The 129,108-nt window shown below is 37.9% G+C and overlaps 1 protein-coding gene across 12 annotated transcripts; it reads right to left on the bottom strand.

The window, feature by feature from the left end:
* Nucleotides 1–24,191: 24,191 nt before the first annotated feature.
* PICALM (phosphatidylinositol binding clathrin assembly protein) lies at nt 24,192–125,118 on the bottom strand. 12 transcript variants are annotated; one of them, XM_070365043.1, is made up of 23 exons: nt 124,901–125,118; nt 92,216–92,358; nt 89,046–89,121; nt 85,145–85,247; nt 77,683–77,776; nt 70,674–70,785; nt 69,347–69,453; nt 67,193–67,234; nt 63,742–63,827; nt 61,911–62,034; nt 61,500–61,636; nt 58,958–59,061; nt 53,795–53,944; nt 50,970–51,050; nt 48,206–48,313; nt 46,447–46,563; nt 46,321–46,351; nt 46,042–46,141; nt 42,846–42,869; nt 41,434–41,493; nt 39,821–39,925; nt 26,927–27,029; nt 24,192–25,676 (listed from the first exon to the last, which is right to left on the bottom strand). In XM_070365043.1, the coding sequence occupies exons 1-22, from the start codon at nt 125,028–125,030 to the stop codon at nt 26,937–26,939; spliced, it is 2,127 nt and encodes a 708-aa protein (XP_070221144.1). In that variant the 5' UTR covers nt 125,031–125,118; the 3' UTR covers nt 24,192–25,676; nt 26,927–26,936. The 12 variants fall into 12 exon arrangements, with proteins under 12 accessions (XP_070221144.1, XP_070221143.1, XP_070221145.1 ...); XM_070365042.1 differs by having other exon boundaries at nt 46,447–46,578; nt 124,901–125,117; XM_070365044.1 differs by lacking the exon at nt 42,846–42,869 and having other exon boundaries at nt 46,447–46,578.
* Nucleotides 125,119–129,108: the final 3,990 nt, after the last annotated feature.

The following is a 129,108-nucleotide window of genomic DNA, read 5'->3' as shown; positions in this document are numbered from 1 at the left end:
CCCAGCCAAGAAAAGCCAGCAACCAAGACCAATGCAGCCAAAAATAAACAGAAAGAGAAAAAAGGATTTAAAAAAATAGAGAGGTCCATCTCCCATCAGCGATATCAAATCTAAACTTCTGAGTCCCCTTCCAAGGCCATCATTACTTCCCTGTTACTGGTACCACAAGGCAAGGACACTCTGACTGTACCTGAATTTGACACTGGCATTTCATTTTAAAGCTAGTTCTACTTGTAAAGCTTTTTACAAGAAACACATTTTAAATATAAGGCCACAGATAGATTGACCAAACATTAACCAAAAGGAAGGCCGTATGACTAAACTATTAAAGTAGACTTTAAGGTAAGAAGTGTTAAGAAAAAGAGAAAATGAAGCAAAATATGTCATGATAATAAGCAGATTAATTTATCAGGATGACATAACAATTCTAAATAATAACATAATCTCAAAATATATAAAGCCAAATTTACCAAACTAAAAAGCAATATGGTAAACCTTATGCTATGTATATTTTACCAAAATAAAAAAAAAAAACAAAAAAGGCAGAAACAAATCCCAAGTCAGACTTGAAGATCTTACCACACCTGTCTCAGTAACTAATAGACAAAAACAAAACAAAATAAAAAAACACCTAAATCATGAAGGATTTAAAAAGTTGAACAACTGTAGAATGCACATATTTTTCAAATGTACATAAAATATTTACAAAAATAGACTGTATCCTGGGAAATAAAGTAAGTGGCAACAAATATTCAAAAAGTTGAAATGCGTGAACAGTTCTCTGACCACGGTAGAAAATAACACAACAACAATAACAAAACACTATAATTTTCAAGTAAGCAAGATACTTCTGAAAAAGCTATAGGTTAAAGAAGAAATCACAAGGAAAAATACTTTTCATTATAATGAAAAATATGACATCAAAACTTGTAACACCAGGTAAGTGTTGTTTAAAGGGAAATTTATAACCTTAGGTCAGTTCAGTCGCTCGGTCATGTCCGACTCTTTGCAACCCCATGGACTGCAGCTCGCCAGGCTTCCCTGTCTATCACCAACTCCTGGAGCTTAAGTTTATATATTAAAAATAAGAAAGGTTGAAAGTTCAATCTTTGAATCCTCTATTTCAAAAATCTTAAAAAAAAAAAGCAGCAACAATAAACTTAAAGAAAGTAGAAGAAAGGAAATAAAGGGCAGAAATTAATTATATAGAAATTGGATGTATAAAAGAGAAAATTAACAAAGCCAAAAGGGTTAATTAAAATTGATAACCACCAGTAAGACTAACCAAAAAATAGAGAAAATAAATGGAAAAAAAGAGACATCACTACAGGATTACAGACATTATGGAAAAAAAAACTTTCCCAATAAATTTGACAATTTACATTAAATGAAAACATTTGTTGAAAAACAGGACAAAATAAAAATTCTGAGTAGGCCTTGATCTGTTTTAACAAATCAAATCTATATTTTAAATTTTTTCAAAGCCAGCTGGCTTGCTTTACTGGTGAATTTTTCCAAACATTTCAGAAAGACATAATATCAAACATACATAAAATCTTTGAGAGAATGGAGAAAAAAACAACTTCCAAAGTACTCTGTGGGGTCACTATAATCCTAATATCAAAAGCTGGCAACATCATTTCAGGAAAAGAAAATTAAAGACCAGTATCTCTCATGAATATAGACGCAAAATCATTCACAAAATATTAGTTTATTGAATCTAGCAATATATAATAATAAATAATATTTCATGAATAAAGAAAGCAAGGTTGATTTAATATTCAAAAATCAGAGCGGAAACATGAACAAGACCAATGTCAGTCCCTTGGTTGTGACATCGTACTGAATTTTGAAAAAAATGCTTATTTTGAGGGAAAATGGAGAAAAAGCCTGCGTGATCTGCTTGTATTATTTTCTACAATTGCATGTGAATCTACAGTTGTCTCAAAACAAAAAAATTAAGGGTATAATGAACAGAACATAGGTGGCAGCTCATATGATCATCTTAGTAGGTACAGCATTTGCTAAAATTCAAGACTGTGATAAAAATTTAAAGCAATATGATAAAGCTCTTAGCAAACAAGGAGTATCTTTTTAAATAAACACCTATAGCTAATACTGTATTGTGAAATATTAAACATTTTCCTACTGAGGTCAGGAACAAGACATATATGTTCATCATCATGCTTGTATTCAACAGTGTTGACTTGAACACTAAAGTGTTCTAACCCATCCAATAAAAGGCAAGAAAAAGAAATTAAAAACATAGAGATTAGAAATAAAGAAGCAAATTATCTTACTTATAGATATCAAGTTTTGTATGTAGATAGTGCAAAGTATTTTACAAACTATTAGAATTTACAAGTGAGTTTAGCAAGGTCACAGAGTACAAGGTCAGTAGAGATCTAATGTATTTATACTAGCAACAAACAATTGGCAACAATAAAATATAATAGCATGAAAACATCAAATATCAAGGAATTCTTATAATGAAAAATAAGCCAAATTTCTATACTGAAGACAAACGTTGAGATAAAAGACTTAAATGGAATAAATATATACACGATTATCATGAAGTAGAAGATTTAAAATAGTTAAGAAGCCTGTTCTTTCCAATTTGATCTGTAGACTCAGTGAATCCAGATCAAAATTAAAGCATTTTTTATAGAAATTAACAAGTTGTTTCTGACATTATTATGGAAATTTATAACATGGCAAAAGACCTACATTAGCCAAGACAATCTTGAAGAAAAGCAACAATCTGCAGCACTTAACAGTACCAAATTGCAAGGCCTCATATAACATTTCATTAGTTAAGACAGCACCCCATGGGTCCAAGGATGAAGAATAAGTCCAGGGGAACGGAATAAAGAGTCTAGAAACAAATCCACACATTTACAGTCACTTGATTTCTGCAAAGATACCACTATAATTCAGTTAGGGGTGTGGTCTTTTTAATATTAATAATAAATGATGCTTAGGCAACTGTATGGCAAAAAATAAACCTTAACTCTTACCTCCTGCTGTAAGTAAAAATCAGCTCAAAGTGGACCAGAGACCTAAATATGGAAGGTAAAACAACGAAGCTTTTAGTAGAAAATAAAACAATATCTTCATATCCCCCATGCATATCCAATAGATCCACAAAACCTATGCTTGAAATTTTAAACAACATTGGTACATGGGTAAATGTGGATTTAGCAATGTTCCACAAGGTCCCACCAAGCCTACTGCTCCCTAAATTAACCACCTTCCTGGGGAAAATAGAAGTCATAATAGAAAATAACTCTTCATAAAAGGATTGATAAATTGCATTTTATTATGCAATTTTTACCTATGGCTGATTCATGCGATGTTTGACAGGAAACAACAAAATTCTGTAAAGCAATTATCCTTCAATTAAAAATAAATTTTAAAAAATATCTTTTTTGGTTAAATGGCACTGTTAAAAGTCAAAAGGCAAGCCACATACTGGGAGAATATATTTCCTATATATGTATCTAACAAAAAATCATATCCTAAATATATAAAGAACTTGAACAAATCAACAGAAAAAAAGACTTGAACAGACACTTCACAGAAGAGTATATCTAAATAACTAAAAAGGAGATTAACACTATTAGTAATGAGGGAAAAGCAAATTAAAACCACGATATATTACACACCCACTAGAATGGCTAAAATTGTCAAGTTGAAATTAGTAAATATTGATAAGGATACACATCTGAACTCCTCATGGTTGTTGAAGCTTCCCAGGTAGCTCAGTGGTAAAGAATCCACCTGCCAATGCAGGAGATGCAGAAGATGCGGGTTTGATCCCTGGGTTGGGAAGATGCCCTGGAGAAGGAAATGGCAACCCACTCCAGTATTCTGGGCTGCAGAATCCCATGGACAGAGGAGCTGGGTGGGCCACAGTCCATGGGGTGGCAAAGAGTCAGACACGACTGAGCACTACCACCACACAGTCTGTGATAGGAGCATAAACTGGCACAAACACTTTGGAATGTTTGGCAATAATTATTGAAGCTGAACATATATGTGTGTGTGTGTGTGTATCCATACACACACACACACACATACACATACACACACATTACAATCCAGCAATTTCACTCTTATCGTAATATGGAACAGAAACAAGTGCTTGTGCTTACCAAAAGACACGAATAAGAACGTTCCTAACAGATTTACTGATAATTGCCAAAAACTTGATACAACCCAAATGACTATCAGCAGTAGGAGATGTAAGTAAATTCTGTGATACTCACTCAGTTGAGTAAATAGCACTGCAAGAATAAACAACTTCCATATGTAGCTATTAATATAGAGATCAATCTTATAGACATAACATCAAAGTGAAAGAAGGCAGAGAGAAAAGAGCATATCCAGTATGACTTCATTTACACAACATTCAAAAACAGGACAAGCATGCTAACCCTGATGACAGAAGAGTGGTTACTTCTGTGGCGAGGAATGATGAGAAGGGTATATGAAGGAGTTTTCTGCTCATTTTAATGAATGGCAGTTAACATGAATGTGTTCACTTTGCAAACATTCATCACTTAAGATTTGTGTGCTAGACTGATATGTTGTGTAATTCAAAAAGATTTTTTAAAAAAAGGTATCCCGCTAAATAACCATATTCCAATCTATTTCATGAACTTGACAGAGTGAATGGCAGCAAGAGCTTCCTGACAGGAAGACAGAATACTTTGTTAGGACAATCTTTCAAAGGTCAAGAGAAACAGAAATGTCCTTGAAAAAGTTAATAACAATATGGAGTGAACTGGCCAATTTTCTTTTTGCGAAAGAAAGGTAAACTTTTTATAGATAAGATTTATCTTTACATTTCTCGAGTAGGGAAAAAAAAAAAAAAACTGACTGACTTTCCCCTGGGACAAACCAAAGAACTTCCAGTAACTAACAAATATAGCCTGTGTGACAGCTCACTGGTTTCAGTAGGTCAGCAGAAACTGACATTGTTTTTCTCTCACACTTGGAAAGTTCAGAACATGAGATTATTAAAACAAGCCAGGCATAACATGGTAGGATTCCAGCATTAATTTGTTAGTTGTGGCAGTTTTTCCTTCACAATGTGAATTTGAATCAGAAGAAAATATCAAATGACTAAAACTCCTGTTTGCTGCCAAGATGCCAGAGTGGAAAAGGCATTCTTTGGAAAAAGGGAAGAATGTTCTTTTATTCTGTTAATATCATTTGTGTGTGTGTTTAGACTTTGCAGATAGTGGTATCTCTAAAACACATTTGGATCTTCCTGACAACCCAGATTCTTAACAGCTTGCTGCTGCTGCTGCTGCTAAGTCACTTCAGTTGTATCCGACTCTGCGCGACCCCACGGACTGCAGCCCACCAGGCTTCTCCGTCCCTGGGATTCTCCAGGCAAGAACGCTGGAGTGGGTTGCCATTTCCTTCTCCAATGCATGAAAGTGGAAAGTGAAAGTGAAGTCACTCAATCATGTCTGACTCTTAGCGACCCCATGGACTGCAGTCTACCAGGCTCCTCCATCCATGGGATTTTCCAGGCAAGAGTACTGGAGTGGGGTGCCATAGCCTTCTCCCTCTTAACAGCTTAGTGTAGTAGCTTTCTGAGATGACTACATTACAAAGCAAATCTCAATAAAGTTGTACCCCCTGTGAATTCCTATCACTCTTAACTATTCAACAAGACATTTATGAAATGAGCCCTTGCATCCAGGCACTGTGTGTATAGGACATTAGTAAAAGAAAGTGAAATGTTAGTCGCTCAGTCGTGTCTGACTCTTTGCAACCCCATGGACTGTAGCCCGCCAGGCTCCTCTGTCCTTGGAATTCTCCAGGCAGGAATACTGGAGTGGGTTGCCATTCCCTTCTCCAAGGGATCTTCCCGACTCAGGGATCAAACCTGTGTCTCCCTCATTGCAGGCAGATACTTTACCACTGAGCCACCAAGAAAGTTCCTGCATAGGACATTAGGGAGGCAAAATAAAATTGCCCCTTTCCTCAAGTTATTCATCCAGGAAAAGTGCCTGACGGGCAAAGGAGCCTCTCTGGGTTGGTACAACCTGCTCTCACTCTTGAACTCTAACAGCAGAGAAGGAAGAAAGGAAAGTGGAAGATGGCAGAACAGGATATTGTAGGTGGTTGGGTGCTTGTGTTTAACTCAAAATATTCAATTTTTAACACCTACAGCAGTAGGTTTGGAAAAGAAACAAGATGAGTTTTGGAGAATTTTTTGTAGGTTTCAGAGTAAACAAGCATGTGAGTTTTCTACGTTGCCTTTCAAGATTGGGGAAGTAGCGACTGGGTGGTGGCAGCTTTAGCAACAGGCTGAAAAGCTACTTCTTGTGGCCCAGGAATGAGATAAGTTTGAAGAAATTAAGAAGGTGTGAAGAGACGGGGGAGTATGGGGAAACACTCTGGAACCAGGCTGGCTGCCTTGAACCTTGGGTCGTCACCTTCACTTCTTTCAAGCCTGGTTTCCTCATCGTATTACATGGAACCTAATCCCTGTATTGGAGGATTGTTTCAAGGACTACGGAGAGTGCCTGTAACCTGCACACAGTAAAAATGCAATGCATGGCAGGTGAAATGATAACTGACATTTAATAGTAGTCTCTGGGAGGAAGGCCCAAGACGCCTGCCAGTTGCAGTATATCCATCCAAGGCGCATAGGGAGTGCCTGTGTCTGATCACATGCTGTAACGCACCAACAGAGCTCTGACGACAGCTGGGCCCTGAACACTTGTAGCAAGGGGCCCACTCTGTCCTGAGGTTGTTACTAAACCAAATTTGGGTCCACTCACCTGGGTGCAGTAAAGCCAATCTGCTAGCACTAGGCTGCGACGAAGTGAAGTACAGTGTTAGCTGCAGGGCCAAACAAGGAAGATGGGCAGCTAATGCTCAAGAGACTCAAATTCCCTGATAGCTTTCAGGAAAGGTTTTAAAAGAGAGGGTGAGGGACAGGGTTGCAGGGTTTGTGACCAGCTTGTGGACATTCTTCTGATGGGTTGTTGGGATGGTGATTGGGAATCAACGTTATCAACCTTCTGGTTCCAGCCTGTCTGGGTTCTACATGCTTGTGGTCAACATGCAGTTAACTTCTTCCATCTGGGAGGACTTTAAGTACCTGCCAAACAGCTCAAAGATGTGGCTCAGAATATTATCTATAGCCCTTGAAGAGGAGCTAAAGTTCCTTGACTTTGTTTAATGCCTGACCAGTTATTCTTTTGTCTTGCTTGACTGTCTCCTTTATTTCTGCATTTTCTCACTTCTTCGTACTCTTTGGGACTCTGGGAGAGCCTAGGAGTCTAGTTTTTCTACAAACAAGATGTAGATGGGAGACATAGGAAGGGTCTGTCGTGGGAAGGCCTCATAGGATCCTGCTCAGTTACAGGCTCCCTTTTCCTTTGAAGCTCCTCTGTCTTGAGGGAGAGCAAATGTGGAATGAGAAAGGGAATATACAATAGTTTTGGACAGAGCGGGTAACTAGAAATTCAGCAGAGGAACTCAGTTTTAGCAGGGGACTGGTTTCAGGGTGTCTGGAGAGAGAGACTCCCTGATGTGAGGGTTCCAAGAAGTCATCCCCTGGATCTGCTGATTTAATCAGGCTTGTAGGGACAAATAGTAAACCCAGTTCCAAAATTCTTCTGAGTACGGGGGAGGGAGGGCATTCCGCATTGTGGGTCAGTGGTAACATTTTTGTTTCTGAGTCCTAGAGTTGGACACTGGAGCAATTCAGGGTCAGGGAGATCAGGGGATTTTTGTGGCAGTAAAGGGCTGTTTGTTAAAGGCCTGCTTGATCCATGCTTGCTTTACTAGATCTCAACACAACAGCTCTCTGTATTTTTCTTGGAATAAAACTGGCTTTTGCACTAGACGCAAGGAACCGTGCCCTTGAGCAGCGGAGGCTTTCTAAACATTAGTGACTTTAACTCAATTAAGTATTTCCATTTCCTACTCCTGTGACTTTGCGAGGCTCAAGTTCCCAGAAAAGCTGCTTTTTGGACCGTGACTCTTTAGGTTGGTTACGTTTTAGTTCACTCTGTTCTTACAATCTGCGAAAGGGCAAAAACCCGTCAAGATACTCAAAAATTCTTCATATGGAAATGTTCTCAGATTTCCAGCCAGCAAACGAGTTTCAAAGGACTGCAGATTCAGATATCCTCAAAGATTCTTAGTAAAAGCTTTTGTCAGCATTTCCTTCCTCAAATCCTGTGCTCAGCTCACTGACCTCTTGCCTTCTTGGGTTGGGGCCATATTTTTGTATAGTCTCAGCTATAAAAATATGCTAGGCCTTGCAACATTCCCTTCCTAAGAGGAATGGAAATGAACTCTGTTGGAGTCCCCTCAGCATGACTAAGAGGCCAGCAAGGCACTTTTACCTTCAAGCCCTCAGATACCAAATCAGAGGCATGGCAGTCTCTCCTCACTTGAGCTTCTGGTTTCAAGTGTGCAATTAACTTCAGATCTCTGATATTCTTTGCCTGTTCCATGTCGTTTTGCACCGGTCATTTTCTCCTAGCCACTTGAAAAGTGTCCTCTGCGGCTTTTGTGCTATTTATGGAACAATGTCAACGTGGGATACAGCTGGGCCTAAAATCTGGTGAGAAGGTACACATTTCAACATGCCTTGTAACATTGGGTACACATTTCAACACGCCTTGTAACATTGGCTGAGCACAAGCAGTTTCCATCAGCTTAGTTTTCCTTTTATAAGCTTTTAACTTTTTTTTTTTTTTGCATTTAACTCCTTTGAAATATTTAAATTCTAAAGCTAGAAGCTGTAATTCTCTTGAAGATATCTCAGATCTCAAGTTACAACATGTGACATGGTAGGGTTTTAAAGTCATTGAGCAGAAAAGGTTCAAGAAATTGGCAGTTCTTTTAATAGTTAATGTGTGACTATGATAGTTGCTGCTGGTTTTCCTTCAAATCTATTATCCCCATGCTCCTATAATGATACATTTAGCTGTTTGAGTTGAGAATATGGTCACTCCAATTAAAGTCTTATTTGAATCACTGTCAGTGTGAACTTTTTATTACATACAGCCAAACCTAATCCAAAAACAGAGACTGACATGAATATTCACCTCGCTGAAGTCAATGTTTTCGATAGTACCATGTAGTTTCCAGGACACTAAATAAGGCTTCAAGGTATCTATTCTTATAAATTTTATAAATTTATTGTTACAAATTGTATAAATGTCACAAATTTTAAAAAGGGCTCAAACTACTTTAAGGCTTCCCTGGTGACTCAGTAGTAAAAAAATCCACTTGCCAGTGCAGGAGATGCAGGCTTGATCTCTGGGTTAGGAATATTCCCTGGATGTCAGGAAGAGGCAGATCAGAAAGATTCCTGGCATGGCAACCCACTCAATGTTCTTGCCTGGAGAATCCCAAGGACAGAGGAGCCTGGCAGGCCACAGTCCATGGGATCACAAAGAGTCAGACATGACTGAAGCAATTGAACACACATGCATACAAATTACTGTAGAAAGTATTCTGCTTTATCTGAGGGCACCTGAAACTGCCAACCTAAGTAAACCTAGGGTTAGATTTGTGGGGCTTGCAGTTTTCAAAACAGTGTTGCCACCTCAAAGTATAGTATTGTTGAAGCTGCCTCAGAAAACATTCAGAAAACTAAGATCATGGCACCTGATTCCATAAGTTCAGTTCAGTTCAGTCGCTTAGTCGTGTCCGACTCTTTGCGACCCCATGAAACACAGCACGCCAGGCCTCCCTGTCCATCACCAACTCCTGGAGTTCACTCAGACTCACGTCCATTGAGTCAGTGATGCCATCCAGCCATCTCATCCTCTGTTGTCCCCTTCTCCTCCTGCCCCCAATCCCTCCCAGCATCAGAGTCTTTTCCAGTGAGTCAACTCTTCGCATGAGGTGGCCAAAGTACTGGAGTTTCAGCTTTAGCATAAGTCCTTCCAATGAACACCCAGGACTGGTCTGCTTTAGGATGGACTGGTTGGATCTCCTTTCAGTCCAAGGGACGCTCAAGAGTCTTCTCCAACACCACAGTTCAAAGGCGTCAATTCTTCAGTGCTCAGCTTTCTTCACAGTCCAACTCTCACATCCATACATGACCACTGGAAAAACCATAGCCTTGACTAGATGGACCTTTGTTGGCAAAGTAATAGCTCTGCTTTTTAATATCACTTCATGGCAAATAGATGGGGAAACAATGGAAACAGTGACACTTTATTTTGGGGGGCTCCAAAACCACTGCAGATGGTGACTGCAGCCACGAAATTAAAAGACTCCTTGGAGGAAAAGCTATGACCAACCTAGACAGCATATTAAAAAGCAGAGACATTATTTTGCCATCAAAGGTCCATCTAGTCACAGCTATGGTTTTTCCATGTATGGATGTGAGAGTTGAACTATAGAGAAAGCTGAGTGCTGAAGAATTGATGCTTTTGAACTGTGGTGTTGGAGAAGACTCTTGAGAGTCCCTTGGACTGCAAGGAGATTCAACCAGTCCATCCTAAAGGAAATCAGTCCTGAATATTCATTGGAAGTGCTGAAGCTGAAACTCCAATACCTTGGCCACCTGATGTGAAGAACTGACTCCTTGGAAAAGACCCTAATGCTGGGAAAGATTGAAGGCAGGAGGAGAAGGGGACAACAGAGGGTGAGATGGTTGGATGGCATCACTGACTCAATGGGCATAAGTTTGAGTAAACTCTGGGAGTTGGTGATGGACAGGGAGGCCTGGCGTGCTGCAGTCGATGGGGTTGCAAAGAGTCGGACACGACTGTGTGACTGAACTGAACTGAAGCTGCCTCAGCACCAAAGGCTCCTTGCTTGAGGTCATGAGGAGTAAGGGGGTCGGGGTTCCACTCCAGAAGCAGCTCATGAGACCTCCACCAGCACTGGGCTGATATCAACTACTCAAACAAAGCAGGGTAGATAGATACAAACACTGATAGTTTCAAAGTTCTTTGGTAACACTAATAAAAGCAAACTCTTAAATGCATTTAAACGCACTTTGCTTATATTAACCTAGTTGATCCTTCACATAATCCTATGAGGAAGGATCTTTAATCATTTTCACTTCACACATAAGCAAAGAGGCAGAGAGAAGTTTAGTAACTTTCCCGAATTTCCCCAACGAGTAGAGGTCAGAGTCGGGATTTGACAGGGGTTTTGTCTCCAGAATCTAGCCTCTTAATCAGTCACAAGCTATTCTGCATCCCAGTAAGAATAGTACTTATGAACTAAACCTTTATCATGTGCCAGGCTATTTTTAAATGCTTCCATTTATTAATTCATTAAATACAACAGTCCTATGAGGTAGGCACCATTATACCACCTGGTGGCTCAGTGGTAAGGAATCCATCCCAATCCATTCGATTGGGTTCGATCCCTGGGTTGGGAAGATCCCCTGCAGAAGGAAATGGCAATCCACTCCAGTATTCTTACCTGGGAAATCCCATGGACCGAGGAGCCTGGCAGGCTACAGTTCATAGTGTCAAAGAGTCGGACACGACCTAGGAACTAACCACCACCACCACAGATGAAGCAACTCAGGCACAGGGAGAGTATATAACTTGTCCAAAGTTGAAAAAGGTTGAAAGTGTTAGTCGCTCACTCAAGTCCAACTCTGTGACCCCATGGACTGTAGCCCACCAGGCTCCTCTGTCGATGGAATCCTCTACTTGTGTAAAGTCGGGGTTAAACCCACAGCAAGGCTGCAGAGTTCACAGCTACTGCTATGCTCCATTTTCTCATCAAGCGGCCAGTGCTTCCCTCAACGATGGAGGTGCTTTCAGAAAGGAAAGATGCTTTTTGAAAAAGACATTTTCTGCAAAGTGCCCTCTGTATGTGCCTGTATTCCAGGCTCTCCATTTGCCTTTCTTCCACCTCCACTCCTGACCACTCAGTTCTTCCCTTCCTCCTGTTGATTTTGCAGCTTATTTCCTCTTTTTTTAAACTTCCTTAACTCCTACTCTAAGTAATTAATGCTATTAGCATTCTTTTAACTTTATTGACATATAATTGACAAAAAAATTATAAGATAATTACAGTGTACAGTATGGGGATTTGATATATTACACATTGTGAAATTATTCCTACCATAAAGTTAACATATCCATCACCTCACATTCTTACCTTTTGGGAGGGGAAGGGTAAGAACATTTGGTTCTACTTTCTTAGTAAATTTCAATTATACAATACAATGTCATCAACTCTAGTTACCAGGTTACTCATTAGATCTGCAGACCTTATTCTTCTTATAACTAAAACTTTGTACCCTTTTATTAACCTCTCCCGATTTCCCCCACCCTTCAGCCCCTACAAATCAATTTTCTACTTCTGTGTTCCTATTATTTTTTTTTTTGATTCCACATATAAGGGATAGTATACAGTAATTTTCTTTTTCTAGCTTATTTCACTTAGCAGAATGACCTAACAGTCTCATCTATATTGTCACAAATGACAGGATTTCCTTCTTTTTAAAGATAGAGTAATATTTTATTGTGTGTATACATTTATCACAGTTCGTTTCTTGGCCAGTTCATCTGTTGACAGACACTGAGGTGGTTTCTACACCTTGGCTATGGAGAAGAATACTGCAGTGAACATGAGAAGTTAGCTGTCTCTTGAAGATAACGGTTCTGTTTCCTTTGGAGACACACCCAGAAGAAGAATTGTTGCACCATGTTCTATTTTTAATCTCCTGAGGAGCTTCCACACTGCTTCCCACAGTGGCTGTACTAGTTTACATTCCAGCCAACAGTGCACAAGGGTTTCCTTCTCTACAGTTTCTCAGCACTATTTGTCATCTTTCATCTTGTTGATAATAGCCATCCTAAGAGGTGTGAGGTGATGTCATTGTGATTTTGGGTTTTGTTTCCCTGATTAGTGATGCTGAGCACATTTTCATGTACCTGTCAGCCATTTGTATTTCTTCTTTGAAAATAGAACTATTCAGGTCTTCTGCCCATTTTTAAATTGCTTTTTTTTTTGATGTTTAGTGCATGCATTCTTTATATATTTTGGATATTAACCATTATCTAGTATCCGGAGAAGGCAATGGCACCCCACTCCAGTACTCTTGCCTGGAAAATCCCATGGATGGAGGAGCCTGGAAGGCTGCAGTCCATGGGGTCGCTGAGGGTCGGACACGACTGAGCGACTTCACTTTCACTTTTCACTTTCATGCATTGGAGAAGGAAATGGCAACCCACTCCAGTGTTCTTGTCTGGAGAATCCCAGGGACAGGGGAGCCTGGTGGGCTGCCGTCTATGGGGTCGCACAGAGTTGGACACAACTGAAGTGACTTAGCAGTTTTAGTATCAGGATAATGATAGCCTCAAAAAAAAAATGAGTTTGGAAGTATTTTCTACTCTTTTATTTTTGGGAAGTTTGAAAAGTGTTGGTATTCATTCTTTAAATGTTTGGCAGAACTCACCAGTAAAGCCATCTCTTGCACAGGAATCTTATAAGTTGAGGTGCTAAATGTGGGATGCAAACCCTTTGCTCCTCAGAGAAAATTTCGATTGTATGGTACTGTGCTGGCCAGGGTGGAGTTTATGGCGAAACTGCCTTACCTGTTCGATGTGAGTATTTCCTCATTTACCTGATGTGTAAAGTTGTTCAGAGGGCTTCTATGGTATCTCAGTGGTAAAGAATCCGCTAATGCAGGGGACGCAGGAGATGCAGGTTCGACCCCTGGGTCAGGGAGATCCCCTGAAGGAGGAAATGGTAACCCACTCTAGTATTCTTGCTTAGAAAATTCCATGGACAGAGGAGCCTGCTGGGCTATATAGTCCATGGGATCGCAGAGTCAGACACGACTCGGCACACAAGCGCTGCTCAGCTGTATCTGGATTTCCTGTAGAGGTGCTTGCCCCGTGTGTTGCTGTACATTCACGGTGCCCGCAGAAGGAGGGGTGTTCAGAAGTCTCCTGTCACCGTGGTCAACTTCCAGGACATTCTCCTTCTGCTGTTTGTGTCCTATCTTTGGCCAGCTTTTCCAGCCATACTACACACTGCCTAAGTTTTGCTCATGCTTTAGAGACTATTACGATTGTCTCCTAATGATTTGCCATTTCCTTCTTTTCTCTCTCAATACACAACCACAGTGCTCTTTTTGCCAACAAAAGGTCTTAAAGAATCCTCTGCTCAACATTTGCAGCAGCAGCATCCCATCTTGGAATGAAGTCTAAACCTCAGGGTGACCTAGAAAGCCATGGCCTGCTGCCATCTCCCTGACCTCAGCTTCCACCACGTTCCCTCTCACCCACTCTGCTCAAGCCTTCCTGGTATCGTTGATGCTGCTCCGAGAAGCCCAGCACCGTCTCCTTTAGGATCTTCAGTCTTTTCCTTTGCCTGTGTATGTGGAGAAGGCAGCCAGTCTCCACATCGTACCATCTTGCTTCCTCACGTCATGTGTCTTGGTTCAAATGTCATCTCATCCAAGGTTTTCCTTGATAGCTTATAGAAAACTATTACCATACTCTGCGCTACCTGTGGGAGAAGGCAATGGCACCCCACTCCAGTACTGTTGCCTGGAAAATCCCATGGATGGAGGAGTCTGGTAGGCTGCAGTCCATGGGGTTGCTAAGAGTTGGACACGACTGAGCGACTTCACTTTCACTTGCCACTTTCATGCATTGGAGAAGGAAATGGCAACCCACTCCAGTGTTGTTGCCTGGAGAATCCCATGGACGGAGAAGCCTGGTAGGCTGCAGTCCATGGGGGTCGTACAGAGTCGGACACGACTGAAGCGACTTAGCAGCAGCAGCAGTGCTACCTGTGGTGCTGGAGAAGACTCCTGAGAGTCCCTTGCACAGCAAGGAGATTAAACCAGTCAATCCTATTGAAAATCGACCCTGAGTAATCATTGGAAGGACTGATACAAAAACTGAAGCTCCAATCCTTTGGCCACCTGATGCGAAGAGCCAACTCACCAGAAAAGGCTCTGAGGCTGGGAAAGATTGAGGGCAGAAGGAAAAGGGGGTGACAGAGGATGAGATGGTTGGATGGCATCACCGACTCAATGGACATGAGTCTGAACAAGTTCCGGGAGATAGTGAAGGACGGAGGAGACTGGCGTGCTGCAGTCCATGGGGTTGCAAAGAGTTGGACACAACTTAGTGACTGAATGCCAACCATACTATGATCACATCACTTATCTCGTCACCTTTTTTCCTATAGTACTCTTCACGTCATAAAATTTGTCTATTCACTACTCTCACAGGAAAATACATTCCATAAAAGCAAAACTCTTTTTTCCCCTGCTGCAGGCACACTGTTTATTTGAATGACAGGCAGGAAGTGGTGGCAAGTGGGGGCTGGGCAGGTCAGCACTGCTCCCCACGATCCTGCTTTGATGGCCACCCAAGCTGTTGGCATCTAGGTCAGAAATCCTTTCCCTCCTCTCCCAAATTAAATAAAGAGCATTCTTCTCCCCACGAGACCTGGGGAGACTTGTGTGCTGAGCTGAGTGCCCCATCACAGCCCACAAATCCCACTTTGATAGTTTCTCACACTTCGAACTACATGCTCATAGAAGGCACTCAAAGTGCCAAGTGCATGAACAAAGTAAATTTACCTTCATCTTAAAAGAAAACTCTTCCTGTGCCTGTATGCCCTGTTTATTGTCCTCGACCTCTTTAAGTTCGTAACCGAGCTGCTTAATGCCTCTGCATTTTTCCCATCTCCTCAGGTCCATGCACTCTGGCTTCTGTCCCTGCCAAAGCCTGGGTGTAGCTAGGGTAACATTTATATTCCTACCTGCTCAGTCCAATAGGCAGGGTTGAGCTTTGTTTCACTTGAGTGGATCATTCTTGACTTCTTCATCTATATGCTTGACGTCTCTTCCCTGGTTACTCTCTAGTTGACTGGTTTTTCCTGGTCTCCATGAACTCTTTCAGTTCAGCTCAGTTCAGTCACTCAGTCGTGTCAGACTCTTTGTGACCCCAGGAAATTGCAGTACGCCAGGCCTCCCTGTCCATCACCAGCTCCCGGAGTTCACTCAAACTCACGTCCATCGAGTCGGTGATGCCATCCAGCCATCTCATCCTCTGTTGTCCCCTTCTCTTGCCCCCAATCCCTCCCAGCATCAGAATCTTTTCCAATGAGTCAACTCTTTGCAGGAGGTGGCCAAAGTACTGGAGTTTCAGCTTTAGCATCATTCCTTCCAAAGAACACCCAGAGCTGATCTCCTTCAGAATGGACTGGTTGGATCTCCTTGCAGTCCAAGGGACTCTCAAGAGTCTTCTCCAACACCACAGTTCAAAAGCATCCATTCTTCAGTGCTCAGCTTTCTTCACAGTCCAACTCTCACATCCATACTTGACTACTGGAAAAACCATAGCCTTAATTAGACGGACCTTTGTTGGCAAAGTAATGTCTCTGCTTTTGAACATGCTATCTAGGTTGGTCATGACTTTCCTTCCAAGGAGTAAGCATCTTTTAATTTCATGGCTGCAATCACCATCTGCAGTGATTCTGCAGCCCCCAAAAATAAAGTCTGACACTCACTGTTTCCACTGTCTCCCCATCTATTTCCCATTAAGTGATGGGACCAGATGCCATGATCTTCGTTTTCTGAATGTTGAGCTTTAAGACAACTTTTTCACTATCCTCTTTCAATCAAGAGGCTTTTTAGTTCCTCTTCACTTTCTGCCATAGGGGCAGTATCATCTGCATATCTGAGGTTATTGATATTTCTCCCAGCAATCTTGATTCCAGCTTTTGCTTCTTCCAGCCCAGCGTTTCTCATGATGTACTCTGCATAGAAGTTGAATAAGCAGGGGGACAATATACAGCCTTGACGAACTCCTTTTCTTATTTGGAACCAGTCTGTTGTTCCATGTCCAGTTCTAACTGTTGCTTCCTGACCTGCATATAGGTTTCTCAAGAGGCAGGTCAGGTGGTCTGGCATTCCCATCTCTTGAAGAATTTTCCATAGCTTATTGTGATCCACAGAGTCAAAGGCTTTGGCATAGTCAATAAAGCAGAAATAGATGTTTTTCTGGAACTCTCTTGCTTTTTCCATGATCCAGTGGATATTGGCAATTTGATCTCTGGTTCCTCTGCCTTTTCTAAAACCAGCTTGAACATCTGGAAGTTCACAGTTCATGTATTGCTGAAGCCTGGCTTGGAGAATTTTGAGCATTACTTTACTAGCGTGTGAGATGAGTGCAATTGTGCAGTAGTTTGAGCATTCTTTGGCATTGCCTTTCTTTGGGATTGGAATGAAAACTGACCTTTTCCAGTCCTGTGGCCACTGCTGAGTTTTCCCAATTTGCTGGCATATTGAGTGCAGCACTTTCACAGCATCATCTTTCAGGATTTGGAATAGCTCAACTGGAATTCCATCACCTCCACTAGCTTTGTTCGTAGTGATGCTTTCTAAGGCCCACTTGACTTCACATTCCAGGATGTCTGACTCTAGGTCAGTGATCACATCATCGTGATTATCTGGGTCGTGAAGACCTTTTTTGTACAGTCCTTCTGTGTATTCTTGCCACCTCTTCTTAATATCTTCTGCTTCTGTTAGATCCATACCATTTCTGTCCTTTATTGAGCCCATCTTTTCATGAAATGTCCCCTTGGTATCTCTAATTTTCTTGAAGAGATCTCTAGTCTTTCCCATTCTGTTGTTTTTCTCTATTTCTTTGCATTGATCGCTGAGGAGTTTATCTGTCTTTGCTATTCTTTGGAACTCTGCATTCAGATGCTTATATCTTTCCTTTTCTCCTTTGCTTTTTGCTTCTCTTCTTTTCACAGCTATTTGTAAGGCCTCCTCAGACAGCCATTTTGCTTTATTGCATTTCTTTTCCATGGGGATGGTCTTGATCCCTGTCTCCTGTACAATGTCATGAACCTCCATCCACAGTTCATCAGGCACTCTATCAGATCTAGTCCCTTAAATCTATTTCTCACTTCCAGTGTATAATCATAAGGGATTTGATTTAGGTCATACCTGAACTGTCTAGTGGTTTTCCCTGCTACTGCTACTGCTAAGTCACTTCAGTCGTGTCCGACTGTATGCGACCCCATAGATGGCAGCCCACCAGGCTCCCCCGTCCCTGGGATTCTCCAGGCAAGAACACTGGAGTGGCTTGCCATTTCCTTCTCCAGTGATTTTCCCTACTTTCTTCAATTTAAGTCTGAATTTGGCAATAAGGAGTTCATGATCTGAACCACAGTCAGCTCCCGGTCTTGTTTTTGCTGACTGTATAGAGCTCCTCCATCTTTGGCTGCAAAGAATATAATCCATCTGATTTCAGTGTTGACCATCTGGTGATGAATTCTTTACTAACCTCTAATGGAAATATTCTTCAGGACTTGTCACTGACTTTATTCTTACTTGACTCAGTTGTTCCTTTGGTAATCTCGATCACTGTAATGTATTCATTTGCATAAAGTATTTTCCACACTCTGGGTTAATTTCTTTAGATTTCCAGAAGAGGGATAACAGGGCAAACAACACAAATGCTTTCATGGCTTTCTGAAAGGGCTGCCTAATTTATAGAGCCCCTAAAAATGACCAGAGTTGCTAGTTTTTCCTCCCAGGAGTGACAGAATTTGAACAGTCAAAATCGGTTAACCATATAAACGCAAAGGGGCAGAAAGCTCAAGTTCTATTCAGTGGAAAATCCTGAGCAGAAACATCCAGAATGGAAGCGTGAGAAAGGTGGGAAGTGACGTAGACTTTAAGGCTTGGTGAGCAGTGAGCCACAGAGGCAGACTGAAGGGTTCCAGCAGTTAACATGCAGGACTGACGGGGAGAGGCTGGCCAACCGACAGATGGATCCAGCAAGTACTGGGTAAACTCCACCCATCTCTGGAAGCTACACATTGAGGAGAAAATTATCAAGTGTGGAAACTTTATGAAACATGTACACTAAGGCTTGCAATTGAGAGACTATGCCTGAGAAGCTACTTGTTAAGTGTGAAACTAAAAATGCCTTGTGGGCCCTCTAGTTGCCCCTAACATAGGACAAGTTTCCTGGGGGGTTCCACTTACCTTCTCAATTTCTCATGAAAGTAGAACCCATGCTGATGAACGGAAGCCCCTCTTCTCTACTGAGTGATGGGTAAGGAATCTTGTTCTCCTAAGCACATCAGACCAGTATCCCTCCTGTCTTCAGTGGAGACACCTTCCCTCTGCCTTGTTATCAGCAGTCCAAACCTCCCCTGAGGGTTGAAACCATCTGTTACCTTTGGCTGGTGGGCCTGGGAATTGGCAGAGCTTAGTGGTATACACTGGCTTCTAATCTGGAACGATAACAGTTAAGGTCTGAGTCACCAATTGTCCACTGTCTGCTGATGTCAACCATGAGACTCAGGTTGCTGTGTGTTGCAGGGACGGTCTGGGGTGGTGGGGTGGCTTCCGGGAGAACACAATTCATTAATCTGACCTCTTAGTCTGTGATATGGACAATTCCTATTTTTAAACTTACTACACAACAGTTGAGCACTTCCCAGATGGTGCTAGTGGTAAAGAACCCACCTGCCAATGCAGAAGACTTAAGAGACAAGGGTTCAATCCCTGGATCAGGAAGATCCCCTGGAGAAGGGAATGGCAACCCACTCCAGTATTCTTGCCTGGAGAATGCCATGGAGAGTCTGGTGGGCTACAGTTCATGGGGTCACAGAGTTGGACACGACTGAAGCGACTTAGCACACCCCCACAATTGAAGTCACCCAGCTAAAATCCCACCCCCAAATGATTTACCCAGACATATTTTCTGAAAGTATAATTACTAGGTGCAGGATAAGATCTCAAGTGCTCTGACAACATCTCACCAATTTAAAAAAAAAAGGCTGTACTGGTTTATATATACTCACTTCAGCTTTAGATTAGCCATCACACTCTGTACTCTTGCCCATGGTGTCACACAGAAGCAGTCTGATAGGCAGGCATCCGCTATGAATGGGTCCACTATGACAGTATACGGCACAGTGGTTACAGCAGTTCTGGAGCCAGACTCTACAGGCCAAGGACTGTGCCCAACCCGAGGTGTTAATGATCATTTTTTCATTGGTCATTAGATCTTTGGTGAACTGTTTATCATATCCTTCCCTTTTTCTACTTGACTGAGGTAAGTCACCTTACCTCCTTACATTTTTACTTTTTAACTCATTTGGAATTTATGCTGGTACTAGGTTGGAGGCAATTCCACCCTCCTTACCCAAATAGATACGTGCTAGTAGAACGGACATATATTTTGAAATGCTCTCTCTCAATCACATAAACACCTTGGTTATTAGGCATATTATTTGTATAAGAAAAACTCTTGAGTGTCTACTCTCACACAATATGACACCAGATGTACAGGTTTTCCACACCAGTTAAGACACTGGTCAGGGCTCCTACGATTCTCATACTAACTACAGTTAGCACAGACACCATGGATTACAGGCTCAGTCCCGCAAGACTGCCTCTCCCTACCCTCGCTCACAGGCCAATTATAAGTCCAGGTAGTCACCTGTAGTTCCGCTGAACTATAAATCAGGGCTTCTGTGACCCCCTATGTGGTCCTGACAATTTGTTAGAACAGCTCACAAAATGCAAGGAAACACTTAAATTTTACCAATTTATTATATTAAAAGGATATGATAAAGGATATAGAAAAGACAGATGAGGACTCACAGAGGGTAAAGTCTTCTGAACGAGTCCCAAGTGCCAGAGCTTGTGTCTCCATGCAGTTGGGGTGCACCAGCTTCCTGGCACATGGATGTATGTGTTCACCACCTGGAAGCTCTAAACTCCTTCAGATTAGCATTTCTATGGAAGCTTCATGACACGGACAAGATTGATCCTTCAGTCTCTAGCCCCCTCCCCTCCCCTTTCCTGGAGGATGAGGTTGGTGCTGAAATTTCCAAACTTCTAAACATGGCTTTGTCTTTCTGATGACTAGCTCCATCTTGAAGCTAGCTGGGAATCTACCAAGAGTTGCCCCATTAGAACAGAAGGCACTCCCATCACCCAGGAAATGCCAAGGGATTTATAAACTTTGAGTGAGGAACTAGGCCAAAGACCAACTATTAGAACAAAAGACGCTCTTAGTGCTCTCCTATGACCTGGGAAATAACAGAGGTTTTAGAAGCTCTGTGCCAGGAACCAGGGGCACAGACTATTATTGCTACATGTATTTTCTATCGTTTCACATTATCCTATTCTGTTTGGCTTGCTTTTAAGTCAATATGACACTAATCTATGTTACTGCTTTCAGATGCAGCTGTCATGCCTTGCTTTGCACCTTGGACCTACAGTGCTGTCAATTCTGTCCATTGTGAATTCCAAGTTCTACCTATCAGTACAGCTGTCAGAAGACTGGCTCCTCCCAAGAGCTGCTATGAGCGCCAGTGGTGCGGCCATTCCGCACCTGCCTCTGACAACCCTGTGGTTGGGCCCCTGGGGAATCTCTCACTGAGTCTTATCCCTCCTACTGCGGTGCTTCTGCCTCTTTTGGGTACTTCAACTCTGCCACCGATGAGTAATTACATGGGAGTAAAGAGCTTTTCAGTTCCTACCCTACGTCAAGACAAAACACATGTTACACCTATGGCTGATTCATGTCAATGTATGGCAAAAACTACTACAATATTGTGAAGTAATTAGCCTCCAATTAAATAATTTAAAATTTAAAACACGATGATGAGAAAAGCAGATTTCACCGCGCCTTTTAAGACAGCCACTAGGCTGGGTGACAGTGCCAGTGCAGCGAGCCTGACTCTTCCATTTAAAGTGCTCTTGAAACGTCAGGTACACTAACTGCAAGCTCTGCACACCAGTGCAGACCCTGGAGTCCCGGTGTGTGAAGGAGAGAGGGGGCTGCTTCCTTCCCTTTGGGCATCTCTTTGCCTACAGTCCCAGGCACGGCACAACAGCCTGCTGCTCACTCATGGGGAGTGTACAAGACGGCTGCCAAGTGCCCGTGACCACAGCAGGCAGACAGAAGGAGCTCAGACAGGGTGACGTTTAGCTCCCCAGGTGACTCTCATGCAGAGATTTCTATTTCAAAACCAACTTTGAAATCAGCTTTTATAGTAAAGGAAAAGTTCTTCTGAATGAGAACTTATTAGGAAGCGAAGCTTCCATCAAACATTCTTTTTGCTTCTTCTAGCTGAATGCCTACAACCAGCCTACCCTACTCTGCCACAAAACCATCACATCTGCCCCAAAAATAACCACAGAAAGACCTTAACTTTTGACAATGTGGCGAGTTCCATATAGCATAAAAACGACACCTGCCTGCTACATCAGTAACAAATGGGGCATTTCCTAAGTGCTTTTAGCAAAACTAGACCAAAACACTAGCTAGAGACTTAGAATACCTGATTGGTGACACACTGAACAGAATGCCACTGCTTAGTAAAAGCAAGGAGTAAGCTTGAGCTCTTCTGAGACAGACTGCATGTTAGGTAACACAGCAGCCTTTCCACTCAGAGTCTATTCAGACTGCAGAATTCTAGGTCTAGTCAGATCCATGCAAGGTAGCAAATGCGACAGAACAAAAGATCGAAGATAGGTGCAAAGGACTCATGCAAGTTGTGAAGTCATCTTTTCTCAAGGAAAAAGATTATTCACCTGGATGACTGCTGGGGGCCTCTCCACAGACTGTGAGCCAACCACTGCTGCACACACAGGAGCCACCCTCACCTTGACAAGACATTCTGGTTTTCTCCATGCAGTGCTGGAGAACAGGCATGACATCAGTAATCTGAATTCTTAAGAATTTGGAAACATGCTTATTAGTGACGGTAAGCAAGAGAACGTGGGGGAAAAAAGTGAAAGTCATTCAGTCGTGTCTGACTCTTTGCAACCCCATGAACTGTAGCCTGCCAGGCTCCTCTGTCCATGGAATTCTCCAAGCCAGAATACTGCAGTGGGTAGCCAATCCCTTCTCCAGGGGATCTTCCCAACCCATGGATCGAACCCAGGTCTCCAGCAATGCAGGCTGATTCTTTATCATCTAAACAACAGAAGGGCCTTGCAATTATTTTAGTTCAAGGAGAAACTTATCCCATAAAGTCCTATATTCTAGGACTAATGTTTTGTCGGCTTGTGGAGAAGTAAACAATTCCTGCTCTAACATAATGCCTCTTCCTAAATACGGATTCTCATAGTCACTTATTAAGAAAAATGTATCTTAAGAAAATGTAATGAATAGTAATAATGAGATGTTAAAGCCTAAAATTTTGAAAATTATTTGGGATGGGCTAGCTTCCCTCTGCTAACAATCTCTGTAGCCACTTCCAACTTGCTACCTAGACTGTAAGATGGTGTGGGCATATACAGGTTTACAACCTGATTCAGTTTTGTGTTTTTTTTTGTATTCAACAGCTGATTTACCTCACTTGTTACATTCTGATTAGAAAGCTAACATGGGTGTGTGGTTTGTGCTTTTCCTTGTCAATCACGTCTAGACATCAGAGCAGGAAGTGGGAAATGTGCTCCATCTGAGAATAAACAGCGGTCATCAGGCTAGACCACAGAAGGAAACAATTCCCCTCTCAGTTCATGTAAGGCCTGACTCCAAGGTCTATTAGCTAATCGACCTGCGCAAGGCTCTAATTCCAATCTGTGAACTGGGTATAATGGAGATAATACCAACCCAACAAGCCCCAAAGTTTGAACCATAAGATGGAAATGTTTCTGAAGCATTTCACAAGCTTGAATATAGTGGGGGGGGAAAAAAAACACACAGTATAAAAGGAACAAGCCATAGACCTCAACTATAACATCCACTCGAACACCAGGAGAGACAAATCAAAATCCGTCATAATGGTAAGGAAGTTAACTTACAAAAGTACATTTTCCAGTTTGTATGAAAATGGTTTAATAACAGTGAAACTTAAAAAAGTGGTAATATTCACAAAGTGTATCGGTTAAAGACTATTTTTTCCAACCATGGCAAATAGTATGCAGACACATTTATCAATGCAAAGCTTTTGGTCCCTCTACCATGTATTCTGAATCCTACTTACTATTCACTACGAAACACGATACAGTCAGAGACTTTTATGGCAGACAGATCACATGCATCAATACGTCAAATTCACAGCATTTTCTCCCTTAAACTTACCTGACTGAAGGCATCTGATCAAAATGCAAAAATGAACAATTTTAATAAATAGTTCAGCGTATCAATGTCTAGAAGGTAACAAAAGTACAAAGATAAAGCTTTTTGGAAATTAAGTTAAAACAGAAATAAATTTTACATTTTATTAAATCATCAAATATAATCACTGGGATATACTTTTATTAGCAAAAAATAATAATACCAATGATAAAGAAAAACAGAAAAAAGAAAATGCACCTCAGACCAGAATACCGTAACAAAAGTTTTGTGGAAGCTGCATTTTATTTGAAAATCCACCCATTTTTGCTAACATACATTTTAATATTGTAAACAAAAATAGAATCTGCAGAGACAATGCAACAAGTATGCTTAAACTCATGTACAGAATTGCTTTCCTACAACAAACTGTCCTTCTTAAGGCCCCTCTCAACCCAAATGTTAAGATGTATTTACACAAAGCACCGATCAACAGTGCAGTTTAATTCTTCATTAACTAAACTCTTGGCTAGACATTAATTTTAAAGATACTATTTCCCCTTATTTAAAAGGTACATGATCATAACATGGCATGAGCCAAATAAAAGGTTCAAGGATTTTGTCCCCTCCCCTCCCCCTATAATACCTCCTAGAGTTTTACTGAAAAGAAGGAAAGTCTTGAAGTGAAAGCAATTCCTCACATTCATTTTGGAAAGGCCCTAATGTCAAATGGAAAATAATGACATGCCAAGCACAAAGCAGTAAAGTTCCTTCCCAATGCACTAATGCTGAATTTAAAATGTAGTGCTTTTCCTAGTTCAGTGAACTGTTCCCTTGCAAAATCCTAGGCACAGAATTGACTATAAGGATTAATGCATTTATAATGCTTCCCTAAATCCCATAGAGACTGAGATTCAGACCTATGGACTTGCCTTAAAATATTTAGTGCTCTGTATGTCAGCTGAGAAGCATTCTGAATCAGGTTCATTCTTATGGATAACAATCACACATACTGTGTACATCCATACTCATTTTCATAAGGAGGTCTGATACAATATTAATGTTACGTAAATTGATAATCATAAATAAATACAAATACTTAAGGAATGTCTACTGCAAACTGAATATATAATTTTTTTTTAAAAAAGAAAAGTTAATTTTAGTTACTGTTTCTGTATCTGTGAGGACTGGAGAAAAGAAAGATACTGCATAATGAAGAATTATGATTTGATCCCCCCAAAGGAGTCCTGGTGCATTAGCGTAAAGGACACAGCTCTTCTCTCCAGGCAGCTTTTCCAAATACAAATTTCACACTTTCCAAATAAGGGCTTTTCTTGGTAGGTTACTGATTATGGGTATTAATAGGAGTTGAAAGAACTGAAGGGTTAGTCACCAAAAAGACAGCTCTTAGTCTGAAATCATGGCATCTCTTGGCTTTATAAACTGTACTGATACGTTCTCCTATAGACTAGTCCAGTTTCCTTCATGGGCCTTTACTGGGTTACTGTAGCGTTCTAATGGAAGAAGAGAGTTTAAGAGACAGCAGTTTGGATTTTGCTGGAAGTAAGTATTTGCCGCTTGAGCACTTGTCTTTTTGGAATAATTCCATTCTCTTCCACCTAGTTACATAAACTGTATCTGGAAAAAAATAAAAAAAAACAGAGTGTGAGTTAACTCACTGCATTAAGAGATACCTTCTCATAAGTGAAAATGCTTTGTGTCTTTTACCATTCAACTTGCCTGGAAGTGTTCATAGCATGCTTATCACAAACCCTGATTACAAAACAAAGTCAGTATAATCAGCTTATCATGAGCCAGAACTCAGTATTTGAAGCAAAATTACAGGGCCTTCCAAGTTTCTTTCTAACTACTAAAAACCAAGGGGTATGGAAAGAAGGAAGATGAATGAACAATTTTTCCATGACAAGTTCAGAAAATCTCTCCATGAACACAAATATGCCACATAAAAATCTCATTTAGGCAACAAGCAAAATTTGAAATTTTACTTCTAAAGATTATAGCAAAATTAGAGATAATTAAGGGAACAGTATGATATTTGCTAAAAATTTCTTTACTAATATAAATCAAAATCTGAAAGATCTACTTTCTCTTCACTCAGATTCTTCACTCATAATATCCTTTAAACTGCTCATCCAAAGAAATTACTGGAATAGATATGCTAGTGAACTGTTGTGAAATCAGAAGAGTACAAACTCTCAAAGATCCACAAGGTGTATCTACACTGGGGCTCCAGCATCGAGAAGAAAAATGACACTGCTTTCCAGGAAAAGAGGGGGTGTGGATTAAAAGCAGAATCTTTCTATCAAAAAGGGCATTGCATATTCACTTGCCCTTACCTTAGAAAAATAATAATAAGCTGGTTTTGGGGGAGGGGGAAAATATTACCATTTTAAAGTGAAAAGGCATACATAAAAAAAAATAACCCTTTAAAGAAACTGTTAAAAATGAATTCTTCACAATGAATCCTGGCCATTACATTAAAACTAAAGATGCTCCTTATTAAGCTTGAATCCAATGTATAAAATTGCTGTTGTTCTCTATAAATCCTTTAAGACTGAATACAAACACCCAGTTTTTAATGGGTGGTGTTTGATCTCATCCATCTGCTGTGAGCAGTGGATGCTTATATGTACACATGAGACAGTCCTTTGGTTTCACACCTTCTAACAATGTTACAGACATTTTCCAAAAGCAGTTTGTCCTCATGCCCTATTTGGATCTATTACTCTTCACTGCAAGAACAGAAGAGGAGGAAGAGGGGGAACCTAGACTCCTTGAGAAACAAAAGAGAAGAGCCATTTGTGCTTAATGTTTGGTAATTTTTAAAAGTTATTTCAGTCCCCGTCTCCCCCAACAAGCAGCAATACCTAAAGTGATTTATAAGAAATCCTCCAAAGAGAGCTCTGCAAAAGGGTCCTTTCCTGAAGCTCTGTGAGGACTGTGACTGGAGGGGCTGGAGGCTGCCGACAGCTGGGGGAAAGAGACAGAGAGAGGGAAAGAAAAAAGATCTCAGAACGACAGAACATGAAGGCAGAAAATGTAATGAAAGAGGAGGTGGTTTTTGTTTGTCATCTTTAATAAATATATAATGGCAGCCTTTGCAGAAAGCAGAATCATTAAAACAAAAGTTTCAGTCACATGTCAAGTTAAAGGGTATCCAATGGCATGTGCTTTTCAGAAAACAAATTCTTGTTTCTGAATTCCAAAGGAATAAAGTCTTTTACCCAAAAAGGTCAAAATGAGCTGACCCATGGTTAAGACTTCTATTATATGTGTGAGTGGGAGTGGGGAAGAAGGGAGCCAGAGTACAATTGTGAGCTGCAGATGGTGGCTTCCGGGGTGGAGGCTGTTTGTCAAATGGTGTGCAAAATCTGACCTCTGTCCAGACCCAACACATCTAGTTGCAATACTCTTTCCTTCCTTCCTCATCAGAGGTGGAAAGTCCTGTCCTACTCAGTGTTCACACTTTGGACAAGGAGTTGTCTCCTGCCTGTTTATATGGAGAAGCTGCAGCTGATGCTTTTATACTCCGGAGGGAGAAATGAGCTCAGAGGTTATCTACCATAGTCGAACTACCTACATACTGCCCTGAATACAGGGAATACTTAAGATCCTTGATTCAGCTTCCTGTTAGAATACATTTACTTGATTCTTGGAATTTGCTCCTATTGTTTAAATATACAGTAAGGTAAATAGACTGCTGAAATCAATAAAATATTTTTAGTATTTCCTCAAGTAAAGACAACTCCTGAAGTACCATCCATATCTCCTTCATCAAGTCTACTTGAACAGTACTTTAAACCAAATATGAAGCTATTTTTTTCTCTTTTTAATTGCTAAGTCGTGTCCGACTCTTGCGACCCCATGGACTGTAGTCTGCAGGCTCCTCTGTCCATGGGATTCTCCAGGCAAGAATATTTTGGAACAAACTTTTAATTTTTTTCCTCCACCTGCATTAGATTGCAGAGGCACACAAGCACAGGAATATTCAACTGAGCATTAAATCAAAGCTAAGTAGAAATAGTTTCAATTCATACCTCAACATTTGAATTCATGTAAAGGATTTCATGGGTCAAAATCTGTCTTTGCTGGCTCAAAGTGATCCCATTTCTGCCTTTTATTTTTTTTTAGCACTACAGAGCATGAATAGCCAGTGAGTTTTCAACAAATATTAATATTACACCTCAAGCATATGCCATTTGTTGTTTTGGGTGCCAAGATTAATTTACAGGTTTAGAAATCATTCTCAGTTATATTAGTGAAAGAAAGTGAAGTCGCTCAGTCATGTCTGACTCTTTGCGATCCCATGGACTGCAATCTACCAGGCTTCTCTGTCCATAGGATTTTCCAGGCAAGAGTACTGGAGTGGGTTGCCATTTCCTTCTCCAGGGGATCTTCCTGACCCAGGGATGGAACCCAGGTCTCCTGCATTGCAGGCAGACGCTTTACCCTCTGAGCCACCAGGGAAGCCCAGTTATATTAGTGGTTGAGTCATTTTCTTAATCCAGATCTTGTTCTCAGAAATAAATGTTCAAAGACAATGGGAAGAGACAATGGAAAAGTTGATGGAATTTACACAAGCAGCTATGGACAGGAAGACAGGACAGTAGGTCTGGCTTTTGAGAGTCAAGTATCATCCAGGCTGCTGCTGCTAAGTCACTTCAGTTGTGTCCGACTCTGTACGACCCCATAGACGGCAGCCCACCAGGCTCCCCTGTCCCTGGGATTCTCCAGGCAGAGAAGCTTAATTGGAAAAATGCTTCTCCTCCACCTTTCATACCAACCAGGACAACCATTCAGAAGCAAAATGATTTTAAGTAAAGTAATCACTGAGCTTGGGAGTTAAAGATTAACTGGGTTTTTCTCCAAAACACGTTTTCTTTTTCATTTGATGTTAAAACAAAAGTCCCTGCTCACTGCAGAACACCAATCATCCAAAATCTACAGTCCTGTATGAAAGCCTCTCACTAAAACATATTCTTGTATTACATTTTCATAACGGCAGCAGTCTGAGAGGAAAACGCACTCTGAAGAATATGGGAAAATGGAACATCAGAATTCTTTTCTTTTCCATATGTGAGCACACTGCTAGAGAAAAGTCCTAGAGGCTTAATAATAATGTTGAAGAGCATCAGTTTTCTTTGGGGGAAAAACTGCTAGTTTCTAATACTTCTATTATTTGTTAAACTGGCAAAATAAACACATACATAAGTCTTCAACACCTATTTAAAAAATATGTAGCTACATTAAAACTTCAGAAAATAAGACTCAATAGCCCCGCAGTTAAGTTGCATATCAGCAACACCCATCTCAAGCAGACGGAACCTCGGCCCAGACTGGACAGGCTGACTGCACAGGGCGCCCAGGGCTGGGCCGCGCAGCAGTCCTTCACTGCCTGGCCCACCCTTCCAGCACCCACACCAAAGGACACGCACATCATGCACTGCTGAGAAAGCAGTCAGTTCAGAGAGCAAGTAAGGAAGCTGAAGGAAAGGAAATACACTGCAAAAGCCCAGTCACTGCTCAAGGAAAGAAGGAAGAACGGAGTGCACCAAAGGGCAACAGGATCCTGGTGGCTGAGAACCAGCAGGATTTAAGGAGCCTGAGAAAGTCACCCAAAACTACAAGCGTTAGCTCTCCTTTACGTATCATTCTTGAGAGTGTGTTAAAGAATATGTACGGCTGCTACGTACTGGAGAGGGTTCAGGATGGGGAACGCATGTACACCCGTGGCTGATTCATGTCAATGTATGGCAAAACCAATACAATATTGTAAAGTAATTAGCCTCCAAAAAATAAATAATTTTTTTTTAATTAAAAAAAAAAAGAAAAATCCAATGATCTTTGTTAACTGCAAAATCACTGTATTTTACAAGGTAGCAGTAAGACAAATTGCAACTGACCCTGCAGTCATATTCCACTACAAATATGCCAACACACACACACATCCAAACAAAAGAAAGACTTTCACTTATTTATGTCAGTAACATTCTCTATACCACAATTTCCACAGAGCTAAAAAAAATTAGTACAGCCACCAGTTTGTTCAAATTAAACTGACCTATCCCACAACTAAATATGCCATTTAAACAAATGGTCAGTCTCACTAGTCTAAAATAGACATACTTAAGTTTTTTCTCATTTTATATGAAAATGAAATACTGAACAATGAAATAAGAGCTGAATATAAATTAAAATACTAAAATGTACATGTAATTGATGATGGCAACTCAGTTGATACTCCTTCACCCTCTTTCTCCACCTGAATCAACCTTTATAAAAATGCTGCAAAAAAGCAGGGTTTTTCTCCCCCTTTTTGGCTGTAGTGTGTGTTTAGCATAGTAAAGACAACAGTACAGAAATTGTAAGTTAACTTCAAAAAAAAGCAAATATTCTAATAAAGGAATTTTTGAAAAATAGAGTTCTATCAATATACTAAAGACCATAAAATAAAAATGGTTACTACTCCTTCATTCTACAATGTTCAACACCAAACAAGAAAATTTCATGTTAGAACAAGAAAATAGCATCAGTCTCAGAAAGTGAGCCTAGTGCAACTGAAAGCTTATAGGAGAATAAAGGACTGGGCATTTTAGGACAAACTTCTTGAAATACATACTGGCTGTGTGTATGTATTAAAATTCTTAGAGAAGGAGCAACTCTGCCACATCTTTACATCTGAATTTGAATTCAAAAGCCTGGATAGCAAATAGCAACACTGTAAAGACTCATTTTGTCTTTGCTCAAGAGGCAAGTTAGGAGAAAAATGGGTGTACTTCTTTTGCCAAGGATGAGAGCAGTTTTATGGAAAGATGGAGATGAATCTAATCCTGGCTCTTTTGTAAAATGGGGTTAAGAAAGACCCAATACCCAAACCTCCCTTAACAGCTGCCTTGAGGACTGAAATATACAAAAAGCGCCCAGCTCGTTGAGTGGCATACATTAGTCACTCAAATATTAGTTCAGCCTTCCTTACCCACTACAATCAAATACTCATCTAATTTTATATAATAGGATCAGCTCAAATCTCACTGAATCTGCATTGCTCTTTTAAGAGTTTTTATTTTACCATCAACCAGTCACTTGTGCTTCCATACTACACTCACCTTCAGGCTCCTCAAATGTACAGAAACATTAAGAATAAGAAATATATTTTGTCTCTTGTTCAGCAACTAGCAGTGACTTACACACAGTAAACACATTCTATAACATGCTAAGTTAAAAATATAAAACATATTTTAAAGTAAAACTAAGTAAAATTTACACATTCTATAACATGCTAAGTTAAAATGATTTTTGATGATAAAACAAGCTCTGTATAAAAATGATCATCAAAGTGGCGTATTAGAAGAAAGTATTAGAACTTCCCTATTTTTACCCTCTTAAAATGTCTATTTCTCCACGTTTTTAATGTACATAACACTGCTATAAGAATACAGAAGTATAAATACACTGAGGGGACATGCTTAAAGACCACTTTCCTGATACTGCTGTGTAATCAAAACATTTTAGAAACCTCAGCCCTACTTAATATGATTTTACCGAGACATTACCTACAAAACTAACCCACAGAAAGATATGCTGATTTTGAATGTTACTGAATCCAGATGAGTAAGACATAAACATACAGTATTACACTGCAATATTTTATACTAAAGACAGTGCTATTCTCAGCTGCCTCTGAGAAGTATGGCTACAAAGAGAAGACTTCTCTATTGCACAAGGTAAAGGGCCTGTCCTGGAGGCTGAGTCAAATACCTTTGATAACTGTTTCCTGGGTTTATGTTCAACACAAACCCATCATGGGCTTTGGCCCATCAGTAACACCAAAAAGTAATGCCAACATTTCTGTCGCCTTCAAAGTGCTACTCATCTTGTTTTAGGGGCACAAAACAGTGACCTAAGAGGATTTCTCTTTAAATGTATGTTGTTTCTAAACCTCTTTACATAGAAGTAATGTTACTGCAAAACGGCTTCTGAGACATCTCCTTAAAATCATGGCAACGTAAATTGACAAAGAATTATAGAAAACCAAACTGCAGAGGGAAATGGATCGCAAGACTTCTTAAACTCATGGAAGGAAATATTAACTGCTAAAGCTAAAAATAAACATTTCCATATATAAGAAGTGTTTCCAGGGTAAGAGAAGTCTGTTTAAAGTTCAATTTGATGGATGGAAATCCTGAAAGCTGGCTCAGCTTATGTGAATAAAATGTTTATGGCTCATTTATATAAGACTTTAACTTCTTATCCCTTGAAAACCAAAGAAAATGAAAAGCTTAGGTTTATGTTAACTGGTACATAAGGAGACAAAATAGTAATTATACCTAAAATGCACCACTTATTTGCTATTTATTGAAAATATGGCACTTTTCTTCAGTCAAAAAAACTTTCAAACTGTGTTCCATATATGAGCTTGAGGCTATTACCTGATTTATCCACTACCTGATTTATGCTTTTACCTGATTTATCTACTAAGCTTCAATTTAAAACATCTAAGGAGAGAGCTCCTTAGACTTGGACATTTTCACAAAAGGTTCGCTACCTCCACCAAAAAGGCGGGGGGAGGGGGCATATAAACTATACTAAATTGGACCAAATAAAAATTTTAATATAAAATCAAGTTTGGTAGTTTATGGTAACACTACCTCCACAAATGCTAAAATACATAAGGTAAAATCATCATTTTATAGATAAAGAAACTGAGGCTCATCAAATTTCCAAGGGCAACCTTCTCTGAAACACCTGGTTAGTGGGGAGTTGAGCTGACGAATCTGTTGAACTATCCTCCCAAAAGGTATCAATATGTTAAAGTCCTGACCCCTATGAATGAATCTATGAAAGTGACCTATTTGGAAATAGGGTCTCTGCAGACGTAATCAAGTAATGATGGGGTCATTAGGGTAGGCCCTAATTCAATGACTTTCTACGAGGGAAATGCCACGTGAAGACAGAGACACAAGGAGAGCGCCACGTGCGAGAGGCAGAGGATGACTTGGGCTGCTAAAAGCTGGAAGAGGCAAGGAAGGGTCCTCCTCTAGAGAATTAGGGGAGAAGCATGACCTGCTGACACCCTATTACTGGTCTGTAAGCCTCCAGGATTGCGAGAGATGAAATTCCTGTTGTTTGAAGCCATCAACTTTGCGGTTCACTCTGTTATGGCAGCCCTAAGACACCAGTAACAGATTTGAAGCAGTCCCAGTTCCCAAAGCAGTGTGACTGCTTCCTCTCTAAAACTTGCTGTCTCTATTAATCTCCACTCAGCTAGAATTTATGGTTATATTTAATATACAGAAAAAAGTTTAACATTAGAAAGATCATTTTTTAGAAAGGGTTTCTCTAGTCTCTGTCAGTCAGTGCACACTGCGTGGCTTCTGTACTCACAGTGCTGTACAGTCACTGACGTTCATCAGGAAGACTCTGTAGAACCTCACAGTCACCCAAGACTTTATGGATATGTTCCAGTTTTGTTGAAAACAAGAATTAGATTTCTACCTTTTAGGAAAAAAAATGTCCTCAGCACAAATCCAGCAAAAAGGCCTGGTTCTACATGTTGTCTTATTAATGATAATGGTCAGCAGATGGGACTCCTCCAATTTTTCTTTTGACTGATTCAGGTAGGCCCAGGAGACTACAGAAACAGTCTCACCAATGGTACTAAATCCCAATTCCCAAAGTAAATCCCCCCCATGGGATCTTCTACTAAGCAAGGATGAATGACCACAACACACTGCTGACAAGGCAAAAGGCTCCACAGAAATGCAGCTGGGCAGATCAGCTGACAGAGAGGCACTGCCAACACCCACAATTAACACACCAAGAAAGTTAAAGCAAACAAACAAACAAAAAACGTAAAGCCTAAAAGCAAAGAGAGCTATTAGTTCTCACACACAAGAAAGTCATTAAAAAGGCCATTTTTTGTTTTTGGTAAGACTTAAATTATTCCAACAGCCAAAGCTAACAGTACCCCCATTTAGGCTGGTAAAAGGCACTCACAACCAGCCACTGTGTCCTTTCAGACACTCAACTGATGTCATACTTTCTTAGATCTGGCAGATACAAACAAAAACACAGCAGCCATTTTACATTTTATCCATATCCTCTACTAAAAAAACCCTCAAAGCCTCCCAATACCAATCAGGAAAACAGTAAAACTTTTAATATGCTTATTTTAAAAATCAGATCTGCAAATATAACACTCTATGGTTTTCATATTGCTTTTTGGAAAACAGATTGATACGGGGATCAGTATGAGATTCTCATATAAAAAGTGGTAAGAACATAAGCACAACGCCCCCTCACCAAATCTTCAACATCTCAACTGTTTCATGAACATTCATTAAGAGACTGTTACTTCACATCACAGTTAACTTAAAAAAAAAAAGAAAGCAAAACCAGGTTAACTGTCTTCACGCTTAGTAACATAATTGCTGCATTACTGCAACAGTGGAACAAGTTTACAAACTGTTAATCAGCAATGTACATTTCAATTTATATACCAGTGTGTAACAGTGTTTATATAAAGCACAAGCAAGAGAGGACAGGAAGAGTCCCCATTCTCCCCAAGTTAATAAACACCCTAGTAACTGGTAACAGGAAATCAAATAGTGTGAGGAAGCACAGAAGTGAAGAAAAAAAAGCATTAGCCATATGGTTCTAGTATTCTCCATACAGTCAAACATACAGAAATATGCACTCATGTAGAGCATTAAAAAAAAAAAAAAAGGCTACAACACTAGTCATGAAACAGAACATCTTTAAGCTGTGTGATAATATTTTAAAAAATATAGAATTAGCACAAAATGTGAACTGAACAGAGTAAGTGTATAGGTCTATAGGAACATTACAGTAATGTCTATTAAATAAATTAAGAATATACTGAAGAACAAAATAGTCTGAGCTAACAGCCATGTGGAAGGTATTACCTACTTTCTTGCTAGCAGGCACTAACATAGCACTAAGAGAAAGCTAAATATAATTTACAACACACAACACATTGTTTGGAATACTTCATTAATGGTAATATGATAAATATATATGGCAGGGTTGAGGTACCCTCAAGAATATTAACTTGGAAAAAAAAAGAGTATTAACTTGGTTTCATAGTAAGTAGGTAAGAGACCAGGAGCTGTAAGTTACATCTTTAGTAAGTAATGGCTCCCAAAAGAAATACTTCAAGAAATAGGAAGACTTCTGACAATAGTAGAACTGGGATTTGATTAAAAGATTCTATTTTGATGGTTTGCTTATATTTATAAACGATCATTTATTTTATACTGTATAAAGAGACATCTTTGCCTCAAAGAATTTTTATTAAACAAAGAAAGCATAGCAATGACAGAACAACTAAAAGGTTTAAATTAAACATTAAGAAAAATTATTCTGTTTACTGCTACCACTGAACAGCCAAACTTAATAAAAGAAACTAGCTTTGCCGTTGTTCAGTTGCTCAGTCATGTCCAACTCTTTGCAACCCCATGGACTGCAGCACGCCACGCTTTCCTGTCCTTCACTATCTCCTGGAGCTTGCTCAAACTCACATCCATCGAGTCAGTGATGCCATCCAACCATCTCGTCCTCTGTCGTCCCCTTTTCCTTCTGCCTTCTCTCTTTCCCAAAATCAAGGTCTTTTCCAATGAATCGGGCCTTTGCATCAGGTGGCCAAAGTATTGGAGTTTCAGCTTCAACATCAGTCCTTCCAATGAACACCCAGGACTGATTTCCTTCAGGATGGGCTGGTTGGATCTCCTTGCAGTTCAAGGGACTCCCAAGAGTCTTCTCCAACACCACAGTTCAAAAGCATCAATCCTTTGGCGCTCAGCTTTCTTTACGGTCTAGATCTCACATCCATACATGACTACTGGAAAAACCATAGCTTTGACTAGATGAACCTTTGTTGGCATAAAAAGGTTCTGCTTTTTTAATATGCTGTCTAGGTTGGTCACAGCTTTTCTTCCAAGGAACAAGCGTCTTTTAATTTCATGGCTGCAGTCACCATCCACAGTGATTTTAGAGCCCAAGAAAATAAAATCTGTCACTGTTTCCATTGTTTCCCCCTCTATTTGCCCTGAAGTGATGGGACCAGAAGAAACTAAGAATTATTAAAAACTAAAGCATGAGAAAAATCTTTCCTACTCCAAAGACAGTTTAATTCTTAAATGATTAAAAATATTCAATCATGAAATTAAAGGCATTTTCATTCCTCAGGTTAGTCACCTAACATTTTAGCTTACAGTCTATTAGCGAAGAATTTAAACCGATTTTGCACACTGCTTTAAATTACTACAATGTTTATAAGTAAGTAAAAAGATATATCAATGAGAAACAGAGTAAGTGACACAATGGAAAATTATTTGTCAACCAAATTCTCTTGTTTGACAAATAATATTCAAAACCTGTTGAGTCAGGCACCATTTTAGGAACCATGAACATAAAATATACACGCTTGCCTCTGTGAGGGTTACAGTCTAATACAGGCAACTCTCACTAGATCAAATGGATGGAGGAGCGGTAAGTGGACAAAAGGACGAAGTGATGGATGCTAAGCAGTGACAAACTCTATAAAGAGAAGTAATGCAGAACAGGGAAAAGAGCTTCACATCTCAGGAGAGCTGAAAAGGGATGAGAGATAACTTAGAACGAGCGAAGAGTAAATCCACTTTATGACAGACAAAGTTCTTCTAGAACAGACAAGACAGCAGAACAACACTGGATAATTACTGAGAATTGTGAATGCATGGAGCTGGAAGAACATGAATGTTCTGCTTATTCATTATTATTTCAAAGAGGGAAATTCTGTGAGGAAGTTTTTAAGACAAAAGAAAAGCTGAGGGTATATCTTACATGTTCAGTTATATTAAATTCATCTCCTTAGATTTTTGAGTCTGGAGATAAGATGCTACAAATACTGCCTACAGAAGTTTACTCCAGTATCTACACATGGATTAAACTAGAAAGGCAAGAAAGGTTCCAATCTGGATCAAGGATTATAGACTGCAAAAAGGGAGGGGCTAAGAATAGCAGAGGAATGGTTAGTGGGACACCATCACAAGATACAGGGAAAACAAAGAGGGGAAAGGAATCAAAAGCAACAACATAACATTTAAGACTCTGACTTTCAACTGGTTCAAATAACTCTGTAAGGAGAAGTCCAAAGCCTCTTTGAACCACTTCACTGCCACCCAGTCTTTTCCTCGTCATCAATTTGCCTTCTTCATTTCCTTTTCTCAACCAGTAATATTTAAAATTAACTACTGACTTCAAATTTGATTTCTCAACTAGAAGCTTGTTCCCAAATGTTCTCATTCTCTTCTGGGAGCAAGTAATGAGAAAAGTGCAGTTCTATCACTATTTCATTTATATACTTGGAAATTCTTGCATTGTTTTGGTGTTTTAGTGACAGTTAACATGGATTTCAAAAGGAAACAAGATATAAAACCTGTGTTAAGAACTGATGCCAGGGGGCTAGCAATTTTTAAGGCAGATTCTTTTTTACTAAGATTTGTTTTAAACTATATTAAAAACACACACACCAAAACCCCTCATGCATAATGTTTCAAGGTTAAAGTATTATCCAAAACTGTATAGGATGCTCTTGACAACTACAGCAGTTATATCTTAGATACATAAATATAGTTTATAATCCAACAGGAAACCCAAGGAATTAGCAGAGTGGTTCACTACGGGCACAGGAAGACAGTGGTGCCATAGTGGCCACATGGGCTGAGGAGCAGGAGAGAGGTAACGTGGCACAAGTGAGCACCAGGCCAGGAAGGAGCTAAGTTGCATTTCACCACTTGTTTAGTTTAGTTGAAGAATCTTTCCAAATCTCAACTTTTTTTAAATAAAGAATGGTGACACTAGTGACAGGAGGCCCATCTACCTTAAACATTATTTTGAGAATGAGGTAATGTATGTGAAAGTGTTTGCAAACTGCCAGGTAGCACCCAAGCTTAGTAACAATATATTCTGTTTCTGAGCTAGGAGCTTGCAAGACAACACCCACATTAGGTGCTGGGTTTTAGCTATGCATCAGGGAAAATTAGGTAGTTAGTGGTTACCAGTAAATTTACAGCCCCAAAATACAGTTGTTTTTTTTTCCTCTAAATACATTTAAGTTCTTCATCACTTGGTCTTGTAACAGTAAAAAACCCAAGGCAATTTTTAAAAATAAACTACATGTACCTCAAGTTCAAAATGTGGGTAACAAAGAAAAAACTAAAAAAACAACAGGAAGACATATAAACTAAAGGATCTACATCAAAAGTTAAGGAAATCATCAACAGCTTAATGTTATCAAAATCTATACATTTCTTTAACAGTATTCAGCCAATATTCAGAACTGCTGCTAGTAAAAGATGGAAAAGAAAGAAAACTATAAATACCCATAATCTAATTTATAAAAACAAATGCATAAGAAAGATAACTGCATCAATTACCTCATCTACCAAGTAACTTCATTATGAATACTTAACTGTTTGAGGAGCAGGAAGAAAAGGTCACTTTAACATGGACAAATAAGAATAAGAGAGGCATCCGGGGAAATACATGAAATTCAAAGAACATAGATTTTACCTCTCAATCAGAATTAAATTCACTATCCACTCCCAGTCACTGGCACTGCCCAAGTAATCAATTTATTAAATGATAAATACTCAAATTTATTAAATGGTCAATACTCAAAAAGGCTGAAAAATGAAACGGTCTCTTCTGCTTCACTGGTCTATGAGATACATATAGACTAACTTAACTGGATCAATACAAACGAATTTTTGCAATATAACACTGTATACACTGTCAAGTATAAAACTACCTGTGTTCAAGTGGAAAAGGAATAACAAGTCCATCAACAAACATGCTCATGAATGCTTTCAAACAGCATTAAATACATAAAATAATCAATCAGTTGGCACTGGAAGCCACGAAAGGGGGTGACTTTTACAATCACATGTCAGTACTTCCCAACTGTTAAATGATATGAGCAGGGTAATAGAGAGGGATAAGCTATCTCTTTACAAAGGTCTCGTCCCACAAGATGTCATCAGAGAGGTAAACAACAAAGAAACTTCTTATCTCCTCTCCTAACCATAATGGGAGAAGCATTTCTCAAAAAAAAATCCAGATTTCCCTGATGCTAACAATAGTGAGATGAAAAAGAAAGAGTGAATATCCAGGTGAATTTTCATGAACTGAAGAAGGCCTTAGAAACATCTGAAGAGAAAAGTCCTTCCTGTGAAGAAATTAGGTCAGGATGGCATTTCAAGCTTTTTTGCTCTTTTGTGGGGAGAGGGTTATCTGTTTTTAAATATGATCTTCAGCAGGAGAAAGTTATCTAATGAAAAAATAGCATTCACAACTTTTGAAGACTTGTCAAGTTTCACAGACATCTCAACGGCAACACTTCATTGTGGCATTCAAGCCAAGAACTGAGTTCTGAGCTCAAGGTTTCTAAGGCCAACACAGGACAGCGCACATCAGAATTGTTATCAGAAAGAAGGTTTCTTAACCTCTGGCCCTACCAACTATAAGTTATCAAGACTTTTCCATCTTTACCTGTTTGTAATCGCTTATCCTTTCTTTCCAAATAGTCAACATTCCTAAAAGCTCTAACATGAGAAAGATACATGAAGAAAGTATCATCCTCCATGAAGGGAAAAAATGCTAACAACTTGTTTTTTTGAACTGCATAAAAGGATTTTTCGGTATTATATTTCTTCCACATCAAGCACAGTACAAGTTACGTGCAGCATGTTAATTAGTACCTGTGCTCCTGATACAGGGCCAAAAGGGTTTGGTGGTCTCATGACAGGTTGGCTGTATATTAAGCTTGGTTGTGTCATTACAGGTACACTTCCCATTTGAGGAGGCTAAAAAAAACAAAAAACAGAAATTCTCAAGTTAAAGGATGCTGACTCACATTTTCCTTATTATGAGTAAGTAAACAAGAAGGATGATAATGATGTACTAGTATTAGTACATCTGAATTAACTCAAAGGGGAAATGTCTATAAATGCAAATAAGACTGACAGCTAAAAATTTTAAGAGAATTGTTTTGGTATGGAAAATCTTTCTTGTGCTTATTTTTTAACGTTTACCAAAAAACTCAGCTTTTTCTGTATGAATTGCAAAATTCAAACTACAATAAACATACAAAATAATTTAGACCAAAAAAAATTTCCAAACTTGCCATCTTTAGACATAGGGAAACTTAAAACTATAAAATGGTTAAGACATTTCAAAGTAAATTGCCTTTGTTCATCAAATCCAGTTCTTATACCATAATGCAAGTAAGCACAAGGGAAAATAGTTGATTCTTTGAAGACGTTTACCTTCAACAGTTCTTTCATTTTATCTTAACACATTTTTAAAGAAAACCAAGAAGAGGCTTAAATTCACACACAGAGGTTAGTTCATTCTTAAGTAATTGAAAATAAATCTCAAACAACCATCTCTTTAGAAATTACCACTCCACAATATAAAATTAACATAAGTGACAGAACAGAGTACACACACCATTACATTATTTTGGTTAAAATGCAATATTCTAAAATCTTTTCTTTCTGCAAGTTCTACTTAACTTTTTAAGATGACTCCTATTTTCAGTGATTCACTTTATGAGTTTTCTGTGTAGATACCCTTTTTATGTAATGACTACTTAATCCAAAAGCTTTTATGAAACTTTTTCATATGCAGGGAAAGAGCTACTTTCACTAAGACATAAATAAAGAAGTAGCAGAAGTAGCCACAACAGCAATACCAATGGATGAACACTGCCTCCCACCAGCAACAGTTTCCCAGAATGTGTAGTGGGCTGAAGCTACTACACCTTCATTTTTATTTGAGTCTGCATATTAAGAGAGCTGGGAGAGTAAGAGCAGTTTATAATGTGGGTTGTGGGCAGCTTAAAAGTTTAAACACTGTTTCTGTACTATACCAATCATGTCATAGGAAAATTTCTCTGGCCTTTACTAAACTAAATTTACCCCCTACACAATGCAAGAAATATCAACTCCCCACATCCACTATAGTAGTATTAAGGTTTTAAGACCTCACTGGTATTAATATAAGGTCAAAGCAACAGAGACTTGGAGTTAACATTAATGTTTAAATGAGTTCACAATGAAGCATAGATGCCTAACAAAACTTATGAGAGGAAAAATAAGCCAAGTAATACAGTTAACATTAATAAATGATATTTGTTGTATAATAACTGTTTTAGAAATACTTACGAAACCTACGCTGTGGTGCAAGGTTCTGTGCTAGTTACTAAGGGTATATGTGGCACTAACTCTTTTTTCAGTTAAGTTTGGAAATAAATACATGTTAAATGCAGGTCAATCGATTTTCAAAAAGCTGTGTTGGGAAAAATACTTACGATTCCATATCCTATCATGCCTGTTGGTGTAGTAGCAGGATAGGCCATTACAGGGGGGGCCTGACATGGTAAGAGAAAAAACAAACAAGCAAGTGTAACCCACATATGTCAATGGAGTCCAGGTAATTAATAGCTAAAAAGAATTGCTAAGACAGCTGTGATTAAAGGTGATATTTGTGTTCATTAATAACTGTGTCAAGCTCAATGACAAAAGGTGTCTTGAAATTAGCAGAAAAGCACAATTATTAGAAAGAAAAAATACCATTTAAACTTATATGCAACAGTGATCTAAGATTTCAATGTGCTTTTACAGCATTAAAAATATTCAGATTTTTAGAAACACTCAAATCCTGCAATGTAACGTCTGTCTCTCCCATAAAGATGTCTGCCCAGAAAAAGCAGCAGAGTGAATGTTCCTAGGTGCTTCACTTCTGCAGCAAAGACAAAACTTAAAGATTTCAAATCAGTGAACAATCTGATCTTCCAAAAGACTAGTTTCTAAGGACCTCATTCACTTCTTTCAAATAAGCCCAAAGATTTCAAACCACTATGGAGTATGACTCAAGTTTGTATGTAGAATATATATATTAATATTCTAATTTATTCTGCAAATTATTTAAAATATGTTCTGCAAAGCACCAATTCAGAGGAGTAATACATTTTCAAGTCTGTTTATGCTTAAATGTCTAAAAGAATGATCTATCACTAAGATTTGTTTAAGGTCCTTCCTCTTCCTACTTCAATTCATGCTTTGAAATATACGACCTCAGCAAGAATCATTTTAGATACATTTGCTGTCTTAACAACATTCCCCTATGTGTTATCTTTTAATAAAAACTTCAGATGAATACAGGTGAAAGACCAATAACACTGCTAAAACATAAAACATAAATTATATGGCAATTTGAACATACACATGGAGAAGTTAAATAAAGCATAACTAAAGTGAATAGTTAAAAGTTAGTATTTGTGTGAGCATGTAGAACTTATTGGTCTCTCCCTACTTAAAAACCAAGAGCTGCAAGAGCAGTAGACAAACTGCCAAGTACAGCAGAAGCCTGTAAGATTTCATGCAATTGTTATTTTCGACATTACCACAATCACCATTTCCCTTCATTCAGAAGTCATCAAGTGCATAGTGGAAGCACAGATACAAACACAGACGCCCAGCCATCTGGCAGCAAATGGCAGAATATTAAGCAAGAAAAAAAATTTATATTTCCCATGCTACCATCATCAGAATCAATTCTACAACAAACCCATGAAATCAGTAGATGCTAGGAAGAATTTTTGGCACAGTGAAAATTTGAATGTGAAAACAAGTAATAGCTGGAAGGTTATGAGATTCTGCTACAGCAGTGGTTAATAGCATGCCAATTTATTGCAAAAAAGGCTAGTTTTTGGTCACTTACGTATTGTGGAAAATGCATGCCATTCTGTTTTTCCCAGGGAGAACAATTACATAATGCAATAACACTGGATTAGAACAAGTACTTACACAACAGAAAATACATAGAGAGCATTTTAGTTCACATGTACATTCATTAACTACCTAGAATTCCTGGTATTTCCAGCATCTAATGGAAGAACATCTATACCAAAACACTATCAAGGTTGACAAGGGAAATTTAGTCTTTGGCATCATCACCTTACTTACGTAAGAATTACAAGTGTCATTAAAATATAAAACCTATCAGTAGTATGAACAGTGTAAAGTTCAGTGCATACCATAAACCGGGATGCACTGTACAATGAATATCACAGAAAAAAAAGCAAGCAGTTAAAAGAGTTGATAGTGTAACATCATTATATATTTTAATAAAATATCAATAAATTTGTTTTAACTTTTTAAAAGTTTAAAAACCTTGACAGTGTTTAAAGATTAATAAAAAGGTTAGAAATGTAATGTCATAAGCAGCATTTTATCTAGGTAGTGAATCACATCACCAGCCCTAAATGTTAGTCATTAAAAAGAACCTCTATGGAATACATACATACAAATATTTTAACCAAGTCCTCAAGAGATGACACACCTTACCATATACAACACAGCACCATAGATATGGTTTCTTATCAACATTCTAGATGGTTAGATGCCTATTACATTCTAACAGTCAATCTAAGGTCAAGTGCTATTTGCAAATTTCTATTGTTTCATATAGATTAATACTAATTTAATACAAAATAAGAAAAGAGTCATTGTATTTTCCTATCAGCATGCGGATTTATATCATGGTTCATATGTTATATCAATGTATGATTCACACCTAGAGGTATGTTACAATGGGAAAAACACTGGATTCAGAGTCAGAAGGGATGGATTTCAATTTAAATCTGCTTCTGAGCTGCTTTCCACTTGAGGCGAAAAAAAAAAATCAGTTTACCCCTACAGTTGGGACAACAGCTGCTCCCAAGAGTGCACTAATTATAGAGTCAGGACAGTGTGTGTGTGTGTGTAAAATGTAAACTATTTAAAATGTAAGGTTTTATTATTGGTGATGGTAGTGACCACTACCAGGAAAAAAGTTGTTGTTTAGTCACTAAGTCATGTCCAACTCTTTAGAGCCCATCATGTTTCTCTGTCCATGGGATTTCCCAGGCAGAAATGGGTTGCCATTTCCTTCTCCAGGAGAATCTTCCTGACCCAGGGATCAAACCCGTTATCCCCTGCATTGGCAGGTAGATTCTTACTGCTGAGCCATCAGGGAAGCCCAGAGAAAAAGTACTGATTTTAAAAGGTGGCTAAATTTTAGTATTAATTTCCACTAATGAAGACTGAGATTAATAGAACTCTCTAGATAATGTCATGGAAAACTTTAATTGCACACTATTTTTATCTCAGCCCTATATTTAATTTTTACAATTAACCCAAGGAAAACAGCAAAACAGCAGGATGCTCTGGAAGAGCTTTAGTAACAAAAGTGGCTATAATAAGGGTATGAGGGTCTCTAACAACAGGAAGGACACACTGTGCAGCTTGCATAATCAAAATGCTGCTTGTTAGCCCAAGTTTACAAGAAAGCATGTTTCAAATTTTTCTACAAAAAAGAAACTGGTTTTCTCTGACCCAGGAAGACATATTGGATTGGTAAAACAGTAGCTGACCAAGGGTAGTGGTACAGCCACAAACTACTCAAGGACAACCATACCTTACGGTAATTAAAACCATTAGAACTTCTTTAGTATTAGATTCTAACTCATTGGTCCTCCCTGGAGGCTCAGACAGTGAAGAATCTGCCTGCAATGCAGGAGAGACCCAGGTTTGATCTTTGGGTTGGGAAGATCCCCTGGAGAAGGAAATGGCAACCCTCTCTAGGATTCTTGCCTGGAGAATCTCATGGACATTAATTATCGTACAATTAATTTTCATTATTCATAGATTCTATATTTGCAAATTTGTTACAAACTAAAATTTATTTGTAATCCCCAAATCAATACTTGTGAAGCTTTTGAAGTCTTTCATATACATGTGCAAAGCAGTGAAGAATTTGTCACTGGATACATCCAGTTCTGACAAGAAATAACCAGAGGATGGAGAACTAGGGAACAATGCGGAATACCTGAAGACGCTCTGGCTCTGGGGCCAGGTAGGCAGGTCTGGAGTTTCAACTTAGGTACCAATTAGCAGGGTGGTCAACTTAACACCTCTGAATCTCCTTTTCTCTTTTGTAAAATAAAAGAATATATCATCTACTAGAATAAATTTATTTAGGATTTAAGATTATAATCTATGTGAGATGTGTGTGTGTGTATACATACACAGCTGAAACTATACCTGCTTGGTTTTTGTTAATACTGTCATCTAATTTTTATAGCTGATTCTCCTTATTTGCTGCACTTAAGGTTCAAAAGACCCCGATGCTGGGAAAGACTGAAGGGAGGAGAAGGGGACGACAGAGGATAAGATGGTTGGATGGCATCACCGACTCAACGGACATGAGTTTGAGTAAACTCCAGGAGTTGGCAATGGACAGGGAGGCCTGGCGTACTGCAGTCTGTGGGGTCGCAAAGAGTTGGACATGACTGAGTGACTGAACTGAACTAAAGGTTCTTAAAGTCACCAGAACACTGAATTACTGAACACTGAGCCATTTTTAGGGGAAACACTGTGTGTGTGAAATCAGCAACCGATTCAGTGTCAGACAAATAAATAACAGATTTGAAACCAGCAATAGAGAATAATGGTTAAGAACACAGCCTCTGAGGTAACACTGCCTGAGTTCTAAAAACCCACCCCATCTCTTTTATTTGGGCTCATTACTTAATAATCCTATGTTTCCATTTCCTTATCTGTAAAATGGGATAATAATAGTTACTACCATATAAGGTTAATTTGAGGATTATATAAAACAAAACCACGTATTATGTTAGAATGATGCCTGGCACAAAATAACCCTTAAGTAAATGTTAGCTACAAAAATGTACCTGGCAAATAGTGTCAACCCAGCTTCCTTTAGAAGCTGAATGAAAGGAATAAAAATTACTTTTATTTCTTAAATTTTGTAACGACCTTTGCACTTACGCTTTATCACTGCTTTAAACACACTTTCACAGTACATATTCACCTAAATTATTCATATTAGTATATCATGAGATTTTACAACTCACCATTGTTGCAGCATTCCACGCAGTTGTTGGTGCAACCTTTGGTTGCCAGTTAGATCCTCCAGTGAGCTTCTTTTCACCTGGCTGACTCCAATTTACATCACTTTAAATAAACACAAGTGAGATATAAATGTCTGTAATTATGAAGTTTCTTTACTATAAATTTAGATTGAACAGAGCATTTAAGATGCAGATGACATTTATACACATACTTTCTTGAGATAAAAGCCAAACCAACCTCTAGATGGCACATGGGGAAAAAAAAGCAAATTTAACACTCACTTCTTAGTGGTTCCATTTCCAATGCCAAGATCTAGGACACGAGAAAAAGAAAGCATTTAAAAACTAGACTCACTTTTATAAAACAACTTATTGTAAAGAAGATTCAAGAATTCAAAAAATACTTACTGCCCACAAGGTTGGCTAAGGATGAATCCAAGTCATCAGATACTAACTTGTTAGGTGGGAGTTTGGCAACGGGAAGACTCTGGTTCTGAGAGGCCACTGTTGGTTTGAGAAGTCCACCTAGTTCATCAAAGCCTTAAAGTTACAAACAGATGAAATAGGATTTTGTAAGGAACTTTATAGAGCTACAGCTTTCTAAAGGAGGTCTCTGCGTTTTCTCCTTGTTTGTTTAATGGGAAAATCCTTTAAGAAAATGGGCACTAATAAATGCCCTTAAGTGAAAAAGGAGAAATCCACCATTTCAAAGTAAATCGATTGAGGAGGCTGCATGTACTTTGGCAGAATTCATTTGTCTTACGTCATAACAAAATTACATTAAAGTTAAAGGGAATGAAGAAAGAAGCATTCAAGTAAACTACTCGTATTCCAAAACTGGGATGAGAAGGATGGAATTAATCCTCCCCCTCAGCCGACAAAGTCTTCTGAAGACTCACTCACACTTGAAGAAATACAAGTAAAAAATACATCTCTGAAAAAACGTTTCTTTTAAGAACTGTATTTTATAGACCTTTTTATACTCTTTAAAGTGAAGAATGTAAGGTATATGTAAAACAGTATATTAGAATCAAGTGAAAATGAACCACTAGCTTATTTCTTTTTTTCTAAAAACAGCCTAAATTATACCTAAGAAATAGCTAAACTACACTCTAATTGTACAGAATCATGTAGTAAATTAGGACATTGCTTAAAAATAAAATCCCTTAAGGTTCTCTCCTGAAGGGTAAAAGGTAAAACAAATCCAATCAACCAAGCCACCAAACGACTCAATAGCATAACCTAGGAATACTAGAGAATTTGAAAAAGAAAGTCACCAAAAATGGGGGCTTAGAAATTATGAACTGGTTTCTATATCCTTTATCCTTCCTCCCAGTAAGACAAACTCAAGAGGAAAAAGTTAAAATACATCAAAAATCATTGTAAACCTACCAGTGCACAGAAAAAAATGAATTTCTAGTCCATACGTACTCTTTATAAGCTTGCTTCTTACTTTTGTATAACACTTAAGATAAGTATTAATAACTGTATATTATGAAATTAAGAGTATCTCAATGTTTAAATGGTCTGAATTTAATTACTACACTTACCACTCTACGATTAAGAACATAATTTAGTGTCAACTTTATAGGAATTCAATTTTTACAAACTTCAAATTAACAAGATACCAAATGGAAACCTAGCTCTATAGGTCTATAAAGCTGTCTTAAGACAAATGAACAAGCATACTACAAAATGATTAAAAAAAAAAAAAGCCCCTGTACCCATAGCTCTGATATTTAATTATTCCAGCTGTTCACTACACAGACTATTTCAATACGTCAAGGTACCACAGGTAATACTTTCCTAGTTTTCAAAAAAGCCAATTTTATTTCAGTAAAAGTAAAAATTATAGTGAGTAAAAAACAGAGCATTCTACACATAGTCACTAGTAATTGAGAACTCTAATCTAAGGAAAATCTCTTTTTTCTCTCTCTTAACAGCTCTGGGAGAAACAGATCTTCCCAGAATCAAAACTGCCACTAAGAAAAGAATAAAGGCTAATAGTCGCTTGAAATTTTCTTCCAGTCGTTGAAGGAGGAGGACCCACTTCTTTGGCTATCCTAACTCCATCTATTTACACATGGTAAAAGTACCATTATCTGTCCTTACACAGACTCTAAACTAGAACACTAGAGTAAAGGTAATAAAGTAATTTTTTTCTTACCCCCAGAATCTACAGTAATGTTGGTAGATTTATTTCCAAACACAGATTCAAAGTCAACATTAAGGCCAGCTGAAGGATGTGGCTGTGCAACTGGAGAAGGAGTGAACCCTAAGAGAAACCAAAATGGAAGAAGCTCAGTCTTTAGTAACTCTACATTTATAAATATCTAATAATGAAGAAAATAGAATGGAAAAAGCCCTAAATTCCCACAACAAAAAACAAAGCCAACCCTTCCAGCAAAATGTTTCCTAGACTACCACATCTCCTTGTAGTGATTACATTTTCCAAAACAAAATCACCCCACTAAGAAAATAAAAAAGTAAAGTTGAATTACTAGTTTGTTTCATTACAAAATAACATTTTTGCTTATTTTTTACCTTAAATTTTTATGCTAATGATCTTTAAAAAACCAAACACATCTAAAATTCTAGGATCTTGTACGAAACCAAAATTTAAAAGGATCATCTGGGAATAAAATAAGAATTCTGTGGTGTTTAAAAAAAAAATAACTTAGTATCCCAAAAAGTCTTTCTCCCTCTACCTACTCACCTTCCATATTTCTCGCCTCCCTTCCTTCGATGGTTAATCAAAAGCTATACGGTTTAAGTTCATTTGCAAAGTAACAGGATTCTTAAAAGTTATAACCCACTAATCCTTATGAACCCCTTGTGTCCAGGTGTTTTTTGAATATTAAAAAAAAAAAGGACTATTTTCAACCATCTTCTAAGTTCAACTTAGCTACTTCCATAGGGGGTCGCCACATATGTCATCAAATATACTGATTTAACTACGCTGAAACACAAGAACAGAAAGGGAAAATTTTTTCTCTTCTGTCAACGTTACACTGATGCTAGTGGCATTCAGCCAAGACATCCAGTTTATAGAGAAACCAGGTAATGCTGAGGTAAATATAAGATTTTCAATTGTGTAAAGTTTTATTTTTGTGAAGTGAGGTTCTGAATTTCTACAGGATAACTAGAAGAACTAAAATCATCTAGACCTATTATGGCTGTCACATGACTTGAGGAGCTTTCAATCACTGAGTATATATTCAAGTAGAGAACAGCCTAGCAAGGATCACAAAGAAGGGGTTCTTTCACTTGTGGAAGGCTGGAATAAATGGCAATAATAAATTCCTTCCTTGTGGAAGGAATTCTCTTCCATCTCTAAATTTTATAAACTCATAATGTTAAAAAGTTTTAAATATCTGGTATTAGAAGATTAATAACTATATTAGAGAGAAATTAAACTTTTGAGCCGTAAACATAGACCCTTTCTTCCTGTCCCATCTTTCTGCTAAAGGCAATTTCAGTCTATAAGAATCTCACATTGAACTCTTAATGCACATGACCAGGATATAAGGAAGTGTAACAACACTGTACTAAAAAGACTGATCTTAAAGAAAAACTAGGACAAGATTTGTTGAGAAGTTCAAGAAGGTCCTCAAAGTCAGAGAAGCCAGAAAGGACTTTTTATTAACAGTGACTCACACAAGCTGGTATACATCAATGATACTACTGTAAAAGTAGCATTTTACATCAGAGTATCAATATTCTGCAGAGGCAAAGATTTTTAAATGTACAAGTTTGATCTTATGCCATAGTCATTTAGCCTGTAAAATACTCTTAACTCAAAGACACTGACCATACAATGAGAACACAACATTATCAAAATATAATTACATATACTGATTTAACAGTTCTCTGAAGTATACAAACTGTTTAAGAAATACACCACAGGCTTGCCAGTTCTTCTCAAAGCTCCTTACAAAAGGAACAGATGTATCTACTCAAGAAAGACAAAAATCTATCATGCTTTATAATTACATCCCCATGCTACACCATTACAGTGTAAGAAGCTTACAGTGTTCTTTAAATCCTGGAAACAATGTCTGAGCTATGGTATCATTTAATAAGAAAACAAAGGGAACAATAATTTGTAACTAGGACAGTATATCAAATTTCTATTTTCCTCTGATATCCTGTCCCAAATTCTTTCTAGAATTTTGCTCGTATCAGAGATAAGCCTATCCTTCATAATAATACAAAAACAACTTCATAACTTTCTGTAAAGAGAGGAGCCATCTCCTGAGGTCCCTAGGGGCACCAATCTGTGAAATTATGATGTTACTGCCTAAAAGTATAAAAGAATTGAAAAGATACGAAGTAATCCAGAGCTAGTACCTCAAATTTCAACAGCTTCGACTAGCAGAGGAAAAAAGTAAAAGGGAAATTCTTAATAAATTATAATAGCTGATTAGACTGTCAACCTTTAATTTTTAAAAGTGACTTAAAGCAAAGTTATAAAATATCACCATTTCAAAAGAGAAGATTTAGGGATTCCCTGCAAAAGATAAATAGGCTCACCAAGTTAAGGTTACCTTGATGAAAACTGAATTGCCTAACTTTCATTTCACAAAACCCAGTGTAAAGTCTGTCACTGGCCACTTCACAGATTAACACTTATTAATACTGCACTGTAGGAACAATCTCAAGAGGAAAATAATAAGCTGACTGAAAGGTACAAGATGAACAAGTGTTGGGGACAGAGAGGTATTCCAAACACCTCTGAGAAAAATTAGATTGTTAGTAGATTTTGGTGGTAGTTCGGTAACAAATAGGCCTCATACTTTTTTGAGAAAATAACTCTACTATTTATTAAACCAAGTTTTTATTTTCTTACCAACTCATTTTAAGGAAAACAACAAAAAGAAATACCTCTTGCATAAACAAACTAATAAATTTTAGAGATTATTGTTACCTACCTCCAAATAAACCAGCTACAGTAGAAGGCTCATGGCACATAAAGGTAGTATTACGATAAGCTTGAGTGCCACAAAAAGTATCTGACAAGGCATATAAGGGAGGAAAAGAAAGGATAGGAAAAAGAGAGAAAAGTGAGAAAGTGAGGAGGAACAGCTAAGAGTGGAATGAAGTAATTAAAAGCAAAAACAGGAACAAAAACAAAAGAGAAAACAGAGGAGTACAAGCCCTTGGTGTTCTTTAATTTACAACTTACTAAAAATAAGCACTTAACTTAAGGCTCCATTATGAGTGCTATATTTAAAACATATATATAAATAATACTCACAACAAATTTTAAAAAACAACCAACACTGCATATCCTCAGATGAAAAAACATGAACCAGCTGGCTCGTTAGCCAATACTAACATCTCTTCTAATGTCGTCTTCTGCAGATGAGGAAGGAGGCATGGCTGGGACCACGACCCACTCACCTGACTTACACATCCCAGTATCCCTAGGGCTTTAATGAGGGCAAGCTACAAACTACACTGAGAACTATATCAAATCAAGGTCCTGCTCTGAAAGATCTGGAAGGTATCTACATATCTAACTCTCTGATTTTTCCTGGTCATGCTTAACTCTACAGAGCAGGAGCTGGCAAACTACAGCCTATGGCCTATTTATATGGCATGAGAGCTAAAAATGGTTTTTACATGTTGAAACGGTTTAAAAAAAGAGAGAAAAGATGATGACTCACAGATTTTATGCATCATATAAAAGCCTACGGTATTTATTACCTGGCTCTTTACAGTAAGTTTCCTGATCACTATTCTAGAGCAGCATGATCCAAAAGAGCTTTCTAGCAACAGAAATGCTTTATAAATCTGCACACTATGCAGATATGTGAATACGGTACATTATGGTAGCCACTGTGCCACTGAAGAGTGGAACTGTGGCTAGTACAAGTGAGAAAGAAAAATTTTAATTGTATTTAACACTTAATTTTAATAAATCAAGCCTTAAAGGATGACATGTGGCTAGTTAGATGATGCAGTGTAAGCAATGACACACCTTGGGTGGTCCTTTCATGCTCTTACTACTGAGTAAGAAACTAATGGAATTTTTATTACACAACTGTACTTCTTAGGAACTTTCAACTTGCACTGAAAGACTTACTAAAAGGCCTCTTCTATGACAGGAATCAACTATAGCTCCTTGTCTTTGTAAATAAAGTTTTATTGCAACACAGCCAAGCTCATGTGTTTGTGTCTTGCCTATGGCTGTTTTCATGCTATGTCAAGGTTCAGTAGCTGTGAAAAAGACTGTGTGGCTCACAAGCCAAAAATATTTACAATCTAACAACCTTTTAAGAAAAAGTTTGCTGACCCCTACTCTAGATGCCTAATTGGTTGATAGCAGTGGTTTTTAATTTCCCCTTCTGTATTTTCATAAAAGTACGTAACAATAAGTTTTAGAAAGAAAGAGTATTTAACAATACTCTGTAACAATACAAAGAAAAAGTATTTAACAGGAAGTTAAGTCCCCTGTGTCTTCAGGGGACACAGATGTGACATCTTGAAGCCCATGCACTGCTCTGACTTAAAAGATGGAAATATACAGCCCAAATCAAAGTCATATCTGCTTCATATTCTCAAACTAAGGGAACAGACTTAAAAAGATACAGTTATATTTACTAAATACATACCATGGATATTCAGTAAACATGAAGAAAAGATACAACCTGTAAAAGACTACTGACAGAACACTCCAAAGATAACTCTTGTTACCCCTTATTACCAAGCAAAAAGGTACACCATCTGACATATTTCTAAGAGTAACAAAATGTATAATTTAGTTTCAACTGCTTTTAATCTAATTTTTAAATGTATTACAATAAAGGAATTACAGCCACCGAATATTACCCTTTAGAACTATTAGACTAATTATGTAATTAGAGCACCTGCCTTGAAACTTTCTCAAATCTCCAACTACTGCTTTCCAGTCACTTTCCCTTCTTCTCTCTCAGATATAGCTAAGTATTCAGAATGTGGCCACCTGCTCTATCTAGAGTACACAGATGACTTTATGCATGCTGCTTCAATCAAAGATTTAAATTTGTGTCACCTTATGCTGTATCTATGAATTGAATAAAAGCACTTTCATCATCTTTTAAGGGGGTTTAGCATCATTTTAGCAGGATTCAAAAACATTTATTTCAGTTTAGTATATATTTAAAAACTTACTCTTCCTAGTATAACTTTGGTATGAAATTCTGCCTTTTTTAATAGATTTTTATATCACAATTAAAGCTATTCAGTCAAGTTGCTTTTCATTTCCTATTTTTCATTTACCTCCAGGCTAACAATGAAGACCCTTAAGGTTAGACAGAGGGTATGTACAGGTTTTAGACAATATAAAATTATACCATTATTTGAAATTAAAAAGGGGGAAAAAGATTAAGAAAGCTACTAAGGGTGATAACCACCCTCTCTCTCAAACAGAAAGAGAAAAATGTAAGCACACATAACAAGTGAGTTCAGGAGATGTCACTCTTCATCCAACTCTAATAACCAACTCTCTGAACTATAAACAGGATGCTACAATATGACAGAGAACAAAACAAAATTCAATTTCAAAGGAAATTTTCTGTCCTAAAAACTTGCATCAAATAAAATCAGGGATACTGGTGTAAAAAAAACCTCACTACACTACTGCTAGTTTATTTTAAAGTTTGTTATTAAAATCCAAAGTAATTATTGCAGTGCTTTAAAAATAATGGATACGTTAAAAAATACTTAGGCAGTATAAACATTAATTGGAAAGAAAGGTTAAATGGTACTTTACCAACAAACATTTCATGAGTAGGTGTCCTAGTAGTAAAAGTGGATACATCTGAAGAAATAGGAAGGTGAACATCACCACTACTTTTTGTGAGGAAAGGATTTAAGCTTGGAATGGCATCATCAACAGCATCTACAGTAGCAGAGAAAGGATCTGTGCAGTCCAAGTGCATTACAGCAAAATGGAGAAAGGAAGTAAATTAATTAGTATTGTAATTAGTCAAAAGAGGCAAAGTGAAAAGTAGTAGCTATTATCATTATTAATCCAAATGCAAATGATCAAATCTAATCACCAAGATGGAAGAAATGCATTTAACATATTTTAAAATGAACCCTCAGAAAAAAAATACTTTTGTGTCCATAACAACAGCAGCATACTAAGGATGGATCTGCTCTACAACATCAGAAAGACAACAGTCAGGTAGTTTAAAAAGAGAATAACAACAAAATGTTTCTATAAATGAGCCACCTAACCTGAACCGTGTTCCCCACCCAAGATGGGAGTGTATTGGCACTGGGGCATAGCTATGCATACTTAAATAATTGATATAAATAATTGATATAAATAATTGATATGAATATGGAATAAGTAGTTATTTCAAAAAGCCAAAAGGGATTAGGAGTTTCTAACATGTCCATATAACTGTTGTACAGCTTCAGATGTAGGAAACAAAATAATAAAGATGAAGCAAATGTCTAATGATGGAAAAAGAAATTTTGGAAAAATTAAGAACAAAGACACAAGACTGGCCGTGTAGTAGACTGGGATTAGCTTTGAAGGCCTGGCTGTAAGTTTTAAAGCCTAAACGATTTGGCAGGAATAACAAATGTACTATTCCCTACTAGAATGTATCAAATACATACTATCATCAAGTCCTACAATTGAAGTTATTTTAGAACCACATATTTACTGTATCTATTCCTCATTCAAGATAGCCAACATTGTAATGACTGAAAGTCATTCATCATTCCTTAAGTATGGGGAGAAGCAAAAATAAAGAGCAGCAAAAATAAACTCTCATAATTTTATCTAGCACAACTAAAAATGAAAGGTACTCCTGTACTCTAACCAGTAGCCCATTTTTGTGTATTTTGGTTTGTGGTCCTAATTTAAGAATACAGTATTCACTATTAATCTACTCTAAGGCTGTAAGGCAGAACAATAAGGAGGCAATGGCCAAAGAAACAGCTTCTGCATTACAATACAGGCACACTTTATCCTTAAAGTCAATAAACTGAAAGCTAGTGTTCTGCAAATCCTCCAATTGTAACTTCAAAAAGAAAAACATCAAAATAAAATTGAGGTCACTGTACTGAATCTTACAAACATACCAAAACTCACTGATACACTATTCTAACTCAAATGATCATAAACATCTTTCCCATCTCTCCAAATCCTCAATAAATGGAAAAATGGGGGAAAGAATCAGAAAAAATAATTCAGAAACAAAAGTAGAAAAGAGTCAGAAATAAGATTCACTTTTTGTACTAAAATACAAATGCGATGATGACCACTCTAACTCCTTCTTGTATAAGAAAGGAGCTGCATTAAGTTTAGAGTTGATCAGTTCGGTTCAAAGTATTACTACTACTCTGAAATATCTGATAGTGGCATGGCGCTTTAAAAGTACATTATACTTTGTTGGACAAGTAACACAAAAACTCTCTCTAGTTATCCCTGCAGAAGCAACCATGAGAGAAGTCATTCAAAAAGAGTATGCACATTTCTACAACAGATTCATTAGGTTTTTGAGAAAAGACATGTTTGGAAAAAGTTACTAGTTATCTGCTACTCTGTTGACTGATACTTTTTACCTAAGCACTTAATATCAATCATTTTCTATTATATGAAACATCCTAAAGAGTATGCAGAAAAATGTAAGTGCATCTGTATATTTAGATCAATCACACAATAAGAAAAACCAGCTTTTAATCTACCTTGACAAAACACTTCTACTATGGTATAGTAGATTAACATCATTTAGATTTAATTATACCACAAAAATTAATTCAAATTCATTAAAGATAAAAAAATAGTAATAATATTCCAGTTATTCCAACTTAAACTTTATCAGCCTGGCAACTCTAAAATTCTGTATGTTTTAATTAAATACTTTTTTCTATTATTTTTTATCATTATTCACTTGAATGTTTAATTTTATGTAGAAAAATAATCCAAAAAGTTAAAATAAAGATTAAAATAGTACCAGTCATTTTTTTAGTCTTGAGATAAATATCTGATATCTACATTTGCACACAGAAAATTGAGTGTTTTCATAATGTATTTTTAATGAGTGTTTTCATAATGTGTGTTTTATGCCAGCTGAGAAAGAAATAAATTAAACTTAAGAATGGGTCATTCTTTTTTGCCTGAAATAAATTTTGAAATCTTGCTTAAAATATACAACAGTATACTAAGCTGAAAATAATGTGTATCTCTAGATTTGCTGCAACTCAGTTTTTAAGGTGGTAAAAATTGAAATCTCAGCTATTAGTATTCAATAGCAATTGCGTGTTCAACTCCAGACCATTTCTTGAAAAATCAAAGGCTCATTAATAATGGAATGAAAGAAACAAGCGAGCTTGTGTTCTCTTCAATGTTCATTTTTAGGTACAATCTTACATACCTCTCATATAAACAGGCAAATCTTACTTCCTCTTAACTCTGTTTATCACTAACCTAGCTGTGATTGGAAATACACATCATTTCTGTGGTGCTTATGATAAGAACTAAATTAAATAACAAATCTGTTGCTGACATTCATTTTCAGCAAATGAGAGCAATAAAAGCATTAAATAATATTTTAGAATTATAAAAAAAATCTAATCTTTGTTTTGTCACATACTATAAAAGCATGATACAAAATGCCACATATTTCAAATGTTCAGGTAAATGGTTAACTTCAAAAAGTACCTTCTGGAATTTACTGTTATGATCAAAGCTTTATATAAAGGACTTATTATCTTAGTAACTTTAATTTTAAAAACAAAGGAAAATATCTTAATCTGAATGTCATGGATATGACAATACAATGAGTAAGTATTAAGAGTTCTTGGCTTAAAATACTCTTTGGCTATCTATGTATAAGTCAAAACTTTGAAGTTATTACCAACTCAGAAGCCAAATACAAGACAAAGTTTCATTTTTCTTAAATTGAAGGGCTTATAGTAAGATCACCATGCTTTCCTCATATATAACTGTAAGCTTTTGGAAAAACGGTAGTCAATTGCTACTGCCTCTGCTCCCAACTATACCTTATACCTGATAATACTTATTTTTTTTTTCAAAACAATTTTTACAGTGCCACATTTAGATAGCAAGCCTAATGTTAAAATATGGGGGAAATTTTGACAAAAATGGTACATAAACCAAAATAACCTAAAACAGAAAAGTAAAACATAATTAAATGTACTCCAACATTCTATTCACAAACTGCTATCAGATAATTCTTCTAACAGATTATAAAACAATTTTTACATACTGAAATTACTTAAAATTATTCTCCCACACTAACAGTCTATCTGCTTTCATATGTGAGCTCAATGATTCCAAACGCTACAACTGTATATGGTATCCAGATAAAACTAACACCCAGTTCAGTTTCACTAAAATATTATATTAGTTCTCACTAAATGTTCTGTAAAATTTTTCATCTCTCCAGTAATACAACTTTGCAGCCTTAATTTTAGAAAACCTATAGTTTGTTTTTTTAAAGGTAAGCAAACTAAAACTGCTTGAATGGTCATGTTAATCCTATTAATAAGCACTTCACAATAAGCAGGAAATAAGCATGCAAATTTTGCCAGATTAAAAATCCTAAAATTGGAATTATCATTAGGCTATTAAGAAATTCCTTTCTCTTAACCCTAATATGCTATCTACAGATCATTTAAATAATTCTAAAAAATTCACTGACTTTGAACTAGCTTACTCCTTTTAGAAATTACTCCCAGATCTTAAGATTTAGCTCAATTAGTTTTTAAAATAAAGTGATAGCTCACAAAATTCATCTAAAACCTTAGTATTTTAGTGTTTTACTATTCCTTTTCCCTGTCCTGTCCGGAACCAGAAATAATCTGCCTCCTAAAAGGAAAACATCTACTGACTCAAAAAACATTTACAAAGTACCTGCTTTATACCAAGAAATGTTCAATCCATTGGGGACATATCACTCAACATAGTATTTTAGAGCTCCTCCCTTCACATAGTTTATGTTCCATTATATAAAATTGGGTCTTAAGAAATAACTATTAAAAAACCCAAAAAAGTTATTAACTCAAATTATTAAAATAAAGGAAAAAAGTCTAATATATCATAAAACCCCACTAGAACAATGAATCCCTGCTCTGAGAGGTAAGCCACTCAAGTTAGACTTTACATGTGAGCCAGCACAAAGTTTAAGGTAGTCTGCCATTCTCTAACAGTTTTCTAGACAATGTCCTTTCTCAGAATTATCTTCCCCTCTCATAAAATTTTTTGAGTGTTTGTAAAATACTATTTATATAAATACAAACAGAAGTACCAAAACCAAACAAAGGAAATGATTTGAAAACATACTAAATGTCTAACTTAAAAACTAACGTGGCTCACTCTTCAAAAATGCCAGGTCATGAACATAGTATGTTCACCTTAAGGTCGAAGAACTACTCAAGGGCAGCAAACTTTCCTGTTGGTACTAGGGGAAAATTCTTTGAATACCAAAATCTGAATTAAATGAACATTTTAAATATAATTAGCAAAAGTTTGTCATGACATTCCTCTACAGAAGATAGTACACTGCCTGATAATACTACCTGAACTTAATTAGAACTTCATTAGATGAGTTTTCCCCTCTGCAAGTAAATTTTTTTTCTATACCAAAAGTAAAATACCCATTATGTATTTCTTGGTAACAGAACAGAAATTCAACATGGAAACAATTATTTCACACTTAAACATATTTGGTCCTTCTTCATCTGCATTAAATCTCATTTCGTAATTTAACTGAACATATATTCCAAAATTGTATTTATTAATAAATGAAAATGTCTTCAAGGGGCAAAACAACTTCAGTGTCATATTAATATTTTTCAAGTTCTCATGTGTCAAGTGAAAGCAAGTAAATCCCCACAAAATGGGGAAGGGAGATGCCTATACAATATACAAAGTAGATTCATTCATGCTTACCTCCCCATGTACTTGCTACCTGAGAAGCAGTTGACATTGAAAGTACAGGTGGGTGAAAAGTTGGCTGCTGCAAATCAAGCAGATCATTTGGTAGCTTTGATGTGCTAGAAAGATATTTTGAAAATATGATTTATTTATTAGACTTTGCTGTATTAGTCACTCCTCTCACCCATTCCAGTAAATAAAAACATTTTTTTAAAGTGAGAAAAAAGTCCCAATAATATAAATCTCAAAAGGGAGAAGAGTTTCAGCAAGATAAGAGTTGCACATCCCTCATATAACAGCATATTTCAAAGGAGACCTAGAAAATGATTCAAGTACCGTATCAAGTTTAGAGAGGATTCAAGTAATAACAGCCATTTTGGAAAGAATCAAGGTCTTGCCCAGGAAAAAACTAGTCTCTTTATTGAAAAGAACCTAGAACCTAAACAACATAATTCTAAATTATGAAATACATGACCAATTAGTTTTTCTAAAGAAATGTGTTTTTTAATATTTAATGGACTCCAATTACATTTTCAATACCAAACACCCACAAAATAAAATACCTGTTAACATTACCTCTATTGCTTCAAATATCAAGCATATCAGTAATACAGGGAAAAAATTAAACATGCATATACGATATAAACTTGTAACAGAGCCACCCCATTACACAATACAACTTATATATATCTTACCATGAGACTTCTACGTGATTAAGAAACAGCTCAAATAAGATTCCAATTTCTAAGAACTGAGGCATTATTTGTACTTCAGCATAGTTTATTTTTTACTTACACTTATTCAAAAATAAAAAGTTTTGAAGATGTATCTTTTAGATGTAAAACATAGTGTTATAAGTAGATAAAAAACAAATGTATTTAGTGCTTTGGAGAAAAATACAGACTATGCAGTAAGTGTTACGTAATAGGCTGTAAGATTTGCCCTTAATTACTACTAAAAAGGTGAAAATGTTGAATGTATTAAGTGAAATAAAAATATTAGATCTTTATCAAATGATTTTTATCCTCAAATATTTAACATTCTTTTCTATTTACCAGCATCCTCTTACCCTGCTTAGACAGGCTTCTAAGATCCCTAAGACAAAAACTTAACACTTAATGGGTTTGATGTTATTGGGGATTAAGGAGAGTATTATACAAAAATCAAAACAAACAAAAAGACAAAACTGAAAGAAAGAAAAACACCTAACGAAATACAACATCTACTAAGACTTTTGGGAGCAGGCAGCAGTTGAGTTAAGTTACAATGAACTGTGACAGGAGTAGCTAAGTTGAAGGGAAGATCGTTTAAGGATAAGTTAATAAGTTAAAACAGCAACAACAAAATCAAAGAAAAACAAGCAAGCATCACTCTCCATGTGGCATTTACCATGCAATAAGCACTGTGTCCATGGGATTAAACCAGTCAATCCTAACTAAAGAAAATCAACCCGTAATATTCATTGAAAGGACTGATGCTGAAACTCCCAATACTTAGTCCATCTGATGTGAAGAGCCTGATCACTGGAAAAGACCCTGATGTTGGGAAAGACCGAGGGCAGGAAGAGAAGAGGACAACAGAGGATGAGATGGTTGGATGGCATCGCTGACTCAATGGACATGAGTCTGAACAAATTTCAGGTGATAGCAAACAAAGGCAAGCCTGGGATACTATAGTTCATGTGGCTGCAAAGAGTCGGATATGACAGCAAATGAACAACAAGCACCATGTTAAACCCTATATTAGTGATACTATGACCCTGACAGAGATGAAAATTCTTGGTCTTTACCCTACAGCTACTGAACCAGAAACTCTAGAGGTGGGGCTCATAAATCTGTGATTCTGATGTTGTCTAAGACTGAGAACCATGATCTGTACATTATCTTGTCTGGAAACTGAGATTTAAAAAAAAGAGAGATATAAGAAATAAACAAACCAGGATTCTTATACTCTAAATCACTTTAAGGTAAAACACAGGAGGGATTTTTAAAAAGCCAATTATTTTAATTTGCCTGGAATTAAAATATTTCTATTGTTAAGTAGCTTAAACTAGGCAACAGGATTACTGAAATTGGGTTGATAGGGTTCAATACCACAGAAATCTGGCAACTAACTCTTACTGTGTTTCAAGTTACCTAAGGGACTAGAAGTGAAAAACTTTATAAGTATCTAATGAAAGGATATTCTGAAATTACATATCATACATACATATCCAAGAGTTATACACAAGGTCTTGAACCATTAGAAGCTTCACAAATGTGTATAATAGTTAATTTTAATTTTTTTACAATGAAACATTTGCCAAGAGAAAAACCACCACTCTCTAACTGGTATAAATTTATCACTTAGCCATCTTCCATTTTTTAAATATTCAAAATATAAACTCTCATCACTTTGTATTTAGCTATTATTCACTACCACCGTTTACTACTACCTTCTTTGTGTGAATTCATGATTATGAAAATCTGGTATCAAATTAAACCTGAAAAGCTCTGCACAATTGATATAAATCTTTAAACCTAGGCATTCAAAGGTAAGCGTTAACTACTCCACCTACCTGTTAGAAGAACTAGGGGTAGAAAATATGTCAATGGCTGGTGCAGTCATTACACTCCCTGCTGAGGTGGACACAGGAGAGGCTGCAGTTGTTAAAGAGGTATGAGGTTTCTTTGCAAGTTCTTTTAGGCGCTGCTCCTGTTGAGAAAGGGCACTACCATAAGGAACCTAGAAACCAGACTGATCTGTAAGGCCTTTGAAAGAAAGTGTTCTCTAATTTTGTTTTGATAGCAGAAAGGTATTCTCTGTATTGTCAATTGTTCAATGTCAGGATGAAAAATTAAGACTACTAAATTTCATCTCGTTTGTACAAATATTTATTAAATACTGTTAGTCTGTATGTAAGTCCCAATTACTTTATGAGCATTTATACTTGCTTTTCCAAATAATTTAAGAGAATGCATACACCTACCTTTAAAGCTTTTAAACGAGCCTGTTCTTCCTCTAATGCTGCCTGCTTTTCCCTTTCATCCACTTTGGTAAGAGACAGGCCAGTGCTTGCCAGGGAAGAGACTGCGTTGGAAAGTGTTGTTGCCCTAGGATAATCAGACAAAAGTAATTCAGTTTTTGGCCAAACATTTCACATTACATCCTGGTTACAAAATGGTTTAGCAGGCTAGCCATGGATAGATACTGTAATTATGAACTAAACCTATGGAGTCAACATCAGTACTTCAGAAGAAATATTCTACCCACTCATCTAGAGGATTATTAAGAAATTAGCTGATTTACACATACATTCATTTATTAATATTTTTAACTAAATGGTAGACTTTGGAAAGGATTTGGAAAGGATTCACAATAAAGGTGAAGGACACTGCCTCTTCCAAGCCCGAGGGAGGGATCCAATGCACTGGAAAAGAGTTCACATACTTCAGGGAAAACCCTGACAGGTAAAACATAGTGAATTTCTCATTAAGAAGTGACCTTCCACTAATTTACAACCTGGGTTTTGGCAGTACTACTACAGAACATGAAAATACAAGAACCGGCAGTAAATAATGCATATGTAGATATGCTTCCCTTATAATATCCCCCAAAGATGTCATTCCCAGAGGACCCACATTTTCTCCCAAAGGAAGACTAATGTCATCCCAGTCACCAGTCCATTTGGCACCTCCTTTCTATCTGCTACCCTTTTGCCAAGCTGGAATTTTCTTTTCAAACATACTATATTTGCACATGCATATGTAATTCCTCATTCCTCACTAGTGGATTCACAGCAAGCCATCTCCTTTCCCTTAGATCAAAAACTTACCAAGATCATAAACCCCAACATTTAATTTCCATATGTTAATTCTAGGCAAAATAAACATGTGTGGTAAAGAATTCTAACCTGAAACTACTCCTCAGTGACTGCTATTAATTTTCTTTTTATCACACACCAAACACCATTAATTTCTACTCTAAGTAAACAAGTAGAAAAACTACTTAAGTTTTATATAAAAATCAATTTTATAAATAAGCCAATATAAAGATAAAACTCTGAAGACAAAGGAAGAGTAATACTGTTCTAAAGAGATTTGAAAATATTAAGAGACTAAAAAAACACACAAGGTAAATCGGTATACCTGAAGCTACTTGGCTATGTTTTGCCATTACTTTCTCAAATAATTGGGCCTTATATTTCTAAAAGCCTATTATACAAAAGTTTTTCTTCTACTAACCAATACAATAACAACATTACAAGGTCAATGAGATGATCTATATTAGTTATGATTTGCCAGGTTCATTGGTCTTAGCCTTGGAAATCAGCTAAAAGTTTAAAAGAATGATGAAAATATGTCACCAATCACCCCCAAGAACTGGCATTAGAGAAAGATGGTGAAATCTTATGTTGGACATCCTAGTTCTGAGTCCCTGAATTACTACTGCATACTTCACAGGGTTATTTGTGAGGGTCAATCAAATTTGTAAAAAGAGGCTTATAATATACCATATGAACCCATGCATTTCATCTTTAAGAGAAATACTAACATTATGAACATCATTCTAAACCACAGTTACTGTCATCATCTTAACAAATGCTGACATTTACTGAAAATAGAAACTGCCACAAAAATTTACATGTATTAATCTTTAAGAGTAACTCTCTGAGGTTGATACTATTAATAAACTTGACTTATAAATGGTGAAATCAAGATAAAGAAAAATTAAATAACTTGTAACTTCAGCTAGACTCATCTACTACTTTCTCAGAAACAGCACTACCTCTCTTTGCCCCACAAAGAATAATAATGTACCTGCTTGCAGCTGTAGAATCTTTGATTTTCTTTCCTTCCAAGGAAGCTAAATGTTGTTCCAAAGCATCAAGAAGACTACTGGGGGCCTAAATTGTACAAATATTAAGACTTTCATGATAATCACACCGTTACTCAAAGTAAATCAAGAATCATCTAATACAAGAAAGAAAAATAGGTATATTCCCCATGAATGAATTAACAGCGGCATTTTAGCTATCTAAGAATGACACTATTTTTTTATTACATAAGCATAATCTGGTAAGAGTATTAACAAACAATCAAAGCTATAAAAACTAAGTCTATGTGAACATAAGACATTAAGAAAATCCCGCAATATTTTAATATTTAACTTATTTAAATTTTAAATAAAAACAATCCTAAAAGCTGGACATATCGTTGAGTGAGCTCCAATAAATACTGAGTAACTCAAAGTGTCCAAACACTGTTTTGAAACTGACAAATGAAAGTGAAAATTAACATCAAGGAAACAAAAAATCATAGTGAGATACAACTTCTTACTCACTAGATGGTTACACAGACTAACAACATCAAATGTTGAGGATACAGAGCAAATATAACTGTCATACAATGCTGGTGGGAATACGTCTACCTTGAAAAAAGACATGGATTTTTTTTTTTAAAGAAAGCTAAATATACACCTACCTTAATTACCCAATTCCATTTCTAACTATTTAAGAGATAAGCATATCTCCACAAGAAAAGACTTGTAAGCAGCTTTATTTGATGGTTTAGTAGCTAAGATGTGTTTGACTTTTGCGACCCAATGGACTATATCCTGCCAGGCTCCTCTGTCCATGGGATTTCCCAGGCAAGAATACTGGAGTGGGTTGCCATTTTCCTTCTCCAGAGGATCTTCCCAATCCAGGAAACAAACCCAAGTCTCTTGTATCTCCTGCACTGCAGGTGGATTCTTTACTGCTGAGACACCAGGGAAGCTCCAGCTTTATTTACAACAGTTAAAAAACTGTAAATAATCCAAAAATTTCCAAATTTTCCAATTTAGAAAAGAGACAAAACTGTGGTAAATTCACATGATGGAATACTATTCAGCAATTAAAAAGAATTAATTAATGGTGTATCTAATATATAGACAGCTCTCAAAACATGATGAGCAAAAGAAGCCACACATAAAAAGTCATATGATTCCATTTATGTTAAATTCAAAAACTGATAAAAATTACTCTATTAGAATTCAAAATAGTGATTTGTGTGGAGCGGATTAGGGGTGACTAGAGGGGGACAGAGGCTGATGGAAACAATTTACATCTTAAGTGGTGTGTTGATTATACGAGTGCTTACGGTTATCAATCCTCATTCAAACAGATATTTACCTCAATTTTTTTTAAAGACTAGCTTGAAACCCTCTGTCTATGTGTCAAATCTCAACTGAATATGAACAGTTAATTACTTATTTTCCAAAGGAAACCTTTTCAGTGAGCTGAAAAGGAAATGTGCACTACTTTTTAAGTGAAGCAAATACATTAGTGGCATTCACTTACACCAAATATTCTCTAGGATTTGATACAAAGTTTCTGAATTACACGTATCCAAAAGCAGTTGGAAGAGACAGTGCTAGCTAATTTCTGTGTCAACTATGACCTGAACAACTTCCTTCATCCTGTATTTTCTCTCTCTATATCAAGCCCTTAGCACAAGACAGACATGGTAGGAAACGTGAACTTCTGTGTTGATCTGAGGACACATGTGCAATCCCTCAACCCCAACAAATCAACAGCCCAACTATTTCCACTTTTTAAAAATTTCCACTCGTGTATAACTACCATCTTTCCTAAAGTATAATACCATGCATACTAAAGTACAGACACATATGATAGTATGGCCTGAGGTTGATCTTTTTACTTTTAAATTTATTTATTTTAAACTTTTTATTTATATTGGCATATAGCCCATTAACAACGCTGTGATAGTTTCAGGTGGACGGCAAAGGGACTCAGCAATATTATATACATGTATCCATTCTCACCCAAACTCCCTTCCCATCTGAAACTGTCAAATCAGCTTATACTGTTCAAACAATGACTCTTAGCCTATAGCAATAATGTGCTCAATCTTAATCAGGTCAATTATTTCATGTGGGCATATACAAAAATTTTTATTTGTATACAATTCATAACTAGATCTAGTATATACCCTTAGCCTGGAGATCAAAGAGATGAATCACAACAAGTGAGTACAGAGAAAAACAGTAAGAACCATTAACAAGCAAAGTATTTAAAAGAATCCCAGAATGACTGAAAATAAGGTAAAAGAGATAACTACTGAGGAGAGAGTTAATACATAAGGGTAGTTTATGCCAGGTCCTTTCATTCTTAATACTCAATAAACAAACACCAGAAAAGGCCAGAAAAAACTGCAGGTTTAAAGTTTCCTTCCTAAAATTTTTTTAAGATAAGGATAATAAAAAATAATATTATAGTAGCTAACACTGAGTGCTTAATGTGCTAAATGTTTTTTAGGTCTTAACTCTTAATCCTCCCAACTGAGGCAGGTGGGTATTGTAATATCTACATTTTAGAAATAATGAAACTGAAGCAGAGAGTAACTTCCCTAGATCACAGGGCCAGCTGGTGCCACAGGCAGGACTCAAGAGCAATGTTTTGAGGTTTATACTGATGCTTTTGAACTGTGGTGTTGGAGAAGACTCTTGAGAGTCCCTTGGACTGCAAGGAGATCCAACCAGTCCATCCTGGACTAGAGATCAGTCCTGGGTGTTCAATGGAAGGACTGATGCTGAAGCTGAAACTCCAATACTTTGGCCACCTCATGCGAAGAGTTGACTCATTGGAAAAGACCCTGATGCTGGGAGGGATTGGGGGCAGGAGGAGAAGGGGATGACAGAGGATGAGATGGCTGGATGGCATCACCGACTCGATGGACATGCGTTTGGGTAAACTCTGGGAGTTGGTGATGGACAGGGAGGCCTGGCATGCTGCAATTCATGGGGTCGCAAAGAGTCGGACACGACTGAGAGACTGAACTGAACTGAATCTATCTACCTGAGTCAAAGAGCCAAAGTGGAAGGTTTCAAACTGGAAAAACAAATCCTGTGTAAGATAATTCTCTACCAATAGTACAGTGAAGATTCTGTTTTTAAAACACCATTCTCTAAGTTCAGTTCTTACTTTTTTTGGGGGGGAGGGGGGCGGGTATGGTAATGATGATGAGAAACAGAGACTAAAAGGGAATAAACTAAAAGAACAGCAGAGTACTGGCTGGTTCCACCAAGAAGAAATGAGTAGACTTTTATATGGTTATAATGTTAGAACAATCAGCAGCAATATATCAAAACATTAAAAATCAAGAAAAATTACACTGATCTTGACAGCAAGAGCTGCATATTATTCATCTTTGTACCCTTCAGACCTAGTAGAACACAGCAGACACAGACTGACATTACAACAATACTTACCTGTGAAAGATCTGGTATATCACCTCTGTCAATTCCAACTTGCTGTAAGAAGAAGCAGCATCGTATTTAATAGACAAAATTACAATAAGGGGTTTCATAAGTAAAATTTAGAAAATAACATTTATGACTAGTACTATAAGCAATATTTTAGGAAGAATTCTTTAATCCCCACAGATATCATTCAATACTTCTAAAGACTTAGGTATTATGTGATGGCTCTAAAAGTTCTAACAGGAGGGGAAGGAGAGCTGGAAATTCAACAAGGCTACTAAGTTACCATCTCCACATCCTCAAAACACCTAAAGAAGCTACCTTGTCACAATCTGAAAAATTCATCATTTCTGTGACAAAAACACTACACCAAGAGTTAGAAAGGCTGACCATGAAAAAGCCTGTTGGAGCATAAGAAGAAGTTACGGAACAAACCTAACAACAATGACTCACTCTTTCACCATAAAGTACACTTTCCCTGCAGTCACCACAGATTTCAAACCTACATTCACTCAAGCAGGACAGGTTTTATACAAATACCAAGTGATATTTAACCAGGATATAACTGTCCCCACAAAGCAATCCCAACACACTTTCATGATGCTCAGGTACTAGGCAAATTCCAGCAAAGAAGACAAAAACCGTTCTTATTTATTCCAAAACCCTAATTTAAAAATTCTTTTCCCTCCAGTGAAAATAGTCATATTTATGCTATATGACTATTTCATTTTCTAATCACTCTCCCTTTCTTTTCTCAACCTTTTAAGGGCCAATTCCAGAATGGTATCAGTAGAAAATTTGATAAAATAATTCATACTAAGATCTTCAAAGCTAATCACTGAATGATATATTTGTCATCTTCAAACACATTTGAAAAAGTTACTTGAGTCTTCACTCCAAGAACTAAGGTCTCATAATGAAACTGTGAGCCCAAAGACCACTTCATCAAAGAATATTCTTAAGGTAGGGGAGTATTCCTATGGAGTGGATGGTTCATTCCGTTGCAGGGTACGACCAGCAGATCTGGAGGCGAATAAAGGCTTAAAACTTAAGTCAGTATATACAACTTATCAAATGCAAAGAACAAAAGCCAAAGGGAAAGGTCAACAAAGTAAACGTATTTAAAGAATTTACTAGAATCATCATAAATACTACTTCTTTCTGGTTTTTGCACGTGACTGACCCTAAAGATATGGGGGAAAAATTGATTTCTCCTTGAGAGATATTTTAAATCAAAATAAATTTCAGTATACTTCATAAAATAGTTTTAACACCACAAAGCTATTTTCTTCAAAGGTCTCATCATCTTTTTATATCTTACTCCACCTGCTACAGAATAAAACATCACTACGGTAATAGAGGCAGAATCACCAACTTGCCAGTTTCAGATGAACTACTTCGATATTACTGATCAATAATATAATGTATTCATCTTTTAGAATTACCCTAACAAGACACCTCTGGTAATAATAGGTAGATGGAAGAGAAAGGGAAAACAAAAACTCTTTAAGTGCTGCCCTTGTGGAAGCAAGATGATGTCTATAAGCATTACCACAACTACCTTCTGTGACTCTCAGAAACTCATTTTTCAAAAAGATTTACAAAATTAATTATTCTATAACCTACATTCATAGCTTTCATAAACAATGACAAACAATAAATGCATTAAGTTCACTTCTGAAGGGAAGAAAACATTCTGAACCATATGGCTCTGGTTGCAAGTCTTACTGAAGGAAGGAGAGCTGCACTAACATAGAATATTCTTTACCACATTTAATAGAATAAATCTTCTATGATATACAGCCAATTCCAAACATAAAAATCACCACCATCTACCTGATTTTACAGAGAAAGCATTTAAAAATTAGGTTACTTTTTCGTATTCAATACTAGATTAAACACACAGGGTAATACTCAATGTTATACCGTATTCATACGATAACATGAATATGTATACGTATAACGTATATGTATTTATGTATGAATACATATAATGTATTCATAACAGCACAGAATGCGATATAGTGTAGTGTTATAACTGAATATGTACCTTACTATATTTAAGACACTTCTTTCACTTGGGTAAAGACTGATTTCTTTGAAATGTACACTTAAAGACAAAGAAACCAAGTTAAGAGATACAGTCATTTAAACACAGTTTACCTCTGCAACTTTGAGAAACTCTGAGATTCTAGTCATCCTAGTCAGGAACTTCTTATAGATGTCAAGACCTTCTTTGCACTGGTTCTTTTTCATATCAAAATATTTTTCTGCCAAAAACAGATTATAAACATACTTTTATTCATATCAAAATATAATACTCAAAAGAGAAAAAAGATTTAAAACAGCCGATGGTATACTGATGTCTCAGAAAACACATTCACCCTACAGAAAAAAGTGTTAAATTAGCTTAGGTATTCAAAGCAAGTTAAAATAGAGATGCTGCTATATTAAAAATTAAGAAATTATGATTTTACTATTACCAGTTTTTCCTACAATACTTCTTCCCTAACAATTCTCTAAGTATAATTTGCATGTTAATATAGATCACATTTGACTCCATTTAAAACAGTGCTAAATGCCTATTTCCAAATACTCTAAATAATATTAAGAAAGATGGCAACTTTTCTAAGTCCAGATGTCACTTGGAAAACTAATTTAACCTACATAAACAGCAGTAAAGAGCTTAATTTATACCAAGGTGGGAGACTATACTTTCTAAAACTTTGTAAAAATCTTTCCATTTTTCACTTGTGGGAAAAAAAAAAAAGTTTCCCTATCTCCATGGATTAAAGCATCCCTAAATGAGTTTGTATTACCCCTGCCTATGAAAATCAAATTTAAATAAATTATTTTTAAAAAATTACTGAAAAGGGAGAACATATATATTTGAGTAAATATATCTGACATCTTGACACCTGATACTTTGACACTCTTTGCAGTATTACTTTTCTACTCCATTCAAACTCCATTGAAAAAAATTAGCATCTCTAGGCAAAACTGAATGCCCTATATACCTAATACACAATAAAGCACCACATACTCCTAAAATGCCTCAAATGTAAAAAACATCCTTTAAAAAAGTATTTATTTTAAAATAATTATCAATCTAAAAATTAGGTTTTGAAAAAAGTACCAATTTTACAATTAAAAATTCATTTTGGAATAAACTGAGGAAATTATTTTCCTGAGACAGAAAATTCCAACTTAATTTTTAAGAAATTTTTCTATTTCTGAAAATAAAACTGATAGAAAAAAATACAGATGTATCTAAAAAGTGCATAGTTCATCTGGCTGAACATTCTAATTGTATAATTATTTAATCACTTAGCATGTGTAGTCAGGTATAAAATTCTTTTCTCCAAACTGTTCAATGAATAACTATATCTCAATGAATTTTAAGGCAGCTTTAAGTAATAACTAAGACAATATTATTTATCAATGACACAAGATAAGAAATAAAGCGTTATTAAACGATAGAAATATTTACCCAACAGGTTAATAATTCCTTCATTGTATGCTGCAAACAGTCTAATGGCATCTTTGAACAGGAGCATGAAGGCAGCATTTATTACCCCATTTGTAAGTTCGTTGCTATTAACCTGGAAAAAAAAAACACATTAGCTAATGTTCTGTTCTAAAATGACAATGACTTCCTTCAAAGTAAAATACAATGAATTCAAACACTTAGGTGTAGGACAGAAAAAGACATTTATCTCTAGCAATCAGAGTCACAGCCATACAGTGCAAAAATATTAATCGAAGAATTCAGATTTATTTAAAAGCCACAACACAAACCCTATAACACTGAATTTAGTTCAGAAATAAGTCAGTGAGAACAAAAGTACCCTTCAACTCTTGAAATTCTTAGGCTACATCTCAGAAGTATTTTAAGTTCATTTCAACATTAAATACTTCTAGTTACAAAATAAAGCCCATTTCTAAGTTCACTTCAGTCATGAAGAATTTACTGAATGTTTCTAAATAAAAAAAATATTTATTAAATGGCTACTATAATCACCAAAGAACTGAATTAAGCTAGGTAGAAAATATTTTTTTAAAAGAAATAATTTTCCCAATATTACAAACAAACTGAACTTCAAAATGGTTATAATATTCTACCTCATATGGTTACAGAATTAACTGACATACTCATGTAGAGTCTGATGCAGTATTTTACACATAAATGTTCAATATTTATTTTTTCTTAAACTTTTTATTTTGTATTGGGTATATCTGATTAACAATGTTGTGCTTGTTTCAAATGAAAAGAGAAGGGACTCACCCATATATATACATGTATCCAATGATCAATATTATTAGTGACTCATGCTTTAATAAAACAAAAAAAGCAGTTGTCTACCAAGATATATGAGAAATACCTTTAGCTTAACAAGAAAATAATCAAAAGGATAGAACAAGTTACTTAAGTTCCTTTTAAGATAACTGTGGTGGTGGTGGTTCAGTTGCTAAGTTGTGTTGGCTCTTATGACCCCATGGACTCTAGCCTATCAGGCTCTCATTCCATAGATTGTCCAGGCAAGAATACTAGACTGGGTTGCCATCTAGACAACTAAGTACATGATAATTAACTTGTTAGGTAAAGAAAAATATAAGCTGAATGGTAAGCAACAAATTGGTAAATATTTTCAGAATATCTGACAAGATCAATCTGCATTATAGAGAGAATTCTATAAGACAATTCACAAAATAAAAAATACATATAGCTAATAATGTGAAAAGAAGTTCAACTTCACCAATACGCAAATTAAAAGAATCAAATTAAATTACTGAACTATCCTCTCTTGACTACCAGACTAGTAGGTATCAAGACAGTCAAAACCAAGGTATTACTCTACACCAATAAGAACAAAGAAAAACAGGTACCTATTGACTAGTGACTGGCTCAACCCTTTTGGAGTATAATTTGGCAATATTTATTAAAAACTTAAATGTTTATGGCCTTTGACCATCTAATTCTTTGTCTAGGGCATTAATTCTATATAAATAGGCTTACAAATGTATGCTGCTGCTAAGTCGCTTCAGTTGTGTCCGACTCTGTGTGACCCCATAGACGGCAGCCCACCAGGCTCCGCCGTCCCTGGGATTCTCCAGGCAAGAACACCGGAGTGGGTTGCCATTTCCTTCTCCAATGCATGAAAGTGAAAAGTGAAAGTGAAGTCGCTCAGTCGTGTCTGACTCTTAGCGACCCCATGGACTGCAGCCTACCAGGCTCCTCCATCCATGGGTACTCCTCCAGCCAAGAGTACTGGAGTAGGGTGCCATTGTCTTCTCCGTATAAATGTATAGATACACTATTATCTAATACACACATGGAGTATCTAGTATCCCTCCCTTCTGTTTTTTCCTCCCATTTTCTGAACTAAAAAACCAAATGCCCTAAACATTTATCAACAAGTAACGTGTTAGTCGCTCAGCTGTGTCCAACTCTTTGCAACCCCATGGACTGTAGCCCGCCACACTCCTCTGTCCATGGGATTTTCCAGGCAAGAATACTGGAGTGGATTGCCATTTCCTTCTCCAGCAGATTTTCCCAGCCCAGGGATTGAAGCCAGGTCTCCTGCATTGCAGGCGGGTTCTTTACCATCTGAGCCATCTGGAAAGCAATAAATTATTACATACAACAAAGTATAATACATTGAAAAGAACATGCAATTTTATAAAGATACCCACAATAAATCAAGTGGAAAAAAAAATCATGGTTGGATGTTTTCTCTATAAAAATCAAAATAAAGTTTAGCAGTCACATTAATCCCCTGTCTTCTGGACTAGGAGCCAGCAAACTAGGGGCGTGACTCAGTACTTCAGACTGTGCAGCCCACAGGATCTGTCACAACTTCTTGGCCCCATTATTACCGCAAAGAAAGCAGCCATGTAACCAATGAGCCTGTTCTAAAACCACTATTGTGGACACTGAAATACAAATTTCATATACTTTTCACCTATTTAAAAAATTCTTTTATTACTAGCAACCATTCAAAAATGTGAAAATACCCCTTTTCTATTATTTGCAACCATTTAAAAATGTTCTCAGTTCACAAGCCACATAAAAAAACAGTAGCTTGAGAATCTGCTCTAGTCTCTAAAGTACCTATGGGATGCATTTACTCAATGTTTATTGAACACTATCTATGTGCCACACAGTACTGACAACAGGGATACTGCAGAGAAAAGCAAAGCTGGTCCCTGGCCTCCAGAAGTTAAAGATTATCAAGTAACAGCACAGCATTAAAGGAAAATCAATTTCAGCATAAAACTGTCACAGTTTCAATCACTAACTTACACTTACAAGGTCTAAAATAAAATACCTTAAGCTAGATGCACCAAAAAAGATGACTTGAAAATGCTAACACCCAACATCAGTTCAGTTCAGTTCAGTCGGTCAGTCATGTCCGACTCTTTGCGACCCCATGAAGTGCATCATGCCAGGCCTCCCTGTCCATCACCAACTCCTGGAGTTCACTCAGACTCACGTCCATCGAGTCAGTGATGCCATCCAGCCATCTCATCCTCTGTTGTCCCCTTCTCCTCCTGCCCCCAATCCCTCCCAGCATCAGAGTCCTTTCCAGTGAGTCAACTCTTCCCACGAGGTGGCCAAAGTACTGGAGTTTCAGCTTTAGCATCATTCCTTCCAACACCCAACATACTACAAACAAATAACAAAGCTAGAAACTCAGTTCAAGTAGCAGTCATTAAAACAAAAATCCCAGGGAAAACAGAGTCCTTGGGCAATAGCTATACGATACATTGTTACAAGTATATTTGAACTTCCCTTTATTTCTTAATAACTGTCATGCTTTGAGTTCTGCAAAGTGGACAAAAAGTGAAATCTTAAGACAGTCATAAGGAAAATTTTTGTACATTTTTAACATCTAAAAACCATTATCAAAAAAAGCAGATTTTCACATCAATCTCTTCACCTCTCCATCACTTTCTTCAGCTTCAGTTGAGTTCAGTTCAGTCGCTCAGTCGTGTCCAACTCTTTGCGACCCCATGAATCGCAGCACGCCAGGGCTCCCTGTTCATCACCATCTCCCGGAGTTCACCCAAACTCACGTCCATCAAGTCGATGATGCCATCCAGCCATCTCATCCTCTGTTTTCCCCTTCTCCTTCTGCCCCCAATCCCTCCCAGTATCACAGTCTTTTCCAATGAGTCAACTCTTCGCATGAGGTGGCCAAAGTACTGGAGTTTCAGCTTTAGCATCAGTCCTTCCAAAGAAATCCCAGGGCTGATCTCCTTCAGAATGGACTGGTTGGATGTCCCTGCAGTCCAAGGGACTCTCAAGAGTCTTCTCCAACACCACAGTTCAAAAGCATCAATTCTTCGGCACTCAGCTTTCTTCACAGTCCAACTCTCACATCCATACATGACCACTGGAAAAACCACAGCCTTGACTAGACAGCCCTTTGTTGGCAGAGTAATATCTCTGCTTTTCAATATGCTATCTAGGTTGGTCATAACTTTCCTTCCAAGGACTAAGCGTCTTTTAATTTCATGGCTGCAGTCACCATCTGCAGTGATTTTGGAGCCCCCAAAAATAAAGTCTGACACTGTTTCCACTGTTTCCCCATCTATTTCCCATAAAGTGATGGGACCAGATGCCATGATCTTAGTTTTCTGAATGTTGAGTTTTAAGCCAACTTTTTCACTCTCCACTTTCACTTTCATCAAGAGGCTTTTGAGTTCCTCTTCACTTTCTGCCATAAGGGTGGTATCATATGCATATCTGAGGTGATTGATATTTCTCCCGACAATCTTGATTCCAGCTTGTGCTTCTTCCAGCCCAGCATTTCTCGTGATATACTCTGCATAGAAGTTAAATAAGCAGGGGGACAATATACAGCCTTGACATACTCCTTTTCCTATTTGGAACCAGTCTGTTGTTCCATGTCCAGTTCTAACTGTTGCTTCCTGACCTGCATACAGATTTCTCAAGAGGCGAGAAATGGTATTTCTCAGGTGGTCTGGTATTCCCATCTCTTTCAGAATTTTCCACAGTTGATTGTGATCCACAGAGTCAAAGGCTTTGGCATAGTCAATAAAGCAGAAATAGATGTTTTTCTGGAACTCTCTTGCTTTTTCCATGATCCAGCGGATGTTGGCAATTTGATCTCTGGTTCCTCTGCCTTTTCTAAAACCAGCTTGAACATCAGGAAGTTCACGGTTCACATATTGCTGAAGCCTGGCTTGGAGAATTTTGAGCATTACTTTTCTAGCATGTGAGATGAGTGCACTTATGCGGTAGTTTGAGCATTCTTTGGCATTGCCTTTCTTAGGGATTGGAATGAAAACTGACCTTTTCCAGTCCTGTGGCCACTGCTGAGTTTTCCCAATTTGCTGGCATATTGAGTGCAGCACTTTCACAGCATCATCTTTCAGAATTTGAAATAGCTCAACTGGAATTCCATCACCTCCACTAGCTTTGTTCGTAGTGATGCTTTCTAAGGCCCACTTGACTTCACATTCCAGGATGTCTGGCTCTAGGTCAGTGATCACATCATCGTGATTATCTGGGTCGTGCAGATCTTTTTTGTACAGTTCTTCTATGTATTCCTGCCACCTCTTCTTAATATCTTCTGCTTCTGTTAGGTCCATACCATTTCTGTCCTTTTTCAAGCTCATCTTTGCATGAAATGTTCCCTTGGTATCTCTAATTTTCTTGAAGAGATCTCCAGTCTTTCCCATTCTGTTGTGTTCCTCTATTTCTTTGCATTGGTCGCTGAAGAAGGCTTTCTTATCTCTTCTTGCTATTCTTTGGAACTCTGCATTCAGATGCTTATATCTTTCCTTTTCTCCTTTGCTTTTCGCTTCTCTTCCTTTCACAGCTATTTGTAAGGCCTCCCCAGACAGCCATTTTGCTTTTTTGCATTTCTTTTCCATGGGGATGGTCTTGATCCCTGTCTCCCCTACAATGTCACGAACCTCCATCCATAGTTCACAGGCACTCTATCAGATCTAGTCCCTTAAATCCATTTCTGACTTCCACTGTATAATCATAAGGGATTTGATTTAGGTCATATCTGAATGGTCTAGTAGTTTTCCCTACTTTCTTCAATTTAAGTCTGAATTTGGCAATAAAGAGTTCATGATTTGAGCCACAGTCAGCTCCTGGTCTTGTTTTTGCTGACTGTATAGAGCTTCTCCATCTTTGGCTGCAAAGAATATAATCAATCTGATTTCGGTGTTGACCATCTGGTGATGTCCATGTGTAGAGTCTTCTCTTGTGTTGTTGGAAAAGGGTGTTTGCTATGACCAGTGCATTTTCTTAGCAAAACTCTATTAGTCTTTGCCCTGCTTCATTCTGTATTCCAAGGCCAAATTTGCCTGTTACTCCAGGTGTTTCTTGACTTCCTACTTTTGCATTCCAGTCCCCTATGATGAAAAGGACATCTTTTTTCGGTGTTAGTTCTAAAAGGTCTTGTAGGTCTTCACAGAACCGTTCAACTTCAGCTTCTTCAGCGTTACTGGTTGGGGCATAGACTTGGATTACTGTGATACTGAATGGTTTGCCTTGGAAACGAACAGAGATCATTCTGTCGTTTTTGAGATTGCATTCAAGTACTGCATTTCAGACTCTTTTGTTGACCATAATGGCTACTCCATTTCTTCTGAGGGATTCCTGCCCACAGTAGTAGATATAATGGTTATCTGAGTTATGTTCACCCATTCCAGTCCATTTTAGTTCACTGATTCCTAGAATGTCGACGTTCACTCTTGCCATCTCTTGTTTGACCACTTCCAATTTGCCTTGATTCATGGACCTGACATTCCAGGTTCCTATGCAATACTGCTCTTTACAGCACTGGACCTTGCTTCTATCACCAGTCACATCCACAAATGGGTATTGTTTTTGCTTTGGCTCCATCCCTTCCTTCTTTCTGGAGTTGTTTGTCCACTGATCTCCAGTAGCATATTGGGCCCCTACTAACCTGGGGAGTTCCTCTTTCAGTATCCTATCATTTTGCCTTTTCATACTGTTCATGGGGTTCTCAAGGCAAGAATACTGAAGTGGTTTGCCATTCCCTTCTCCAGTGGACCACATTCTGTCAGATCTCTCCACCATGACTCGCCCGTCTTGGGTGGCCCCACGGGCATGGCTTAGTTTCATTGAGTTAGACAAGGCTGTGGTCCTAGTGTGATTAGACTGACTAGTTTTCTGTGAGTATGGTTTCAGTGTGTCTGCCCTCTGATGCCCTCTTCCAACACCTACCGTCTTACTTGGGTTTCTTTGGCTTGTATACCCTATAATATAGCGGGGATTATGGAAGCACCACCAAAGAAATCAGAGTAAATCTTAAGCAATTATTAAAATATAAAGTAATCTGATTTGGGGCTACATTTACAGAAAATCCTTAGCCAAATAGGATAATAGTGTGAAAAAATTAGTCTATGACAACTTGAGATAAAAAAATCTAATTAAAATGATGAAATTTTTAAAATACCCAATTACAAAAGCATTTATGTAATCAACTTACATTAAAATCAAGAAGGGCATCCATTTGATTCTGAATAATTGGTACAGTTTTTAGGAGTTTTTCTGTGTTCATGGTTCTCATAACTCCATCAGCCCTGTTTAAGGAAAAAAACAATTGAGTTTGTTATTAAATCTATATTTCAAATTCCCAACTGGTTCTCTATTTAAACAGAGAACAAGTTGTTACCAAACTTCACACGTTTTTATGTCATTATTGAACCTGATACCTCAAGTAGAAATCATATAGAAAAACAAAAACAGAAAATACCGTATGTCCAATATCAAAGTGCTCATTTCAAACTAAAAAGATGTAAAACATGAGACATAAAAATAAAAGCTTACAATATATAACCAGGTTTATACTATACTTTTCACATGAGGAAATCATCTGATGCTCACACTACTCATTCATCTAAAGGGCATTTCCCTCAAATCACTAAAGAGGACACAGCACTTGAATACAAGTCTTGGCAAGTACCACTTTATTTAAAGTAGTTTATCTGTGCTCAAATCAAAATTATTTTAGGGATTCCTTGGTGGTCCAGTAGTTAAGAATCCTCCTTGTAATGCAGGGAATGCTGATTGGTACCCTGGTCTGGGAAGATCCCACTTGCCACTGGGCAACTAAGCCCCTGTGCCAAAACGGCTGAGCTTGCGCTCTGGAGCCTGTGAGCTGCAATTACTGAACTCAAGTGCAGCAGCTACTAACGCCTCGGGCCCTGGAGCCAGCGCTCCTCAACGAGAGGGATCACCGGAATGAGAAGCCCGTGCCCCACAACAAAGAGGAGCCTCTGCTCTCCACAACGAAAGAAACCTGTGCACAGCAACAAAGGCCCAGCATAGCCATAAATAAAACATGAAGTTATATACTCAAATATATACAATTTAAAAAAATTTTATTACAATATAAAGGACAGTTTTACCAAGTCATTCTAATCGGGCCACTGAAATAAGTGATGCTTAAGAGAAACTGTTTTTAATAAAATACTCTGTTACATATTTCCAAAGAAAGATAAATATCAGCAGTACCAAATAAATTAGAATTTTATGAAACTGACACCAAAAACATTAAATAAGAGGCAATAGAGTTAACACACACAACTAACACCAATATGTTTATTATAGACCAGGCTTCTGTCTTATGGGCTTGGTGTATGTTTTTCAAATTTTCAGAAAAATCCTGCAGGTGGTCTTGTCCCATCTTATAGACAATGAAATTTTAGGTTCATTGAGGTTATGAGAGTATCTAACGTCAGAAAACAAATTGATTTTAGGGTCAGTGTGTATGTAAACCCAAGTGTATAAGACTCTAAAGCAGAGCTTTTCATAAACTTCTGGTAGAGGAATAAGGCCCTTTCAAAAAAATGTATGGATGTTCCCTCATTTGCAAATGATCCATACTTAGAAATAGCTGTTCTACCCTAAGCTATCTCTTAAAACACAACTCCAGATACCAGAAAAACAATTAAGCTATGAAAAGCAAAAACAGTTCTTTGCAGGACAAGAGTTTAAAGAACAAACATTGGACTGCCTTATGTAGGCAGCTGTTGACCAGTTTTAGTCCAACAACCCTCGCAAATAAGATGTGTTAACTCATACATACCCATGTCCTCACTGACTGGTACCAGCTTCAGGGGTTTGGGATGAGGACCTCACGCCCTCTTTGCAGCCCTTTCTTTATACCCACACATGTCACACTCCCTGTTTTATCAGTCACTGTTGGTCCCTTTAGTTCTCCCTCCCTCTCCTTGCTAAGTGATTTTTTGACCTTCTGGTCACTTCCCCTGTATCATGAAAGACTTCAACATTGGCTCAGTTTTTCTCAGTTAATTTCAACATCTTACGTGCACAATCAATCCAACATCTTGATCTCAAAGGCCCTTAACCACATCCCCTATTCTCACAGTCATGTCCTGACCGTCAGTTCAGTTCAGTTCAGTCGCTCAGTCGTGTCCGACTCTTTGCAACCCCATGAACTGCAGCACGCCAGGCCTCCCTGTCCATCACCAGCTCCCGGAGTTCATCCAAACTCACGTCCATCGAGCCGGTGATGCCATCCAACCATCTCATCCTCTGTTGTCCCCTTTTCCTCCTGCCCCCAATTCCTCCCAGCATTAGAGTCTTTTCCAATGAGTCAACTCTTCGCATGAGGTGGCCAAAGTACTGGAGTTTCAGCTTTAGCATCATTCTTTCCAAAGGACACCCAGGGCTAATCTCCTTTAGGATGGACTGGTTGGATCTCCTTGCAGTCCAAGGGACTCTCAAGAGTCTTCTCCAACACCACAGTTCAAAAGCATCAATTCTTCGGTGCTCAGCTTTCTTCACAGTCCAACTCTCGCATCCATACATGACCACTGGAAAAACCATAGCCTGGACTAGATGGACCTTTCTGCCTGCCAAGAAACCACATTATCCCTAGCCCCCATTACCACTCCCTTACCCTCAATGTAAGAAAAAGTCAAGATTCAGACACCTCATCCTGACAAATCACCTTTTAACTTTCTAGCTACCTTGGTCAAGTGTCCCATGACAAAAACTATTTGACTTCATCATAAACTCCAATGTATCAACCCTACCACTACCCATATTGATCCCTTCTAGTTTTCCCTTCTTTCATCTAGCTCATAATTCCAAAGATAAGTATTATCATGCCCTTGCAAATACCCTTCACCCTCTTGCACCTCTCCTTCCCTTGCACTCTTCTGGCAAATCCACAATTTTCATTCATTATTCAACATACTCTAGTGTAAGCTCCACTTTTACCTCTATGTTGCCTCTCCAGTGGATACTAGGCCAACATTACTTGACTAGACTTCTCAGCAGCACTCAAACTTTTTCCTCCTTCTTGTAGTTCTCTACTCTCTTAGCATCCCTGATACCTGTCACTCCTTGTTTTCTTCCTACCACACCATTACTTTTTCAGTCTCTTTCCTTGTCTCCTCATCCTCTACTCATTCTCTAAAATAAATGCTGTGTATCTCAAGATGTTTCTGGGCCCTCCCCTCTCATTCTACACTTATTCCCTAGGATACTGTCATTCCCCAGGCAGAAATTACCAAACCGCCACTTATACACCCAGACCAGAACTCTCAAAGGTCCTAGTTAGTACTGTCAAATTGCCTACTTGATATCTTAACTTAGAAAAATCACAGATATCTAAAAACTAGTATTTCCAAAATTAATTTCTTAATTTTTAACCACTACCCTATGTTGCTTCCAAAAACCTTACCAGTAAAAGGTGCCATCTCCCCAATGGTTTAGGACAGAAACAATGGGAACATTTTTTATTCTTCTCTCTCTCACTAGCCTCCACATCATTTCTTCCCAGAGAACTTTAAATTTCTCAATTAAGAAAAAGTCAAACAGTTATCACAAGCTACGTCAGCAACTGACTTCAAAAAACTCAATTCACAAACCCAAATGCTCAAATATGATTCAAACCAAATGCGTGACAATTCATACTCCATGCAGAACACAAGTATTTATTACTTCTGTAATCAAGTATAATTAAATTCATATACTTCCCAAATATAAGAGCAATGAATTAAAGGCTGATCATCCATACTCTTACTCACAGACAATATCTGGATTATTCTTTCTCTTGCTAGTTACTAACAATGTCTTACCACTTCAAATTGTACCAATTTAGAATTCAAGATATTCTACACGGCAAGTTAACACTATCAAAAAAATGAAATGCTAAACAAAAAGAAAATGAAGGGACCAATGTATAACACAACCAACTAAAAAAGATACATTAATGGGCAATTTACTGGATCCATTTTTCATAGAACCATTTAATGTACTATTTAGAAACTCATCTAATAATCTTTTCAAAAACTATTAACCATCTACTATGTTTAGACACTGTGGAAAGTCCTGAAAATAAGAATCTGAGACTGTACTGTTTTCATGGATGAGAGTGTCATAAAAAATCTAACAGAAAAAAAGGCTTCCTCAAAAAAATATTTGAGTGAAATCTTGAAGAATGACTAAGAATTTGCCAGAATAACAAAAAAGGGGCTAAAGTAAGTGTATTTAAGTGAAAAGTCATTTAACCAAGTGCATGCATGCTGAGTCGCTTCAGTAGTGCCCAACTCTGTGTGACCCTATGGATTATGGCATGCCAGGCTTCTCTGTTTATGGGATACACCAGTCAAGAATACTGGAGTGGACTGCCATGTCCTTCTCCAGGGGATCTTCCTGAGCCAGGGATTGAACCCACAACTCTTATGTCTCTTGCATTGGCAGGTGGGTTCTTTATCACTAGCGTCACTTGGGAAGCCCACTTAACCATACAGGGTAATGATTCATTTTGATTTTTGAATATCCCATATTTCTATTAGAAATTGTAGTTAATCTCCATCTCACTTTTTTAATATCAAGATATATTCTAAATGAATGTTAAGATTTAAATAAAAATACTGAATCCATAAAAATATCCAATGAAAACATAGTCAATTGATCACTTCGGGGTAGAAAACCCCACTCGAATTTGCTTAAAAGACCGTAGCCATAAAAACAAAGACAACAATTTTTATCACATAGATTTTTTAAAAAGTTTTAATAAATGCTAAAAAAGGGGGGGGGCAGTATTTATAACCTGTGACAATTTATTTTCCCAATAAATCCAAAAGCTTGTCAGTTTGTCATGTGCTAATAAGCATTATATACAATAAATCATTTAATTCTCACAAAAATCCTAATAGATAAATGCTATTAACATCACCATTCTACAAATGAAACAATATTTACAAAACTTTGCAGTGGCACAGGGGACATGGGTTCAATCCCTGGTCCGGGAAGATCCCACATGATATGGAGCAACGAAGCCCATGGGCCACAACTACCGAGCCTGTGTGCTACAACTAACGCAGCCCATGCACGCCAGGGCCTGAGAGCCACAACCACTGAGTACGCGTGCTCAACCACTGAAGCCCGCACACCTAGAGCTGCGCTCCACAGCAAGAGACGCCACTGCAATGAGAAGCCTGCACTGCAACAGAGAGTAGCCCCACTTACTGCAAGCAGAGAATGCCACACACAGCATCGAAGACCCAGTGCAACCAACAGTAACAATAAATAAAATTTAAAAAATTCACAGATGAATTAACTTGAAGCTTAAGTTAACGCTCTCCAACTGTGCCACACCATACTACTATGGTACAAATGGGCTATACGTATGCCAGCACATTAATCCCAAACCCTTCTCATGTAGTCCTTCTCATGTAGTCTCATGTAGTCCTTTCCATGTAACATACTGTCCTGTAAAAATAGCATCAGTTTGTGTGGCATGATGTGGAAAAAGTTAGCCAATTGATGGATATGTAATAAAAGATATTTTTTCTTAGGAAATAGGCACTGAAATGTTAAGAGCTATAAACTGTAAAACGGCATGAGGTATATGAGCACTTGTCTAATCATCGCCCAGAAAGGGTTCAGCAGGGCAAAGTCTGGATGGCTCCTTCCAGCTTGGTTTATAGATTGTGTGATGTCCTTTGAGTTGCTCCCTCTTGACAACTGAACTCGCAGTGTGATAACCTAGTGATTGCACTGTTTTCATCAGTCACATTTTTACAAATAGGTAGACTCATTCATCAGAGAAGGTAATGGCATCCCACTCCAGTACTCTTGCCTGGAAAATCCCATGAACGGAGGAGCCTGGTAGGCTGCAGTCCATGGGGTCGCAAAGAGTCGGACACGACTGAGCGACTTCCCTTCCCCTATATATAATCCACTCTCAAATGGGTCAAACAAAAAAGTAAACAAACACATACACAAAGAATAATTAAATGTTAAAAATTGATGAATCTGAGTGAAGTGTATAGGAGCTATCTGTATTGTTCCTGCAGCATTTCAGGAAGTGAATTATTTCAAATAAAATTATTTTTTAAAAGTTAGCAAGCTGGCTGAAGTACCTTACTAAAATCCCTCATCTAATTGGAGTAAAGCTAGAAATCCAACCTAAATTTATCTGACTAAACTGCCAGTAAGCTTTTAAGACAGAAGAATTTTAAAAGTCCAATGGAGAAATGGGCAAAGGATACTAAAAAGCAATTAACAAAGCAAGAGTGGTATTTTTACAAAGAGAGAAAGAGGCTCAATATCACCATTTAAAAGTTAGTCAATCAACTAACAAAATACCTAATGAGATACATTTTCATGATGATGGAAGAATATAGTGAAAGAGGTATTTATAACTATATTTAACTCAATAATTTGGTACCACTTTTATACAGGGCAATTTGGTGTTTTCTATTAAAATGGTAGTCAAAGTAGTCAAAGTCACTCAGTTGTGTCCGACTCTTTCGACCCGATGGACTGCAGCCCGCAAGGTTCCTCTGTCCATGGGATTCTCCAGGCAAGAATACTGGAGTGGGTTGCCATTTCCTTCTCCAATTAAAATGGTACATGTATGTATATATTGTTTGACTTGTCAATTCTAAGAATTTATTCTACAGGAAATTTCACTTACAAATGCAACCACAGGGACCTCCATGATGATTCAGTGGTTAAGACTCCGTGCTTCAACTGTAGGGTGCACGGGTTCAACCCTGGTTGGGGAACTATGATCCCACATGCCAAGCAGTGTGATCAAAAATAAATTAAAAAAAAAAAATGCAAGCACATGTAAAAGAATATTCAATACATTTCTTTTATAAGATTAAAAAAACGAAATAAATCAAAGGTACATCTAGAACATAATTCTAAAGCCATTCAAAAGAACGAGCTGGTTCTATGTGCACAGATACTGAGAATATCTAAAATACCTATTAGGGGAGGGAAGCAGTCTTCAAATAGTGTGATCCAAACGTGATTTTCTATGTGTCTTCATACACCTATTTTTATTTCTATTTTCACACAGAAAACAGATGAGATACAGCAAAATATTAACAGTTTAAGTCAGATTTCTATGTTGCCTGGATTTTTAAAAAATAGTTTATTACTTTTATAAACCTAAAAAATATTCAGAACAGACAAATCCTTACAGATATAAAGTAGATTTGTGACTGCCAAGGTCCAGAAGAAAAGCAAACACATGTTTTGGAATTAGACAGCAGTGATGCTGCACAAATTTGTAAATATACTAAAAAAACCACTTATTGTACACTTTAAAAGGGTGAATTTTATGTTGTGTGAATTGTCTCAATAAAGCTGTTGAAAAATTTAATAAGAACTTCGAAAATCCTAGTGCAAAAGTATCTGATATACTTAAAAAAACATGAAGTTCATCTTTTTAAGACTGGCTGGAAACTCTGTAATTCATAATCAAGAATGCCTATTGTTGTGTAGTTGTTCAGCTGTGTCTGACTCTTTGCAACCCCATGGACTGTGGCACGCCAGGCTTCCCTGTCCTTCACCATCTCCTGGAGCTTGCCAAATAATGCCTGCAGTTAACATTTTAAAATATTCAAGTTCATTAGATGTCAAAAAGAAAAAGAATGAAAGAAAGCTTAACTCACCCTCGTTTCACTTTTGTGAAATCAAATGCAACTTGTCTGTATGAAACTGCTTTTTCATTTAGATACCTACTATACCTCCTAATAAATGTAGACATGTCATATCCTGTAAGAAAAGAAACATAAAAGGATTTCATAAAATATTAAAAACCCGATTAGCTTAGAAAACCAACTCATTTTATCCAGTGGCCACAATGTCTTGATATTCCACCTTCAATTTAGTGATATGAATTAAGTGACATTAACATCTACAATATTTTACATTTTTAAAGTTAGGTATGTCTTATGTGGCTTAGAAAAATCTTCCCCCTTAAAATTTCACTAAAATAGTAATTCTGCTTTATTCTGACCAACATTCCTTTTATTTATTGGGAATTGAAAAACTTGCTTTCTTATACTACTTGATAACCCCATAACTCAAATTTAACATCCTGCAGAACCAAAATCCCTCTCCTCAAAATCATTAATCAATTTAATATTTTTCATACTTTTCCATCTTTAGTTGCATATGATTTAGCACAACTTATGGGTGCCAACCTTATAAGTAGCAGAGAAAATGACTGCATTGTACAATGAAATAAGTGGCAATATGCAAATTTAAGGCCTAACAAAAAATAATTCTATGACAGTTTTCAATGAAACTTTCTAAGTGAATAGCTAAATCATTCTAAGATTTTGCTTCAACATAATCATGAGATTTGAAGACTTCAGCACCATAAAATCTAATCAATATTATTAAAAACAAACAAACAAACTTGTGTTTTAGCTACTGCCTGGCTCAAGAAGTCTGCAAATTTTTGCTCTTTCCCTTGTGGCTCAGTTGGTAAAGAACCTGCCTTCAATGCCAGAGACTTGGGTTCGATCCCTGGGTTGGGAAGATCTCCTGGAGAAGGGAAAGGATACTCACTCCAGTATTCTGGCCTGGAGAATCCCATGGACTATACAGTTCACGGGGTCGCAAAGAGTCGGACACGACTGAGCGACTTTCACCTTCACTGTAAAAGCAGATCCATTCTACTCTAGTTCATCTTCATCTAACAAATTTAATTTTAGTTGATGGTCTCTGCTACTTTAAAAAGATATAACACCAAAACAAGTGCACACACACACACAAAGTACAGTGACTGGATTTAACATAATCACCAATTCATTTATTCAGCAAATATTTCTTAGTAGCTGGCTCAGATGGTGAAGCGTCTGCCTGCAATGTGCGAGACCCGGGTTCAATTCCTGGGTCGGGAAGATCCCCTGGAGAAGTAAATGGCAATCCACTCCAGCACTCTTGCCTGGAAAATCCCATGGACGAAGGAGCCTGATAGGCTACAGTCCACGGGGTTGCAAAGAGTCGGACACGACTTCACTTTCACTAACTTGCTACTGGAGAAAAATCAGTGAACAGAAAGAAATCACTGCCCTCAGATATTCTCATAGCTATTAGTGTATTGTATAAGGTGTTATATACTCACATTTTTCAGCTCTTTAGTTAATACTGTTCCCTCTAATACACTCTACTAGATCCTCACTAAGGGGAGAAACATCTCTCATCCTTCAAGGCTCGGTCTCTAAAACTTTCCCTGAACTCTGTGTATACCCATATTATTCTTACTTCAAATACAGCCATTAGATGTATATAATTATCTCACGTACTTTAAGTTTAATTATAATATATACAACCAGTATAACAGCCAGTATATACTGAATAAAATATACCAGACTCCACCCAACAAAATACATCAGCAATCAAAATTACAAAAACATCACTGAATTATAACTTATCATTTCAGTCTAACCTTTATAATATCTTTGAATATAAGCTTTAAATAAAAGGCCTAAAAACTGTTCTCTACATAAATGAATGAAAGCCTTAAAACCCTGTCACTAGAAGTGCTTAATTTCCATCTCAAGAAAGTAGAAAATCAGTAGTTAATGAGACACAAAAAACCCACTTGGAACATATGCATATATTCTGCTCTAGAGTAGTGATTTGCATATTGTTTTCCAGACTCTTACAGTTCAAATGAACTAAATAAGGCTGAAAGCAGAAATAAAAAGATGAGGTAGTTTTATCCATGTTCCAGAAAACAAAACAGCTCCAGTTTCACCTATTATATATACAGATAGCTTCTACTGAAGATTTTACTTGAAAAAGGGATTTCATGGCTTCATTTTCCCCCCCTTATTTAAGGCATGATATCTCTCATTAAAGTAAAATCAACCTTGTAACAGCTGGTTCTATGCACAGATTACTGATCTTCCAGAATCTCTGAAAGACTGAGTATTCAATTCTAATTAGTACTTTCAACTGCCAAAAGTAAAGAAGTATTGAACAGTTCATAAACACATACACAGCTACTCACTAAATTCTACTGATTTTCATCTCCACAGAAGCCACAATTCAAGCCCTCATTAACTCTCTACTAGATGAGCAAAATAATGACCAGAGCAGTCTCAAGGTCCTTTAAGATGTTACTCACTCAAATACAACAGGCTAGAGTGGTTTTTTTAATAACACATGTTCCTTCTCTCCTCCTCCCTCAACTCAAAAACTTTGATGGTTTCTCACTGCATTATAAAATCCCAAATATATCAAAATCCTTTCTGCATGATTTTGGCCCCAAACAGCTTTCCAAGGGTTATCTGCCATTACATATTCTCCAACACCTCATCTTACACTCTATTCATTTTCATTTGCTCTATAAATAAACACCCATGCTCTTTACCATCCACATACATCTGTGTACCTTTGTTTAAGTCAACTCACATTCTCATCCATCTTTCAAAGCACAGCACAAATCTTACCTTTTCTAAAGATATTTCCCAGCTGAAACTTACTGCTGAGTACTCCTTTAGTATGGTCTTAGTATGTCCTTTATGAGGCTCTTCCTAGAGTTATTCTATAATGCTAACAGTCTCGCTCTGGCTAAGTGTAACAGATCCCGTTAAGACAGTACGAACATGGAGGGCTACAGTACTAGACTACAGCAATTTCATGTTACTGAATTAAAGTAAAATAAATAAAATACCTGGTAAGTATTAATAAGTAATTCATCTGAAAAACATATTATACTTACCTTTGCTACTAAAATGTATGATATTCTCAACATTTCTTAGAATAAAGTATAAAATAATAACAAAAACAACAAGGAAACCAGATACGTTAAAAGTTACTTTCTACATTTACAGATATGTAAAGTTACACCTAACTTTACATTTTTAAAGTTAGATATGTCATATGTGGCTTAGAAAAATTTTCCCCTTAGAACTTCACTAAATAATTGTTTTATTCGACCAACATTCCTTTTATTTATTTTATTTGCTGGGAATTAAAAAACTTGTTTTCTTATACTACTTGATAACACCAAACTCAAATTTAACGTCCTATGGAACCAAAATGCTACTCCTCAAATCATTAATCAATTTAATATTTTTCATACTTATCAATCTTTAGTTGTATACGATTTAGAACAACTGTAACAGAATGTAAGTAGTGTTTCCTATGTGCCAGGCATCATTCTGGGCACCTTACACGTATAACTAGGTTACACCTCATGATAATCCTACAGGTGGGTGCTATCATTACTCCTGATTTTACAGATGCAGAGAGGTAAAGTAACTTGCTCAAATTTATGCAGTTGGTGTTAGAGATGGGATTCAATCCAGGCAGTCCACTTTCAGAACCCATGCTCTTAAACTGCTACTTTATACTGCTTCTCAAAGAGCTCTGGGTGGCAAGAAGTGAAGTCAATCAATCTTCTTATGCAAAGATACTTTTTTCTTCTCTACAACCGTCACTAAAACATGAGGCTCCTCCATAGCATATGTTCTAAAGAACATAGTTCAACTTTGCAGTAATCCTCAAATGGGGTCACTCTTGATTTTTCTGTAATGAATAAGGTGTCTTTACCTTGCAATCCACTTTTATCCAAAAAATTGCTTAAGTTAAACAACGTGTTTCTTGAAGCCAAATACTGAATGAAACGCTGGGGGAAAAAAAGACAACAAATGATTATGTCAAATAGTACTGCCATCTAAGAAACTTTAACTTGAGAATTAGGGGGGAAAGTGGTGGTTAACACATTAATCTTATCTAGTTTAAATTTATCATCTTCAGTCCTCCCAAAAACATAAAACATATTTTTCACTAGCATGCAGGAATGTATTAAAGTCTAATGCCCACAGCTATGGTATTAAAGTTAAAAGGAAACAGGCACTTTTAACTAGAAGTGCTTTGCTATAGCATATTATAGCTACAGCTAATCATATTCAGATGGTGCCTTTATTTTAAAACAGGTATCTAGTGATCCAAATTTTTATTATTTCTTTTTAAAAACAGAATATCAGTAATCATACTGGAGTATAACAGAACAGACATCCTTTTACCCACAGTCCATATTAAAGATCACTTTAGATCCCCTTACAGAATCAAATTACACACTACTAAAGACACATGCCTTCAACACCATTCCCTTCTCTTCCTCCCTCTGCAAAGGCAATCACTTTTCTAAAGTAGGTTTTTATCATTCTCATGAATGTTTTTTAAAATTTTACTACATATATAAGGATCTAAAAACAGTACATAATTTTGGTTTCTATCTTAAATTTACAGAAATTCTATACTGTACTCATTCTTTTCCAATGTGTTTTTTAATAACTTCTTCCCAAGAATTATCAATTTAATATATGCACATCTAGTTCACTCATTTTCAACAATGTGTGAGTATTTCAACAAACTACTGCATCCGTTATATATCCATTTCAACATGGACACTTAAGTTCTTTCCAGTTTTACTGTTATTAGCGATGTTTCACTGACGTCTTTGTACTGGTCTCCACCTGCAGGCATGCAAGGGTTTCTCATGATATACACTTAGGGCTGAACTGTTGGCTCAGCAGGTGTATAAAAATTCATCTTCTCAAAATACTGTCAAGCCCCTCTCCAAAATGTTTACCATAGAACACTGCCTTAATTTCCTTTTACACACAACCTCTAAAACAGCTAAAGAAACTCTTTTCAACTTTGTAGGACAAATTTTAAAAGGACTACTTTTGTAAATGTATGCAGAGGATTACTATCAATTTTATGTACATGATCACTTCTCTGACTCAATAGTGTTCATCAGAGATCACCACAAACTAACAACCATGATTTTGAAAAACAATTTGACAATCAAAGACTCCTGTTTCATCACTTATCCTAAAACAACTTGTTTCAAAATGCATTCAAATATCCTCAGACCAAAAAAAAAAAAAATCCTAAGACAATGTAACACTCTATGATTTTCGTAAGTTTTGATGATTCTTTTTTGTGAGGGGCTGTGCTGTGCACTTGTAAGTGTTCAGCATGCCAGCAGCCTCTACCTACTACATGCCAGTAGCATCCCCTCCAGTTATGCCAATGTCCCTTGAGGGTGAAAATCACTCGCCTGCCTTGCCCTATTTCAGAACAACTGTTCTAGAGAATCTCCATCACCACAGCATAGTGAAACTCTATGCATACTCTCACAGACCAGTAACGCCTGCCAATGCAAAAACTTGAGGGTTGTACAAACTAGCACCCAAAAAAGAGCAGAGCGCCAAATTTCTCTCAGCTACTGAAGGCAAACAGTTTATCTGAAAACCACTACTGAAATGCTACCTTTCTCTTCCTGTCAGTCAGTTGTAAGGAATGACAGTCAACTTTCTATTTTTTTGCCTTTTAAAAAGGTTTTGTTTCTGGTATTATCACCGTTGGGGCTTCCCAGGTGGCTCAGCGATAAAGAACTCGCCTGCCAACGCAGGAGACCCAAGGGATGTTGGTTCAATCCCTGGGTCAGAAACGTCTTTGGAGCAGGAAATGGCAACCTACTCTAGTATTCTTTCCTGGAAAATTCCATGGATAGAGGAGACTGGCAAGGCTACAAGTCCATGGGGTCACAAAGCTGCACACGACTGAGCACTGGGCAAATTATTACCTTATTCACCTCTGAAAGTCACCACTGAATGTCTGCCTCTTTAGCATTGCATAGTTTATTCTTTAAGGTAAAAAAATATATACAAGCCTGAAATTCTTCTGAACAGATGATCATGATCTTAGGTAAACACATTCCGAATAAAAATAGAAACTATTATTCTAGTTAAGATGAAAATGTTTTAGGTTACACTGAAGCTAGTATATTCAATTTTTTCTACTGACTCTGTATATTGCTAATAATGAGTTAGAAAGCAACTGAGTAACATGTCCTAAAAATGGGTCACATGTGTTACTTAAGTAATCATACTTCAGGTAGCACTCCTGAAAATAACTTTTAAAATTTAAAAACTACAAATATAATCAAAAAAGTCCTTCCTCATCTCACTGGGAACTATCTCCTAGCAATCCGTGATCTGCATTTTTCTAAGGCACATACCAAGGTCCTAGATTTATCTAATTCCATTCAAACTTTCTTTAAACACAGTTTTAAATACTCCTTTTGACACAATTTTACAAGTAAGCATACTAGGCTGAGAAAATCAAGAACTCAAAAATTAGCTACTGGGCTATCATGGAAAACAACATGATTCTCTCCAGACGTTAAATTGCAAAGGTTTATGCATCTTATTCGTTACCCTTTCTGGGTAATGAAGACTTTAGACACAACTCTGCTGAAGAAGGTATTCTTCAATCAGACCCTCTCAGCAAAATGCCATCTTAGTCCTTAATATCACAGCCTTGAACTAGGCAAAGGGCTTCTACAAACAACTATATGAGATCAGAGAGAAACCTGACTGGGCTGTAATGAAAAACCAAGTGAACAGAGACAAACATATAAGCTATACACAAAGGCCTGCAAAACCAGAGCTGCTTACAGAACCCATCTCCGGGCACTAATCTTTGCTTCTCGATCCCATTACTGAAAGTCCCCCGTGCTCTGACCCACTTTCTGCTTTCTGACTTAAAAGGCAGAAAAAAAAGTGTAGGGTCTACAATTCTATTTCTGCCCTTTTGACCTATATATATTATTCAGTTGCTATAGGCATTTCTGAGGTGTCAGTGGGAGAAGCAACCTGAACCAGTCAACACCCCCAGGACACTTGTTAACCAAAAATACTGCTTACCTCATTTCCATACACCATCAAATGATGAGTTGTAATGAGAGATTTGAAGACCACCACCCAACTACTGTTAGTAGTTCTTTCAAATAAACTGTCTGCTAACTGCGGGATGTTCACATTCATCTCATTTGTGCACTGAATTAAGTCTGCAATAAAAAAAAAAAAAGATTAATTTACTCTGCTTTACTTTTAACGGTAGGTCTGCATACTAATAGAGTAAACGTTTAACAAGAGTGGAACAAAAATGGATAGTTTGGAAAAGTTGTTAAAAAATCCTCCCAAGAGAACAACTGAGACAGAACTTCTATCTGAGAAGTAAACAGGGCATTGATAAATATCACATAATTAATCAATAATACCAGAAAGTAAATCACACTTCCTTCACCCTGAAGCACATTTTATTGTTTCAAGGCCTCGAGTAACTCTCAGTTCTCTTACTTCTTATAAAAATTTAGAACTACAATACTAATAATATTCATCCTTACAGTTAACTCATACATATAGAAACAGACACAAGCTGAAGGTCGAACACCTTTATTAAAATCCTCCCTAGAATGCTGTGCTTGTACTAATAGAGCAGATATGTGGTCTGTGAGTGGACAGGACTCTCAGTTTGTTTATAGAAAACAATTCTCATTCTTTTCTCCCTTCAGTTCTGAGTTCGCTCAGTTTTCACTTGATAGCAACTAGCTAATATTGACAAAACTGAAAATGGCTGAAAGTTTCTCAGCGCAACGAATTTCCAAAGAACTGATTCAGGAACTCTACTCAATTATTATTCTGAAAACAAGTAAAACAATGTAAGTTCTAACTTTTTATTTTAAAATATAAATAACTGGAAAACATTACCATAAAATAGTCTAATCTACAATTGTTCTAGCACCAAAACTAAAAGAAAAAGTTAATATACCTCTCAGAATTTCACCTCATATCTGCTTCACAGATATTATTGGCAAATTCAATGAAGAAAATACAAAATGATCCAATTTAGACATGTAATGAAGAAGATCAAGAGATGAGTTGTTTTAAAAGTATGCATAAAACAAAATGTATAATAACTACCTCAGTTGTAAGTACCATTAAGGGGGAAAATATTATTTATTTGTGACTCATTAAAAGATTGTCCACTTTTCACCTTTAGTACCTAATGATTAAATATGAACTCAAGTGATCTAACTTGGCTGTGATTGCTAAAAAGAAACAATGCAACTATGACCGTTTATCTGCTTATAATCTTTCAAAAATGTTTGTTTAATAGGGCCAATTTCTGTACAAAGTAACATTTGATAAGCAAATGCATTTTAGATAAGCAGTTACCCTGGCCAACAATGCCTGAAGAACAAAGCACAGGACAGTCAAACAGAATGCCCATGGAACACAAGGCTTTCACAATTGATACTACTTGCAACAAAAATTAAATAGTTCATCCAACTTGGTTTGAATGGTTCAGCTTCTGATATTTTACTTCTCCTATTTTAAATTTGATCTTAAATAGTACTTTATACCTGCCCCAAGACACTGAATATATTGTACTTGCCTTATTCCAAAGATATTCTCTCTCAAAATATAATTTACTGGGAGCAAGCCCTATCTATGTTCTGCTCATTTTGAACCCTTTAAAACATCAAACACAGTGATCAAGTTTTGATTTTAATATATGAAATTATATTCCTAGCTTCCTGTTTTCCCATGGATTTATTCTTATGTATCTGTATTTTTCTTTATCCTTCCAGAAATTATCTTTGTAAGTTATTCATTTAACAGTTACTTCTCACAATGATGTCAATAATCATTTTACTCCTCAGAATCTTACTTTCCAAAACTGAACCCGTCACAAAATTTTTTGTCACAATACTTGCCCAAGGGCACTTCTACATGTGTGTATGTGTTCGCACACCCACATGTTTTTGTGAACACTCCCTAGAGCCCATCAAGAACCAAGTCTCTTGAACTTCTAGATATCCCACCTTCTTCTCTCCACCCCACTATCACTGACAAAGCCAGAGCGAAGATCCTATGTTTCCCTAACTAGAAGTCAACCAGTCCTGGGAGTATTTAGAACCAAGTTAGGGAGGAATTATCATACCCTCTGAAGGGCTTTACTGGCATGTGAGGACAAAGTTGAGGGAGACTGGCATGCCATGCGCAACTGACTCTCCGCAATTAAAAGCTGCCCCGCCCCACTCAGCGGTAAAGAATCCACCTGCAGGAGACACGGGTTCAGTCCCTATCCAGGAAAATCTCCCCCACGCTGGGCAACATGGCTCTGCGCGCCACACCTACTGCGCCTGTGCTCTAGAGCCCAGAGCCGCAACCACTGAGGCCCGCACGCCCAGAGCTCGCACTCCGCAGCAAGAGAAGCCACCGCGGTGAGCAGCTCATGCACCTCAACCAGAGAGCAGCCCCCACGTCAACAAAGACCTAGCACCGCCAAAAATAAACAAACATTAAAAAAGAAAAAAAGCTGCTCCACCCAAAATTGTCCCCACTAAGAAAATGCTGGACTGACTGGCCTCTTCACTTCTAATGAGATCTCATTTGGGGTCTCACCTACCCCACATGCCCAAATAAAAACTGGCCATGACACTGACTAACCTCAATGATCTCCCATCCTCCTTGTTGAACCTTAACTTCCAAGACGGGCTTCCCTGGTGGCTCCGATGGTAAAGAATCTGCCTGCAATGTAGGTGGCCTGGGTTTAATCCTTGGGTCCTGCAGATCCCCTGGAGAAGGGAACGGCTACCCACTCCATTATTCTTGCCTGGAGAATCCAATGGACAGAGGAGTCTGGAGGGCTACAGTCCATAGAGTTGGACACAACTGAGCGACTCTCTCTCTCACACACACATACACATATTGCTGCTTCATACCTAAATCCTTCCATTCTTGCTCATTCCTCAAAATGAATGATGTATTTTCCTTTGTGAAATTCTCCTCTCCACAGACTAAGGTACCCACCACACAGACACTAAAGCTGGTACACAATTCTATACTTTTATTATTTACTTCCCCATCACTCGCATCTAGAATCAGAGATTTTAAAACGAATCTGCAAATACTTTTGTTGGTAATTTTCCATATTCTTAATCAGGGAGGTCAGTAAATCGCTGGATTAGTCAGAGACAGCCTGATTCTAAATGAAGCCAAAAGTGTAGATTTCAGTTTCAATGAGCATTAGTCAGAGACAGCCTGATTCTAAATGAAGGGAAAAGTGTAGATTTCAGTTTCAATGAGCATGTTATACAGTAGATACGTATATTGCATCGAGGATATATTCCCTTTGTGATCAGCTCTCCTCATCACTTTGCTTCAGTTACACTGTCTTCTTTGCAATGCCTTCCACGAGCCAAGCACTCTTAACCTCAGGTATTCAGTATTTTGTTCCTTCTGCCTAGAATATTCTTTTCCCAGATATCCACACTTCTCTTACTCCTTTATTACTATAGATCTTTGCTCAAATGTCACCTATCAGATGAACATCTCTGAATATTTATAAAAAGTAACAAAGCCTTAAGGCAATCCTCTACCTCCAAACCCTCACTATATCCTCTTATTCTGCTTTATTTCTCTCCAAAGCACTTATCACCTAACTCATTATAACGTGTTTAATGTCTTTCTCTTCTAATTAAAGTATAAGTTCCATGTAGGGAGGGCTCTATTATGTTCTCTGCTGGATTTCCTAAGAATAGTGCAATGCATACAATGGTCACTCACACTTTTTTAATAAATAACATTTATTTTAGCATGCACTTGAACAGCCCTAACATGACCATTCAAAATGTATTTTTTATACAAATTACACCAATGATCTACAACTCTTTGCACAACCTGCAATCCCCAAAAGGTTAAAAACAGACCTAAGCCCATCACATGAGAAAATTCTCAACTTCAAAGTTAAAGGGGATCCAACAAGTAATGGTTTATTGTAATGTTATGAAAACTATATTTCATAGCATTTAGAAATGACCACATAAAAATGGAAGGAAACTGCAGAAGCTAAAATGTAACACTTCATATATAACAGGAAAAATAGGATAAGAGTTCATGCATAAATTCAGAGTAGACCAAATGCAAAAACCAAAGATATACAAACGTTTCTGGGAGAAAATACACTGCATGGTCACACAAACCCTGCAGAACACACTTGCCCGTAGTACTTTAACTCAACCAGTCATTTTCTGCAGGGGTAATTTTTCCTCTGAACAATGTTTCTACTATAGTAGTAACCTGAAAATGCTTCTAAGCTTGAGCCCCAACAATTCAGGAAGGAAAATGTTTTCCACACCTCTAATCAACCAAAAGCCAATTGTTTCAAACAAATATCAAGCATATCATGGAAACCTTGATAGCTACTGCTTTTCTCATTCTCAATTCAGATTTCATTTCTTAAAAAGCACAAACTTGAAAGTAAACTTCCTTTACCATCAAAAGGCTTCCAAAGTAGAAACTCATATTTTCATTTAGCTGTTTACCTTGAGAATATAAAAAATGTAAAACCTTCTTTAATATTACATCAGTAACAAATCCTAAACTCTACACTCAAAAAAAAAAAACAAAAAACTATATGGCATATTGGTTCTCTGCTTTAAGTATAGGTGAGAATTCATGAGGATTTCTAGTATTTAAGAGCAGAGGAAAACAGGCCTACTATGGAAATGAAGAGCATTTTTCCACACAGAGACAGCAGAAGGAACCAATCTAAACTTTTAAAACAAAATGCTCAATTTTATTATTTAATATGCCTCTCCAACAAACAAGGTCTGGGGTAGATAAAATAAATGTTTACTGCATTAACACAGGTAACGTACTGACCCATAGGTAAGGTCACAGGAGCTCACTACTAAATACCAGACTTAGTAACAGAATTACATTTTTTGTAAAACATAAGGATGCTTGGAAACATATACAAAGCAAATACCCAACTAGCCAATTTAATGCAGGTTCTAAATTTCTAGCTAATTTAAAAATAATAAGAAAAGCGGTGAAATGCAAATATATATTTTTGTATTCATCAGGACATGTTCAGTAAAGTACAAAAATTAAGAAATAACCAGTTACCAGATAGCCACAGATCAGTATTGACTTGTCGAAGGGTAGATTTCCACAAGTCAGGCAACCCAGTCAGTGACATGCACCATTAGCAGAATGTAAAAGCCTCAAGTTCTCATCTAAACAGGCACTCACTAGGCTATATCAAAACTACACTGATACCCAAAGTAGATTTTCTAATAAAAGAGCTTGCCTAAAGCTAGTCTTTTTAAAAAAGCACAATGCATCACAATCATTTAGCCACATATTACTGTCTCTTTCAAAGGGGTCATTTCCAAAGACACTCCTTTTGCAACTGCCTTCAGAAATTATTTTAGTAGCATAAGATTGATCTCTTCAATCATCTAGAAAACTGGAGACACACTCAATTTGGAAGGCAAATTAAGTGGTTCATCATATGTTGCTTCGCTGATCAGATCTTCGAAACTTTTCCTGGGTAGGAGTACAAACAAATATTCACCAAGAAACAGCAATGAGAGGATAAAGAAAAGCTTCTGAACTTTTGCTATAAAGTATCAGCACAGTTTTTTTCACTTAGGAAAAGTCTGAAAGTATTTAGAAAACATGCAAGTTGAAATCAGACCTCAGCCAAAAGATGTCCGGGAAACAGAATGATGAACCATCTTACATCATTCAATTTTTTGTGTAAACGGTCACAAAATATGGTCCAAATTAAGATGTAGCTATTTTCTTTAAAGTTTCTGGGATCCTCTGTGAGAAATGTGTTAGACTTTCACATTAATTCAAAAATACAACCTTTACAGACTGATTTATACCTTAAGAAACCAATCTAACCAACATTTTAACTGGATTTAAAATTAAAACTAGGGAAAGACTCACATAATATAGAATACTCAGTACAAATAATAAGGATTGAGTTAACTCGAAAGAGGAGAGAAAGACGCATTCAAAGCACTAAAAAGAAATGACAATGATATCCCAAAAGTTTTGATAAGGGTACTATGAAGCTAAGGTGCCTAAGTCACAATGTGAGTGGACACGTTCAATAATGGAGGAATACTAGCTCATTAAATGACAGCAGTCTGGTAGTGAAATACTATGAGGCCAACAAATACACAGAAAAGAAAAAAAGCTGAGTGGGGAAAACGCTCACAGTATATTATACCAAAACCATGTTAAAGAATAATGCAGAGTAACATTAAGATCTCAGATATACTCTATTTTCTGATGTATAGCATATTTGCCCAAATATGGGGTGATGCCAAAAGAACTGAACACTTTCAAAATCACTCAGCAACTAAGTTACATGTATAACGGCTAGTTAAAACCAGTATGTAAAGGAACTATATCACTATTATTTCCATATTTTCACAAATTTCAGTAAGGACCTCTCACATCACACAGCAAACATGTACTGTAACTAATTCCAGACCCTTTAGAGCATGTCATGATCACTGGCAGAAAAGACAGCATTGATTTCTTCCTTTATTTCCTCAAGGATGAGGAAGAGGTGGTATAAGCACAAGAGCTGCAAGTATAACAGCTGGAAATCTGGTAGCCCCTGTTGCAGAGGTAGACCAGTACTCTGAATACAAGTTCAGTCTCACACTAATGTAGGTGAGTCTTGAGGAAACTCCAGAACCAACAAAGAAAGTAAGGCAAACTCCCATCTTACTGAAAAAAACAAAAAAAAAAAACAAAAAAAAACAAGTTGCAGCTGCAGGGAGAAATCAGCCTGTTGGCACAACTAGGTGTGCTATTTCTGCCAGTGTGTTTTCTGCAAAAATAAATGGACTAAGGACTCACACTGGTGAAAATTAAGATTCATACTGGCGAAAACTAAAATGTAAAGATGACTTGATAGTTTGATAATTATACATCAGTACATCACCAACTCAGTGGACATGGGTTTGGGTAACCTCCGGGAGTTGGTGATGGACAGGGAGGCCTGGAGTGCTGTGGTTCATGGGACTGCAAAGAGTCGGACACGACTGAGCGACTGAACAGAACTGACAGCTATATTAAGAGCATGATAGTATAGTTATATTTAATCTGGTTATTGAGTAGTAAGTTTTTCTTTCAACTGTTTTTTTTTTAAATCATATAAGAGGTTTTGCCCCCCTTAAAAACTATTCAACAGAAAAGCTGCTATAAATCCTCACAAATTCTCGCATCATCTAGCTCTCAATTTTAAACAAAATTTTTGAAGAAGATATATTAACCTGAAAACACCTTCATGAGTGCAATTTCAGGTGCTTATGAAGACCACCAAAAGAAATCAACTTTTTTAGAAAGAGGAATAAAAAATGTAACAAGATTCAAGAAGTGTTGAGTATCTTTCAGTTCATTTCAGATACTAACTCAGTCATGTCTGACTCTTTGCGACCCCATGAATCACAGCACACCAGGCCTCCCTGTCCATCACCAACTCCTGGAGTTCACTCAAACTCACATCCATGGAGTCAGTGATGCCATCCAGCCATCTCATCCTCTGTTTTCCCCTTCTCCTCCTGCTCCCAATCCCTCCCAGCATCAGGGTCTTTTCCAATGAGTCAACTCTTCGCATGAGGTGGCCAAAGTACTGGAGTTTCAGCTTCAGCATCATTCCTTCCAAAGAACACCCAGGACTGATCTCCTTTAGAATGGACTGGTTGGACCTCCTTGCAGTCCAAGGGACTCTCCAAGAGTCTTCTCCAACACCAGAGTTTAAAAGCACCAATTCTTTGGCACTCAGCTTTCTTCACAGTCCAACCCTCACATCCATACATGACCACTGGAAAAACCATAGCCTTGACTAGATGGACCTTTGTTGGCAAAGTAATGTCTCTGCTTTTGAATATGCTATCTAGTTTGGTTATAACTTTCCTTCCAAGAAGTAAGCCTCTTTTAATTTCATGGTTGCAGTCACCATCTGCAGTGATTTTGGAGCCCAAAAAAATAAAGTCTGACACTGTTTCCCCATCTATTTCCCATGAAGTGATGGGACCAGATGCCATGATCTTCGTTTTCTGAATGTTGAGCTTTAAGGCAACTTTTTCACTCTCCTCTTTCACTTTCATCAAGAGGCTTTTGAGTTCCTCTTCACTTTCTGCCATAAGGGTGGTATCATATGCATATCTGAGGTGACTGATATTTCTCCTGGCAATCTTGATTCCAGCTTGTGTTTCTTCCAGTCCAGCATTTCTCATGATGTACTCTGCATATAAGCTAAATAAGCAGGGTGACAATATACAGCCTTGACGGACTCCTTTTCCTGTTTGGAACCAGTCTGTTGTTCCATGTCCAGTTCTAACTGTTGCTTCCTGACCTGCATATAGGTTTCTCAAGAGGCAGGTCAGGTGGTCTGGTTTCCCATCTCTTTCAGAATTTTCCAGTTGATTGTGATCCACACAGTCAAAGGCTTTGGCATAGTCAATAAAGCAGAAATAGATGTTTTTCTGGAATTCTCTTGCTTTTTCCATGATCCAGCGGATGTTGGCAATTTGATCTCTGGTTCCTCTGCCTTTTCGAAAACCAGCTTGAACATCAGGAAGTTCACGGTTCACGTATTGCTGAAGCCTGGCTTGGAGAATTTTGAGCATTACTTTACTAGCATCTTTAGAACACTTTAAAAAATAGAAAGGACTGGTCTCCTGTACATGTGTAGCAAAGGAAAGAAGTAGAACTAACAAAGGTATATCTAAGAGAAGAAAGAATTCAGATGGAGCTAGGTAAACAAAGCCAATCCTAAGGTACTCTACATTAATACTTTGCTGAAATTTACCTCTTGTATCACCGATTATACAAGCCAAGTTTGCTAAACTGTCCATAAAGTTTAAAATAAATTGTTTTTGTTAATGCCATCATCAAACAGTTGCCTTAAAATTTTAATCACACACAAAGCATATTTTTCAAATCAGCTCAAACTACTGTCTCTTAAAATTATCTATTATTATTTAGGCATTTGTCTGTTTATGGCATCAACTTGTTATGAATACATAAAAATCTCACAACAAGAACAGAAGAAAGTTCAAGTCATGAAAGCATTATATAGAAAAACATGGTCTTGGAACACTCTCAGAATTCAAAGCCACTACCTTCTTTTTCAACTGAAATAGTCATTTCACCCCTATGAAAATGCTTCAGCCTCCTATGTAAAGCATTTGTAACAGGAAAAGTCTGAAAACCATGTTGTTGTGGTGTACTCTGCATTCCTACCACTAGATGGCAGACTGTACGGAGAAACAATAGGCCTCTGTTAACAACAGACATGGGGCTTTCCAGGTGGAACGAGGGTCAATAATCCACCTGCCAATGCAGGAGATGCAAGAGGTACCGGTTTGATCCCTGGGTCGGGAAGATCCCCTGAAGGAGGAAATGGCAACCCACTCCAGTATCCCTGTCTGGAAAATTCCATGGACAAAGGAGCCTGGTGGGCTACAGTCTACGGACCGGGTCACAAAGAACTGAACACAAGTGGGCGAGTGAGCACACACACACACAAGAACAGTCATGGCTCCAAGCTTAGCTATAAACAAACACCTTAATTTTTAGACTGTTTAGGATTTCAGGCGGTTTCCAAACCTAGATAACTTTAGTCCCAACCCAGATTTCAAATAAGATTTCATAGGTGAGGAGAATCGCATTTTGGTAAGCACTATCTCAGAGGTACTATTACAATGTCTAATTTTCCACACAATGTAAGATAACAATAAGAAGTTACTTAATAGAATAAAAACACATCACTTAATATAAGAATAAAAATTTTTATTTAAGTTGAATAGGAAAACAAAACAAAAGCATTACAGTGTTCCAACATAAAAAAAATTACATGTCCGTGGTATAAGCACAAGGTGTTCTCCTTCCCTTCTCTGAAGATCTGAAATTTCAGAATTACAATCCCACCTATAGAAAAGAAAACAATATGTTATTAAATATGTACCAAGCAATTTAAGGGTAAATGCGAAAATTACAAACTCTTTTTTTCACTACATTCTAACAACTTGATAACAGTTCATCAATCCAGTTAAGGAGACATACCACAGCTCTCAAAACAATCAAACACTGGATCAGAAACACACAAAAGCTGATTTCCTAAGCAGAATAAAAGGTTAGCTAACAACCCAGAACAAGCTCTGTACTTACCTCTACCAATGCTGTAAGTCAGAACAGTCCAGGGCTGCAGAAAATATGCAAAGAATTCTTTCATTCCACCGAGACCAGGTAAAAGGAACCAAAGCGTAAGAGACTCTGTGAATGCACGTTAGAGTTCACTAAAGGAGAAAACAAATTACATGGAGAAGTTCAAATAACTGGGACTAAGTCTGGAGAAAAGTATGTTATTACCAGCGGGTGAGCAAATGTCCTCGTTTTCCTGAAACAGTCTTGGTTTACACCCGTTGTCCCAGTGTTCCATTCAGACAGCATATACTTTCACTCTCAACAGTGCCCCAGTTTGGAATATAAATTATATGCCACCCTAGTTATAAGTGACCTAATAAGTCTACATGCAGCTAAGGAATTAACACACTATCACCATCTACCCCCAATGTATTTGCATTTTTCTTTCTTTGAGGGCTAAATTCTGGTCCTAGCCTTCCTACACAAACATGCTTCCAGTCTATTTTGTCCTCTCATCCCCAACAAAAACCTCTATGTAAATGATTCTCAGATTTCTTCTCTGGGAAACTGTAAATACTAGAAATTTTCACCTCTATGTCCAAAAATATCTTATGTTTAAAAAACAGAAATATAATCTCAACTGTTACAAGACTGTCCCACCATTTTTAAGTGATCAAGATTCATTCTTAGATTTGTTAAAATAAATTCAGTAATCTTTTTTTGCTTTTATTGTTCACATGTGTGGCATGCTATTTTGTACATGCATTGATATGATGGGATAAATACTTGTAGATTTACAGGTGAAACAAAAGTCCGTTTCCCCACTCTAAGATCCAGAGAGGAGAGACGAGGAGGCAAAAAGTCCTCCCCACAGCTAGATTAATGTTACTCAGTAACAGCCAAGCCCACTTCTAGAAAGTAGGAATCCAAAAGAATTTTAATGGCTTCTCTTAAGAATTTAAATCTGTCTAGACAGAGAGAATAATAAATTGTAGTTAGCCTCTGTGCCAGAATCTACCTCATCCAGAAAACACAAGTTTCATGTCTCCAATGCAATTAGAACAATAGAATCTTTATATTCCATCTTCCCACAACTTTGCAAACCTCAGTATGAACAGAAATCTCATTTCTTCTATAATACTCATTGCATGGGGTCGCAAAGAGTTGGACATGGCTGGGCAACTGAACAGCAACAACCCTCATTGCATAATATGCCAAATATTTAAGAAATACACAATAGTGGACAAAGTTTCTGCCACTATATACTAGTGAGAGAAACAATCAATAAACGAACAAAAGCATGTCAAATGGTGAGTGCAAAGGATTTCTTAGCCCTTAAAAAGAATGGGCCAAGTATTAGGCGGAGGCTGTTATTTATACGATAATCAGGAGCCTTGGATAAAGACTACTGAAAATTACAGTAACAATGACAGTGTTACTCCAGTGGCTTGGAGGCCTATGGAACTGACTGCCATGATCATTTACCATCATCCACGTAACACATAAGTACGGAGGCATTCGTTCCATCACCTGTCTGCTTCACCCTTGCCAAACCTAAGTCTTGATGAACAGCAACCTTGTTGATCCTGCAAAAGCCTCTAGCATTACCCAGATAGTTCAGTAAGAGACGGCGGGAATCTCATTTATTCACACACTTCAAAATTAAAGCAGAGCAGTATGTTCCCCTTCAGTGAGTCAAAGCGGCACCAGTAATCTACTACAGTTCATGAAGCAGGCACCCTTCTTAGAGTAAAAGCCATTTCTGAAAAATCTTTTTTCTAACTGATATAAACAATAATGACAGATACAACTGAAAATAGTAACCACCAAATAACAGCCCATCTACATGCCTTTAAGTTTTGAAATAATGCTCTGTAAGTGAAAAATGTGAGGAAATAATACATTATTAATAAATCACTCTAAACTAAGGACAAAGTATTTTTCCTAGTGATTACTAGGAGCATTTCAGCCAAAAGATCTCCATTTTCATACATTTCATAACCATACAGCTGTTTTTATAAAATTCACTATAAACCCATGTTTGCCCATTTCTCATATTAAAAAAAAGAATCTGAAAAGTTCATGACAAATGAATTTCATACAAAGCATAATATATTCTGAGATTAAAATCTACTTTATAAAACTGCTAAAATTGAAGATATTATTTTTTCAACTTAAAAATACCATGTAAACTATGCTTCAGTAATATTAAAGAATTAAAAAACCCCACGTTTAAATGTTTGTTGATCTGAAAACATTTTTCTCAGAACTACGCAAGAGAATAGGGAAGTTATTCCAAAATAAAGGTATCTGAATCACTCTATGTTTAAAAGTCATTAACCTAAGTATTTTAAAGCAAAAATCAGTGTTTTGAAGATAGTTCTATTAAAATTTGACATAATCATAACTTATTCTGCACACTGAACAGTTAATCATGGATTTATTTCCCCTAAATATAGACTTTAAGTATTTCTCAATATAAGACACTTTGATAAACTGACCTCTACTACTACAGTATTTGGAAACAATGGATTTAACACAACATATATTGTACATAGTAATTACAATAGGTTTTTATTTAGTTCTGCTTTTATGTACCAACTTCAAAAACACTAATAATAAAAGAGTAAGAATAAAAAGTTTGTTCTTTCATGCAAGTATCTGTATTTAGGTACAGATAATATCACAAATATTGGAGAAGGAAATGGCAACCCACTCCAGTGTTCTTGCCTGGAGAATCCCAGGGACGGGGGAGGCTGGTGGGCTGCCATTTATGGGGTCACACAGAGTCGACTGAAGTAACTTAGCAGCAATATCACAAATAGTTTTCAATACTCACATTCTGTTTCTGAATGGGTATCTGAGGAACTCCTCAAATTTGAAAGAATGTATCTTTCACTTGATTGTTAAGATGATATAAATCTTAAAATGGTCCAGACAAGCAGCAGGAAAATTTAATCCCCTTTCTCCCTTCATTTCACAATACCAACCCTGCACCAATTTCTCTTTTGCTATAGTGACAGATAAAATCAGATCAGATCAGTCGCTCAGTCATGTCCGACTCTTTGCAACCCCATGAATCGCAGCACGCCAGGCCTCCCTGTCCATCACCAACTCCTGGAGTTGACTCAGACTCACATCCATCGAGTCAGTGATGCCATCCAGCCATCTCATCCTCTGTCGTCCCCTTCTCCTCTTGCCCCCAATCCCTCCCAGCATCGGAGTCTTTTCCAATGAGTCAACTCTTCGCATGAAGTGGCCAAAGTACTGGAGTTTCAGCTTTAGCATCATTCCTTCCAAAGAAATCCCAGGGCTGACCTCCTTCTGAATGGACTGGTTGGATCTCCTTGCAGTCCAAGGGATGCTCAAGAGTCTTCTCCAACACCACAGTTCAAAAGCATCAATTCTTTTGCGCTCAGCCTTCTTCACAGTCCAACTCTCACATCCATACATGACCACAGGAAAAACCATAGCCTTGACTAGACGAACCTTTGTTGGCAAAGTAATGTCTCTGCTTTTGAATATGCTATCTAGGTTGGTCATAACTTTTCTTCCAAGGAGTAAGCGCCTTTTAATTTCATGGCTGGAGTCACCAACTGCAGTGATTTTGGAGCCCAGAAAAATAAAGTCTGACACTGTTTCCCCATCTATTTCCCATGAAGTGATGGGACCAGATGCCATGATCTTCGTTTTCTGAATGTTGAGCTTTAAGCCAACTTTTTCACTCTCCACTTTCACTTTCATCAAGAGGCTTTTGAGTTCCTCTTCACTTTCTGCCATAAGGGTGGTATCATATGCATATCTGAGGCGATTGATATTTCTCCCAGCAATCTTGATTCCAGCTTGTGTTTCTTCCAGCCCAGCGTTTCTCATGATGTACTCTGCATATAAGCTAAATAAGCAGGGTGACAATATACAGCCTTGACGAACTCCTTTTCCTATTTGGAACCAGTCTGTTATTCCATGTCCAGTTCTAACTGTTGCTTCCTGACCTGCATACAAATTTCTCAAGAGGCAGATCAGGTGGTCTGGTATTCCCATCTCTTTCAGAATTTTCCACAGTTTCTTGTGATCCACACAGTCAAAGGCTTTGGCATAGTCAATAAAGCAGAAGTAGATGTTTTTCTGGAACTCTCTTGCTTTTTCCATGATCCAGCGGATGTTGGCAATTTGATCTCTGGTTCCTCTGCCTTTTCTAAAACCAGCTTGAACATCAGGAAGTTCACGGTTCACATATTGCTGAAGCCTGGCTTGGAGAATTTTGAGCATTACTTTACTAGCGTGTGAGATGAGTGCAATTGTGCGGTAGTTTGAGCATTCTTTGGCATTGCCTTTCTTTGGGATTGGAATGAAAACTGACCTTTTCCAGTCCTGTGGCCACTGCTGAGTTTTCCCAATTTGCTGGCATATTGAGTGCAGCACTTTCACAGCATCATCTTTCAGGATTTGGAATAGCTCAACTGGAATTCCATCACCTCCACTAGCTTTGTTCGTAGTGATGCTTTCTAAGGCCCACTTGACTTCACATTCCAGGATGTCTGGCTCTAGGTCAGTGATCACATCATCGTGATTATCTGGGTCGTGAAGATCTTTTTTGTACAGTCCTTCTGTGTATTCTTGCCACCTCTTCTTAGTATCTTCTGCTTCTGTTAGGTCCATACCATTTCTGTCCTTTATCGAGCCCATCTTTGCATGAAATGTTCCTTTGGTATCTCTGATTTTCTTGAAGAGATCCCTAGTCTTTCCCATTCTGTTGTTTTCCTCTATTTCTTTGCATTGATCGCTGAAGAAGGCTTTCTTATCTCTTCTTGCTATTCTTTGGAACTCTGCATTCAGATGCTTATATCTTTCCTTTTCTCCTTTGCTTTTCGCTTCTCTTCCTTTCACAGCTATTTGTAAGGCCTCCCCAGACAGCCATTTTGCTTTTTTGCATTTCTTTTCCATGGGGATGGTCTTGATCCCTGTCTCCCCTACAATGTCACGAACCGCATTCCATAGTTCATCAAGCACTCTATCTATCATATCTAGGCCCTTAAATCTATTTCTCACTTCCACTGTATAATCATAAGGGATTTGATTTAGGTCATACCTGAATGGTCTAGTGGTTTTCCCTACTTTCTTCAATTTAAGTCTGAATTTGGCAATAAAGGGTTCATGGTCTGAGCCACAGTCAGCTCCTGGTCTTGTTTTTGTTCACTGTATAGAGCTTCTCCATCTTTGGCTGCAAAGAATATAACCAATCTGATTTCCGTATTGACCATCTGGTGATGTCCATGTATAGAGTCTTCTCTTGTGTTATTGGAAGAGGGTGTTTGTTATGACCAGTGCATTTTCTTGGCAAAACTCTTAGTCTTTGCCCTGCTTCATTCCGCTATAGTGACAAGGACTCCCCAAATAGCCTTCTACCCAACTAAAACACTACTACTGTGAAGACTGCTACTTTTAGAGCATAATCCTTGCCTAAATTTGACAAATACCGGAGAACATTAGCTTTCCCTTTCACTGCTATACTGGCTACCTTCCAGAAGGGTTGATTGGCAGGTGGGGAGAAGGGGGTGTCTGGTTTTTAGTTCTTTTTATTTCTTTGAAGTGCATTTTTCCCTATTAAGAGTCCTTCTCTGACGCACACTTATTTGACAGTCTGTTCTAAGATATCCAATTTGTTTCCAATCTGCTTTGAACAGTAATCATGAGGATGCTAATTCCACCCGTCACTAAAATTCTGCTCTAGACTGTCTCTCCAACACTTCCGTGCTTGGTCAAATCCATTTCCATGTGCTAGGATTATACTATTACAGGATGAAGTGACTCAGAATAACTAGAGGCTCTAGAACCAAATTCTAGAGTCACTATTCTACACCTTTATAACTTCAAGGCATGTTAATTACTCACCCAGTTTTAAGTTCTCTGTTTTAAAAACAGGGATAGCAGTCATTAATTTTCACAAGAATATATTGTAAGACAACATATTCAGAATACTTTACAACTTTAAAGCACCATGAAATATTAGATATCACTTATTTTATTTAGTATCATATTTTATTAGTCAACTTTAGTAGACTATTCCTCCATCACTTTTCCAATATAGTACTATGCTGCTGCTGCTGCTGCTAAGTCGCTTCAGTCATGTCCGACTGTGTGCGACCCCATAGACAGCAGCCCACCAAGGCTCCCCCGTCCCTGGGATTCTCCAGGTAAGAACACTGGAGTGGGTTGCCATTTCCTTCTCCAATAGTATTATGAAACCACCTCCAAAAGGTGTCTTACAAAACCTTCAGAAAATTTATAAAGCCCAACCTCTTCCCACTGAGAAATGTTAACCAGATACTTGCACTCAATCTTAAGAGTGGCAAAATCTTTATATGTGGGGATTTCTTCATATTGGGTTTGCCAAAAAGTTCTTTCAATTCTCAGTCCTTTAATTCTGTATTACTGGTGCCTTTGACAAGGCAAAGAGCTTCCCCTGGTAGCTCAGACAGTAAAGAATCTGCCTTCAATGCAAGAGACCTAGGTTCAACCCTTGGGTCTGGAATATCCCCAGGAGAAAGGAATGGCTACCCACTCCAGTATTCTTGCCTGGAGAATTCCATGGACAGAGGAGCCTGGTGGGCTACAGTCCACAGGGTGGCAAAGAGTCCAACACGACAGAACAACTAACACTTTGACAAGACAAGGGATGCTGTTATCTCCATTGAAAAACTTTAAATACTTGCCTACCTTAAGTTAACACAAACCCATAGCTGATTATTTAAAACAGTAATCTTTCCACTAGAGGATAGATGAAGACATATACATATTTTCTCTGAATTCTCTTTCTGTTCATTCTACATGGTTCAAGTCTTGTCATCACCTACTCCAATTATTCTAAAATTCACACATTTCTCTTTAGCCCTCACAAACCTAATTTCTAGTACAGACAGTAACCACTTCTTATCTGGTATGTATATTCTGTGCATTGGCATCCTCATTTTCATTCTGACTGCAATAAACTGAAGTTGACAGGGTATACCGAAGAAATCATAATATTCAACCCAAGTTCACAAGAAACAGGTTTCAAGATTTTTGGTATTCCCATCTCAAAATGCCTTAACTACTACAAGCCTTCATTTATATGCAAGGTTAAAAAGCCAAGGTTTCGGCCCCAGAGATGTAATCATTACTAATTCTAAATAATAGGAGAGCAAGTAAACTATGTTTATAAAGGGCCTCAAAAGCTACATCACCTTCTTGGTTGGTCACTGGCTAAGTTAGGAAAACCTAACTGATGAGGAAAATAAAAAGCATTTTTAGGTTAAGTCTACAAGCACAAAGATAAGAAGCAGCTTAAGCTACTCTTAAAATCGTTTCCACCTCCTGATAGGAAGAAGCGGTTTTCTTTCTGCAATCAGTCAAGGAGTGTCTCAGCCGCCTGAGCTGCCTTATAAATACCTTTCTAACTTAGCTGCCAGTTGCAACTCTATAATTCATTTCTTTTTCTATAACTAACTTTTACGTCAGTACTTATCCTTCTTTCCTGCCACTCAGCTATGTTCATGCAGTGTTTCTGGGATGTGCTACCCAAGTCACCTGAAAACAATGCCTTTGTCCACTCCAGGTCACCAATTCGAAACAACCTTTTGCAAGAGTATGAAAAACAAAAATAAAGGAGGGTTTATCCTATACCAAATCTAAAACCTCATACTAAACTAACACCTAACACTAATTCCAAACCTGCTAACTAATATACAACTATACAGTTCTGTGAAGAAAAGTTATAAAAGCTAATGTTGAGAAAAGAAAAATAAAAAAGGAAATACTGCCTGTTAAACCTTAACTTCTCAGTGATTATTAAAGAGCGGTTTTACTTCTAAAAACAAATGTACAAATGGGAATAAGGATAATGTGATTGTATCTCCCAGATTTGAAAACAGAAGATAATGTCTTTCATGTAAAGAACAAGCCAGATCTTCAAAAGATCAAATGCAGCTATCCTGTAACCCTCTTGGATATTCAGTTCTTAAAAACAAATTCATGTAGAGCAATCCATTCAATTTTGTATTTATCTTCACAGTGGCCTTATAAATCAAAACTAGACCAACTTCTCAGTATCTCACCTGAAACAAAGCTAGGAACTACAATTAGTGAGATGTTTTGTTTTCTACTCTCCTGATAAAAATGGTACACACTTCCAAAATCTTGCCCCTCCCTTTTCAAAACTGCTATGTGAAGATAGGCAAACTGCACTTAAAAAGGTACAATAAATACTGTTGTTGTTGTTCAGTCACCCAGTCATATCCAACTCTTTGTGTCCCCATGGATGGCAGCACAATAAATATTACAAGTTTCCTAATATAATTTAGATTGTATACAACTAAGGATTATTCTAAATGATACCAATAAGTTGCTTAAAGTCACAAAAGGTGAAAATATTGCCAAAAATAAAGATAGCTCATGCTGTATTTGAAAAGTTAGCTCAAGAGCAACTATACATACATGTACCTGCAAATAAAAGCAAACTCTGTGTTTTTTTTTGGCTAATCCCTGACCAGGGATTGAACCTGGGTCCTCAGCAATTAGTGTGCAGAGTCCTAACCTCACAGCCAGGAAACTCCCTGATCTTCTCTTAGTGGTGGTCCCAAGTACACAGATGGTTGCAGACCAAAAAAGAGTAAGCAGCTACAATCACAAAAATGGATGCAGTGTTGGCCTAATATAAGTTCCAGGATGCAACCTCCATCCACAATATATATTCACAGTATACATATACTTCAAGAAATAGTCTCTCCATCAAACAAAGAATCTTTGAAACAAAATTAATGCTTAGATTTCTATATTCTATGAAATAAAAATAAGGTTTAAGGCATTAATTCACAAATTTATCACTTTACCTACAGTAGCCAAAAGTGAAAGAAAGAAAGTGAAGTCACTCAGTCATGTCTGACTCTTTGCGACCCCGTGGACTGCAGCCCATCAGGCTCCTCTGTCCATGGGATTCTCCAGGCAAGAATACTGGAGTGGGTTGCCATGCCCTCCTCCAGGGGATCTTCCCCACCCAGGGATCAAACCTGGGTCTTCTGCATTGCAGGCAGATGCTTTATCCTCTGAGCCACCAGGGAAGCCAGGAAATGAGAAATATCTAAAGGTCACAGGATTAAAATCCATATTCTCTCCACAATCTCATCCCAGACAGCTGTTCCAACTATACTTCCCCTCAAGCCTGACCTGTTCTTCCTCTGGCCTCAAAGCAGCCCATTTATCATCTACAAGGAAGGTAGATTCCTGTTTACCATCTAGATTCCTTTGTTTTCCAAACACAGTTCCAGGTTTGCTACCTACAAAGTTTGCTCATGCTCTTTCCTCCACCTGAAATGCCTATCCCTCCTAATTACCATTTAAGGTCCATTTCTCCTCCTTTATCAAAAGCAATTATCTCTCTCCCCTCTAATTTTCAATGACATCCATTCTGAGCTTATCTTACACTGCTGCCCCATAATGTAACTATCTGTATATGTCGTCTTCCTTACTAGACTGAGGACATGATCAAACAAATAATTTCACTTTTAGATTTCTCAATAATCTCAACACAGTAGCTTGTTTATACTAGTAGACAACACGTAATTGCTAATGAGTATTAATTTCCATTAGACTAATAAAGTCTTGTTCGGGAGAAATTGACCTTTAAAAAGCTAAAGAAACTAATAATGTATCCTATGTAACAAATTGCTATCAATTGTTAAATCACATAAATCAAACATGCCCCCAAGAATCTTAGCAAACTTTTCCTATTCACACTGACTCTCATCAGATAATAAGATAGTTTGTGTTTAAGTTCATTCATAAAGTTGAAACAAAAAAACTTCTACCTGCAAACAAGCCCACAAAAGTCATTCAATCAGTGTACCTGGTTCTATTCATTCAGCGACCCAAACGACCACATATAACAACATTCAGTACTTCTGCAGTTCTCTAACACTGGCATGGAAAACTGTGAGAGCAGCTAACAGAAGGAAAGGGAGTCTAAAATGAAGATCTGGGCAGAAGAGACCAGTTTATCAAGGTTAACTCCTGTCCGTTTCAAGACACTTAAGGGCTCTCTCTCCAACCTCATCACCCCCCATTCTCATTAACAGTTTACCTTCCACTATATGACACTCACTACTCACAGTTTTCACCAAACACACCAAAACGCTCTTTCTTGCCTTTGTGTCACTGCATGTGCTAATCTATTTAGAAGGAATTTCTCTGTCCGTCTGGCAAATCTCTGTTCATCCTTAAAATATCTGTTACCTCCTCTACGAAGCTGTCACTAACTCCTTCAAAATTAATTACTCCATCCCATATTCTCATACTTTATGTAAATAATATTACGCATTTATCTCAATGTATTAGTTATTTGTTTACACATTTTCACCATTAGCTCTCATGTTCCTTTTAGGGTAATGACCAAGTGTCATTCATTTTTCCAATATTTCCTAGACTTCAATCACTTTTCTTTACCACTCCACCCACTTAATGCTTCTTTCTAACCAGGGTTTTTGCTGGCACTGTGCAACTCAACACAACTCAATCTCTGAACCTTCACCCCATAGTCTTGCTCACAGAACAAGCAAAAGATCATAATATAGTTTACTAGATAATTTTACTAAAATATATGAAATTAAAAAAAAAAATCTGCTCATATAATTCTTTTTCCATTCAAGGCCTTCTCCAAGAAACATAAAGTCAAACAAAATGCTCAGTTCTTGAGTCTGTGGGTACACAAATGAATTAAGATTTATCTTTCCAAAAAATTAATTTGGATTTCAACAAGTCAATCAAGGTCAACATCCAGTTCATTCATTATATAGCCTATTAAAGTTATATATTTCATTTCTAACTATCTTCCTTTGCACTTTACATGTTCTGCCAATGTCTTACAACAAGACACACAAGCAGGTAGCAAGGAAAGCATTTACAGCATTCTGCAGTCAAGTGAACTACTGCAGATAACACAGAGTCTAAAGTCAAAGGCTGCCAGGAATACACTCACAACAATCATACGTTAGCAAATAAAATTCATAATAGGGGGAAAAAAAAAGCATAAGAAACATTTGAAGTCAAATATATCAATATTAAATAGGTCCTGGAATAAATATTTTAAGTGTGTCAAACTACCCTAATTTTATATAATCTAACTCCGGAAGTCTACTTCTTAACATCCATAATTCCTCATGTTCTCAAACCATAAAGAATAAAAAGTAGCTTCATTATGAAAACAGAAAAAAGGTTAACCGAACAACTACTACTCATAGTGAAGACATTACCCCTACAACAATCTTTCTCTTCCTTCACAGAAAAAACCTAAAACATTGTTTGGTAACACATTAGCAATCCCCCAAGAAAATGTTATCCCTCCTTCATTCTTTAAGCATCTTTTCATTACAAACTTGCTATATGCTCTATTTAGCACAGTACAGAAGACATGCAATTATAAATTTATAATTATAGAAGCTATAGAGCGTTGCATCACATAAAAAGTGTCATTATGGGTAAGTGTAAGATATTATGGAATCATACACACCATTCTGTGTCAACAAAAGTAACTGCTTATTGATCCTCATCCAACTATGTGTTATCTCTTCACACATTTAAACTACCCTGAAAACGTTAAAAAAAAAAAAAAGTTTGTTGGATTAGAGTAAGTGCTCTACCCAATTAAAAATTTTTGACATTAATTTTCCACAGTCAATGAATTATACCAGTACTGGAGAATGCATTAAGGAAAATTTTTTGTCCCTCATTAGTCTCTACTTCTATGTCACACAGAAGAAGCAGAGTTGTACCCCATGTCAACCTCAAAAGAAGGGGAAAAACTCAAATATCCTCCATTTTCCTTACTATCACCTTGCCGCCACACACCATATATAAAAATTAACTCAAAACTGATCAAACCTAAAAGAGCTAAAAAACATAAAACTCTCAGGAGTAGTTAGGGCCTTAATCTGCATAACCTTGGACTAGTCAATGGTTTCTTAAGATGAAATAGCAAAAGCACAAATAACAGAAAATACAAAAAACTGAACTTCAAAATTAAAAAGGTTTGCACATCATTTATAAAAATATTATGAATCACTATACTGCATACCTGAAACTAATAAAATATTGTAAGTCAACTATACTTCAATTAATTTTTAAAAGGGCAGGGTGTAGAGGGATTACTATCAAAAAAGTAGAAAGGTAAAACGCAGGATGGGAAAAAACAGTCATAGAAGTCACATAAGGACCTACTCTCCAGAATACCAAAGAACTCTTCTGGGCTTCCAAAATAAATAAAGAGCCAAATTTCAAATGGGCAAAGGATCTGAATAGACATATTTTCAAAAATATACAAATGGACAGTAAGCTCAACATCATTAAAAAGATGTTTAACATCACTAGTCATTTGGAAAATGTTAAGCAAAATCATTACCAGCTTCCCTAATAGCTCAGTTGGTAAAGAATCCACCTTCCATGCAGGAGACCCAGGTTTGATTCCTGGGTCGGAAAGATCCACTGGAGAAGGGATAGGCTACCCACTCCAGTATTCTCGGGCTTCCCTTGTGGCTCAGCTGGTAAAGAATCTGCCGCCAATGCGGGAGACCTGGGTTCAATCCCTGGGTTGGGAAGATCCCCTGGAGAAGGGAAAGGCGACCCACTCCAGTATTCTGGCCTGGAGAATTCCAACGACTGTATAGTCCATGGGATCACAAAGAGTCAGACACGACTGAGCAACTTTCACTTCACTTCAAGCAAAATCATTATACACACATAAACACATGTATGTATGTATTTAACTAGGATGACTACAATGAAAAAAATTTAATTAAATTTTAAATACCCTGAAAATAATAAGTGTTAGAAAGTATACAGAGAAACTGAAACCTTTATACATTGCTCTTGGGAATATAAAATGGTACAGCTGCTGTGGAAAACAACCTGGTAAACCCTCAAAAAGTTAAACATTTAACTATCAGAAATTCTTCTCTTTGGTACATACCCAAGAGAACTGAAAACACGTGTTAACACAAACATTTTTATACAGATGTTCATAGCAATACTATCCTTGGTGGATTTAAAGGGGTAAACAGCCCAAATGTCCATCAATGGACGAAAGAACAAAATGTGGTCTATCCATAAAGGGAGTATTATTAGGGGTTCTAGAAAAAATGAAGTATTGTTACATGCTACAACATCCACAAACCTGGAAAGTTTTATGCTAAGTGAAAGAAACCAGACATGAAAGGCCAAGAATTGTATGATTCTGTTTATACGAAATGTCCAGATAAGGAAAATCCATAGATAGAAAGCAGATTACTGGTTGCCAGTGAAAGAGGGTGGTGAGATTGGGGAGCTGACTGCGAACAGATAGCTATTTTCTTTTTGAGGTGGTAGAAAATATTCTGGAATTAGATAGTGGTAAAGGTTACACACAACATTGTGAATATTGGATGTTATGTGAACTACATCTCAATTTAAAACTTGCATACAAGAGACGTCCCTGGCAGTCTAGTGGTTAAGACTCCCAACTTCCACTGCAGGGGGAGCAGGTTTGACCGCTGGTTGGAAAACTAAAATACCACATGCCATGAGGTGCAGCACTTCCCAAAAATTTTGCATAAAAGAATCCCTTTACCTCACAATCCCCCTTTTCACAATAGCTCTGTATGACTTAAATGTCAAAATCTCAAATTGTTCAATACCGTGCATGAAATCAAATTTCTGTAAAGAATTGTTTCAAATACAACAAAAAGGTCTGCAAACCCTTTCCAGAGTGAATATCACTGTAATTACTTTTGATATATGCATGAACTAAAGTAATATTTCTGCACAGGAGATGTATTTAAAATGTTACTTCTGTATTTCTCAAGCTTTCACAAGATAACGAACTCTATTCAGTTCAGTTCAGTCGCTCAGTTGTGTCCGACTCTTCGAGACCCCATGAATCGCAGCACGCCAGGCCTGTCCATCACCAACTCCCGGAGTTCACCCGAACTCATGTCCATCGAGTCAGCGATGTGCTATCCAGCCATCTCATTCTCTGTCGTTCCCTTCTTCTCCTGCCCCCAATCCCTCCCAGCATCAGTCTTTTCCAATGAGTCAACTCTTCGCATGAGATGGCCAAAGTATTGGAGTTTCAGCTTCAGCATCAGTCCTTCCAATGAACACCCAGGACTGATCTCCTTCAGAATGGACTGGTTGGATCTCCTTGCAGTCCAAGGGACTCTCAAGAGTCTTCTCCAACACCACAGTTCAAAAGCATCAATTCTTCGGCGCTCAGCTTTCCTCACAGTCCAACTCTATTACCAGCACATAAAAATCTTAATACACACACACACATCATGACGCTTTTTCTTAGAGCTTATAAATCACATGAGGAGACCTATAAAGACCTATAATTAGCAGAAAAATGTATTGGGTAGGCTGAACTTGTTGGATGAACCAAGACATTAAAATGGGGCTTCCCTGGTGGCTCAGTAGTAAAGAATCCTCCTACCAATGCAGGAGATTCAGGTTCAATCCCTGGGTTGGGAAGTTGCTATGGAGAAGGGAATGGCAGCCCACACTAATATTCTTGCCTGGAAAATCCCACGGACAGAGGAGCCTGGCGGGCTACAGTCCATGGGGTTACGAAAGAGTCGGATAGGACTGAGCAACTAAACCACCACCATACGTTAAAATACAGCAACTAAGTAGACCCTATGAAGTCACTTGTAAAGTACACCTGCTCTCTTTAAGTGAGGATAGAAGTTTGGAAAGCACTTCAATCACTACCTGGAAAAAATTTCCCTTGAGTAAATCAGGGCCCCTAGCAAGCTTTCAAGTACCAAGTTTATGACTATAAATACCAGCACCATTTCAGAAATCACTCCTGGAATTCCAAGCATTCAGAGAAGACTTTCAGCAATTCGTACCAGCCCCTGGAATCAACTGATTGATGATCTAGATTTAGTGGTCTTACTATCACAGCCATCACTATTATCACTCCAACCTCCATTCTAAAACAGTCATCTCTTTTGCATTCTGACATTATCTACTTAATGTGTACTGCAACCTTTCCTATATCTAAAGTGAAGTTGCGATACAGTTATATACAGGAAGCAGCCTCCACATAGATTATAATGTGATCAGCACCTCCTGGAGCTGTACAAGGAAGCAACTCTGATACATATTTCAAATATAATTCTTAAAATTAATTTCTTCTTTTAAGACCACATCCTCAAAGTCATGCATTTTAAAAGAGCTTTCAAACTGAGTAGCTGTAACCATGAAATTTTTTTCTTTACTATACCACCACTTTGGGAAAATCACAAAATATTGAAACAAAACTAAACCTCAATTCCTCATGGGTCCCATGAAATACAGCAATTTGATATGTTTTTTATCAATGCTACTGAACGACTTTATATATAATTTTGTAACCAAGTGATTATCATTCACTGGAACTAAGATAATGCCCATAAAAACAGTTAAAATATCTACTGGAATAGATCTCGATGCTACTATGTCCATAAGTGGTTCATTCAATAGCCTGAGCTGTGACAGGAGATAGCGTGCATTCAGTATTTAATGAGTACCCAAAGCACCACTGATTAGGTACTGTGAGAAGAGATATACAACAGTACAAAAAAGAACAGTTTCTATTCACAATTAAAATACGCATGAACCCAAAATATACAGAGAATCAGAATAACCAGGGGGAGTTGTTCAGTAGTGTCCTTATGAAAGAGGTGATTTAAAACATGAACTTTAACAAAAGCAAGTTAGTTTAAAGAAGGTTAAAGAGGAAGGATGGATCTGTTTTGACACAGCGCAAAGATATTTTGTGTCCTAGGAATGGTATCTGCAAAGGATGGCTAACAGTTTTGGAGTCAAGAACTTACTTTGGCACAACTGGTACCCAACCTGCTTAGCTGAAAAATAAACAGCTCAGCTATATTTAAAACAAAATACAACAAAACCAAAAAGTGAGGAAAAAGAGGATCGAGAATGTCAACTAAAGACGGACTTTATCAAGGTCTTTTAGGAAAAATTACATTATTACTGTTAGAACTCTTTGCCCCAGTGCAGTCTCCTTTGAAAGTCACACATCACATTCTTTCCACTCTACTCAACAGTATGGCATAATCAAAGGATTATGTCACATCTCTTGCTCAGTCTTAACAATGACTGGGTCACTGTTACCCATCAAATCAAATGCAAAATTACTCTGAGAATTGCAAGGACCACTTAAATCTAGTTACTCAGTTTCTTTTCCTCCCATCTTAACATACACTCTTCCTTCAAGTTGCATTTTTTTTTCAGTCTCAGAACATTTACAATCTTAAAAATTAAGGACTCCAAAGAGCTTTTATGTGGTTTTTCTCTGATATTTACTGTGAGGGTTAGAAATTAAAACTCAGAAATTTTTAAAGATTAATTCATTTTAAAATAATAAAACTCATCATGTTAACATTTTTCATAAAAAATAACTATTTTCCAAAACCAAAATTTAGAACAGTAGCACTGTTTCCTAATTTTTCCAAAACTCTTTACTATCTGGCTTAATAAAAAACAGATTCTTCTATCTGCTACTACATTCACCTTGTTGCAATATCACATAGCCTCCAGGAAACTCCACTGTGCAATAGTGGAAGAATGAAAATGGGAAAGCTAAACAACGTCTCAGCATATGTATACAGTTTTGACCTCACAAATATGCTGAAAAGGTCTTGGGGACTCCCAGGAGGCAGGGGACCACACTGCAAAAAACACTGCAAGGGACTTCCCTGGCAGTCCAGTGGTTAAGACTCTGTGATTCCACATTAGGGGACATGGGTTTGATCCCTGGTTGGGAAACTTAAGATCCCACATGCATGGCCAGGAAAAAGAAAAACACTGCCTTGAGTAAATAAATATGGCTTATCCATTTCCTGGAATAGAAAAGCATTACATAAAAAGTCACATTAAGATGAAACCCAGACCTGATGCCAGACCACTTGGGTTCAAATCCCAGTTCTATGCAACCTTGGGCAAATTACTAAACTCAATGCCTTAGTTCCCTCTTCAGCAAAATGGTAATAATAATACAAATCTCTCTCACAAAGTTGTTGAAAGGAATAAACAAGTTAATAAATACAAAGTGTTCAGTAATGTGCGTGCCCAGCACAAAGTACGCACAAATAAACAATTGTTAAATAAATATAAACACAATCCAGGCATAAGCACAAAGCACATGCCTAGCTATGAGTACTGCTACTATATTCTAACGTAACTTCAAAAATCCTTGGTATTCTTATAATCTGGCAAACTACCATCCTGAAAGTAATTTTTAACACAAAGGTTTAGGGTCATCAAAATACCCTTTTCGAGGAATATCATTAGTAAATTCTAACTGCCCACAAACAATTCTCCATGAAAAGTACTATATATATATACACACACACAATGAATATACAAAATTCTAAAAGGTTAAATCCAAAACTTCAATTCTCTAGAGAAATATATAAAGCCATTTAACAGGGAACATACTGAGACAGAACACAAAGTAACGGAAATGCCACTTCAGCCACCAAAAGAACAGGAAGAGCAAATAGTAAGCCTTTACTTTGAAAATCTAACCCTACTTCTCCTTGGTAGGGCTGTAACCTCTGGCCAAGAAATCTTTATTTTTCTTACTTCTTTGATTTTAAGGGTGAAATCATGGAACTAGGCACTTTGAAACTGAAAAAAAAAAAAAACACAGAACAAAAGAGATTTCCATGTATTACAAAGGTGAACTTTCACATTACATATTCTAAGTGATAATCAGAATCAAAATAAACTATTTTATTTAAATTAAAACAATTCTGACTATTTCAAATAAATTGTATTAATGTATTTTTAAAACATCTAGGGAATTCTCTAGCTATCCAGTGGTAAGGACTCCACGCGTCCACTGTAGGAGGTACAGGTTCAATCCCTGGTTGAGAAACTAAGATCTCACAAGCCTTCAGCACAGCCAAAAAACTAAAGGATTAAGTAGAAGAGCTTTCAAAAGCTAAAAAAATAAAACATATAATTAAATACAAGTACTCTACAAATCAAAGGAGAGATAATCAAATGAGTCAAAATTAAATTCAAAGACATCTTAAAAATGATTCAGATACACAGAATATACAAACATAAAAAGCACTGGTACACGAATAAAAAATAGATGAATAAAATCTAAACATTATTTCTTAAAATAACAAGTCCACCAGTGATGCCTAATTATTTTACAAAGATATTTTATAATTAATTTGCTAATTACAAATAAGGCAGGTACTGAAATGGCTAGAGATCAGATTCTTTTCTGGGTTTCTCTTTTAGAATACATACTATCCAGAAATAGAACTAAATATATCAAGGAGGAAAAAACTTATATTTGTAGAGTTCTACTGTACACCTCCTGCATTGACAGAAGTAGTCAAATCTTACTATTACCACTTTGATGACTCAATCACCATTTTTTGTATTTCAGAACTATTAAAGGAATAAGGGACAGAATAAGTCATATAATGAAAATGAAAATATAAACCACAATTCTTATGGTGATTCTTTATGAGAAAGAACAGTAAGCCCAAACATAAATACAAAATAACTGTCCATTTGGAAAGCCTCAGCTTCCTAATTTCTAAACAAGAGCCATCAAAGGCAGATCTTCCACTTACTACCTTCTTCACATGTATTTTCTTGCAGATTAGATTTCAGTTACCAGACATCTTCTTGATAATACAAAAACTAAGTACCCACTGAATATCATTAAGACATTAAAAATCAACCAATAATTTGCTTTAAAAGACCATTATTCAGCTGCATGTCAATATTTTATATGTATTTTCAATGTTATAAAAACCACTAACCCAAATACAAATTACACCTTCTATAAATTCAAAGCATTCACAAATTCTTACTTTAAAAGCATGCACAAATTTCACAATTAAAATTAGGCTGAGTCTAAATCCAGTACACAACACACAAATACCCACACTGTATCTACCTTAGAGATATGCTTACAATGAATACTTAGTAAGAATGTGATTTTGATTTTGTTGTGCAAAATGGAAGGCAGATGGTGGCTAGGATGAAATGCCTCTTGAAATTAACCGCGAAAAACATGGATATAAAAGTGTAGACATTAGATCTGTTAACATAGTATTTCATTTCAGTGAAACATGTCACAACATAAATGCCCAAGGAAAGAAAACTAGTATAGAAAAAAGAAAAGTGTTCTTGTCAAAAGCAGAGTGAAGGCTGTGAAATCTGCTAAGAATGTTTTTAAGAAATTATAAATTATAAAATTGTTCTGTGTACTTCAACCAATGTGTTCAGCATTCTACATCCATCTCTTTAAATGGAGTAAGAGACAACCTTCTATGCCTATGACTTGCCTATCCCATAGCTATGAGCGAGGATTAAATTAGATAATGGTTAATAAGTGCCTGGCAAACAGAAGTCCTTCAGGTACAAGGGCTGCTATTCTCCTACCTTGATTATGGACATTAGAGGCCTGGAATTAAATGCAAATCATGTTTATTTTTAAAAATGTGTTTCAGAGGTTTGACAACTCTTTTCCCACTGTGGACACTAGTTAACATTATTATCTATTGACCTCTATAAGCAAAGCAAAAGCTCTTTCTTAAACATATATACAATGCAGTATGCATTAGGCCATAATTCATGGATTACAATAATCATTTCCTAATATGGACAGACCTTGGCAAGGTGCACAGAAACCACCTCCACACTCTAAAGGCTTAGAGGAAAAAAAAAACCAGTCCTAAGCATATTTTTATTAACTACTAACATTTAAAAAATGAAACCATTTTCATTAGGCTCAACTAATTAGGCAACAGTTTCTCAGGATATTAAAAGGTGCAACAACAGAACTAAGCCTTCACTAGAAAAATTCCTAAAAGAAGAAAAATTATATCTGCATTAAAGCCCTAAAGGTCCATGGTGTCATATGGCTGAGTCCCTTCACTATTCACCTGAAACTACCATAATTTTTAATTACATATGTTAATCGGTTATACTCCAATACGAAATAAAAAGTTTAAAGTTTGGGGGGAAAAAAAGTCCATGATGTCAAAACCCAAAAGTGTTTGTGAAAGCCTTTTGAATTTCCTCAAACTATGTTAAAGTGTGTAAGGCAAGAGGGTGTTTAGAAAAGCCACTCATTGGTCAAACTTTAGTTAAGTGTACTTTATTAATGGAACTGGTTATATAAGTGTTTTAAACAATATAGGGAAGACAGTATTAGTGTATTTTTAAAACTTCACTTGAAAGAAATAAGAGTAGTGGCACCTTATCTACACAGATTAAAAAAAAATCAAACATTATCAGCAATATTCAAGTTTTAAACAAGTAGGAATGTATAAACACAGCGGTGGTGGAGAAAAAGAACTACAAATGTGCCATTACCCATATCAAATGTAATCCCAGTTCGATTCTGCAGTAGCTTCCATTATAAGAGAAAAGGCCAACATTTCGCATTCATAAAACCACAAGCAAGTCTCACTCTCCTAAACTTACCTAGCCTATTTTCTGACCTTTTCCACAATGTGTTAGAACTGCAACATTTGAAATAAGACAAAAATCTTTAAAAGGACTTTTAAAACCGGTATCTATTCTTGTTATAATTTATCATTTTGAAATGAGAGACGAGGGTAACAGTTCACAAAGTCACAAGTAGTTTCTTTAACACTGAAAAGCAACAGAAACCAACCTCACAAAAGAATTGTTAGGGCAACCATAGATTGAATAGAGAAATCCAAGTAGTTATTTGAAGAGAAGTGAACAGTAAAAATGTCTATTCCAAATATCAGATAATCAAAAAAGCACTTACGGCTTCATAATGCATTTTAAACAATTTTCCGTTTACGAAAGTGTCACCAAATAACATTCTGAATTCCTTAAAACAGTCTAGGATTGATGGTTTAACAAGCAACCTGCAAGAACCGCACATCAGAAAGAACCACCGAGCAGTAATAATGTTTTTTTAAACTTTTCCACAAGGAAGGAACAAGTCACAATGAATAATGGGTTTGTCTGTAGCAATAACTTGTTCTAACAGTACTTCACGAGCAAAGCGTCTTGGAAGAATTCACATTTTGTGCATTTTTTTTTTAATAAAAGCGCAAACCTTAGGGCCAAAGTCCAAGCGAGAAATCAAAACAGGACTCCCGTCAGTGAATTCTCTCTCAGGACATGCTCACTCTTGCTTCAAACAGTAAAGCAAAGTAACTTTCATCGAGGATAAAAGTCAGTCAGGCTTCTGTGTCCAAGAGCCATTAAAAAAAAAAGGAACTTATTTCTTAACTATGCCTTTTCGCCCATGTTTCCCTTAAAGTTTCAGGTCAAAGCTCCACCGTGTCAAAGATTGAGTAATCCACTGATCTTTGTACCTTGAGGTAAAGGAGTGGAATAAAAAAGGATATTACAGGTGGCTTCCAGGTTTGGAAAAAGTTGGGAGGAGTTTTCTGGAGTAACTGTATTTGTCAGTGAACGGTGTAATGTTATGCCGTGTAAGAAAAGCTAGTGTCCCAAAAGACAACCAGCATAAAATAGAGCGGAGTCCAAACTCAAGCATCACCAAATACTTTTCACCAGTTTTTTAAAAGACGTATGTTATTTGTGGGTTTGATTACTAATCCACTTTGAATTCCAATAGTCTACGCTTCACTAAAGCGTTTAAACTGAAACCGCCAGGTGTAACAGCTCTACTAGAACTGACACCAAAATCAGCAAACATTTTTCTGTATCCCCATCAGACAAAAAAAAAAAAAAAAGGGACGGGGGGTGCGCCTGACATTCACAACTTATTCCAGTCCGAAGCAAGAAAACACAATGGCTAAATTCCACCAGGGGTGATTAAAAATCCCGAATTTCCCACAATGCTGTCCCCACACCAACGGAATCCCTTTACTTTCACGATTCTAAAAAGAAAAATAGTCCAGGGGAAGGTGGGGGGGGGGGGGGGAGTCGGGGACTGAGTTATAATATTTACAATGAGACGAGGGGAACTTAAGCTACAGAGGCGAAGAAAGGTAACCCGAGAGGAGGAGGAAAGGTGGATGAGAAAGCGGGGGGGAGGGAAGGGACGGGAGAGGCTGGCGGAGCAGAGAGTGGGGACTGTCCCTTCGGGGGGAAGGTAGCCCTCGGGGGCTGCGGAGAAACGGGGGGGTCCGGGCGCTCACGGAAACCCCGAGGAGGCTGCTGCGGGAACAATGGGGCGCTGAGGCCGGGAGCCGGCGGCGGGGAGACGCCGGGGAGCGGGCGGCTGGGTGCGGAGAGAGGACAGAGGACAGAGGGCTGCGCCAGGACCGGAGGCGGCCGGGGGGCGAGGGGCGAGGTGGGGGGCGGGCGGGCGGCCGGCTGCGGCGGGGCCCCGGGGACCCGGGGGGCGACGGGCTAGTCAGGGACGGTCCAGACCGGGAACGGAAGCCGTGAGGGCAGGTGTGATGGAGGCGAGAAAGAGAGAGAGAACACGGCTCCGGGAGGGGAACCCAGGACCCGCCGGGCCCCGAGGAGACCGCAGCTGAGGGAAGAGGCAGCGTGAGACGCGCGGGGGCCGTCACTCACAGTCCAGGTGCTTCTTCTTGGGCCCCATGATCTCGTGGGTCGTGGCCTTGCATACTGTCTTGGACACGGCGGAGCCGGTGACACTGTGCTGGGCGGCGGTGATCCGGTCCGTCAGGCTCTGGCCGGACATCTCTGCGGCTCCTCCGCCAGCCCTCCCGCTCGGCAGCCGGCGGGGAACTGGCACCCCCAAGCGCCGGAGGGCCCCCCACCGCCCCCCGCCCCCACCGCACCCCCTTAACCCCGCACCGGCCCCCCTCCTCCTCCGCCTGCCGGCCCGGGGCGGGGCTCAGGGCCGCGCGCCGCCACCCGGACCGGAAAGAGCCGGCTCCGGTCCGCCACGGGGTCAGACGCGGCGTCGTCTACTCCGCCGGCCCCCGCCTCAGTTTCAGCCCAGCCCTCCCCTGGTCAGCTGGAGCCCGGCAGGGCGAGAGGCACAGACGGCTGCAGGAAAATGGCGGCGCCAGGCTCCTCCTCGGAGCTTTCCGGGCTGCCCCGGGTCACGTGACGCGGGCGCCGCCCCTCCTCCTCCTCCTCGTCCTCCTCCTCCTCCTCCCGCCCCCTTTCTCCCTTCTCCGTCCTCTTCGGCACCCGCCCTCCCTCGCTCGGCGAGGGCAGAGCGGGGCGGCGCCCGCGCGTTACGTGGTGGAACCCGCCCGGCGGGCGCAACAGGAGGCCCGCCCGCGGGGGAGGGGGGAAGGGGAGTGCGCGGCCCGCCGCGTCACGTGACGCTCCCTGCCAACAGGTCGCCCGAGGCCGGGCTCGCGGTGGGTCACAGGGAGGGGGCGGGGTCACTGTGAGGGGGCGGGGTCACAAAGAGGGGCGGGCTCACGGAGAGGAGGCGGGGCGTGCGGCTGCGCCCCTCGCCCGCCTCCCGGGTGTCCCAGCGTTGGGTCGGAAGCGACGGTGTGACAAAGAGGAGGTGCGGCCGCCTCCTCAGCCCCTCCCTGAGGAAGCGGGTGTCGGAGCTCCCGGGGCTTTTTTTCGTTGTAGAATCAGAACGGGGTGTTCAGTGATGCCCCCCGCCGCCCCTCCGAAGCCATTCTCCTGACTAAGGGCAAGGCTTCCGTCGACCCATTCTCAGGTCTCTCCCTTCAGTGGGCACTGAAGCTCTCCCTGCTTCCTGACCCAGGAAGGTTGGGTTTTGTGTTTTGTTTCTTTTTTTTCTTTCCCCACCCTTTTTCTTGAGACGCTTGGAAATACCACCTGTTTTTGTTTATCGCTTCTCTGAAGACGCGACGCGTTGATGCCAGTCTATATTTGAATACTAATGGACCAGGGTTCTCTTGGGGCGTCAAATACGACAGGAAACACATAGCTTCACTGGAATTTCAAAAGGGAAGTAGTAGGATGATGTCACCAGAGATTAGCTTGACCCTACAAGGGCTGACTGCTGTGGTGATTAAAGGTCCAGACCATAGAAGGAAGTGAGAGGTGGTAAATGGAGACGTCCCATTCAGAGAACCCAGACATCATCACCTGGCATCTGCCCCTGGTTAGTCTTTGTTCTCTTTGGCCTCTTTTCTCTTGCATAAACCAGATTTTTAGGGAAAGAAGACACTGAAACCGTCCTGTGGGCATTTAGAAGAGTTACTATATCCTGTGAATCTGTTACATGAGATCCAGACCTCTTAAAGTCTTAAAATGTTATTAGGGCCCCACTTGCAACACTAAGGATAAATTTTTAAACCTCTGTGAACGTTAATGCACCATGTAGTCCTTTGTAGTCTTGCTAGTTTCATGTGAAATGCTAACATACTCGAGAGTCTGTGTACACCATCTGCCAGCCAAGTCCGGAATACTGTGCTTCAGTCTGGTGACTCTCAGAAGATGCAAAGCTAATAGATAGTTAACATTTTGTGTGTCATCATGAATTTTGTGGTCTCTTCTCATTCCCTTTCCCCTCTTTTATTTCATGATGGCTGGTGAAATTCTGCAGCACTGTGCTTTTGTCAAGAACATAAAGTACTTAAACCAGCAGGCTTCATCTTTGTCGAGCCAACCCAAATTTCTCAAAACTGTAATGACTTCCTTCACTGCATCTGCAATCCGCCTGTGCTTTGGTGCCCAGTTTGCTGCCCTGTGTCCATTGGGCCATGGAGTTACCCAATTTTCAAGACATCCTTGCTATTCTTCTCCGGGTTCTATTTAATAAGTTACTGGATGGCCTCTGTGCTGGTACACCAACAGTGAGGTCTGCTGCTAAGTCGCTTCAGTCGTGTCCGACTCTGTGCGACCCCACAGACGGCAGCCCACCAGGCTCCCCCATCTCTGGGATTCTCCAGGCAGGAACACTGGAGTGGGTTGCCGTTTCCTTCTCCAACGCATGAAAGTGAAAAGTGAAAGGGAAGTCCGTCAGTCCTGTCCGACTCTTAGCGACCCCATGGACTGCAGCCTACGAAGCTCCTCCCATGGGATTTTCAAGTCAAGAGTACTGGAGTGAGTTGCCATTGCCTTCTCCCACAGTGAGGTCAACAGGAGCTAAATCAGTAGATAAATATTTCATCTTTAGGGAAAATCTAGAAGTTATTCCTAAACACACAGAAGGCAACACTTATGTTTTGCACGCTATGAGTGACATCCTAGCAAAGTATTTCACCATTACTTCTACCAAAGAGATTCGTACAAAGCGCCTTTATTCAAATAACTGTGGACATATTCCCTTTACTAATAAACTAGCTTCTATTAGAAATATCACCATACTCTTTTTCAAGGATATATTTAAGAAATTTCCAAATATGTAAATAATTAGTGATCATTGGAGAGATGTATAATTGTGGACTATATGAAGCAATATAGATGGTGGAGAAGTGCTGTAAGAATAGGAATTATTGACCTACTCTTTCTTATATGCTTTTCTGTATGTTCCACTTTCCTTGTTCTAGTCAAGAAATAGCTCTCCCTGAAGTCCCACGGGTGCCTCAAACCCACTATGGCCAGAGCTGAATTTCTCTTGCCCTTGCCCATTTTACATCCTGAATCCATAGTGATCTCCTGTATTCCTTGTTTCTGTTAATGGCCTCACCACCTGGCCTGAAGACCAAGCCAGAAAACTGTGATTCGTTCTCAGCTCTCTCCTCTCTTATTTCTCATCTAGCTACTTCCGTTCCCTCTAACTCATCTTCTGTCTCCTACACCACTTCTGTCGCCTTAGTTCCAACCTATGATCTCTTTCCCATGTAGACCATTCTAGCTGATTTATCTCTCTCATACCTCAACTCTCCAATCCAGATCATTCTGAACCTAAAATCTGATTATCTTTTCTTTTCATGAAAACCCTTCTATATAATCCTTGTCGCTACTCTACAGGATAAAAATTCAGGGCTCTCAGCCTGGCATACAGGCCCTTCATGATCAGTAGCCCCTGCCTAACTGCTGCTCATTGAGCGTCATGTCTTTCCAGGCCTCCACATGCACTCCAGCCAGTATCACACTACTGGTCATACTTGGATATGCCATGCACTCAGCAGTTTCCTTTTGTTGCTCATGTAGTATTCTGTACATCCTTCTGCTATCGAATTTTAATTTTTATTGCACTAGCCACTGAGTAACTGAGCACTGATTATACTAGCAGGGGTGCTGGCAGAGATACCTTCTTGGTAGCATTGTGGCTGATGCATAGTAGGTTTTTAGGTTTGTTTTAGTCACTCAGTCATGTCTGACTCTTGTTGCAATGCCATGAACTGTATGTAGCTCACCTGGCTCCTCTGTCCACGGGATTTTCTAGGCAAGAATACTAGAGTGAATTGCCATTTCCTCCTCCAGGGTATCTTCCTGACCCAGGGGGATCGAACCCACATTTCTTGCGCCTCCTGCATTGGCAGCCCAATTCTTTACCACTGAGCCAACTGGGAAGCCCGACACATAGTAGACATAGTCAAATGCTGGTTGAATGAATGAATGAAAACATTCTGAAGTCGCCCATTGGGAAACACCACTCCAAACCTCTCACTTAATAAAACCTGCCCATTTTTTCACACTTAGAGCATAATTGTCAGGTTATGAACAATAATTATGTATTATGGGCAGCAGGGAAACGTAGTTATGTCCATCCTATCATTATCCATATGGAGCATCATCCATATTTCAGCACTGTATTAATTCATTCACTCTTTCAAAAAATATGTATTGAACAGCTGTTGTGTGTAAGGCACTGTTCTGGGTGCTGAGCACTGTTCTAACAGAGAACCCATTAATTCTTTGGGAACTAA

Source organism: Bos mutus, chromosome 29 (genome assembly GCF_027580195.1).
Source record: "Bos mutus isolate GX-2022 chromosome 29, NWIPB_WYAK_1.1, whole genome shotgun sequence".
Taxonomy (NCBI): Eukaryota; Metazoa; Chordata; class Mammalia; order Artiodactyla; family Bovidae; genus Bos; species Bos mutus.
Note: the sequence above shows the minus strand (reverse complement) of the source record. Positions and strands in the feature narration are given on the sequence as shown.

Coding starts and splice junctions, on each gene's coding strand:
- PICALM (XM_070365042.1), bottom strand. CDS start 125,030: ATGTCCGGCCAGAGCCTGACGGACCGGATCACCGCCGCCCAGCACAGT. Junction 77,777..85,144: donor TTCACAAAAGTGAAACGAGG/GTGAGTTAAGCT, acceptor TTCCTTAAACAG/GGCTGATGGAGTTATGAGAA. Junction 42,870..46,041: donor CGTGGAATGCTGCAACAATG/GTGAGTTGTAAA, acceptor TGGGAAAAACAG/AATGGCATGCATTTTCCACA.